Source organism: Cynocephalus volans, chromosome X, assembly GCF_027409185.1.
Source record: "Cynocephalus volans isolate mCynVol1 chromosome X, mCynVol1.pri, whole genome shotgun sequence".
Lineage (NCBI taxonomy): Eukaryota > Metazoa > Chordata > Mammalia > Dermoptera > Cynocephalidae > Cynocephalus > Cynocephalus volans.
The window spans coordinates 24,506,751-24,650,929 of record NC_084478.1 but is presented as its reverse complement, the minus strand read 5'-3'; the positions used below and the strand labels follow the sequence as shown (position 1 = coordinate 24,650,929).

The 144,179-nt window shown below is 42.1% G+C and overlaps 3 protein-coding genes and 1 pseudogene across 6 annotated transcripts; 2 read left to right on the top strand and 2 right to left on the bottom strand.

Moving 5' to 3' along the window:
• Positions 1-652: 652 nt before the first annotated feature.
• On the bottom strand, positions 653-24,765 carry SYAP1 (synapse associated protein 1). The gene is made up of 9 exons (XM_063083729.1): positions 24,483-24,765; positions 19,461-19,579; positions 18,573-18,639; positions 14,542-14,615; positions 12,978-13,117; positions 6,876-7,024; positions 5,220-5,278; positions 4,531-4,678; positions 653-2,812 (listed from the first exon to the last, which is right to left on the bottom strand). Exons 1-9 carry the CDS (start codon positions 24,673-24,675, stop codon positions 2,685-2,687), a joined length of 1,077 nt encoding a protein of 358 aa, XP_062939799.1. The 5' UTR covers positions 24,676-24,765; the 3' UTR covers positions 653-2,684.
• Positions 24,766-28,696: 3,931 nt separating this feature from the next.
• On the top strand, positions 28,697-134,463 carry CTPS2 (CTP synthase 2). Of its 4 annotated transcripts, none has more exons than XM_063083503.1 (20): positions 28,697-29,239; positions 33,981-34,185; positions 39,610-39,780; positions 41,472-41,572; positions 49,405-49,521; positions 49,664-49,747; positions 50,877-50,957; positions 53,789-53,940; positions 58,017-58,149; positions 60,894-60,982; positions 62,008-62,102; positions 64,204-64,266; positions 64,374-64,417; positions 89,687-89,783; positions 106,894-106,949; positions 111,478-111,574; positions 117,010-117,154; positions 131,646-131,804; positions 132,621-132,729; positions 133,670-134,463. In XM_063083503.1, the coding sequence occupies exons 1-19, from the start codon at positions 29,051-29,053 to the stop codon at positions 132,688-132,690; spliced, it is 2,148 nt and encodes a 715-aa protein (XP_062939573.1). In that variant the 5' UTR covers positions 28,697-29,050; the 3' UTR covers positions 132,691-132,729; positions 133,670-134,463. The 4 variants fall into 4 exon arrangements, with proteins under 4 accessions (XP_062939573.1, XP_062939572.1, XP_062939574.1 ...); XM_063083502.1 differs by having other exon boundaries at positions 28,697-29,317; XM_063083504.1 differs by lacking the exon at positions 49,664-49,747 and having other exon boundaries at positions 28,697-29,317.
• On the bottom strand, positions 76,473-80,117 carry S100G (S100 calcium binding protein G). The gene is made up of 2 exons (XM_063082957.1): positions 79,983-80,117; positions 76,473-76,577 (listed from the first exon to the last, which is right to left on the bottom strand). Exons 1-2 carry the CDS (start codon positions 80,115-80,117, stop codon positions 76,473-76,475), a joined length of 240 nt encoding a protein of 79 aa, XP_062939027.1.
• On the top strand, positions 117,538-117,683 carry LOC134366812 (apelin receptor early endogenous ligand-like; annotated as a pseudogene).
• Positions 134,464-144,179: the final 9,716 nt, after the last annotated feature.

Here is a 144,179-nt window from a genome sequence, read left to right as displayed (position 1 = left end):
ACTACTTTATTTGATCTCACGTGGGTGTCATCCTCTACAGCCTTTGAGGCACATCAGCTCTCTGGTGTTGCCCAAGTACTTAAGAGAAAGCTCATAAAAAACGTAAAATGGTTCTCAGAGAGCCTCTCCTGAGTTTTGCAGAAATAATAATTTTCCTTTACCATGTGTTATTAGAATCTACAGCTGTAACACCCTGAATGTGCCTGATCTCGTCTGAAATGTAACATTAGAAATACCTAATTTAGTAAGATTATTCATCATCCCCCTGGAAATGTAGGTCCACTTAACCTTAGCAGTGTAGAAAGGGGTGTCAGCAGTAGGTAACAGCTGGAACCTCAAAGAAGACACCTGTAATACCAACTAGAAACACACTGCTGTCTGAGGATGTCCAGTAGAAGGGTAAAAAAAAAAGCACCAGAAACATGAGCTCCCTGAGAGCAGGAGTATATTAAACTAGCACTTCTTAAATTGTAAAGTCCATTCTCATCCCCTGGGGTGGGGGAGGGCCTGAGACTCTGCATTTCTAGCAAACTCCCAGGGTAGGACTGACCATGCTGGTTCCTGAGCCACACCCTGAACAGTGAGGTATAATCCCCATGATGAGATGAAATATGTTCGTACTTTAATGTTTTATAAAGTTTACATGTTGTTATGCTCAGTATATCTTGTTGGCTAACCCCTAGGCGTGTAATAAATACTTAGAAATTTTCCACCAAACATGGTTATAAATTATTTTGCTCTTTAAAGGAATAACACTTACCTGTATAATTTACTTCTTGATGAATCCCTAAGAATATAGAATAGCTACATTCTTATGGTCTGTACAAATCTTATATTACCCTTTTATTTTCACAGGCCAGTGTACAATTAGGTTGTTTTTAAATGCAGCATCATGTAAAACTAATAGTAAATCCTAACATACTTCTACTAGGGTATCTCAACAAGTTTGTGGCAAAATAGAACTAAAAGATAATACAAATCTTTCCATGAACTTCTTGAAGACCCCTCATATTATCATTTTAGATATTTTTTCTTTCTCTGAAACCTTTGCTTTTTTTTTTTTTGGAGTTTATTCAACATTCATAAGATTTTTTTTCTTTTTTTGGTGGCTGGCCGGTGTGGGGAACCAAACACATGACCTTGGGGTTATAAGGCTGTGTTCTAACCAAAACTGAGCTACCCAGCCAGCCCAATCAATAAGAATTTTAGTGCACATACTAACAACACTGTCATGTCCTGAAATTTAGCTGCTTAAAAACATTTAACGTTTCTTTTCCTCCAACAAACTCTATTTAAAAAAAAAACCCACAAAACTTTTCCCTTCGATAGTATTATTTCAGAAGTTGCCAGTCATCTCTGAACCCAAACTCAGTAATAAGCAACTGTGGCACCACAAGTGGAAATCTGGGGTCAGCGGTTTCATAGAATACACGGGTTTATTGCAATAACCCAAGTGACACTAGCTGAGACTGTCTGACTCACTCACACATGCATATCCCACACTAGGACTGAAAGAGTAATCCTTAGACCTTCGCCAGAGGACCACAGATGAATTTTTATGGGTCCAAGAATATAAATATGTACCTTTCCCTTATAAAGAAACATCTTAATTCTATTCTCCTTTATGAAATAAAGGCTCCTTGAAAAATATGACAGGTTCAGGAAGCAAATGCTTAGGAAGTTTTCTGACATTAAATCACCCTGTTCTTTTAAAATAATCATATTCTATGAACATGTGCCTGCTGGTGGAGTGGAATACAAGTAGGATTAATCAATAACGTTCCAGAAGTTCTACTCAGAACAACACAATTTTATAAAGACTAACAGTTTAATTAAGACAAAGCTAAAACATTTATACGTAGTAACGATTAAAACAAGAACAGATTTTAAGGTGAAAGGGCTTCTGAAGGTCATTAATACAAAAAGGATGAAAAACTGCATTTTCTACAAAAACTATGATGTGAAATTTCGGGTATAGTTTTAAAAAAGAAAGAAGGAGAAAAGGCCCCAGACAAAAACAAATATTTTTGCACAATATTTCTTAATGTCAAATTGTGTAACATTTATATCATTAGAATCAACTTACTTATTTTATCTCTTGGATTTCAGATGGAATTTTAGAAAATACCTAGCAATAAAATAGTTCTGAAAGTGCTTCCTCTTAAGTTCTTTGGTATAATTTGGTCATTTTAATAGTAATCAACCCATTAAGTAAGTACTTTAACATCCGTGTATCAACGAAAACGCAATGAGGGGTAAAAATGTTTAGGAAAACAAAGAATAAATTACATTTTGACTTCATGGAAAACAGAACTCTAAAATTATATTTGTGTTTCAGTGGCAAAGATATCCATACTGCCTACAAGAATGCCTCTAACTTGATTTATATTAAAGAAATGCTACATAAAACATCCCTTTTTGACTATTAGAATAAGTGTTCTATATACTTTTTTTAAAGTAGAAGAGGCAAGTTGAAAAACAAATATTTTGCGCAGCCTTGTAACACCAAGGTCAAGGGTTTGGATCCCCTAACTGGCCATCTGCAGACAAGAAAAAAAAAAAGAATATTTTGAATTTCATAAAGTTATACCCTTTTGTGCTTTCTGATTCAGTGAATGTCAACATCTAGAATTTAATATCGGTTTGCAGAATGTTAAGGAGTATTCTGTTATTTCAGGAAACAGCTAATTTTCCTCCTGAAGCATTTGCTCTATTTCCTTATCCCAGTTTTCATCTCGTTTCTCTGATTCTGTCACCACTTCGTATTCTTGAAGTTCCTGTTGTAGCTCTTTTTCCCAATCTGCGCCATCCTCTAAAAGAAACAAAGGAGAAGGAAAAGATTCTCTCTGAACTCATAATGCTGGTGTTAACAATTCAGTCAACTTAATTACCCACGTAAGTATTAGCCATGGTACTTTGTGTGTGTGTGTGTGTGTGTATGCTCAGAAAAACTGAACAAATTTTAACAGTGAACAAGGAGAAATATAATTAGAATTATATATTTAACATTATAACATTATTATTAACATTTCCATATTAACATTTGTTAATGTAGGAGAAGCAAAGGTATCAGATATTGTCAATAAATTTCTGGGTGTTATTTTGCTTTATCTAGGCTTCTGCTTTTCCTTTTATTTAAATGGATAATTGATAATTAATATTTGGCTGCAAATTAATTTTTACCCCTACCAATGATGATGATGGTAGCAAAAACAGCTAATGTTTATCAAGCATTTACAAGCCAGGCCCTGGCCTAAATGCTTTCTATGTATCACTCTTTTCATCCTTAGAGCAATCCATGGACAAGATACCACTATTATCCACATTTTAGAGATGGGGAAACTGAGGCTTAGAGATTAATTGACTTGCCTAAGATAACACCTCTTTTTTTTTTTTTTTGGTGACTAGTAAGGGGATCGCAACCCTTGGCTTGGTGTCGTCCGCACCGCGCTCAGCCAGTGAGCGCACTGGCCATCCCTATATAGGATCCGAACCTGCAGCCTCAGCGCTCCCAGCACCGCGGCGCTCCCAGCACCCGGCGGCGCTCCCGAGTGAGCCACGGGGTCGGCCCCCAATCCTTCACTTTTCATCCAATAGAAAGCCAGTAACTTGTCCTGATGGGCCAAAGCAAGCAGCCCCCCTCTAGCTCTTTTCTTCAAAAAAAAAAAAATCTTTTTTTGTCTTTTTCGTGACCAGCACTCAGCCAGTGAGTGCACCGGCCATTCCTATATAGGATCAGAACCCGCGGCAGGAGCTTCGCCGCGCTCCCAGCGCCGCACTCTCCCGAGAGTGCACCACGGGCTCGGCTCCTTCAAATTAGTTTTTAAAGGCAGCCTGCTCCTTCCAAAAAGCAATGCTCTTTTTTACATGCAGTAGCTGGGAAAAGAATCTTCGTGCGTGTGTGTGTGGTGTGTGTGACCAGTAAGGGGGTCATAACCCTAGGCATGGTGTCGCCCGCACCGCGAGCGCACTGGCCATCCCTATATAGGATCCGAACCGAACCCGCAGACTCCGCGCTCCCCAGCGCCGCACTCTCCCGAGTGAGCCACGGGGTCGGCCCAAAAGAATCTTCTATATCCATGTCTACGGCCAAGCAGAATGCTATCTTTTAAAGCAAAAGGCTGGAGGGCAGCGGCTCCACATGCCCCATGCATGCTCTCTTGCCTCGTTCCTAGCCACATGTCCTTGGGGCTGAAGTGCCTCAGGCAAGTCACTTAACCTCTCTGAGTCTAGGTCTCTCCCCTCCATGTTGGGGGTTGCACCAGAGGAGCTCTAAGGTCAAACGAGACTCTTCCAAACCCTTCTATCACTTCCATGAGTGCTTAACACAGCAGGACATGAGGTCTGGTCATGTTTGCTAGCATCCACCTTCTAGTGGGGAACACAGAATCAACGCTGATGCGAAATTGACAACGTATTTTTGTGCACTGGCTTCAGGAAAATAATTTTCTTTTTTTTTTTTTTTCAGGAAAATAATTTTCTACCATCGACTCTGGAATTAGGGGAGAGAACAGATGCTTTGTGTTATACCTTCGAGGATGGCTGTCTCCTCTTCCTTCTTGTCAAGCACTAGTTGCTCCATCTCTTTCCTCAGATCTTCCTTATTTAAGTTACAGGCATCGAAGGCATCACTGACAAACTCAGAAACACCTGGGCTAGTAGAAATTTCTTCTTCATACTGAAATGCAACAAATGAGCTCTTGAGATGGTTTTCTAAGTGACATCTATGTGCTAGAGTTCTGGTTTACTGTCTCACAACATAACACAGCCTAGTTTCCACCTCCTTCCTCTGCTAGCTGTGAGACAATGATCACTGCTCTCCAACCTGCAAACTGACGCGCTTGCTAGGTAAGGAAATGAGCTACGGCCTGAGGCTGTTATTCTCATTCCCGCCACCCTCTCTCCTCCCTGATGAGCACATCTGGAATTACCGATGCCAGTAAATCTCCTCATGTCCCAGCTGTATGTCCTGACTATTCAAGCACCGGAAACCTCTTCAAAACAGGTAAGACCCACATTCTTACGTACTTTATTTTTTATTTTACTGGCGGCTGGCCAGTACAGGGATCTGAACCCTAGACCTTGGTAGTTATAACACCACACTCTAACCAAATGAGCTAACCGGCCAGCCTGTGCATAGTTTAAAATGGCATCAGAAATAATTAAGTTACTTCATTTCCAGACATCCACTACTAGGTACAATGTAAAACTATATTTACCTCTTGAGTTTTAAGCTGAGATTTGATTATGACAGGTGGCGTTTTGGGCCGTACTGCCTCTAAGAGGTGAGAATAAGAGAGACAATAATTGCTTGATTCAGTTCTGAATACATATTATAATAACAGCTAAAATAAAATATCCACAAGTATGATGATACTAAATAATTTTCAGAAATGAGCTTTTATGTTATGCTTTCAGCTTTTAAGTTATTACAAGAAATAGCCATGTGAAACCATCTCAACCTCTTACTTCCGTGGATATTTTTAATGTCATCATATTCAATGCCCTTTTATAAAATTTCCAGCAGAAAATAATTTTTGACTTCAGTGTTAGCAAAATTTATTGAAGAATAAGTCTGTTCTTTCTTTTAGGATAATAAGAATTAAGTTCTTTTTTTTTTTTTTTTTTTTTTTTTTGTCTTTTTCGTGACCGGCACTCAGCCAGTGAGTGCACCAGCCATTCCTATATAGGATCCGAACCTGCGGTGGGAGCGTCGCTGTGCTCCCAGCACTGCACTCTCCCGAGTGCGCCACGGGCTCGGCCCAGAATTAAGTTCTATATCAAGTTTCCCTGTTGTCACAAGTGCTAGAAAGTGCAGCAGCAATTGCACCGCTCAATCACAGCTGCCTTCCCTTCCTTCGGGACCTCCTTTTCTATCCTAATAACTTTACTAGACAGGCAGTTTTCACTGAATACTGTCTTAAGTTCATTTTGTTAAACAGGTAGTATTTGGTAAAATGGCATTTTCCAATAAAATTAATTTAAAGAAATGTTAAAGAATGACAGACAGTTGGGATGCATGCTAACATCTTTGTACAAAAAATGGCAAATTTCACTGGGTAGAGCAAATTCATTACATTTCCCTGACCCTAAATGCAGTGTCACATCCTTTCCTGGTAGTCTGTACAGCCTGTACCTTAAGATGCGCTGTTCTGCTTGATCACTTAAAAGTCCATGAACGAAATTACCCCACTTCCTGTGGGATCAATGTCATGTTGTAATTAGTACCTACCTATACATTGCAGGTACTCACTAAAACTTAAAAATATGACACAAAATACATTTCTTACTTTAATTTTTACTACAGATATCAAATAGTTGACGATATTATAAAACACTCTATCCTGCAACCAGGGATGAAGTGTCACAATAAGAAAGTGTCAAATGTTTAGTTTAATTGTGCCTCGCACAGAGCTGGACACTGGGAACTTGGGAGTGGAACGGAGCTTCATTCTGCTCTACAGACTACATGTGCTGAGCAAACATCTGGCTGAATGAAAGACTGAGAAACAAAGAAAAGGAGGTGGACTGAATCAGAGTGGAGGACAGAAGGTATAAAAAATCACATGGTAAAGAGCAGGAAAAGAGATGCGGGAAGATGACTGGTGTTGGAGAGAGAAATAAACAGAAAAAACCACAAGGAACGAGAAAGGAAGGAGCAAAGGAAAGGAAAGCTTGGAGAAACGTGTGAGCTGGCTCAGAGAGAATGCAACAAGAGAAAAATGAAGATTGCCTTTGGGAAGAAAACCATTTTTCCATAAGATGACAACATTTCTGGCGCATGTAAGAAGACAAGCTCATTAGACTCTCTACATTAAGAATAGTTTCAAAGTAACTTTTTTTTCCCAGAGTGATGTCCTCTCCCCGGACTGTACCTGCCAGTGGCAAATTGTCCTCCTTGCCAGCACCCTTCTCTTCCTTTCCCGCCGCCTGCTGCTGGGCGGCCAGGGCAGTGAGCTGGGCCGACTGCTTAATCAGGGAGACCCGGTAGAAGTAGTTCCTCCAGAACACCTCTTCCTTTACGCTTTTAAAGACAGACAATAACACAGTTGAGAATGAGTACATATAAAGGCACGTGGGGGTGGTTTGCTGTAGTGGAGACTGGAATAGATGATTGATTTTTCGGAGCACTTTCAAATCCGAGTGAGGTTCAAAGGAGATTCTCATTTGCTTTAGGACTGAAAGTTGAACGACAGGATAAACAGAACAGCTATCTTCTCCACAGCAGCAAAAGACAAGTTCCAGAACGCCAATGACACCTCAGCATTTCTTGGTATTTTAATGACACCACCGCTGCCCTCGGCAGAGGGAAATGGCACTGTTGGGAAAGCAGCATGATCAGCCTGAGACACTGGAAGCAGAACCAGGACGCCACCAATCGGCTGCTGTTTCTGGAGGATTAAATGCTTTCAAGCAGTGAGAAGAAAGCATTGTGGGTGCTGATCCTTATGAAAGGAAATGTTTGGCAGCTTAACAAGAGCAACCAGTACGAGTCAGCAATGAGGTGGGAGGCGGCTGACAGGAAGACCGAAGTGCAGTTCAACCTGAGAACTCTCAGTGGTTCTCAAACTTGGCTGCACATTAGAATCACCCAGTGTGCAGTGCTGGTGCCCAAGTGGGGTAAGGTAAGTGTCTACACAGGGTGGTAGCCTGGAATGGAGGGTGAGAACTGAGCAGAGAGAGAAGGGTGTCTGAGCAGGGGAGTGGGTCATGGCAAAAATGGAAGATTGGTTACATGCAGGGGGATTAATCGAATAAACAAAAATATTAAGGATAACAAAAACCAGGTTTCTCACTATCAGAGAAGGGAGTTACTAACATGGAAAGGGAAGAATAAGAACGATTCCTATGGTGAGATAGCACTGTGAACACATGGTTTTCATTCCATATAGACACAAATGAGCACATGCCCATTCCCCAGCTGCGTCCAGTGACAGGACGAGGAACAGTGACACTCCAATGGTACCGAGCACACCCAGTGCCCAGACCTTGCTTTCTAAATACCATCTTCCTCTAAAAGAGACCAGAGCTCCCTGGATAAATGGCCGACTCCAGGGTTAGAGCAGGGGAAGAACAAGATGAGCCCGGACTACCTTGTGCCAGAAAGTTAGGAAGCACTCAAAGAATGATGGGGACGAGTCCGAAGGACACAGGAGTCAGCTTCAACAGGCTCCCACTGGTCAAATGGATGATAATTTGAGCTTCAGAATAAATAATAATAGTAACAGATTATAACCCATTGCATAAAATAGGACAATGAGTCCATACAGATATAAATACTTGAAAACATGGAAAGTTTGATGAGGAATGGAGTAATTAAAGAGTTTCAAAATATCTCCCCTGGGCTGGCTGCTTAGCTCAGCTGGTAAGAGTGGTGGCTTTTTTTTTTTTTGGCAGCTGGCTGATATGGGGATCCGAGCCCTTGACCTTGGTGTTATGAGGACCACATTCTAACCAAGTGAGCTAACGAGCCAGCCTGAGTGGTGGCTTTTTAACACCAAGATCAAGGTTCAGATCCCCCTACTGGCCAGCTGCCAAAAAAAAAAAAAAACCCACAACCTCCTCACAAAATACTTACTACTTTAAAGTCAAGGAGCCCTTCAGGCACCACCTTCATCGAAGTGACCAAAGCGTGAACATCAATGGGACAAATGGCAGCATATGCCACCTCAGAGGATGCAACCAATTGAAGGAAACTGACAAGACATGAAGACTAAGTAAAACCTGTGAGTCTGAACTGGATCCTTTTGCTAAAAAAGGACATTATTGGGACAAATGGAAAAACCTGAATAAGGTCTGAGAATAAGACAGTAATAATATGGATGTAATCAATCATTTTCTGATTTGGATGGTCACACTGTAGTAATGAAGGAGAATGCTTATTTGTAGGAAACACATACTAAAGCACTAATAATAGCAACCAGTAAGAGTCATGGTGAGCATGGTGATGGGGCATCAGGTCTCAAATGCTCCAGAAAAAAGTTCTTTATATTGTACTTCCAACCTTTCTGTAAGTTTGTGGTTGTTTCAAAATAATAGTAATTAGGGGGAATCGAGGAAGAAAGCAGGACAGAAAAAGACTATGAAGGATTAGAAGAAAATCAGTGAGAACTAACAGAAAACATTGAGACCTAGGTTTGTGAATCAGGACAGGGCTGGCCTCAGATAAGACACCAGAATGCATGGTCATCACTTCTGTGAATGGTGAAGCCAGTAGATAGCTTTTTAAGTGACAGAGGCAAAAGGCAAGAAATCTGCAGAAATTTGCTGCTAGATATGGCCAATCTTATCTTTTACTTATTCTACCAATATTACTGAGTGTCACGTGCACCAGGCATCATGCTTGGTACTGGGGGGATTCAGGGATGAATAAGACAAGTGGTTTGCCATGAGAGACCTTCAAAGGGTTAATAACCTCTCACTTGTTAAGTCTTACTACGTGCTGAGCAGCATTTCCCAAACTTGTGGGGCACACACCTCTTTTCTTCTCATAGCATCTCTTGGAAGTAGTTTGGCAAGAGGGAGACCTGGCTTAACAGCAGGTCATAAGGAGTTCCAGCTGACCACAAGAGCAAACACTATGCTGCAGCTGCTGGAAAAGCTGATGAAGCCTTAGGCTGCATTAAAAAGCACACAAGACGTGCTATGGCACGCTCTTCTGCAATTAGACAACAGGTCATATTCACTCCTGAGAACTTTTTAATGACAACACTGACAAACCCCAAGGTATCTAGAGGCTAATCACCTGGATGGTGAGGGGGTGCAGACACCAAGACACCTGGGGGAATTAACTGGGTCTGTTTATACTGAGAAGTTCAAGGGTCTCAAACTCTAACACCAGAGCCATGCAAAAGTGAGATTAGCACTCCCATGAGGCAGTGGGCTGCCTCGATATCTTCACAGTTGCTTTTAATTCTGAGCTCTATGTAATGTCCAAAATGAAACATAGGTGTACCAGGCATCTCTGGTGGATCATGGGCAATGTTTACTCTTGATTACTAAAAACAAATCTCCGGACTGCTTTCTTTTCCAGAGTCTCTCCCTCTTGATGGAAGAGGAAGTGGTCACAGAGACACACTGCAGACATATTCTGTCAGCCTCTGGGGAAGAGCTGCGATACAGATGACACACTAAAGGTTCTGGGGAGCCCTCTGATAAAGAGATCTATTGAGTGTAGCAACTCCCAAGTGTTTATCTGACTACTTCTCTTCCATGGACTCTTTTAAGGTGTTAGTATCCTATAAACACTCTCTGGGCAACACTGAGCAAATGTCACAGCCCGAGGCTGAAAAGGACTTGTAGATTTGCCTACTGCTGCCAGAGTGAGGGCCTCAGAGGGCGCCTGTGACGCACCAGCAGGGCCCCATCTCAGTCATGGCTTCAGGCTGTCACAGGGAAGTGCTAACATGCTAATATATGTTTTGAAAATACAGTGCTGCAAGTATTGTTTTGTCTTCTAAAGTGTTCCTAGTTCATGATGTCTTCTGTTCACAAAAAGTGTTCTCAAATGATCAAAGTTGCATGTGTTAGGGAGATAAGTTGGGAAGCCCTATATTTGTGTGTGATGGTTCGTCTTTGTTTTATTATGGAAATTTTAAACAAAACCAAAGTGGAGAGACTTGAACAATGAGCTCCATCTGCCAGTGACCTACCTTCCAAGATTATCAGCATTTCCCAAATCGTGTGCCCTCTATGCCCCCTCCGCCGCATGCATGATCTTCTTTGGGTGGGGGATGGAATATTTCAAGGCACATACCAGACATCATATCCTTTCATCCATAAATACTTCAGTAAGCATTTCTAACAGATAAGGGCTTATAAAAAATAATGACCATAATTTCTACTGTGAGCAGTGGGAAGGGGTCCAGAATTGTCAAGAACCAAAACTATGGACAGCTACATGCCTGCCGTGAGCACCACACGCCACAGATCCCAGCAACTCTGGGCCTCTTGACAGTCCTGGGAATCACAGCATGTCCTGGGAGCCTAACATGTGGCCCAGGGTGATTCGAATGGTCTCCACTTTGCTGGAGCCTGCAGGTGTGAAGCCCATCTGGACCCCTGAGCTTTGGTACTCTTCCCTTAGTTACTCAGAATAGGCACAACCTCAAATTCTGAGATAAAAGGGCTTCTCACAGATACACGCACACTGTACATATACATCAATTGTTCAAAAGTTAATTCCTATGCTTCTGTCAGCATATGTAGAAAAAAGATTAGATGGGACTTTTTTATAACCTTAACTAAAAATAGCTATTTTAGATACAGTCTAAAGATAAATTTGTAATGAGTTTAGCCATAAAACACATTTGTTTTGGGAGGGTGGGGGAGGGCTGTAGAAATTCACCATGAACATGTTAATAATTATGAAGTTTCACTGCAAAGAAAAAAAAAAAAAGAGTCTGTGTAACTATTTTTCCAAGTCTGGAAGAACACTTCCAAAGTGGTGTTCTTACATACACAGAAGACGTGGGTTGCTGTGTGAACCAAAAGGCTAGCAAATGCTTGTTCAAACTCCCATGTGGCCAGCTAAACAGCAAAATGAACATGTGTTCATCTGTGCTCCCTCTGAAAACACCACGAAAATAACAGAGAAGGAATTATATAGATAAAACCCACAAGGACAAAGAGAAGGGGAGAGGAATGAACAGGTAAATAGTAATGTACTGTGTCAACCAGAGAAAGCTGCACCTAGCTGCCTGCATGAGGGGCAGCCGGCAAGAAGTGGGCCTGGGCAGAAGCTCAGAAAGACCTGGGACGGGAGGTGCTGGGCAGCTCAGAAAACCAGGCCGGGAGCAGGCTGGGCTGTGGCAAGCTGGAGCGGTGAGATGGCTCTGGACCCCGCCCCACCCTTCCCACGTGGCAGACACGCATAGATGGCTCACTATGTGGGGAGGGTGAGGTGGGCCACTCTGCACTCAGGGACAGCTAGTGCAGCTGAGACTGGGGGTGCGACACCATCCTGAAGCCACGGGGTCAGGGGACAGTCTGCATGTTGTCTGGTGCCAGGCCAGGCTTTCCCTGTTGTCTGGGGAGAGGAATCCTGGGGGTGGGGGTGGGGTGGGGGGAGGTACCTGCCCACAGCTATGGAGCCTCCCCAGTCTAAAAGGCCTGTCAGAACATACAGTGGCCAAGCACCCTTCCGGTACAGTGCCCTTAAAGCGAAAGGATGGGTAAGGACAGCCTGTGACAGGAAGGAGCCAAAACAAACACAGATGCCGAGAAAACAGCAGAGAAAAAAAGAGTATTCCAAGAAAACACTCACGTCCTCAGGGAACAGTAAGATACCGCATCCATGTAACAAGGATAAGAGTGCTATAAAAAAAGGGAACATTCACAGAGTAAGAAAGAACACTGACTTTAAAAATGTGACAAGGGATGGACTAGAAAAGGTGAGGAAGAGCGGGAGACTCAAAGGCCAAGGGAAGCAGCAGAGGGTAGGGCGCCCTCTGCTGGCGGGGCCAATGGGGAAGGCCTCACAGAGCACATTATGCTGGCACAGGAGCTTATCAGAGCAGGGAAGGGCTGTGGGTGGAGGAAAAACCAAAGGAAAGAGAACAAGAACACTGCTGCTGGAGAGGAGAGCCTAAATGGAGAACATCCTTAGCTTGGAAAAAAGGCAAGGGCCCGGTCCTGAGGAGCCCTGTAGACCTGAGTTTCATTTGGGGAGATACAGGGAATGTTCGTTGTTTTGGTAGGAAAATGTGTTGTCTTCTAACTGGGATAAAAGAGCACATCTTATCCCCACCCTGAATTTCCTGCCAAGTCTGCCCTTGGTTTTGATTCTATGGCGCCCTGCCAGCGGAGAGCTGCTGAAAGACTGCAGGGCCCATTTTTATGAACAGGTAGGCTGAGACCATTTTGGCCCCCCTTCCATGATTCTTCTCTGATAATGTGCACACAACCAAGGCCAATAGCAAATGGGAATGGCAAGCTGCGTGTGCGGCACTGCTCCAGCTTGAGAAGGCACTGCTTACAGTTTAGGAACAAGGGCGAATCTCATCCTACTCAGCAGCTCGTCCTCCTGGAGCATGACCAGGGCAGTGGGGTACATCTGATCAAAGTCGAAATTAAATGGCACACCGGCTGGAGGGTCACGAAGGAAATTCCTCTTGTCCTTTGATGAAAGGGGAAAAAACATGGGGGGGAACCACAAAATGCTATTAATATAGAACAATGTATGATGGATTGAATAAGTACTAAATTCCTCCTAAAGCCTTCAGCCATGAAGTCCACTGAGCTATCATTAACCTGTCTGCTTAAGAGAGACCAGAGAACAACTGATCTTTTCATATATTTTCTAACACTCTCAAATGGAGACAGCCTCTTGGGAGGCCAGGAAATTCAATCATGTGATTAGGTGAAATCACAGTTTGAAATCATACGAATGTGTTTTAGTGGACACCTTTAGGTATGTGAAAACTAGTGTAAATCCTCTTAGAAACATTCTAAACCAAAGTTGAAGAGTTGGCTAGCTATGTGGTCATGTGAGAAAAGTGAAATCCACAACCCAACTTTTTTTTCCCTTTTTCTTCCAACTCATTTCTTAAACGTCCACAGACCATGCTTTTGTCCCACATCTCTTGGATAGAGGACGCAAGCCCAGGCTCCGCCACCTCAGTCCCTGTACTAAGGGCCTGGGAACTCGACGGTGACAGAGAGACACAGACAGTTGTTCCTCTCCTCAGAGTACATTCCAGCTGGGGAAAGGTTAGCTGGTTCACTTGCCAAGCCTTTGCTGAGCACTGGTGCCAAGGCCAGGGGCTCTCACCCAATGCCCTGACTTATTTGCTAACCACTGCATGAAGCAAGCACTTCTATCCTTATTTTACAGATGAGGATATGGGGTTAGGGAAACAAAAATGGCTTCTTCAAGGTCAGGTGTGCTTTAGTGAGTTGTCAGAGCCAGGACTCCAGGACTCTTCCCTCCTGGGTGCAGTTATTCTCCTGCTCTGGCAGAGCCGCAAAAAAAGAAAAAAATGTGTTGAATTCCCACAAGTAAGTATAGTTAAAGAGAAAATATAGAATACAATCATTTCATACACAAGAATTAGAATGCTGCCTACAAACCTCATATGATAGCACATCTCAAAAAACAATCTTAATAATATAAAAGAATCTTTTTAAGGTTGAAAAGAATTATTTCACATAATAAACTATTCTTTTAAATTGTGAAAAAAACCTTAAGGATAAGCAAATTAAAAGTTAGTAAAAAAAAATAAAAGGGCCTGCCCGTGGCTCACTTGGGAAAGTGTGGTGCTGATAACACCAAGGCCAAGGGTTCGGATCCCTATATAGGGATGGCCGGTTCACTCACTTGGGAGAGCGTGGTGCTGACAACCCCAAGTCAAGGGTTAAGATCCCCTTACCGGTCATCTTAAAAAAAAAAAAAAAAAAAAAAAGTGAAAGGTGATGTGTATGTTCCTAACATCTCAAAATATTTTTAAAAAGTATGGAAGAAAAAAATTCTGCTAAGGATAAAGTCATATCAACAGTAATGCACCATGATAGGAAGACAGTATGTTATCACAAGACACTTACAGCTGATAAAGCCAAGATCTGTTGTTGAATGGTTTCTTCATCACTACTGTCAACCCATGGGGGCACAGCTGCATCTACACGGTTTTTAATGGCAAAGAAGAAAAGAGAAAAAATAGGTTATGATGGTTATACTGCAATCTATGGTTTCAAAGAATGAGAATATTTCTACATGACCATTTAAAATGGCAATTTAGGGGCCGGCCTGTGGCTCACTCGGGAGTGTGGTGCTGATAACACCAAGGCCACGGGTTCGGATCCCCTATAGGGATGGCTGGTTCGCTCACTGGCTGAGTGTGGTGCTGACAACACCAAGTCAAGGGTTAAGATCCCCTTACCGGTCATCTTTAAAAAAATAAATAAATAAATAAAATAAAATGGCAATTTACCAATCAGTTCCAAATATTAACTCACCATAATACCTAGACTAAACTCATGAGTTTTACGCATGTATGCATTTGGTAAGAAAGAACTCCACTTGAATGATGCAGATGAGAAATCAGACACCTTAACCAGGTGATCAAAATCAACATCATGAACGAGGGAGAGAGAGGGACAGCGTGGGCCTCCAGATATGATACCCTGAGAAGGACACAACATCATCTATGTAATATTCAAGAATGCAATATGTGAAGAATGAACATTCAAATATGCCAAGAATGCATAATGTGAATCTAATGATGGGGAAATCAGGAGGAAATGTCAGACAAAGCCCAAATGAGAAAGAGTCTATTAAAAAAAGGGGGAGCAGTATTCTTCAAAAACATTAATGTCATAAAAGACAAAGGCTGTTGGAACGTTCCAGATTAAAAGTGGCTAAGAGACACGACAAAGAGTGCAACAGCTTATCAACTGGATCCTGCACAGAGGGTGAAAATGTTATAAAGGACATTATTGGGTCAACTGACAAAATTAACAGATGAATAGTAAATTATGGTATCAATGTTAAAGTTCCTAATGCCATTAACTGTACTACGATTATGAAAGAGAATATCCCTAATTGTTAGGAAATGCATACCGAATGCAACAGGAAAAAAAAGACACACAGTAAGAGCTAGAGAGAGTATGCAGATGACCAACGCAAATTCAATCAACCTTTAATAACCTAGGTACTGGGATATGGGTGTTCTCTGCACTATTTTTATCCTTGCAACTTTTCTGGAGACAAAAACAGTGAGCGCAAGGCCCATCAAGGCTCTCTACCATGTGAGCACCGGAGAGGAGCAGTGTGGGAGCTCAGCAGGGGAGCCTCAATGCCCCGTGTTCAGCAGCCCACAATGCAAGATTAGGATGGGAGGCAGGAGTCACCAGGAACGCAAAAGTGCATGAATTCGTGACCACGCTCAGTCACCCCTCCAGCCTCAACACTAAATCCTAGCCCCATCGTTCTCACAACACCTTCCATTTCAAAGTGAAAAGGCAAACCTTGCAAAACGCCTGGTGCTTCATGAAGTCAAAGGAAAGTGACACTGGAGAACTGCCTGAATCACCGGGAAACCACGGACAAGGAGGACCTGGCAGTCAGTTAGGGCGCCTCCGGCTGAAGGCAACGCAAGGCTGGTGATCCAGCAAGTGCTTTCACAGAGAATTTGAAAACCAAAGGGGTGATTAAGACAGGCACTTGGGAAAACTAATGCTGTCCTGGAATATTTTTGAAGAAATAATTCCTTCTACTATTAAGCTCCAAGAGTCAAATGGAAGACGCATGTGCCAGCTGTGAGGAAAGCTACGTGCATATATGACGCAGGGATGGGCCAATGCATGCACAGCTCATTCTTTGGTTCATCCTAAGCCAGCAAACGGTGGTGATTATAATCCGAATTCTGTTAATTGCAAGATAATATATACATATTTTCATACTTTAAAGAAAACATTAGGGTAGGGCTGGCTGGTTAGCTCCGGTGGTGAGAGCACGGTGCTGAAAACGCCAAGATCCAGGGTTCCATCCCTGTACCAGCCATCCGCCAAAAACAAAAGAAAAAAATTAGGGTAAAACCCCACCAAAACTGTTTTTCTCACACATCTCACATACTTTACTACAACATTTTGGTCTCCATTTTAAGTCTTTTCACCTCAGGTGGCCCCTCCTAGTATTACTTATCCTCAGATAATGAGGTCCTCCTCAGGCCACCCTACTGCTGTGCATGAAACACCTCCACCCCCAGTTCCTCTGAAACTGCTCTTTTTTAGGGTAATCAATAACCTCCTGGTTGTCCAACCCGAAGGACACTTCTTAGATCTCTTCTCCCTAGGCCAGTTTCCTTATCTGGAAAAGGGAGATAACTAATTACCGCATGCACGAAGTTCCTGTGACCACAACATGCTCCCGGTGCCTTTTCTCCCGGCCACTGTGACTGGACCTCCTGGCTGCATCTCACACGCTGATTGTTCTCCTGGCAAGTCTCCTCTCTCTGGGCTTCCGTTGCTTCTCTCTCCTAGTCACCCTCCCTCTTGGGTAAATTGGCACTCATTTTGAAGGCAGATTTCAGTTTCATCACTCACCAGCTGAATGACCTTCAGCAAATTACTTGCCCCTGCTGACTGCATCGGCTTCCTTTTATTAAATGAGATGTTGTGTATAACATGTCGCCACTCAGCAGTAACTGTCAGTTCTTTCCCTTCCTTCCTGAACACTTCGGCTACCCCGCTCATCTCCTTCCATGCTTGACACGCTTTTATTTTTTGGTGGGTGGCCGGTACAGGGATGGGACCCTGGACCTTGGTGTAATCAGCACTGCGCTCTCACCAACTGAGCTAACCAGCTGGACCCCTTTGACACACTTCTTATAGAGGAGCTTACCTACTCTCACGGTTGTTACAACTGGACTAACAATCTGTATCACTAGATTGAATTCTCCTCCATGCTTCAGACAGGAATAAATTACTAAAGGAGCCCATTCATCTAATTTACAACAGCACTGGCCAACAGAGCTTTGTGCAATAATGGAAATGTTCTGCATGTGCACTGACCAATACGGAAGCCATTAGCCAGGTGTGGTTACAGAGCACTTGAAACATGGTTAGTGTGACTCAGGAACAGATTTTCCCCCCTAAACCACCTGCATTCCCTCCTCTGCTTCTGTACATGTTCCTCTCACTGGGATGCCTAATGGGCACCTCAAAACAAATCACCTCCAAACTTTTTACCCCACCCCCTCACAGTTCCTATCTCAGGCATTAGCTCCTACAGCAGGTCCCCGAGCCAGGAACAACTGTACTGTTTCCAACTAATCACTAAGTTATGCTAACTTGTATAGTTTATTTGTCCAAAAGGGCACTTCCCCCTTTTGAGTTTACCCAGGCACAACAAAGCCTAATGGGGCATCACCACAGAACTAACCATGGCACAGCTCAAAGTGAATTGCTTTATACTACTTTTGCCATATTCAAAGACATGAGGCTGGTTTTGTGTTTGAGTACCGCCAAATGGTAAAAGTAGGCATTCTGACACCTCATAACTACAAACATTTAAACAGGCATTTGTCAGTAAAGAAATGTATTGAGGGCTGGCCGGTTAGCTCAGTTGGTTAGAGTGTGGTGATTATAATACCAAGGTCAAGGGTTCAGATCCCCATATTGGCCAGCTGCCAAAAAAACCAACCAAACAAAAAAAGAAATGTATGGAATAAGTTTCCTGAACACCCATGACTTTTCATGGCCTTCTGTCACTGCAGGTGCAGTCACTCCCCTGGAAAACTCTTCTTTTTCTTTCTCCTGAAGAGAATGGGAAGGGAGCCAACACTTGCTAAGAGCCTATTATGCGTACATCGTACACTGTGCTGGAAGCGTGGCTCCCCAGAGAGGCTGATACTGGCTGACCTCACCCACTGACCCAGCCAAAGGGAACAACTTACTCCCTTCCTTTAAACCCCGAAGGCTTATGGGTTTGTCTCTCCCACTAGTCTTCGTGCTATCCAAAGGATGGGGCCATTATGTGCACATTCTCGTATTCTCAGAGCCTCAGGATGGTGTCTAAAACATAATAGGTGCTCAATAAAACTTGGCAGGTTAGGTTTGACAAACCTATACTATACCTGACTTCTTTGTATGCTGCTCCTCCACAAATTTTTTCTGTTCCTTATGAAAATCGCCTATAATTGTCTGTTAAAAAAAATACATAATCAAATTATTTTGAAAAGTTTATTATTAGATAACAATTACATTAAAGATTTTTGAAGTCTATTTGAGAAATTTTATTCATCTTCTTTGGATAAAAAGGCTAAAAAAGTGGTACTTCCCAATTTCCCCAACAGGAGGGGATCTTCAACGTTTTTGAGTTTTAAGGGTACAACCTCCTTTATGACACATTATCTCTTCAAATGCAAAAATAAAATGAGTTAAAAACTGAATTCTTGTATTATTCCATAAAACAGTAAAAGACAGGTGAAGTCTCATTCTAACAAATAGTATGCATGGCAAAAATATCTAAATAACAATTAACTAAGGTTTAACTGATGACTTCCTTAGTTCAAAAAATTACCAACAGAAATGTAATTTCCTAGTCCTATACCTTAGCACCACAAAAAACAAACTCACTCACTCCTTAGTCTTAAAAGGGTTGTTCCTAATGGGCTAGGACTTTAAAAACTTAACCGAATGCTGCAAAGGCATAAATATATCCTGAAATATAGTTTAAAATTAAACTCACATGAAAAGTTTAGTATAACCCAAAAGTATCTATGTATTTTAGAATATGTTAAAATAAAAACCAAAGTTATTTAAGTCAAGCAATTTATATCATAGTTGCTTGTTATTATATTATGAGAGAAAAATAACCAAGAATCTCAACAATTAATATTTTTATCAGATTAATATGAGATTATCCTACTTTGGTTAAAAAATGTTCATAAGAAAAAGGGACAATTACATTAACTGCTAATGAATTTCACGAATTTTTACTTTCAAAATGTATTTAAATATACCTTATCAATGATGTCATCTATTTTTCCTTCTTCCACAGATTTTTTTATTGTTTGTGCTGTTTCAGCAACTGATTCTGTTATCTTTTTGGTGGCAGCAGTTGCAAAGTTAAATAGATAGTCTGTAAAGAATAAAAAGAATATATGTTCCATTCAAGTACAATGGTTATTGTAGTTGCGATTTTTCCCTTAAAGACTCTAAAATGATAGGGCATGTTCTCTGTCACAAATTAGGACTTGAGGGGCTGGCCAGATAGTTCAGTTGGTTGGAGCACAGCCTTATAACACCAAGGTCACAGGTTTGGATCCCTATAACGGTCAGCCACCCAAAACAAAACAACAATTAGGACTTGAAACAAGGAATGAGAAGCACTGATAATGCTTTTAAAAGCACCATTTTCTTGGTGCACTGGCTATCCATATTGGGTTTTTAATTTTCTCTTTCATAGACCATTAGCATACTCTCCCTAGTAACTGTTTCAAACTTTTCTTGGCCTTCTCAAGTCTGTAGCTCTAACTTATCTCAGTAAATAATCTCCCCTCCTACTTTACAGATAAGATCCCAAGTATCCCATCTTTATTTTTTCATCCTTCCCTCCTGTTGAAAGAAAAAATGTCCCTCCTTTCCCAGATTAACCCATCCCATCATAAATCTGGGGGAATTTTTAATAAACAGAAATCTTAACAAACCCTAATAGAAATATAAATCCTTCTTAACAATAATGAGCAAATATGCTGAACAAGATTAAAACTAGAATACACACTTTCACTTTTACAAAACAAAACCACAAAATTAGCTTTCCTGAAGTATGAAAAATATGTCAAGGCTCTATTGCACTCTAATATAAAGGCCCATTTGTAAACAAATATCACTTCAAAGTTCACACTGCAAAATCCAGGCTGCAGGAAGAACCTGAGGCAGGTCCTGAAGCTGGACTTGCTGGGGAAGGCGTCCGGGCAACCGACATCAGTGCACAGGAAATATTCACCATGTTAGGGCAGTCTTGCCTGTTACTTGCTGTTGAGGGGCAGGCAGTGGACTCTCACAACCCTGAGGCAGGAGAAGGCTGCAATAAGAATGGGGAAGGGAGCTGGGCACACCTAATTACATCCTCACTCTGTGGGTAGTATCACTTCCAGGGAATGGGCAGCTTGTATGGGCATCTGGGAGCCTGCAGTATTATCTTCCAATCTGAATGACCCTCTCTCCAACTTTCCAAATCCTTTACCATTAAACAGTCTACTTTGCCCCATTGTCTGGTGGCATCAACACCCCATTTGACTGGTCACAGGATTCTGGTCTCGTTCTCACCATTCTCCCCCCTCCTAGTTTACATTCATATGACCACAGGGAAATGCTTTAGTACCTCCAAGAAGGCCTTAAATATGTTACTCCTTGGTTTTAAACACTTTTATCTGTCCTCCCTTTACGTGGCTAACTCTATACATCCTGTGGATCTCCACTTAAATATCAGTTCTCCTCAGGAAATGTTCCCCGGCTCCTTGACTAGAGTAGGTGACCCAGTTATGTGTTCTTTCATCATCTTGTTTTGCCCAAGCAACAATATTTACGACACCATATCAATTACTTGGCGAATATCTTCTCAGTTAGACTGAGGGGCCCATCCTAAGCCCCATCAGGGCAGGCACCAAGGCTGTCTGATTCACCATTGTATTCCCAGCTGGTGAGCAATAAGTAATTGCTGAATGGATGAATGGGAAATGACATCATAAATGCTTAGCTTTAGGGAGATCACTCATTTCTCTTTGGTTATAACTACTCTATGTACAGAGTGGTGTGATAAAATGAGCAGACAGCCACAGTACTTTGTAAAACTATCCTTTGCAAATAGACGAAGAAATCTAGTTCTAAAAGAACAGTGTTCCTTTTAAGATTTTCTCAGAAATACATTTTGAATTCACACTGTCATTTTTATTCTAAGGGAGAACTGTCACTTAAAAACTGGTATTTTAGCATAATAACCTTAATTCTCAGTTAAATTTCAATGACTCTGTGGGTGGAGTTTATGAATACACTGAATCTGAGAAAGCACAATTCTCGCCCTCAAGGAATGTCCATTTCTAAACCAAAATAAACAAATAAAAGAAAGACAATAAGAGGAGCAAGATTATTCATTAAACAGAGGTGGCAGGCCTCAGAGAACACAGGGAGGGAGACATCTGAAGAGTACAGTGGCCTGAGCTCCCAGGTCAGTGGGACTGAGGAGAGGACAGGAAGAGATTTTCAAGTAAGAAGCCCAGAGATCAGCTGACACCAAGTTAAAGACAGTTTTTATTAAGTGGCTAGGAAAAAAACTGAGACTTAGATATGCGTCAACAGGAAATAACAGGAGTATAATGTCTACTTCAGGAAATTTGTTACAAAGATAGGGTCTGAAATTAAATAGCAACTAAGGTCCTTCCTCCATTCCTGGGCATGGGCTGGTCTTAGGGATAGTTTTGAAAAAAACCAAAGCTCATCATTGATGTAAACAGTGAGAATGACTCAGATATTTAGTGCTCCCAGAGGTTTTTTTTTTTTTTTTTTTTTTTAAAGAAAGAGTATAGGTAAAATTCTGATTTGGTTGGCTTTAACAAAAACCAACCAATTTGTGCTGAATTAGAAAAGTTACTTTGGGCCACGGGGCCTTCGGGAGGTAGGGAAGAGCTCTGAAGTGAGTTCACATATAAGCTGTCCCTTCCTTTGGTGGCAGTGACCACAGGAGGTCATAAGTTTATCAAGAGGGAGAGTCAAGGATCAGAAGGTTTGGTTTTCGGTGAGAGTGGAATGCAGGCCTGGGTGCCCACCACTGGTTAACTGGTGAGTTGCCGATATTTATAAATAGGTCACCTTGGGCCAGCAAGTATTTAGGGTCCAGTCTTCAGAGTAGGCACTCAATAAATATTTGTAGAATAAATGTGACCCCCAGGAGATTTCATGTAGATTTCAAAAGACTAAAGAAACTAATCTACTCAGTGGGAGTCACTCAGAGATAGCTCATTTCAGCTTTCAAAACATGGATGGGTTCTTCTTAAAGATAATATATCTCTAAGGATCAATATGTAGAAATAAAAAATTTCTGGTCATTTTTCTCAAGTTTCAAAGTCTGTGTATTAACTAGAACCTTTACATCTTTCTAAAATCACATAAACTTCAGAAACAGAAGAGCTCTCATTTATTCTGAAACTTTAAATTCACAAAAACAATGTGTGTGCGGGCAGGTACTTCCATCTAACCTCAGCCTCCTCAAACATCAAAAGAGAATCTGGTGAGGAAACAAAGACAGCAGCGGTAGTCTAAAGTAGACATCCATATCAAAAACACATTAGAAAATATTGAGGCCTTTATTATTAAATATAGATACGAGGTATCAAGTTGACAATACAGCCCTAAGTTTTAAGAAGCTATTTTTTTTTTTTTGACCGGTAAGGGGATCGCAACCCTCCGCACGGTGTTGTCTGCACCATGCTCAGCCAGTGAGCGCACCGGCCATCCCTATATAGGATCCAAACCCGCGGCCTCGGCGCTGCCAGCGCCGCACTCTCCCGAGTGAGCCACGGGACAGGCCCATTAAGAAGCTATTTTTGATACTTCTCTGATGATAAATGAAAACAGCTCTCTATTTTCTACAAAATCGAGTAAATACCTATATCCCACTTCTCCTAACTTGGTCCCACTTTCATCTATCCCAAATACCTAACATTGCCTCTCTGCTCTAGTCAAATTCATTCCTCACATCTCTTGAATATTCCAAGCTCATTCCTTCCCAATTTTCTACACAGGAAATAGCCATTTTCTTTTTAGTGATTTTATCGCACAGTGCTTAGTTATATCTCTCTTGTGCACTATTTGGGGGCCATGAGCTGAGATTATGTACTGTCATGATTTGAGATTATGTCTGTTTTCCCTGCCCCTTCACCCCACAATAAACTTCCTGAACGTTAGGGCCTTTCTTATTAAACTATGTGTTTCTCCACTCTCAAGCTTCTGTCCTCCCCCATCTACCTCCTTTGTCTTTTCGTACATGCTCAGAAATGCTTGCTAAATTTATACGTACCTTTGCTGCAGTTCTCTCACTTGTAGTGCAGTTCTGCTTTAGGGCCCAAGTCCTCAATGACGCTTTCTTTGACTATGTAAGCCCGCCAAAGTCTCTCCCGATCAGAATTACTACAGCATGTATCTATTCTTCCTGCCTATTATTCCCCCCCGACGCCGACCACGTTGTAAACTCCAAAAGAGCCTGGGCTTTTGAATTAGCCAGATCTAGGTACAAATTCCACTTCGGTTTTTCTTTTTTTTGGCGACTGGCTGATGCGGGGATCCGAACACTTGACCTTGGAGTTTTAACACTGCGCTCTCACCGAGCTAACGGGCCATCCCCCCAAACTCCACCTCTACACTTTACTATCATTATAACTTTGGCCCAGTAACTCTGGGCTTGTTGCCCCAATTCATGAGGGGTGTTTAACAGGTGAAAGGAGATACGGTTCATAAGACATCTAACCCACCTTAAGGAAAAAGATCCCATTGGACCTAAAAAGGAGGCAACCTTGACGGAGGCATTCAGTAACTGTCAATTTACTTCGGACAACACATTCAGCCCTAACGGCAAAAAAGCACTTTTTCCACCAATTCAAGCTCGCCAACATTCCCCGTCCTGGGGGGTGGGGGTGGGGATGGAGGTCAAAGTTAGCGAGTTAAGTTGACCCGGAAGAAAAGATTCCCGGTCAAACCTGAAGACGTCGGGACACACCATTTTATTGCGGACCTGCTTCCAATGTTTACAAACTTTGCAGAGTGACTTGTCACCAGGAACATCAGAGACAGGACTTGACTGCTAGATGAAGCTTCAGTCATGCCCCCCCTCAGCTCCTCACCCATCTCTCCCGTCTTGGAAAGGACTGACAGACAGACACACCTTCTCCCCCTCCGCCCCCCACCTCACATCCCCCGGGCCAGTCGGGCCCGCGCCCCAAAGGAGAAATTCGGGCCCCCACCCCCTCCGGTCCCAGGGAGAGACTCACTGCCGAGGCCTTTGGCCTGGTGGAGGAGCTCCTGGTCCCCCGTTTGCTGCCGCTGGCCGGCCACGGACTCCACCACCATGTCGGAGCGCTGCTCGGGTGGAACGTCTCCAGGAGGCTGCCTGTGTCCCGCAGACTGCCCACCGCCCGCCTCTGGCTGCTGCAGGCCCAACCAACTGCTCAAACCCTGGAACATCCCGCCCGCGGGGCCGCTGCCGCGGTCCCTGTCACCGGAGACCCCTGCGATTACTGTCGCCTCAGGACTCTCCCTGCACGTCTCCCAGGGAGACAGCCGGAAGGCAGCGCGACGCCTGCGCACCTCATTGTACCGATCGCGCATGCGTCACTCCCGGCCAAAGGCTCCGCCCCTGCGTACGTGGATTGTGACGACTTCGTCGTGCGCGTGGAAAAGGGACAAAGGGTTTTCCCTGCGTAGCTCCGCCTCCCCGCTCTTCATCCTTTCACAGCTTTGTAGGTGACAGACCTAGGCCAGTGGAGGATGTCTTTGTCACAACCCTGCCCAGTCTCATTTTATGATTGACTCTAAGCAGCTGGTCTGGTGACTTAGCCTCGCCCTTTCAGGTCCAGCAGAGCCGGGCAGAAATGGATGTCTTTAGGACCGGCCCGTGGCTCACTCGGAGAGTGCGGTGCTGATAACACTAGGGCCACGGGTTCGGATCCTATATAGGGATCACTTGGGAGAGCATGGTGCTGACAACACCAAGTCAAGGGTTAAGATCCCCTTACCCGTCATCTATTTAAAAAAAAGAAACCACAGGACAAAGGGTCTTGTTTCTTCAAATAAATTGCAAAGAAGAGGGGGGTGGGGTGGGGAACCTATAAATTAAAAAGATGTAACCCACGGCCACGTATTTATGCTCAGCAAACACATTGAAAAAAAAGTATGAAGTTTATAAGAATTGGAAATTTGGGGCCGACCCCGTGGCTCACTCAGGAGAGTGCGGCGCTGGGAGCGAGTTCGGATCCTATATAGGGATGGCCAGTGCGCTCACTGGCTGAGCGCGGTGCGGGCAGCACCAAGCTAAGGGTTGCAATCCCCTTACCGGTCACAAAAAAGGACACACACACACACACACACACACACACACACAAAATAAAAATAAAATAAAAATTGGAAATTTGGACACTGGATAAGATTGAGGAATTGTGAAATTTTTTAATTGTGGTAAAATACAAAAAATTTACCATCTTAACTTAAAATTTACCATCTTAGCCATTTTTAAGTGTACAATTCAGTAGTGTTAAGTACATTCACATTGTTGTGCAACCAATATCCAGAACTCTTTTCACCTAGCAAAACTGAAACTATGCCTATTAACAACTCCCCTTACCCCCAGCCCCTGGCAACCACCATTCTACTTTCCGTCTCTATGGATCTGACTGCTCTAGATACCTCATATAAGTGGAATCGTATACTATTTGTCTTTTCATGTCTGGCTTCTTTCAGTTAGCATAATGTCCTCAAGGTTCATCCATGTTGTAGCATGTGTGAAAATTTCATTAATTTTCCATTTTATGTATATACCACACTTTGTTTATCCATTTATACTTCTATAAACACAGGAATTATTAATTTAAAAAATTTTTTTTTTTTGGCGGCTGACCAGTATTGGGAACCTGAACCCTTGACCTTGGTGTTATAACATCACACTCTAACCAATTGAGCTAACCAGCCAACCAGGAATTGCTAATTTTAAATTGTGGCAATGGTATTGTGTGTGTGTGTTTAAAGGCGTTCTTATCTTTTAGAGAATCATATCAATATATTCACCAAAGAAATGATACCATGTCTGGAATTTGCTGCAAACTAAAACAGGATGGGGGGGGCTGGCCCGTGGCTCACTTGGGAGAGCGTGGTGCTGACAACACCAAGGCAAGAGTTGAGATCCCCTTACCGGTCATCTTTTGAAAAAAAAAAAAAAAAAAAAAAAACAGGATGGGGGGGAAATGGGTGGGGATTTAAATGAAACAGGCCTGGCCATGGGTTTGTAATTGTTGAAGCTGGGTGATTATACTTTTATTTCTACTCTTCTATATTTTTAACTTTTTTCATAATAACGTGTAAAACAAACAAAAAACTGACTATGTGAACAGCTACCCTTTCAGAGCAAGGAGTTCAGGAACATATTTTCCAAACACAGTCCCCAGCAATCTGTTGCAGAATGACACCCGTGATTCTTCCTCCCCCCCATTCTGAGAAGAGTAAGACAGTTTCAGTGACCTGTGTGAGCATGTGGGAGACTGATTACAATTCTGATTTCCTTGCTGTCCAGTTTTCCAGCCTGAGCTATGTTTACATTTTTTTTTTCAAGTCGGAGACTTTAGCTTAACAAGCCCAACCTGTTTTTGTTTCCAAACAGCTTTACTGAGATATAATTCACATACCTTACAATTCACCTGTTTAAAGGGTACAATTCAATGGTATATATTTTTGGTGTATTACACTATAAATTTTTTATATTGTGATAAAATATATAACGTAAAAATTGCCATTTTAACCATTTTTAATTGTATAATTCAGTGGCATTTATGACAGTCCAACCTGTTTTTAGGGTCTGAGTATTGATACAGCTTTGAAAGTCAGGAGATGCCTTAGGACCAATGCCTTTCTAGGCTTTATTAAGTCAGTGCAAACTTAAAAGTGGTTTACGCCTTCCAGAAAAGGATATTTGTTTCCAGTATGATTGAAAAGAGCCTGGAATTTCAGTCAGAAGCTTAGGATGGGGGCTCTAACTCCCCAATCTAATAGGTGAATAACCTTGACTTTTTACTTGTCCTGTTTGCCCTTCAGGTTTCCTCACACACAAAAGGAATATAGCGTAGGTCCTTCGTATAGCAAAGGTGGGGCCCAGCCCATTCAGCCTTACTGTGCTTTATCTCCAGGTATGCCCAAAACCGCAACAAAGGCTGTGTTCTCCAGGGGACAGATAGTCACAACTGTTCTGCCAACTAAAAGTCTTCAAAATAAAAGATTATAAAAGAACATGAGCAATCAACTCAATAATTCCTTTTCATTTGTAAAAAAATTATTTTGAGGGTGCAGCCCAATGTTAAGCAGGTGGTAGGCCGTGAATAAACACTTGTTGAATGAGGATCCACCCTTATCCCACACAATTCAGCCAATCTGTACCATGTTTGATAATTTAAAACAAATCTGCTCATTTTTTTTCCCTATGGGATTAATGATATAATAGTTATCATAGCAAACTCCGTTGTATTTACAAAATATCTTTCATCCATTAGCCTCAGAGATTAATGTTCCTGTGGTGAAGAGTCTTGCTGTGTGGACAGACGTTTTGCATTGATGTCCTGGCTTTGCCACTCATTAACTAATGTACCTTTGGGCAAGACATTTCACATCTCTGAGCCTCAGATTCCTCATTCTAAAAAGGAGATCATAATAACTGTCCTGGTTGTAAAAAGGAAATGAAGTACTGAAAGGTGGAAGGAAACCTTACATACACGCAAGTATTGAGTATCACCATCTACACCAGCCCGTTTCACAAACATCCTTTCTACCTGGCCCTCCAGAAGACTTGCTTCCTTAGCAAACTCCTCTAAGCCTCATGCCTTTTTATAAGGTGTTTTCTCCTTCCCCCTCCCCCCCATGGAAACCTGGGTCTCCCCCAAGGATGCCCTGCTGAATGTAGTCTGCTTTTTTCCCCCAGAAGTTGACATCAGTATCCCAAGCGCCTCATTCTCAGAGGTCTTTGGGCCCTTCTCTTTTCTTTCTCCCTGTCCATCAGCTCCCTGATGGTTTCAGTTCCTGTCTCCTAGGACTTGACCCCTGGCCCATTGCTACAATCACATCCTTTCAGTGCCCTCCACTTCCTCACCCTCTTGTCCTTTTACTCTACCAGCAAACTCCGGTTTTACCATTAATATTTGTACAGATACCTTGCAAGATTACATTTGGACATCTCTCCACAATCACGGTTTCTAAACTCCACTAGGTCTTCAATGGCACTTGTCTAAGTGGTCGCTCTAGTGTCTAACATTGGTGATTCAAAATTTTCACCGCTTTCCTGAACCTTCCATCTCACTCCAACCCCTTCTACTGTCCGTAATTGGATCCTTTCTCCTTCCGTGGTTAGCTCACGTTCTTCCTCCCGTGTTCTCTCCCAGCACCAGCCACCCTCCAAATAGTCCCACAAAGTCACTCGGTGACGCCTTCATCGCCTTGCTTCTCTTCCTCGTCCCCCCAGCCGTGCCGACCTCCCACCACACTCTGAGCTCCAGCAGGGATTCCGTGTTCTTGTCCCTCCTGCAGCTCCTGGCACGTAATAGGGGAGCCACAAACCTTTGTGACGAGCGAAGTGCCTTATGAAGGTGACAAGTGGACGGGAGGGCCAGAGCTTGGGTCTCGGCAGGCCGGGGACGGGGCTTGCGGGGCACCCTGGCGTCCCCGGAGCACCCGAAGTGGCCGTGCGGAGCGAGCCCCGGGAGGGAGGAGCGGTCCCCGAGCTGAGCGAGGCGCGGGGCCAAGGGCGTCCAGAGCGGAGGGGGCGGCAGCTGCCTGTGCCGGAGGAATCACGATTTAGGCGGCCGTTATGGAGCACCCCACAAACACGGGTGCGAGCCTCCTGCTCCCCAGCGTGAGTCAGCGGGGCCCCCAGAAGGGCGGAGAGGGGCCGGTGGGCGAGGAGGGAGCCTCGCCCCCAAGGCCCGCGCAAGAGGCGGAAAGGACCTGGTGGCACCTCGGGCCAGCCCCAGCGGCGGCCCTCTCCTCAGCCCGACAGGTGAGCGCCAGGCCCGCCGCGGGGCGGAGCTCACCGTCCCCACCGGCCACCCTCCTCGGCGCCACCACCACGGAGCAGGTAACTCCCCGCTCGGGCCTCCTCCGCAACCCCAGGGACTCGGCGTCTGGGCCACCCGCGACCCCAGGGCCTCCCGCCCTCGCCCCGCGCATCCAGCCCTGGCGCACACGTGGGGCCCGGCGCCTTTGTCCCCTTCCCGATGGCGCCCGCGCCCTCCCCGGCGCAGAGTCGGAGTCTGGCCCGTAGCCGGCGGCGGCGGCCGGGCGGGGCGCGGGGACCGGGGCTCAGTCGCGTCGGGGTCCCGAGTGGCGCGTCCTCGGGGCGCGCTTCTCTCGCACCCGCCCGCGTCCCCAGCCCCGCTTCTCTCGGCTCTCGAGATGGCGTTGGCGGAAGTGGAGCCCCGCGCGGGGGTCGGGCGAGGCTGGCGATCAGCGCGGGTGACATGGCCTTTCTGTTCCCTCCCAGGCCCCAGTGCAGCCGTTCAACAACGACCCTCGCGTTTCCCCCATATTAGCTGGTTAGGGCGCACAGTGCCAACTACGCTGCTCCTACAGTCTAGCTTTTTGGGGGCAACGTAAAAAAAATTGATATGTAATTTACACACAATAAAATGCCCCATTTAGGTGTGCAGATCGATGGGATGTGGCAAATTAGACACCCGTGTAACCCTATTTGAACGTAGATGTAGACCATTTCCATCACCTCGGAAAGTTCCCTCGCTTCCCTTTCCAGTCAATCCATCCTCCCCTGTCCCCCACTGTTCTGATTGCCATCATGGCTTAGTTTTGCCTGTTCCAAAACTTTATAAAATAGGATTATTCAGTAAGTATCTTTGGGTCTAACATTACTTTTTAAATAGCCGTCATTGAGAAGGTGTCTCTTGGCGTTTCTAGTGCTCTTAGCAGCTTTAGGCCTGCCCTGTCTAATGTGGGAGCTATAGCCTCATGTGGCTGTGGAACACTGGAAATGTGGCAAGTCCCAACTGAGACGTGCTCCAAGTATATGCACCTGATTTCGGAAGGCTTAGTACAAACACAGGATGTAAAAACAGCGCCCTAATAAATTCTCATGTCGGTTATGTGTTCAGATAATAACATTTTTGGGTACGGTGAGTTAAATAAGCTATGTTGTGAAAATTAACTTCATCTCTTTCTTTTTCCTTTTTTAATGTGGCTACTGGAAAATTTAAAATTGCATACCTGGCTCTTGTAATATTTTTATTTGACTGTTAACCCCTCTACACTGTCCTGTTTTATAAATACTTGGTTCTGCTCACTGCGTATGAGTAAATGAAAAACTCCAGTTTTCATACCGGAAACCATCCTGATTCAAGGAAGTGATCTAAAACAGAGCCTGCCTTTTCCTTCAGTTTTAAAACTTCGTTTCAAACTTCCTTGTTTGCTTAGGAAGTAGAAAGGATTAGGTGTCTCTTTGGTAGTAACTTACACTTTTCAAAAAGGCCTTTCTAAAATATGTAATGTGCTTTAAAAAATATCTTGTGTTTTTGAAAACACAAAAAACTGATAATTGCCTACAACCTAATCACCTAAATATATTAAAATTTAACATGGTGTATTTTTGACCAAATTAAGACCAAAACCTTAATTTAAAAAACATAGTTGAGGTAATATTATATTCAGTTTTATATCCTGCTTTTTTTTTTTCTTGTAATGTAAGCATTTTTTTATGTGAAAAATTCTCAGGCGTAATGTTACTTCACACGAAAGTACTCCAGTTTTCTTGACCATACTTCTATGGCATTTTTCGATATTGCTAACTTTTATAAATGGGGAGTAAGTCACTTTAACAGTGTGACAGTGTCCGAATAAGTATAGTTAGAGCACAGCCTATTTGTCTCTTAATCCCACTGGAATGGTGAACTCCAAGAGGGCAGAGACCGTGACGTTTTGTTCATCCCCATATTCCCAGGACCTGGGAACATGTGAAGTCCATAATAGATATGCAATAAATATTTGTAAGCTGATTGAATCAGTGAGTAGGTGGCTCTGAAAAATGATAACAGCTAACTTCAATTTAGTGCTTAGTTAGGCACTCTGTGTAAATCCCTGAACAGCTCTCTAAGGTAGGTCTTACCATTATCCATGTGTACTGCATGGATTGAGAAAATGCAGGTTCTGATAAGTTCAAGAATTTACCCAGGGTGATATCTGTAAGTGACAGAGTCAGAATTTGAACCCAGATTGTCTGACTCTAGAGGACGGGTACTTATCAAAATTGAACAAATCAACAGTGGGACAAGTAAGATAGGGCTTTGAAGAAATTATCACCGGAAAAACTTCCTGAGACAGTAGGGGGGAAAGAGATGAGTATTCAGATACATTTTGGATCTACAGGAAAAGCATTCTGGGTTTGGGTTGAGAATCTTAAAGGTTATAAATGTAGCTCAGGTAACTGGGTGACCAGTTGGTTAGTGAAGAGGTAAAATGGTGTTGAATGTGATCATCTGTATTATGTAGAAAGGGCAGGCCCAGGGACTCAGGGAAGCCACGGGATGGGACATGTATATTTTAGACAGCTTTAGTTTACTTGCCCTGGCCATGGTCAGCTAGTTCAAATTGAACTCAGAGCTCTGAAGATAACTTTACACCTTCAAGTTAAGATAGTTTGTTTTGGAATATAAGCAGAGGAAACTACAAAAGCAGAATGGGCATTCCTTTGAGGAGGACAGACAAATAAGAAATGCGTAACTGAAATCATTCCTACCTGATTGCATGTGTGCTTAAGTTCCAAGTACTTAAAAAAGTTTGTGAATTACAATTGATGATGGGATTTATAGTTATTAGCTTTCATTACTCTTTTTTTTTTTTTGGCAGCTGTAATTTTATGTTAGTGGTCTCACTCAGTTGCCCATTTGCCTGCCAGGACTACACGAATAATACTGTGTTACATTTCTCACTGTGTAACTGAGATGCAAAAAAGATTACTCAAAGCCACGAGAAAGCAATGAGAAGCCTGAAGGGACTGCACCTCAGCAGCTCCTCTGTTAGAAGGAGGAATCTGGGTGCAGCCCCTATTCAAAGTTAGCTTCTGTTTTTTATTGTAAAGATAAGGAAGTTTCACAAGAAAAATCAGTTGCTTCAATCATTTCAAAAGGACACAAAGACATGGGCAGCAGTGGCAAAAGTTATCTGTGGCTAAGTATAGCTTAAACAATAGAAACTAGTAACATAATTTAAATTAATAATGTGACATTCCAAAGTACAATTTGTGAAAAGCTAAGTTGATCAAACTGTGATCATTATCTAATCTCTCCTTAAATGATTTAAGCAAAAGTTACATTCTTGGGGGCCGGCCCGTGGCTCACTCGGGAGAGTGTGGTGCTGATAACACCAAGGCCGTGGGTTCGGATCCTATATAGGGATGGCCGGTGCGCTCACTGGCTGAGTGTGGTGCAGACGACACCGTGCGGAGGGTTGTGATCCCCTTACCGGTCAAAAAAAAGAAAAAAAAAAAGCTTCTTAAAACTTAGGGCTGTATTGTCAACTTGAAACCTCATGTTTGTATTTAGTAATAAAGGCCTCAATATTTTCAAATGTTTCCCAAGTGAGCCACAGGCCGGCCCCAAATAGACTTTATTTTTTAGAGCAATTTTAGGTTCACAGCAAAACTGAGCAGAAAGTACAGAGTTCCCGTATTCCCCCTGCCCCTACAGATGCAGCCTCCCCCACCATCAATATTCTGCACCAGAGTGGGACATTTGTTACAATAAATGAACCTACATTGACAAGTCATTGTTGCCTGAAGTCCGCATAGTTTCCATTAGAATTCACTCTTGGTGTTATACGTTCTACAGGTTTGGACAAATGTATGACATGTATTCACCGTTATAGTATCATACGGAATAGTTTCACTATCCTAAAAATCCCTTGTATTCTGCCTATTCATCTCTCTCTTCCTCCTGCCTCTTGGCAACCATTAATCCTTTTACCGTCTCTGTAGTTCTGCCTTTTCCAAAATCTCATATAGTTGGAGTCATACATTATGTAGCTTTTTCAGATTGGCTCTGTCACTTGTAATATGCATTTAAGATTCCTGCATGTTTTTTCATGGCTTGATAGCTCATTTCTTTTTAGCACCGAATAATATTCCAAGGGATTGGTATTTCTATTTCACTATACAGATGAAGAATCAGGCATAGAAAGGATAAAGAAGTCTCCTAGGTACAGCTTGTACAGCTCTGTCTGACTCCAGAGTCCGAACTCGTAAACATTTTACCATAGCCCTGAAGCCCAGAGAAATTTGGTTTCCATGATGCAGTTTGTCACATGACAGAGTTGGGGTAAAAGGAAAGCCAAAGCAACAGAGCTAGGCACTTTGCTCGTAGAAAGTATCCACAACTGTTGGTATAGCAACAAAAATTAAAAGCCTAGGGCCAGCCCATGGCTCACTTGGGAGAGTGCGGTGCTGATAACACCAAGGCCATGGGTTCGGATCCCTATATAGGGATGGCCGGTTAGCTCACTTGGGAGAGCGTGGTGCTGACAACACCAAGTCAAAGGGTTAAGATCCCCTTACCGGTCATTAAAAAAAAAAAAATTATAAACCTAGGATATAAGGCTTTGTTTCGAAAGTTCCAAATATTTAGTTTAGATTTTAAAAATGCTGTATACTTATGAAATTCTGGTTTAGCACACTCTCTCCTTTACTGGTTTGAGAAAATGTTTCTTTTCCCTGACCCTTACTTAATTTTATTGTCTTTCAGATTCAATTTGGGTGCTGGTGCCCAGCCACTCCAGTGCCAATGAAGTACATCCTGGTCACTGGTGGGGTCATCTCAGGCATTGGTAAAGGCATCATCACCAGCAGCATTGGGACGATTCTAAAATCATGTGGACTCCGAGTTACTGCCATCAAAATCGACCCCTATATTAACATCGATGCAGGCACTTTTTCACCTTATGAACATGGTATGAAAGAGAACCATTTTCCCCCTTAGAAAGCACTAGGCTAAATTGGAGATCTTTCTTGTATTTTATGTAATTTCTTTAGGATGGATTCCAGAAGTAGAGTGGCTGGATCATATCGTATGTGAAGGCTCTCACAGTCATTGATACATTTTTCAGATCGCTATTACCCCAAATTAGTCAACCCTTTTGGAAAACATTGTACCTTTTGCACTATAGATTATGTTTTGTTTTATTTTATCATAAAGGTAATATATTTCTCTTAACATTTCCCACTGCCTGGAGTGCCTATTGTTAATATTGACATTTTGATGTATATACTAATTATTTAAAAGAAAACATTAACCCATATGTACTGTTTTTTAAAAACTTTTTACAAACAAGCAGAAAAGTGCATAATTCCTAAGTATACATCTTGCTGAGTTTACACTAAATGAACATACTTTGTAACCAGTCTCTGATCAAGAAACAGAAACTCTTTGTATCCCATATCTTTCTCTACCTACAACCCCCCAGGGTAATCGCTATCCTTTTCTAACATCATGCATTAGTTTTGCTTACTTTTGAACTTTAAATGAATCAATTCTTACAGTTATACCACTTTTTAATCTCAATTTTTAACCTAATATACTGTGGACATACGAGGGTACTTCAAAACCTTTATGGAGGGCTGGCTGGTTAGCTCAGTTGGTTAGAGTAAGGTGTTATAACACCAAGGTCAAGGGTTCAGATCCCCGTACCAGTCAGCTGTCAAAAAAAAAAAAAAAAAAAAAAAAGGGTTCATGGAAAACAGAATTAAAAGATGATACGAATCTTTCAAAGAACATTTTGAAGTACCCTTGTATTTATATATTCTATACTGGACAGAATCTATACAATAATAGGAAATACTTTTTAATTTACTGACATTAAAAATAACACTGCAATGGAAATCTTTAAGATTTAGATCTTTAGGGCCGGCCCGTGGCTCACTTGGGAGAGTGCGGTGCTGATAACACCAAGGCCACGGGTTCGGATCCCACATAGGGATGGTTGGTTAGCTCACTGGTTGAGCGTGGTGCTGACAACACTAAGTCAAGGGTTAAGATCCCCTTACTTGCCATCTCAAGAAAAAAAAAAAGATTTAGATCTTTAAACATAGATTCCTAGGCGCAGAATTTCTGATTTGAAGAGTAAGGATGTTTTTCAGGCTTTTGATACATGATGCATATTGCCAAAGGTTTTTAGGTTCACCATCCCTGTCTACAACTCTGAAATCCAACAAAGTTCTGAAAATTTTAAATTCTTTATAAGTTTATGGCTACAGTGGTTTTTCAAAATTTCTGAAAATTGAAAATTCTTCATATGTTTGTGGCTATTTATAACCTTTATTTCACATTATTCCATTTGGAATATGTTTGATTATGTGGTGCTTTTGGGGTGTTTTCTATTATATGGAATGTGTCCTATATGAGGGTACTTCAAAAAGTTCATGAAAAATGGAATTAAAAGGTAATATGAATCTTTCCATGAACTTTTTTTTTTTTTTTTGGTGGCTGGCCGGTACAGAGATAGAACCCTGAACTTTGGTTGTTATCAGCACTGTGCTCTCACCAACTGAGCTAACTGGCCAGCCCTCCATGAGCTTTTTGAAAACCCCTTGTATTACCTTTCTATAATCTGAAAAATTCCAAATTACCACTTTCTTCTTGTCCCCAGGGATTTTCCAATGTGGATTGTGGATCTGCACCACTTTATATCCTCATCAAGCAGCATATAAGCACGACTGTTTCTTTATACCATTGCTGAATTATTTATTTTATTTTAACTTCTCAATATACATTGTAGTTGATTTTTGTGACCCTTTACCCTTTGAATATTATTTTTATTTTTATTTATTTATTTTTATTTTTGTTTTTTTAAAGATTATTGGTAAGGGGATCTTAACCCTTGACTTGGAGTTGTCAGCACCACGATCTCCCAAGTGAGCCAACCGGCCATCCCTATATAGGGATCCGAACCCTTGTGCTTGGTGTTATTAGCACCACACTCTCTCAAGTGAGCCATGGGGCCCTGAATATTATTTTTAAACTTTACTCATCTGAGAGTAAACAAACAATAAAAGGGTATCTCATTGTTTTGATTTAGATTTCTCTGATTTTGATTTTGTTTGTGAATGACTTATTGAAGTCTGTGATGGATTGTATTTTTGTTTGAAAATATCACCCAATAGGGTAGTTAACTCATCTTGGTTTATTTGGAACTTTCCTGATTTTAACTGGGCAAACCAAGGAGGTTGGTTACCCTATTTGGCTATGTGATTCATTTTGCCCTGTGGAATATTATCGAATGTGCCATATGCCTGGTTGAAGCAGAAATGTTAAATGCAACTGTATGTGGTATCTCAGTCTCTCCTATGCTTCTGCCATGAGAACAGCCTGCTCCATGTTGGCATTTCTCGTTCAGCTTGGGTCTTGGAATAAGACACAGAGAATAGACTCACAACTGATCCAGAGCCCCCACACAACATGAGGGAGAAATAAATAAACCTTTTGTAAGTCACCAAGATTTTGGGGATGTTTGTTATGCAGCAAAATTGACTAATGCCATGTGTTACACCAATTTTTCTTTGGATTTATTTATTTTTTATGACTTTTAAGAATACTTCATGTTAAGTATATTAACCTATACTTAATAATATGTATATATTTTTACCCTGCTTGAAATTATTTTTTTTAAAGATTATCACATCCATTGCCAATAGCTTTTATTTTGGGAGCCAAACTTTGGTAGAATTCCCCTTTCTTTTCTTTATTTTTTTTATATGTTGATCAAATCAATAGTACTAGCATATATCTTGTCACAAATCATACTTATTCTTTATGCCCCTTGTCCAATCTCTCCCCATCCACCTCTCCCTCCCCCCTCCCCCCTCTAATTACCCTAGATTTCTTCTCTCCTTCTGAAAGAATAATGGTTACTCTGTTGATTTGTTGCCTAGATGTTCTGTCCAATGCTGAGAGGTGGGTTCAGGTCCCCCAGTATTATCATAGAGCAGATGCTTCTTCTGTCTCTCTGGAATTGGCTTTGTGGAGAGAGACATCCTCTTCTTTTCTTTGGTCTCTGCTGGTGACTCCCCTTGTGTCAATGCACTCCAGTGGCTGACAGACCATCTGCGTGGTGGTTGTGGCATCTAGCCACTTTCACAGCAGCTGTGGTTATTGTGGTGGCTGTGGTGGGCCACCCACGTGGAGGTGATATTTTTTGCATGGTCCTTGGCTCTGGCAGTGTGCCTGGTTGTGTGTGGGGTGTCCAGTCCCTCACTGTATGCCTCAGGACCCTGGGCAGGCCCCAAGGTGCTGGTGGTGTGCCTGACTGTGGGAGGGGGGTCCAGTCCCCAGCTCCCCTGCTTGAAATTTGTCTTAATTTTACCTCTGATAAATTCCAATTTACCATTCATGTGATTAAATGTATCCACAGTTTCCTTTATAGTTTCTGCCTTTCATGTCACCTTCAGGCTTCTCTGCTCCAGGTATATTTAAATATTCACCTATATTTTCTTCTAGCATTTTTACAGTTTCATTTGCTTTTGCTTTAACATTGTTAACACATCTAGAACTTAATTTGGTTTGAGGTGAGTATGTAACATAATTTCTTTCTGATAGCCAACTAGTCCTAATGGCATTTATTAAAGATTTTATTCTTTCTCCATTGACTTGAAATACCATCTTTTTAAAATTCTTTTTTGGGCTGCTGGCAAATACAGGGATTGAACCTTGAACCTTGGACCTTGGTGTTATCAGTACCACACTCTAACCAAGTGAGCTAACAATCTAGCTCTCATCTTTTATTACATACTAAATTTCTGCATATAGTTAGGTCCGTTTTTGTATGCTGCTCTGTTCTGTTGATTTCTTTGTTTATTGCTGCAGCTGTTTATTATCAAGTAAGTCAGGATTGTCCTAATTATTTTTTTATTTTTTATTTTTTTGGCAGCTGGCTGGTATGGGAATCCAAACCTGTGATCTTGGTGTTATAAGGCTGCACTCTAACCAACTGAGCTAACTGGCCAGCCCACTATTATTCTTTATAGGGCTTATTTATTTATTTCTTTTTCTTCTTGGTAATCTCACCTGTTTTTCTTCCAAATTAACTTTAGTGTCATTGTCAAGTTAAAAAAAATCTGTTGGAATTTTAATTATAATGATATTATATTTAAAAAACTCTTTTTGAAGACTTGACATCTATGGTTTATTTTTCTCTTCTAGAAACAAAATGTATGCACACTTTTAATGTTTGTTAATTTAAAATTTTGAGACCTTTGCCATATATCTGCATTGTTGCCAGACTGGATTTGGCCTAAATTAACTGAAAATTCAGAGGTCAGCCTCCAACCCTGCCAAAAAAAAAAGTGTGTCAGAAGTTAAGATGATCAAAGGAAAAATACTTTTCCATAGATTGATGATTCCTGATTTATATGAGAAAGTGGAATTAGAACTGGAAATGGTATTTAGGAAACACAAACATTTTGCAATTTTATAAATTTCTCTTTTGTCCTGAAAGTTAATCTTCCAGACCACACTTACGTACCTTATAAGGGAGACATATATGAGGATATAAAAGCTCTCTGATTAGGTTTGTAAGCTAGTCAACCTCTTTTGCTATGAACATTTAGCAGTAGCAGTAAATGAAAGAGTTTCCTTAATCAGGGAGAAGTTCAGTTTTTACCAGGTGGCTTTAGAACATATGACTGCTAATCAGTGCCCTCAAGTGACAATGGAGATCCAGAGACATGTCAAGGCAGGTGCTGAAGTCTACATCTAGATTCTTTATCATAGGACTGTTGTGCAGGTGGCTTATCACACACACTGACTTTTTCTGTCACTTTCACCAAGTTGCCTCATGCGCTAGCTGTGGCCCTGCTTTGTCATCTACTACCTAATTATGGCTTTAATCAAGATGGAAATCAAGTAAAATTTATCTTATGCCAATTCCACAGTCTAGGATACTGATGCTTTGAAGTAAATTGCTGTTTGTTTTTAAAATTGCTCTTTTAAAGTCCTTTTTTCATGTGGCATATGCTGAGTTTGGAAAAGCTAAATCTTGAAGACAGAATTTCAGTAAGATTAAAAAAAAACAAACAAAACCGTAATAGCATACCAGAATTTTTCCCATGCATTTTCATGGATAGAATTGAATTGTTAAAATTTCTCCATCAAAATAAGGAGGTGGTGATAGAATATGGCTTACAGATACATCTTTATGAAAATGTGTCCATCTTTTTTTTTTAGTGGTTGACCGGTATGTGGATCCGAACCCTTGACCTTGGTGTTATCAGCACCATGCTTTAACCAACTGAGCTAGCCTAACTGGCCAGCTCATGTCCATCTTTGAAAAGTAATCTATTGGAAGCACATTTGTAATTTTTACATTGCTTTTTTATCGTAGGTGAAGTGTTCGTCTTAAACGATGGTGGAGAAGTTGATTTAGACCTTGGAAATTATGAAAGATTCTTGGATATTAATCTTTATAAAGACAACAACATCACCACCGGGAAGATATATCAGCATGTGATCAATAAAGAGAGGCGTGGTGATTACCTGGGGAAAACAGTACAAGGTATCATATTCCACAGACATTGTGGAGCCCTGTGCGCTGGCACCTGCACGCTGCTCAAAAATAGAAGTGAAAATGTCGAGGTCCCTGAGCTCTGCAAGTTCTAATCTTTTCTAAATCCCTGCATTTTTTTCTTTTTCACTTTCATCAAAAATGTCCAGTTCATCCTCCATGTTCCCTACATGTTCCCGATTACATTTTCATCACTCTGTTTTTCTTTTTTACTAATATTATTGTTCTTTGTTGTCCATGTATCTGTCCATGTCTCTCTCTTTTAGCTTTGGTTTAGAAAATCCACGGAGAACCCTCTATTCATCATCTTCACCTAACTGGAGTGCAGTTTTTTGTTTTCTGTTTTGTCTGTCTTTTATTTAATATGTTCTTTTTCTCCTTTTTTCTCTTATCTTCTCATGGATGATGATTTCCTGATGTCTTTTGAAGAAGAACAGCATTGGGGAGGGACCGGGGATTGAACTGGGGTGGCAGGCATTATGGTCTGCTGATTCCTGACTCTTCTCACCAACCCTTTGCCTTAGGTGGTATGATTCTCTTTTGTCTTAGAAGAAACCCCCCTGGCACCCTCTGAAGTCTTGTATCCCTGTGTTTCTCTGTGGTAGGGTAAGTGGGATAATTCCCCATCCCCTTTACATCACTTTCAAGTTGGAACCAGCTGAGAAATAGACATAGGCATGAGACAGATGGTGACCAAAAGATCCGCTGTGCTACAGCTGAAATGGGACTGTGCTTAGATCTCAGCTACAACTGTGTTTGTGAATAGTTTTTCCCCAGGTGTAGGTCTTGGGAAGACACACCAGACAGAGAGTCGCTGCCTCACATCTGCCACGTCCCCATGATAGGGAGACCTGACCCCGGACCCCTAGCCCCTGAGCTGCCCACATGGAAGCAGAGCCTGGCAGGCCCCACCCTCTGGGCCGGTGGCTGGGTGGGCATGTACAGGTCACCGATCGGAGAGACTTTTTTCCTGCCTCAAGGGAGCAGCAGGTGCGGCGGAGGCTTCCTGGAGGCCATCGTTTGTACTTGCTGCATCAAGTCTGGAGGCTGTGTTGAGTCCCCAGGAGCCCACAGCATGTCACCTTTTTGTCTCTTCAGCTGAGATCATCAGCTGCGGGCCTGTTTGCCACCACCGAAGAGACCCCTGGGTCCCACGTGCCTGCAGAAATGTGCCCTTTTGGCGTCTTCCTCTGACATTAGCAGCCAGGGTCCGCTGACCCCCGCCGGGGCCCCTGATCAGCACGCCCTCGGAGCAGCCCCCTCCCCGCTGCCCCACGGGCTGGTGTTCCCTCCAGAGGCTGTGCGCTCGGTGGGCGCACCCCGGGGGGCTGCTCTGAATCCCTCCTCCCTGCGGAGTCCAGCATGCAGCCTGCTGGGCTGCCCTCCTGCCCAGGTTTTAGTTGGCATTATAGTACTTTCTGGTTTCATTGAAGGTGGCACTTCTTTTTAGCGGTTCTTGTTCTCTGTGACTGGTTGGTTTAAGAGCAATGGACTAACGCTGAAGGGACAGAGCCTAAGTTGCATCAGCACGTGTTGATTTCAGTGAGGGAAGATAACAGCATGAGGACCGTAGCTTGTCTGTTGTGGGGGACTTTGGGGTTGTTTGGGAGGCCTAAAGTACCTTCCTTTCTCATGAGCATGAAACAAGCTTTTGTGCTAATTGTCATTGCTTCTTTCCACAGTTGTCCCTCACATTACTGATGCTGTGCAGGAGTGGGTTATGAATCAAGCCAGAGTGCCCGTGGACGGTAATAAGGAAGAGCCCCAAATATGCGTCATTGAGGCAAGCATGGAACTTTTCTTTATAAACTTATATCCTGTTAGGTCTTTAGGCATCTGATCTTCATTTATTCAGCAAATACACACAGAGGGCCTTCTAGGTGCCGAGCACTGGGCTAGGAGGTGGAGTTACAGCAGGTAGGACATAGATGGTCTCTGCCTTGTCATCACAAGTCATGGGCAAGATTGGCATTAGGCATGTACTCCTGGGGGCGGGGGGGCATGCAGTGCTCTGCAGACCGATCGGTCGCTCATAAAGTCAATGGGAGGGCCTTCTCTGTGCCCGGGCTTAGCATGGGCAGTCTCTGCCCTTGAGTAGCTTGCAGACAGCCCTGTCCACACACGACAGAGTGCATTCTAGTGCATGCTAGTTGAAAAGTATTTGCAAAGTGCTTTGGAAGTAGAGAGATACCGAATTAGGGAAGTCGCATGGTAGAGATGATTTGGAGGTGGGAAGTATTAGCTGTTTAAAGAAAGAACGTAGTATTTCAACTTGCCACTTGTTCACTGCTTTCGTACAGAATGAGAATAATGTCTGTGTCTTCCTCATCCAAATGTCAATTGAATTAACTGCCAGGCAGGAGAACAGAATCATGAACAGTTTGGTTCCTAGAGTCAGCCTGCCCAGGTTCAAATTTCTGGTGTGACCCCTGAGCTGGCATATAGCTCAGTGATTAAGAGTCTGGAGCCAGACTGCTTGGGTTTGTAGCCTAGCCGGGTCACTTACCAACTGGGTGACCTTGGGCAAGTTTGCTTAAAACTTCTCTGTGCCTCAGTTTACTTATCTGCTAAATGGCGATAATGATAATACTTAACTCATTGTTTTGAGGATTAAATAAGTTACTACACTCAGTGCTTAGAATGGTATCAGAGCATAGGGAGTGCTCTAAAATTCTTAGCTAGAGGGCCAGCCTGTGGCTCACTCGAGAGAGTGCGGTGCTGATAACACCAAGGCCATGGGTTCGGATCCCTATATAGGGATGGCCGGTTAGCTCACTGGCTGAGCGTGGTGCTGACAACACCAAGCCAAGGGTTAAGATCCCCTTACCAGTCATCTTTAAAAAGAAAAAAAAATTCTTAGCTAGTATTAAGATGCCTGTATGACTTCTGACAAATTACTTCTGACAGCTCCAATGTACTCATCTATAACAATATGGTAATCATGTAATATCGTTACACCAACAAGATGATAATAACAAGGTTGTTGTGAGGATTAAATGCAATAATATAAAGCACTTGGCAATGTCTGGCATTTAGGAAGTGCTCAATAAATACATGTTAGCTGTTGTTATTGTCATCATGTAAGTGTTAGCAGATAGTACACTGTGTAGAAGATCCATTTTGTTAATAGTAGAGCTGATACTTAATATAAATGTACTATATTATCATATATTAACTGTATATTGTACTACTGTAATAGTATGGCTGATAAACTTAACATAAATGTATAAAGTGGTGTGCTATACGAAATTTTCTCCTCTGGTGTTTCTTCCTTCACAATTTTTACCGAGAAAAGAGGGAGTGCTTCCTTATTAATTGGTAGCTGGCCAGTACAGCGATCAAACTCTGGACCTTGGTGTTATTGGCACTGTGCTCTAACCCACTGAGCTAACTGGCCAGCCCCTGGGAGTGCTTCTTTTATGCTTTTTTTTTTTTGGCGGCTGGCTGGCATGGATATCTGAACCCCTGACCTTGGTGTTGTAACACCGTGCTCTAACAAATTGAGCTAACAGGCCAGCCTATAATTTTTAAAAATTGGAGTATAACATATACACAGAACAGTGCACACGTCATAGGTATATAGCTTGATGAAATTTTACAAACTGAACACACCTGCATAACTAGGCTTGCTTCCATTAAAAAAATATTTAATATCTAATACAGTGAATAGTTTGCAAATAAATGGAGGCAATGATAAAGACAGATACAGTATAAGGAAAGGGAAAGGCAGATCAAAGCTCCGGGAAGAGTAGCATGTGATGAGACAGGAGATGTAAACTTAGGGCTCAGCTTGACTCTGCGGTGAAGGAGACTTACTCCGTCACTTGACTGATTGATTTTTAATTTTTGGAATCAGTTCCCAGGATGCATCAGAGCAGGGAACCAGATGTAGATGTCATCAGCTTTGCAAACAAGATTCATTAGGTGGAGGGGGCAGAGTGGAAGGAGAAAAAGAAACTCTTTTTACACTGGGGCAGCAACAAATCCTGTCATGAGTTGGTAGAATACAAAGCACGAGTATCTCATGTTAGGAAAGTCACCAGTAGAACTAACCATTGAGATTGGGATCTGGGGATGGGGGCTCCAGAGAGCTGAATCCTCATCTGGCACAGCAGGAAATCAACTTGCATTCTTTAGAGGGTGTCTAAACTGGGTAAGTCAAGAAGGAGCGGAGTTGGATGGTATTTGGAAATATGGAGGTAACTACCAAAAGAAATTGTGAGCAGAGAGCTTCAGGCATTTGCCTTGGGGAATCTGGATTTGGAAGTGGGAAGGGGTAGGGTGGGGGACTCTTGCAGATCTGTACAATTTGATTTTTAACCACGTGCATGCATCATTTTGATTTTAAAAACAACAGCAACAACACTAGGCTGGCCAGTTAGCTCAGTGGGTTAGAGTGTGGTGCTGCTAACACCAAGGTCCAGGGTTCAGTCCCTGTAGTGGCTGAGTGCAAAAAAAAAAAAAAAAAGCACTTATTGATGTCAACATGAAGGTGCCACTTAGCAGTTTCAGTATCTTCAAGTATGGCCCAAGACTGATTTCATTTAAGCCCAGCAGAAGGTAGGACAATTCGTCTCTCCTTTGGTTTATGCTGGTTATTTGTTGTATAGTACCAGGTTGTCCAGTATAGTAGCCACTGGCCACATGGGACTATTGAGGGGGTGAAATGTGGTCTGTCCAAGTTAAGATATGCTGTGAATTTAAAATACACACCAGGCTTCAAAGACTTAGTATGAAAAAAAAAAGAATGTAAAATACCGAATAATTAAGAAAAAATTGATGACATGTTGAAATGATAATAATTGGGTAATATATTGAGCTACTTAAAAAATATTATTAAAATTAAATTCACCTGTTTACTTTTTCTTTTTTAAATGTGGCAACTAAAATCGTTAAAATTACATATGTAGTTCACATTGTAATTCCATTAGACAGCGCTGGTCTAGTACTCTTACTGTTTTTCTGACTTGGCCCTTGCTGTTCCAGCAACAGGAAGTTAGGGGATCCAAAATGTGTCCAATTTTCCCAGAAGAATTAGTTCCTGGCCCAAAAATAATGACCAGTTTTCTAAATCTGGAAATTTTTATCACTTTTCCAGAAGATATTTTTCTTTTCTTTTAGTTGTTGAAAGTAAAAGAATAGCCTTTTTGTAAAACTATTAACCTTGATCACAGGAAAAGTTCAAAATGGTGTGTATATGAATGTTTTTGATTTTTATTCTTTGATATTTATTCTGCTCTTTAAAAAAATTGTTTTTAATAATAATCACAAAAAAGAGAAGGGGGAAATATATATTTTTTAACATAATAGAGCTGCCCCTGAACTTTATTAAAATAAAATATAAGGCCAATTTGACCTTAGGATGGGCCTTCTTCACACTTTTTTCATCCTCTCAGCTTTTCTAGCTACTGTTTTTTGAGAATCATCCTTGAACAAAACTTTTATATTTCATTCTGGGGCTGGTGCACCTGACACTTCTTTTTGCAAGGAAGTATACTGTAATTGTTGAAGATTCCACTTGCACAGTGGAGTCAAGAATTCTCAGTGACATCTTACATTAAACTGAAATTTCTGTCTCAAACATCAAGCAAACATTTTAGGTCTGCACCTGGTGCATTCTTCTTTTTTTTCCCATGTCTCGGTTCTTTTTTTTCTATTTCTTATTCTGCCCTTGAATTGATTTGTTCAGCTTAACAACCATTAATTTAGCACTTAAAATGCGCTGGCCCCGCTGACAGCTGCTAGGCATGGATGTGATCTGACTCCTGCTCTACAGGAGCTCATCAGCTAGATTTTTAACTTCATGGAAACTGAGAAATGGACAAACAAAACCTTCTTGTCCATATTACCCTGATGTTTATATTTGCATATTGCACACTAGGCCAGGCATCCTCTTGGGTTCATTTTTAAAAAAAAGATGACCAGTAGGGGGATCTGAACCCTTGACTTGGTGTTGTCAGCACCACGCTCTCCCAAGTGAGCTAACCGGCCAAGGCTATATAGGGATCCGAACCCGTGGCCTTGGTGTTATCAGCACCACACTCTCCTGAGTGAGCCACGGGCCAGCCCTCTCTTGGGTTCATTTTTAAGTTGTGTTCAACAGTCGTGTCCGTGCAGCATTCAAGCTTTTGAAGAAGACTGCCAAAGCTGAGTTTTTGTTTTAAACGTTGTAGTAGCTGTTGACATATTTCCAAAGCCTTTTTGCAGGTGAGGCTTCTACTTCTCAGACCAGTGGAGCTGCCAGGCTTTATTCAAATGAGTGTAAATCATCTAAGCATGAATCTGAAATCATTAACTCCTGGCTTAAAGGAATAAAACTTTCTTTTCTTTCCCCGCCCCCAAAGAAGACTCCTTTATAGGCAAAACCAGATTTGCGTATCTTGTCAATTTGCTGCTGCTTCAATTTCATCTTTGGATAGACCTTAAAATATTGTTATGGGTGGCATTTTCTCTGTTGTGTGGGGGAAACAGTTAAGTTAGGACTATTCCAGTAATAATACTGAAAGTTTCTGAACACAATGGTAATAATGATGATCCCTAGGCAGGTGATGGGAACTTCTGAAGTGGCAGAGAGCATGCAGTACCACTATGGGCCATGTGAGGGCAGAAGTGGGTAATGTTTAATGTTTTGGCCTCCTTTTCGCATTCAGGGTTGACTCTCTGGGTGCCCACATCAAAAAACAGATGTCGTCAAATGGTTTAAGTGTAGATTTTTTTTTCATTAGGTTCTGGTCTACTGTAGCTAGTGATCGCTTATACCCCCCATGCCCACCAAGTTCCTGATTGCATGTGATATGTTTTTGCTTCTCGGAGCTTCACAAATAACTTTGTCCTTCTCTTACAGAAAGATCAGCTATTTCTATCTGTTCCATTTCAGGAAGCTTGAATTTTCATTGTGTTTTGTTATCTGAATTAAAAGTAGTAAAGAGTAATTTCTTCCACGGCAAGGGGGTCCTGAGACTTCTTCGTTTGGTTCCATTGTAATTGTGGTAACAGATACTAGAACAGTGTTACATATTTCTTATATTGAATTTTGAGATCTTTTTGTCCTGTCCTGACCACCCTCAGTGCTGCGTACAGGGCGCTGGGCTTATACCCTCATGGAGCTTACAACCTAGGGGTGTAGAGAGACAGGAACCAAGGACACAGACGAAATAGTGGCAACCTGTGCTGCGTTACTCGGAAGGGCACAGACAGGGTGCTGTGAAAAGGGTAGCAGGATGCGGGCTGCTTTAGGAGGGTGGTCAGGGTTAGCCTTTCTGAGAAGGACACATCTCTTCCCACGGTGAAGGGTAGAGATAGATGAAGAAAGTGAAGAAAAAGGATTTAAGGGGCAGGCAGGAAGAGCGTGGCTCATCTGAAGACCCGAGAAGCCGGTGGGACTGGAGCCCAGAGAGCAGGCAGGAGGGCACACGATGAGATTAGAGACTCATCAAGAGCCAGATCATGTAGAAGTCTGATTTTGTTGGCTGCATAAAGGAGTTTAGCTTTTATTTTTAGTGAAGCAGTAAGTCACTGAAGGGCACAAGCATGGAGAGACCTACTCTGAATGTTTGCAAGATCACTCTGCCGGTGTGACACACATGGTTTGACTGTCGGCCGAGAGAGGGCAGAAGCTGGAGACCATTTAGATTGGGAGTCTGTGAATCTTTTCTTTAAAGGATCAGAAAGTAAATATGTTTAGCTTTGTGGGTCAGAGTGTCTCTGTCACAACACTCAACTCTGCTGTTGTAGTGCAGAAGCAGGCACAGACAGTATGTAAACAAATGGGCATAGCTGTGTGCCAATAAAACTTTATTTATAAAAACAGGCACCAGGCAATAGTTTACTACCCCTGATTTAGATTATTACAGTTATCCCAGCAAAAGCTGATGTTGGCTTGGGTGTCTAGAGTGGTGACAGTGCAAATAGAGAGCAGTGGAGAGATTTGCAAGAGGTTTTGGAGGCACTGGACTGGTTTGGGTGAAGAAAAGGGCGGTGATCGAGGATGATTTCCAGACTTCTAGCTTGAGCCAGTTAGTGGGAAGAGATGCTATTTGCTGAGATGAGGGAGCACAGAGAGAAACAGGCCCTGGGGTGGGGGAGAGCTCCGGTTGGGACATGTTAAGTTTGAATAATTGTTGAGCCATCCCTGTACTGGCCAGTTGCAAAAAAAAAAAAAAAAATCAAGATGTCAGGGACAAGTTAGCTCCAAAGCTCAATGGCACTGGGAAGAGAGGACAGGCTTAGAAGTAGATTGTGGATCCATCCAGGTAGCTGAAGCCAGAGAAGGTGGTGAATTCTGGAATTGGGCCCTCCATGATGCCTTCCTCCCCAACATCCAGGTCATTCCACTTAGTGCTTAACTTTCACTCTTGGTTATTGTTCTTTAGCTTTGTCTTGTTTCCCTTGTTAAAGTCTGAGCTCTTTAGGAGCGCGTGGTCTTAAATTCTTCTCAGCACTTCGCTTACAGTGTTGAGCATATAGTAGATGCTCAAATGCTAGAGAATTCATTTTAAAATTCATGTGATAGTCTTTAATCATTTAAGTATAGTGAGGATGAATAGGTTAAGGTGAATTTTATCCTACTCTAAAGTTAAATGCTTATGTAACTTTATTGGGAGCACATTGTAAGTTGAGTCGCCATTTACCAAGGGATTACACTGTCAGGAATGTTCATGGGGCTTTTGGTACTATTTGTTTCAGAAAGCCAGCATGTTTTAATAATAGTGATTTAATTTTTATCCTGTAGTCCCAGCATTGCAAAGAGACTATTCAATTGCATGCAGGCGTGTGTGTGCGTGCACGTGTGCGAGTGTGTATATATACATGGAGAGAGAGGGAGAATGTGGTCACTGGTTCATTCCAGCAGAACCAGATTGCTCTCACCTTTGTCATATTGTCACTGGATTTGAGTTCTACTTTCTGACTGGGACCACTGGTAGAAACTAGCTTATCTTGCTCCTCTGTGGTCTATATTCTGGATCTTTCCATCTGCTTCTGAATTAATTCCCTTTTCTTCTCTTAAAGCCCTCCTTGACCTTGCATCCTTCTCCCTTCTTGACGCTTGGCTTTATTTGCTTGCCTGATTACCTGGCTATGGTATACTCTATCCCTCTCTCCTTATTTTACTTTCTAATCTCCGTTTCCTCTTCTCTTTACTTCGTCTCCCTCTTTAAGATATAGTAATTTTCTGTTTAATTTTTAACAGCTCTATATTGAGGTTTAATTTATAGATCTTAAATTTCACCTGTTTTAAATGTACAGTTCATTTTAGAAAACTAGAGGTGGAAAAGGGGAGGGTAGGGTAGAGGGAGGGGGGCTCACGAGGACTTGGTCAGTGGACACAAAGAATGATTGTGTATTGTAATGATGAATAAGCTAACTGTACTGATCTAACCACCACACGTTGTACACAATTATTGAAAATCAACGTTGTAACCCACATGAATGTATAATAAAATAAATAAATAAATGTACAGTTCAATGATTTTGACCATATTTACAAACTTCTGTTCTTGTACTACCATCAAATGTCAGTTGTTATGCTGAGTTTATTAAGAATTTTTCTATTAGGTTGTGCACCAGGGAAGATGTTTGGTCATTTGCATTTTTTTTTTGGTTTTCCATTCGCAGCTGGGAGGCACCATTGGAGACATCGAAGGAATGCCGTTTGTGGAAGCGTTCAGACAATTCCAGTTTAAGGCGAAAAGAGAGAATTTCTGTAATATCCATGTTAGCCTTGTCCCACAGGTAGGCTTTTCAGATAAAGTATGTGGGTGGCAACTTTGATAAATTTTCCTGATTGTGTGTTTTATATTTGAAGCTGGGGGGCCATTAGTCACCCAGAAGAGCTAGACGGCCGCTGTACTGACAGGGTCCCATTTCTTTTCAGCCCAGTGCTACCGGAGAACAAAAAACCAAACCCACACAAAACAGTGTTCGTGCCCTGAGGGGGTTAGGCCTGTCCCCGGATCTGGTGAGTTAAGGACAGTGGATAAGTTTATCCCTAAGATCTCTTGGAGTAGGACCTCTATTTCTTAATCTGTAACATCATCTAAGTCCTTTCTAGCTCTCAAATGGTTCTTATGACAATGAGCTTTATGTACCTCGGGGCCAGGAAAGGCTTATTCCCTTGTCCTCAAGTGTTGCCTCAGTTGGCCATGTGTTCTCCCCTGGGCCCTCCTTTGACAGCTGATCAGCCACATCGATGGCTGGGCAAGTGCAATGTCCTGTCATTTAAATGATACCTAGATCCTTTAGAGTGAAGGTGGGACCTTGGGATTTTCCTGTGACCCTGCTAGCTTTTATTTTCAGTCTAAACAGTGATGTGTCCTTATAGCAGGTAATCCGGTTATCTCCAGCAGTCTAGATCAGGTGCTGACAAATAAGGGCTTGTTGGTTGGCTGCCTGTTTTTGTAAATAAAGTTTTATTGGCACACAGTCACACCCATTTGTTGACATATTGTCTACATTTGCTTTCACACTGCAGTGGCACAGCTGAGTATCAGGACAGTGACTCCTGCAGACCTAAAATACTTCCTATCTGGCTCTTTAGAGAAAAAGTTTGTCAACCCCTGATCTAGCTCTTTTCTTACATTTCATGAAGTGACACTTTTGAGCCTTGACTCTGTTCACCAGAGGCGGCTTGACATCTCAAGTTCGTAAGTAGATTTGTGCTGAATTTGATTGTACAGATTGAGTATACTTTATCCGAAATGCTTGGGTCAAGAAGTGTTTCAGATTTCAGATTTTTTTGGATTTTGGGATATTTGCAGAATACATACTGGTTGAGTATTCCTAATCCAAAAATCCAAAATCTGAACTGTTCTAATGAGCATTTCCTTTAAGTATCATGTCAGCATTCAAAAAGTTTTGGATTTTGGAGCATTTTGGATTTTGGATTTCGGGTTAGGGATGCTCAGCCTGTACTTGCTTGTATTAGTGCTCAAATCAATTTCTGATAGTCCAGTGGAATGCCAGGAGTCAACAAGTACACACTTGGTCAAGTTTCTTGTAATAAAAAGAAATGAACATTTCTGAAAACAAAAGGCAACATGACCAGCCTGGTCCCTGCTTGCTGACCTGTGCATAATTGGCTTTGACAGATCATCTGCCGAAGTTCAAAGCCCATCGAGATGGCCGTGAAGGAGAAGATTTCTATGTTTTGTCACGTGGACCCTGAGCAGGTTAGTGCTGTTCTTCAGATTTTCTTCTCTTGAAGGTGCTGCTGTGGATGCCAGCATTTGGCACCTCTTCAATTATCATATTAGTTTCTGTGGCATTTGCGCAAGTGTTGGGGGACTCCTAGCCAACCATGGCTCCCTAGCCCTTAAGTGAACAGTCTTGAGGCTCCTGATTCCTTAGACAGGATGCATGTTTCTTTGCGTGATCACTCCTTAAGTTATAGGCACAAAACCGGGGTGGGCTTTTTTGCTCACAGTCAAACCTCCAGAGAGAACCATGTGAAGCTGCCTTATCGTCTCTTTATCCTGTCTTTCCTTCCAGGTCACTTACCGTGCTCACTCGTTTCTCCTTTGTGCCTGTTACAGCTCACCTCACCCCAAACCACGCCAGTCCATTGCCATTTGCACTATCTCTTCTGATTACATCAGTGGCCTCAGTTCACTTCATTGTGACAGAAACCTTACCATGATTTGGGGTCAAGTCCTCATTCCAGAGGACTTTCCACCTGGGTATTCTGGCAGTTAGCTTTTCTTTTTTCTTTCCTTCTCTTATGTCTGTCTGTCATTCCCAGTAAGTCTCAGGTGCAAGGGACTGGGGTTGGTGATAGTTTAAAAAGAGTGATATGAATGGGGCTCAGGAAGAGTGAGGTTTGGCACTTTTTCTTTTCTTCAGATTAGCTCTGGATTCTCTGAAGTCTAAAAACCACCTAATGGGATTTCTGTATCTTGGGAGGGGAGGGAGTCTGATGAAGAGCCCCCTCCCTGCCTGATGTTTCAGAGTCAGTGCTCAAGTTTGAACTACCTTGAAGAATGTGATGGCGGATTGAAGGAACTCTTACATATTTGTATTTTGTTTTGCTATTTTGTTTTTGTTCGGTTGTTTGGTGTACCCTTCCTGTTGGTAAATAGTACTCAGTGTGTGTGTTAAGTAAATATAACTTGTTTTCCAAAATAGAAGGAGGATAAAGCTTTTTGAGTTGGATTGTTGAGGGCTCTGAGACCAGAAGATATACTCCAAACTTCAGACCATATAGAGCCTATAGTCTATGTAACTATAGATTCTGAAGAATGCACAAGCCGATCAGTGCACAGGCTAGTTGATTAGTCATTTTTCATCCTGTTGATTTTTCTGATATGAGTTAATTCTCCCACTTCTTAGTTCCAGCCTTTTCGTGAGTCCTGGTGAATTTGCATTTAAATGTCTTCTCATCTGGATCTGGAGGGACCGCAGAGGATCGGAGGTGTCTCTGTGGATGTGGCCCATGATCATGATATTTGAAAAAATCTCTCTCTGGCCTGGAGGTTAAATGAGTAAATAACTCCACTTTCCACCCCTTCCAGTTGTGGGGGTTGTGGCTGTCCAGAGATTTAGTTTTAATTAGTAATTGGGACAGAGCCCCTCATCAGAGATATCTCAGAACTTTGAATTGCGTCGGTGAATGCACAGTGAGGCGCTATAGTCTGGGTATCAAGTTGCTGATTTCAAACAGCTTAAGAACCCTTGGAAGGATTGAACACAGAGTTGGTGGAACATTTCTTGGCATTTATTTAGGATGTGGCAGATCCTAAATCTTTGCAAATAGCCCCTTGGATGCACTTGAGAAGGCGTCGAAAGCCCATTAGGGTATGTGTGAAAAACAACTACTGCCAGGCACCACCTGGTATTTAAAGGTGCCTCTCTCCTCTAACAGGTATAATTAATTTTACTGTGGTCAACATGTGCTTGTAAATTTACCCAAATGAAGGGAGCAAGGAGCAAGGTGACAGACAAAAGCAACTACAGTAGCAGCAATAACAAATGAATGAACAAACTGCATACGCACACGTAGGAGACATGGTGCATTTATTCGGTGCCACTGCTTTAACCCAGACTTAGAAGATGGTGCCTTTGGCAATGTGTCCTGGATATAGACATACAAAGCATCTGTGTTCACACCAGATCTGACACCATCAGGAGGTCCTGCAATTCAATTCTGACACTAACTACCCAGAGTGAGTGTCAGACTCCACGGGTTTAAGGGCTCAATCACTTGCAAGACTGCTCCCCACTTCAGACACCTGCCACAAATTTCCAGTGTTCCCGAGCTACCCATGCTTCTGCCAACTGACTACAAATTTGGGGCTTGGGTTTGTAGTTCACTATAATGACTCACACAACTCAGGAAAGTGCTTGTATTTACAGTTACTGTTTTCTTATAAAGGTAAGAAGTGAACAATCAGCTGAAGAGATACAGAGGGCAATGCGGTCCAGGAGGTCCCAAGCATAGGAGCTTTTGTTCTTGTTGAGTCAGAGTATGCCACCCGCCTGGTACATCAGTATATTCACCAAGTGGGAAGCTCCCCTGAGTCTCAGTCTGCAGAGTTTTTATTGGGGTTTCATTATGTAGGCATGATTGATTGAATCATTGGCCATGTGTCTGAACTCAGTCTTCAGCTCCCCTTCCTTCCCCAGAGGTCAGGTTAGTGGCTGAAAGTTCTAGCTCTCTAATCACTTGGTTGGTCTTTTTGGAGTCATCTCATGTGCATAGCAAAGACTCTTATCATTCAGGAAATTCTGAGGGTTTTTGAAGCTCTGTGCCAGGAACTAGGGACAAGGACCAGACACATACAGGTATATTTTTTAATATACTACAGCATCCATGGTCCCAAGAGTAGAATAATGAACTCATAGTTTTATAATTCAAACTAATCTTGTATTAATTCTGACTCTTGCTGTGGTTTCTTGGTTTTCTTATATCAGCATAAATAAACTGCCAATCTCTGAGTTTTGTCTCATTCTTGTAGCATATTTGAGTCGATCCATCTAAGTATGATGTTTTGTCATCATCGATCAGGTTATATGTATCCATGATGTTTCTTCCACATACCGAGTGCCAGTGCTTTTGGAGGAACAAGGCATTATTAAATATTTTAAAGAGAGACTGGACCTGCCCATTGGAGATTCTACAAGCAATTTGCTCTCCAAGTGGAGAAATATGGCTAACAGGTATGTGAAAGGAATTACTTATTTAGTCTTTAATAATTCTTGGGCTTAGGGGTAGAATGAAGACCTACTTTAAAGGGTGAGTATATTGTATTTGGCATTATGTATGAGTGTGTTTTGGTGTGGATGTATCTAAAGCTGTAGCAGATTGTTATGATGTTTGACTGTATTCTTTGGAGATTTATGGAGCCTTTGGTTTTGCTGGACTTAAACCAAAGTGAATTGAAGGAATTTGGATTCTGAAAGGAATTTTGTTTTAATGCCAGAAGGATTTTGATTCATTTCTTACTGTAGTTCTTAGTTTCTGGATATTTTGAATAGTTTTAAGTGTTGCAGATGTTTTGTTTTGTTTTGTTTGTTTTTAAGACTTGGCTAACATTTCCTAAAGAAAGTCCTTTTGAATGAGAAATTTAGGCTGTGCCATTATTGTTCCATCCTGCAGTTAGCAACTATTGAGCATCATTGTTAAAACCGTTGTAAAATCCTGATAGGTTTTAGCTTTAAGCTAACCATATTAATTCAAGCAGTTTGTCTAATTTCAAGTCATAAGGAAATTAAATCCCCGTCACCTGTTCTCTTTTACTAAACATGGTTGTGACTCCACATGGTTGTGAGTCCACAGTCATAGGTGGCCTGGCTTCTCGTGCAGCTTAGGTCAGAGGCAGTAGGTGCAGCAGTTACATATGTAGGTTGTGGATTCAGACCTCAGCTCTCCCCTCTTACTAGCTGTGTGATTTTGGTCAGATTACTTAACCTCTCTGGGCTTGTTCTCCCATCCATATATAACAGGGGGATACCAGTACCCACCTAGTGGTAGTTATAAGACTTAACATTGAGTTGGGCACTAAATATTGGTTGCTGGTGTTGGTAACAATAATTAAAATGATTTGATGGTGACAAAATCACTGGCCTTGACAGATGACTAATCAGATTGAAGTCCTCTTGCCCTTTCACTTAAAATTTAAGAAAATGCTTTAGACTTTCTGGGGCAATTAGAACAGGAATAAAGTGCAGTTTCTAAACTTAGGTACTCTGACGAAGGATGATACAATTAAGCCTCTGTCCCCCAGAATGCTTAAAGAATCAGTCATTCTGTAGGAATTTTTTGAGTAGCTCGGGCTGATCCTCTAAGAGCACTAGAAGTTTTAATATTTTAATTCTCTCTCTCTCTTTTTTGATGGCTCGCTGGTACTGGGAGCAGAACCTGTGACCTTGGTGTTATAAGGCTGTGCTCTGACCAACTAAGCTAACTGGCCAGCCAATATTTTAAGTACTTTTATTGGAAATAGCTCTAAATTATATTCTATGCTTCTATGCTTTTTAAGGCCAAATGTTTGGTCTTTGTATTAGCTTCCTGTGGCTACCATAACAAATTACCACAAACTGGGTGGCTTAAAACAGAAATTTATTCTCTGACAGTCCTAGATGTCAGAAGTCCAAAATCAAGGCTTCCTCAGGGTGGGTTCCTTGTGGAGGCTGTGAAGGACAATCCATCCCATGCCTGTCCCCTAGCTTCTGGTGGCTGCCAGCAATCCTTGGTGTTCCTTGGCTTGTGACCGCACCACTCCCAAGTCTGCCTCTGTCTTCACATATCTTCCTCCTGGTGTCTTCTCCCCTTCTCTTCTTTTATAAGGGTGACTGTCATCAGATTTAGGGCCTGCCCTAACCCAGAATGATCTCATCTGGACATCCTTAATTGCATGAGCAAAGGCCCCTTTTCCAAACCAGGTCACATTCACAGCTTCTGGGCATGATTTTTTCTTGGAGGGACATCATTCAACTCAGTACAGTCTTCAAGCAAAGGAGAGAGCGTGCATCTGTCGGTCCCTCTATGTCATGTTGGCTGTGATATGGGTTAATTGGAGTGTCCATTCTTTAGCTCCCATCCCCTCAGTACAGCCTGTAGAGAGATGCACAGAGGCAAACAGAGGTCAAAGGAGCAGCCTCCATCATGGAGGCCCAGTGCTAGTCAGAGGCCAGGGGTCCTCGCTTCTACCAGATGGGAGAGCTCGCCTGCGACCTGAGGCCAGCGTGGGGACCCCTCACCTCCCTTGGGACCTGTCCATGGAGGGATGGACCTGCCAAGCAGACTCCACCTCCAGCTCCCATAGCAGCTCACAGTAGTATCAGAGGCTGGCCTCGCACATCCCAGGGATGGCCAAGTGGAGGGCATGTGGGAGACGCTTGGCTGCTCTGAGAAGTGAAGTTCTGAGAGAGTGACCCTCTCCCTGGTACGTATGACCCAGTGGTCTAACCTGTCCCACCTGCTGCCACCAAGTGAGTGGAAGGAGGAACCAGTGATCTTGACTCCAGTGCTGCTTCCTTCTGGGGACAGAGCTGATGTCCCTCCTCTATGGAGGAGGATGCCTCTGACACCTCGGGACAGGAAGCACCTGCCTCTGATGATGTCTCTGACACTCGCCTTGCTATCAGCTTGCTTTGTCACCTGCACCCTCTATAGGGAGGGGATGTGAGGCATGGACGGCTACGGAATCTCCAAAGTCACCTAAAGTTAAGTAGGGAGTTAAATATTTAGCAGCCTTCTCTTGGGTGCTTTGGTCACCTTTGCTGTTACTTTTGACTTTTTAGCTTCTTGTGCGTTTTTTCTCCACCCAGCCTGCTTGTGATCACATTTCTCTTGCACTCTTAGCAGATGTTGATATGGAAGAGGGATATTCCTCATCCCGGTAACATTTTTCTAAGGTGTTTGGGGGAAGGACTTGCTTCAAAGCCCTAAAACATCTTCAGCCCCAAGATGACATTTTCACATACTTATTACGGGGCCAGATATTTTTCATGTTCTTTGAACAGATTTCCTGACAAAAGCAGCACTAAAGATTGTGTCTCTAATGGTAAAATGTGATTGAGTGTCTTCTGTAGAATGGAATTTTCTCATAAAAATGATCTAAATGGCTTGTAATATTTTAAATAGTTCTCTTAGCACCATTCTTCAGGCATGCCATGAATAACCGGGCTTTTGTGGGCCAGCTGGGAATGTAACAATTTTAAGTGTAGACATTTTGAATGCATTTTCTTATACAATGTCACCTTACAAACTCAATGTTGGAATGTTTCCTATTGACGAAAAGAATGAATTTTCTTATACAATGTCACCTTATAAACTAATAAGGTGATATAGAACAGCTCATATTTATGAAATGGAGATAGCTTTTTGAATTTTTTATTTTTAATGCTTTTAACTCTTTCTCTGATATACTCTCTCAGATTTATATTTGTAACTGCTTATGTAAGCCAATATTGGGATTTCTTATGATTTTGAAATCTGTTCGGTGAACAGATTTTGGTTCTTTGTGGGGGGAGGGGAGGCGGGATTTGAGTCAAGTACAGTCCTCCCTTGGTATCCATGGGGGATTTGTTCCAGGACCTCCTGTGGATACCAAAATCTGCAATGCTCAAGTCCTTGATATGAAATGGCATAGTATTTGCATACAACCTACACACATTCTTAGATCATTTTTATGAGAAAATTCCATTCTACAGAAGACATTCAATCACATTTTACCATTAGAGACACAATCTTTAGCACTACTTTAAATCATCTCTAGATTATGTATAATACCTACTACAATGTGAATGCTGTGTAAATAGTTGTTATACTATAATGTTTAGGGAATAACGACAAGAAAAAGTCTGTACATGTTCAGTGCAGATGCAACCATCCATTTTTTCCCGTCAAATATTTTTGATCCACTGTTGGTTGAATCCACGGATGTGGAACTTGCAGATATGAAGGGCTGACAGTACATCAAATGTGAGGCTTGTTTGCTGCTCAGATTTTATTTTATTTTTTTTGAAAGATGACCGGTAAGGGGATCTTAACCCTTGGCTTGGTGTTGTCAGCACCACGCTCAGCCAGTGAGTGCACCGGCCATCACTATATAGGATCCGAACCCGTGGCCTCGGCGCTCCCAGTGCCGCACTCTCCCGAGTGAGCCACGGGCTAGCCCTTGCTCCTCAGATTTTAAAAAGTGCCTCGGAATAAGAGCAGTGGCTGCCATTGGTAAGTTTGTGATGTTCTGTTACATGCATATAACCTGTGAGCTTCTCTTCCTTCCCAGGTATGAAAGGTTACAGAAAACATGCTCCATAGCCCTGGTTGGCAAATACACCAAGCTTAGGGACTGCTACGTCTCTGTGTTCAAAGCCCTGGAACACTCAGCATTGGCCATCAACCACAAGTTGAATCTGATGGTGAGTTCCAGCCTGGTCTTCTGGCTATTTCAGTCATTTACTCCAATATCTCATGTTTCAGAGGGGCAGGTAGTGTTGAAGTGTCCCTAAGACGTCCCCCAGGTTCAATGACTCACCAGGAGGACTCACAGGCCTCAGCATGTAGTCATACTCACAGTTAAGATTTGTTATAGCCAAAGAACACAAACGAGAATTGGCAAAAGGAAAAGTCTCATGGGGTGAAGGCTGGGGGAAACCAGGCACAAGCTTCCAAGAGCCCTCCCCCAGTGGAATCTCACAGGTTGAGCTTAAGTCCCCAGCAGTGAGTTGTGATGATAATGTGTGTGAAGTGCTGTCTACCAGAGAAGCTCATCAGAGACTCGGGGCCCAGGGGTTTTACTGGGGGCTGGTCACCCTCTGCTTAGCATGTACCAAAATTCCAGACTCCCAGAAGGAAAGTGCATGCTCAGTATAAGTCATGTTGTCTGTATACTTTAGTATAAATCATGTTGTTTGTACAAACACTTTAGGTGCAATGAGCCACTCTTATCAGTTCTTGGAATGGTGGGAATCCTCCTGAGATCCAAATTTCCAGGTACCATCCATGGGCCAATCTTGTAGTCAGGCTTTTCCAAGGATAGCAGTCAGGACTGCCATGTTAACTTTTTTCTGCACCCAGGTTTAAGGCACATTTCTGAAATTGGGCTTTGCATATCCAGGTAAATATATACTTCATGCTCACGTAAGTGCCTTGCCTTTGCCTGACAAGAAGATAATAGAATATTTTTTCCCTTTAGCATTGGAATAGAATCCAGTTTTTTAAAATGCTGTACTCCCCTTTCTAACTTGAAGGAGTGATATCTGGTGCACAGAGACTATTCGTTTTTTAAAAAGTCAGTATTATGGGATAGCAGAGGTGTAGTTATCATTTCTAGCTTGAGCATATTTTTTGTCTTTAAATTTAAACAAAGCATAAATGTAAAATGTAGAAAGCAGAAGCTTTCTCCTCCCTGAAATCCCACTTCTCTGTTGTACCTGTTGTTACCAGTATGTACATATATGAGAGTACTTCAAAAAGTTTGTGGAAAAATGGAATTAAAAGGTAATACAAATGAACTTTTTGAAGACCCTTCATATATATCATATTTCTATTTAATAATATTCGATATGGTTATATCATGGCTTAAGCAAGCCTTATTATCTTGATTTAAATGGTAAAACCTTTGTATAATGAGTAAAAAGGTACATTTATATGTTCAAGAAATTTAGTGACTTCCACTTCGACACCAGGTGAGGACCCAGCCCAGCTGACTTTTCTCTTTCCTCTTTTTAGTCTCCTTCTTTCCTAATCACTTTTTATTTTTGGCTTTCCAAGGAATATTTCCCTTACTGCTCCTCCCACTTCTCCAAGCCCCTCACTTCCTCATAGAAAAAAAGAAAGTAACAATAGAAAAATTGCCATGACACAGATTTTATAAAGCCTCTAAAATTTTGTATGTTAAGATGTATTCAGACAGTCATTTTTATAAAAGAAATACTAAAATAGTATAGGTTTATAGAGACTGTTATGTACATAGGAATTGGTGTACATGGTGTTTCATTTAATGGAATTCATTGACATTAGCTTCTACTGTTTCATGGGTTTGTAGTACTCTTTTCAAGACTAGTCTTCCCTCCGTTTTCTACAGTGGACCAGAGTGATGGTTCTAAAATCACTCTCTGTTCTCTCTATTCCTGTAATCCCTTTACTTAAGCCGTTTTAGTTGTGTCTTAGTCTGTTCAGGCTGCTCTAACAAAGTACCACAGACCAAGTGCCTTACATGTAACAGACGTTTATTTCTCATAGTTCTGGAGGCTAGAAGGCTGAGATCAGGATGCAGCGGGGTCGGGTTGTGGTGAAGGCCCTGTCCCAGGCTGCAGACTGCTGACTTCCCGTTATATCCTCATGTGGCAGAAGAGGCGAGGGAGCTCTCTGAGGCCATTTTTATAAGGGCACTAATCCTAATCATGAGGCCTCCACTCTCACGATCTAATCACTTCCCAGAGGTCCCACCTCCTAATACCATCACCTTCTGGGTTAGGGTTTCAACATATGAATTTTGGGGGGACACACACACATTCAGTCCATTGCAAGTGGTTTCAAGTGTAAACTCTGTGTCGTGGATCAGTCTCATCCGCTGCTTCCCACCAACCATCATGTCTCTCCTTTCACCAGGTGGAGCCTCTTTTGAGGGTCCTAGATGGCCACCACTTTCTCTCTCTCCTCTGAAGTTTCATACGAGCCGTTCCTTTGATTAAGATTTCATACCCTTCTCCCCTCATCATCTGCCGCACACCTTCCCTGCCACCTCCCGACACACGTGCGCACGCGCATGCTCATCTTGAGGCAGTCATCTTGGGGCTTAGCCTCTTGGGCATCACCTCCCCAGAGATCTTCCCTGACATCGCTCTTTCTCTCCTTTCCTCCAGTGTCCATCCAGCTTTAGATTAGGTGCGGCTCCTAGTTACTGCCACAGCATTCTCTTCCATGCCCCTCTCAGCCATTATCACGCTATGGTGTGGATGCCTGTTTATTTGGTTTCCCAATCCTCCTGCAAAATTATGGGTCACATGACAGAGATCATGTTTTTCTATCCCCAGTGCCCAGTGCAGTGTTTGCATAATAAGTAACTATTGAAGAATTGTGTCATAATGTTAGATGACTCTAGTATTTTTGAGTATTTATTTTTCTTAAGTGTTCCTTTAATCTGTTGGATGTTTTTTAGTACATAGACTCCATTGATCTGGAGCACATCACTGAAACCGAGGACCCTGTGAAATTCCATGAAGCTTGGCAGAAGCTATGCAAAGCTGAGTGAGTACCAGCGACTGTCCACATCTGTTAGGACAATGCCATTGCACTTTTTCCATAATGATTCGATTTACCCCAATTACTAATTTTTGTGCATTTTGAAAGGTAGTTTGGAGTACTGTGGTCTTGGCAGGTTTCATGCTGCATTGTTTTGAAATGTGCCATGTTAATGTTGGTGGCATGTGCAGCAGAAATGGTTTTATTTGGGAAGGATGGGAGTAATGCTGGGGATAATGTACTGGAGGGAAAGTGTGTTGATGCTCCTGGAAGATGCCGAGATCGATCTTATATATACAACGTTCCAGTATCAGAATGACAACTTTTCTCTCTTGATTATATTTTCTTTTCCACTTTTTTTTTTTTTTTTTTTTGGCGGCTGGCCAGTACAGGAATCTGAACCCCTGACCTTGGTGTGATAAGATTGTGTTTTTAACCAACTCAGCAAACCAGCCAGCCCTTTTCCACATGTTTTGATTCTAGGTTTTATTTTGTAAGTAATTGATAGAACTCTTAAACTCTTCTAATCTTTTCAACTGCGTTTGCCTAGAAGGTGTCTTCCAGCCAGGAATTTTTCATTGGCTGCTATTTAATTAGCAATTGAAATCTTAGGCTGATTTAACCAGTTTAACTCTTTCTGATTATGTAAGAGATCTTAACATTTTTGTAATAGTGCTTTGAAAAGAACCTTAACCTATTTTTATTCTGATTCTTCTCCCACTGGCATTCTTAATTGAACTGAGTTTCTCAGTTACTATGATCAGATGCCCCAAAGACCCATTAGAAAATGTATATCAAGGTCAGTTTTGATAAATTGCTGTAACTTGTTTATAACAGGGGGAGGATTTCAAGGAGAAAGTTCAGGATGTGAAATTATGTAATCAATTCTGAAACTAGACTTCAGGCATGTTCACTAGTGATTGCACCAAGCATTAGATTTGGGATCTGTAAGCATGAACAGCTAAGAACACATGTTTTAATAATAAAAATAATGGATGGTCAAATTTACTCTCATTTTGTGTTGATTTCAGTGGCATTCTTGTGCCCGGAGGCTTCGGAATCAGAGGAACGTTGGGAAAACTGCAGGCGATTTCTTGGGCAAGAACAAAGAATATCCCTTTTCTGGGTAAAACTCATGTTTATTGATCCTAACTATGAGTTTATTAGATTTTTGACACCTAGAAGGGGTAACTCTTAATTAGGTTTGTTATTGTGAAGGTGTGAACTCAGAACTGAAAGTTCAGGAGCCATATAGTCTGCTACAGTGGTCAGCAAACTATCCCACAGGCTAAATCTGGCTTGCACCCTGTTTTTATAAATAAAGTTTTATTGGAACACAGCCACACCAATTTCTTTGCACATTGCCTGTGGCTGCTTTTGTCATCAGCACCGTACTCTCCTGAGTGAGCCACAGGCCGGCCCCTGTGGCTGCTTTTGTGGTACAGTGGCAGAGTTTGAGATCCTATGGCCTGCAAAGCCTAGAATCTTTATTACCTGAACCTTTTCAGAAAAAGTTTGTCACCCTAAGAGAACTTACCACTGTTCTGGCTGGGTAGCAAGAGGCTGGGAGAAGTCTCTATCTGTACCTGCTCTTACCTTCTCCAATTCCCACCCCAACCCATCCTCTCACCACTTTGAGCAGAGAACTATTCAGCAAGACCCCACAACAGTCTTTCTGATCAGAAAAAAAAGTATTTAAGTTGAAATTTACATGCTCATTCTAGAAAATACAGAAAGGCATGCAGTGTCGCAGGAACAGCTCTGTTAAAATTTGGTAGAGTTGGGTCTTTTCAATGCTTTTGTTCAAATTGCAAAGCACGGCTTCTGTACCAGTGAAACCAGATGCAATGGGACCTTGATGCAGTGAAGGCAGCCCTGCAGCTGAAGATTCAGGCAGGAGGGGGAGTGCCTCACACCGAGCCTTGGACGTGAACAGAGTGGACAGGCTTTGCTACCCTTTACTATCAGGAGACTATTGTCCCTATTGTCTGCTCTTTGATTAGCTTCCTAGACTCTCTCCTCTTGGGATCCATTTTCAAAAGAGAAGCCAAGAGTAGATACCTTGTTTTGTTTTGCTGATCTAAGCTCATCTGGGCCATTGTTTTCTTTTGAAGTTTCTGTCTAAACGTGGTTAGTGTTCCTCAGATACTTTTCACTGTATAGATTAGTTTGCAAGTCTTTAGCTTTCTCTTTAACACAGCATCTCCTTACGCCTGAGCCAAATAGAGCTTTCTGAAGTCCCCCAAGCACTCAGTGGTTTCCTGCTTATTGACTTTTGTTCTGGCGTGCCAGGTATATTGATTGCTCCCTGCTTTGCGTCCCCTGTGTACCTCATAAAAGCAGCTGGGATGCTCCTTGGTATTGGTTCAGTGGAGAGAACCAGGGGGCTGTGGTGAATGTGGAGGTCGGTCTGGGAGCATCCCCGTGGCTGCAGGTTGATCTTCCTCCATCATCGAGTGCTCTTTTGTCTTTTTTTTTTTTTTTTCGTGACCAGCACTCAGCCAGTGAGTGCACCGGTCAGTCCTATATAGGATCCGAACCCGTGGCGGGAGCGTCGCCGCGCTGCCAGCGCAGCACTCTACCAAGTGTGCCACATTCTGTTCCATTTTGCCTGTCCTTCCCTGCTGTCCACCACGGTCAAGCCCACAGTGGAGGTGCCACCCTACAGCTGCTGCTCTTTTCCTACACTGAAGGTCACTGGGCTGTTCTGCAGATCCTTAGATCCTAGCCCTCTGTCTGCCCTGAGGCTTCCCTGTAGGCCAAGCCCATATTTGTGGCTGTGAAATCACCTTGAGAAGAGGGAGAGTGAAGTCTCAGCCCAGGGGGACTCCCTCTTGAGTTGGGGTGCTGTTAGATGTTCTCTGGAGAAACCAGGCACTCTGAGACAGCCCTGCAGCCCACAAATAGGCCTCGATTTAGGGACAAATGTGGAAGGTGGCAGATTTGCCTTTTGGACCCTTACCTTCTCCTTTTCTGCCCTTTTCTGACCTTCTTTGTCCTCAACTCCAAGCCTTAGGTTGCTCCTTGGTAGTCTTGGCTCTGTTCCCCTCTCTCTGCCACGGACCATTCTGAGTGCCGAGGGGACAGCAGGGAACAAAACAGGCAGGGTCTTGCTCTCTCGGAGTCTGCCTTCTAGATGGAAGAGATAAGCAGCAAGCAAATGAACCGGAAATATGAATAACTCTAAAATATGTTCATTTGCTTTATATGTGTGCGTTTTAAAATAGGAATTTGCCTTGGGATGCATCTAGCGGTGATAGAGTTTGCAAGAAACTGCCTTAACTTGAAAGGTAAGTTCAAAATTTGCTAATAACCATTTATTAAAATTTTTTTTTTATCACTTAAGATATTTTTCAGAAGTTTTGGTGAGTTACTGAACTCTTTTCTTAATCTTCAGATGCTAATTCCACAGAATTTGATCCGAACGCCTCTGCTCCTGTGGTAAGTGGTTTATCTTTCTGCGTCCAGTCAGTTTGTTTCTGGCTCTTGCCTAAACTCATAGGGGGCTGTTGTTATTATTTTTTCCTTACTGCACCAGAGCGTTTTTAATTGCATGTGTGTGTATTATTATTTTCACATCAAATCGCTTTGTTCTCAATTGTCCAACTTGTCAGCTATGCTTGTCAGCAGACAGACACAATCCTGGACTGATTTCTCTTTGTGGCAGCTTTTAAGCTTAATGTGTAGGAAAGGATTAAATTGACTGTGACAACAATTTATAACAGCTACTATAAATAAATGAGCTGTCCTGTCTCTAGACTCATCCCCAGCCTGCCTATTTTCCACATCGGTGGTCTTTTGTCTTTCTGAAAACAAAAGTGACAACCGTTCTGCTGCTGGTCCTCACCTTCCACCAGTTCCTTGTCCCCTATAATATTCAGTCTAGGATTCCTGGCTGGGCTCTGAAGGCCTTTGTGCTCTGTCACCTGCCGCTTTGCTAATTCATCCCCTGGCATCCTGAGCCCTCCCACACTGTGGGTTTTATGTTTGGACAATCTCCACTAGTTTTTTCAGATGTTAGCTGAGATTCCCTGTCCCTGAGATGTCTCCTTTTCTACAATCTCCCTCCCCCTAGAATCGCAATAAAACCAATGGAGAATTTAATTGAAAAAACAAAGCTTGGTTACCAACAACTTCCGGTTCATCCTGGAAAGCTTCTTCTGACCTCTTTTCTTTCTCTTCCTCTGCCCTCTGCTCCTGTGCTCACCGCCAACTGGAGCACGCTCTGCACGATTGTCACTGGTCTTGAATCGGCCTGTTGTGACTGGCCCTGTGCACGCCCAGTTGTGTCGCTTCTGCCAAGCACCCACCTCTTAAAGAGCGCACACCTCACATTGTGAGTGGTTTTTTTTTAACAGCTTTATCGAGATACAATTCACATACCACAAAATTTAGTCATTTGAAGCATATGAATTCACTGTCTTTTAGCATATTCACAGATCTGTGCAACCGTCACCACAATCAATTTTAGACCATTTTCACTACTCCAAAAAGAAATGCCACACCCCTTAGCTGACACCTCCAAGCCTCCTATCCCCCCAGCCCCAGGCAACCATTAATCTACTTTCTGTCACTATAGATTTGCCTGTTCTAGTCATTTCATATAAATGGAGTCATACACTATGTAGCCTTTGGTGACTGGTCTCATTTATTTAGCATAATGCTTTCAAAATTTGTCTATGTTGTAGCATGTATTAGTACTTAGTTCTTTTTATTGCTGATTAATATTCTATTATATGGACATACCATATTTTATTTATCCATTCATCCATTGGTGGACATTTGGGTTGTTTCAAGTTTTGAGCTATTATGAATAATGCTTCTATGAACATTCATGTACAAATTTTTATGTGGACGTGTGTTGTCATTTCACCTAGGAGTGGACTTGGCGGGTCACATGGTAACTCTATGTTTAACCCTTTGAGGAACTGCCAGACTGTTTTCCAAAGTGGCCGAACCATTTTACCTTTCCACCAGCAGTGTAGGAGGGTTCTGACTCTTTCGCATCCTTGTGAATGCTTGTTATTGTCTGTCTTTTTGATTATAGTCACCTTAGTGGGTATGAAGTGGTGTCTCATTGGGGCTTTGATTTGCATTTCTCTGATGGCTAAGGATGTTACGAACCTTCTCCTGTGCTTATTATTGGGCACTTGTATGTCTTCTTTGGAGAAATGTCTATTCACATTCTTTGCCCGTTTTCGAATTGGGTTATTTGTATTTTTTTCTTGAGTTGTAAGAGTTCTTTGTATATTCTAGATATAAGTTCCTTATCAGATATATGATTTGTGCTATTGACATTTTGGGTCAGATCATTCTTTGTTGTGTGTTGGGGACTGTCTTGTGCATTGTAGTATGTTTGTTAGTATCCCTGGCCTCTGCCCACTAGATGCCAGTAGCACCTCTACCCCGCCAACCGTAATGCTAAAAATACCTCCAGATAGTACCAAATGTCCTCTGGGGGGCAGAATTGCCCTGTCGAGAACCACTGATTTAGAGAAATCTAATTCTATTCCTGTCCCGTCCAGCCTATTTCCTTCCTTCCCTCATAGCAGCTGTTAATTCTTTTTTTCTTGGTTTATCTTCTCATTATTTAAATATAAGTAAACCCGTATGTCTATTTGTTTTTTTTTTTTTTAATAATGTTGACCGGTAAGGGGATCTTAACCCTTAACTTGGTGCTGTCAGCACCACGCTCTCCCAAGTGAGGTAACAGGCCATCCCTATATGGGATCCGAACCCGTGGCCTTGGTGTTATCAGCACCGCATTGTCCCAAGTGAGCCACGGGCCGGCCCTTGTATGTCTGTTTGTAACTGCCTTCACCTCTTAGATAAATGGTAGCCTACTCTGCACATTTTCTCCAGCCTTGCTGTTTTCACTTAACACCGTATGCTGGAGATCACCCTGTGGAAGGATATAGAAATATTCTTCACTCCTTTTTATGGCTTGCAGTTCAAACCATAGTGAACCATAACTTCCCAGCCAGATGGTACTTTTAAGTCTCATGCTCAGAAGGCCTAATATCACTGAAGAGTTCCCTATGAAGCTTTAATATAAATGTATTTCCTAATAGGTGAAATGGCTGTGCCTGGAGAAGTGGGTTTTCTTTTCTAAGATATACTTTGAGACAGGAAATGATTTTACCAGTAGGTGCCACTGTTAGATAGCTTTGGCAAGATTGATTTTTTTTTTTTCTGGCCAGTACAGAGATCAAACCCAAGGTTAATTCTTTAATGACTGTTCTTTACTGGGTATGTGTGTGTGTGCATTTTTTAAAAAAAAATTATACACAGGGTAAAAATGCCCTGCAGCAAAGGTATAAAACTGCCCTTCATTTGCCCCCACCTCACCTTAGTTTGCTTCCCCATAGGCAACTACCTTCTTCCATTTCTTTGTTATTCATCCAGAGATTGTGTGCGCATGTATGTACACCCATCTACACACACACGTACGGATATGTATTCCCTTTTTAAAAAATACACATGCTCACATGCTTGAGATGCTGTTCCACCTTGCTTTTTCTACTGATCACTCCACATCAGTGCGTGGGGCTCTTCCACACGCTTGCCCTGCTCTCTGCTGTGTGGCTGCACATTTATTTATTTCCCCAGTCTTGTATTTAGGTTTTGCCCATTGTTTGCTACTTTATATCATACTGCAGATTGGTATCTGTGTACATATATCCTTGCACCCGCATGTGAACATATCCGCGGGATAAATTCCTAGAAGGGGAATTGCTAAGTCAGAGGATACGTGGGTATTACATTTTGAAGGCTCTTACACACATAAGTGAGATGAGAACAATAGAGCCTAATTGCTATTGAACATCTTCATGGCCTGCAGCCAGTTTCTTGGAGAAAAATAGCCTTAAAACCCAGCATTTGACGATGGTGAGAAGTCTTATTAAAGAAGACTAAGGTGATAGAATCATAAGGCAGCAAACACCATGAAGCCTGGGGAGTCAATTAAACACGAGCAAATAACAATTACTTTGTGGGCAGTGGTCATTCTGGTCCTTCTAGCTAATAAAAAGTAAACAATTTGGAAACCAGGAGCCTCCTTTAGGTTATATTTGCTGCTGAAATCTGTTTCACGGGTCGTCATGACCCTCCTTTGGCATGCGTGAGTAGTGTTAGGGTCGCTTATGAAATCCTTAAAGACATTGGCATCCAGAGCAGATCTAAGAGGAGGTGTCTCTTATACACATAAAAAGAGAAATAGATTTTTCTCTGAGGATTAAGGTAGACTCAGAAAGAGTCTCAGAGTACCCAGGAGAGAGTGAGTAAAATTTATTTTATTGTGTTATTTCTCTGCTTAATTCGCAAGGTGTGAAATAAAAGGCTCTGGGATTTTGCAGAATATTTGAGGTTCTACAGCAGCTCTGGTTTTTTGGCCTACTTCAAAGTAGTCTCAGCTGCCTTCTAGATGCTCACCAAGAACACAGCTATAGCTGACTGACATTCTAATCCTGTATCAATCCCATGGCTGCTGCTGACATCCTTGACCTTGAATTTGGCTTCGGATCTCTCCAGTTCGTATGGGGGCTAGTTCATGGCATCAGGGACTTTGTATTTAGAATAGTTTTGCCTTTTGAGGTATACATAGGAAGAATGACCTCAATCTAATATTTAGGCATGTGGATCTGCTTAATTCTGAGCATTTTTTTTGTTGAAAAAGGTAACTTTAAAAAAAATCTTAATTTACATAAGATATAACACTCTGAAAACAGAATCCATGTTCCACCTTCAAAACATATTGATGCACACACATGCATACTTGGATGGTGGTAATATTAAGGAAAAGTGAGAAATTCAAAGCATTTTAAGAAGACGCAAATGGATATTTGAGATTGCGGTATTTGATATTATTTCAATTTTAGTTATTTATCATAAGTATGACTTCATTTATCCCTTTTTGATCCAGGAATTTTCAAAGTTAAAATTAATTTTACATCTGACAGAGTAGATTTATGAAATTATCATGTATAATTAAAAGTCGATTCAGGTGAAGGGTAATTTGTATTATACATTAGGCATAATTTATGCATATCATTTTCCTGCCTTTAGTTGAAGCCCTGTTTGAAATATTTTCCTCTTCCTTACTATTTTACAATGACTTCATGTAGAATGCAGATTAAGAGGTGTTTGAAAAAAACCAGACAGCCCACTTAGAGTAACCTTTTAGGCACTTAATTATTTTGGGGACTGGTTTGCCTTTAGAACACTGAAGTAAGCATTATCCAACAAACAAAAAGGTCTTGTAGAAGTCATTTGGAGATTAGTTTGGGCTAAAAATCTTTTTTCCCGTAAAAGCCGTCATCAAGAATACAGCTATAATATGGATAAAATAGCCTTTTATGGACGAGTCTGGGAGCATAATAGCCATTTGATATTGTCTCTGTGGGGATGGTAGGTTCAGAGTTGATATCAGGCTGTTGGCTGAGGTAGCTGCTTTCTGTCTGGAGAAAGAATAATTCTCCTAAAAAGGAACCCTTATACACTGTTGGTAGGAATGTAAATTGCTACAGCCATTTTGGAAAACAGTATGGAGGTTCCTCAAAAAATTAAAAATAGAGCTGCATGTGATCCAGCAATCCCACTTCTGGGTATATATCCAAAAGATATGAAATCAGCATTTCCAAGAGATATTTGCACCCCCATGTTCATTGCAGCACTATTCACAATAGGCAAGAAATGGAATCAACCTAAGTGTCCACCAATGGATGAATGGATAAAGAAAATGTGATATATGCATACAATGGAATATTATTCAGCCTTAAAAAAGAGGAAATGCTACTATTTGCAACAGCATGGATGAACCTGGAGGACATTATGTTAAGTGAAATAAGCCAGGTATGGAAAGACAAATACTGCATGATCTCACTTATATGTGGAATCTCAAAAAAGCGAAACTCATAGAAACAGGGAGTAGAAGGGTGGTTACCAGGGGTGGGGGTGGGGGGCAGGGGAAATGGGAAGATGTTGGCCAAAGGGTACAAACTTGTAGTTATAAAGTGAATAAGTTCTGGAGACCTACTGTGTAGCATGGTGACTAGTTAATAACACTATTGAAGACTTGAAATTTGCTGAGTGGATCTTAAATGTTCTCACCACACACATACACAAAAGATAACTATGTGAGGTGATTGATACATTAGTTAGCTTGATTGTGGTAATTATTTCACAATGTATACATATATCAAAACATTATACTGTATACTTTGAATATATATGATTTTTATTTGTTAATTATACCTCAATAAAGCTGAACAAAAGAATAGAAAAATTCTCCTTCCAGGCATGAGGGCTGCTGACCAATGGCTAGGGCATCTTTTCCTCCCACTCCTCCCCCTTAGCCAAGTCTACTTTTTAAAAGGAGACAGAGCTGCTTGGAGTGAGCCCCCATTAACGAATCACAGGGGCACTCCATAATGTTAACAACAAATGACTGACTACATGAGTACTTTGAAGCTAATGTATGTTAAAGCTTTTGTACCTGGAGCTCAATGGGAAATGCCTTAGGAATAGGTATTTCAACCACTTGAAAGATTTTTTTGCAGTAGAAATAACTGAATGCTAGTGGAAAGAGAATACTAAAAACAAAGTCACTGAGTGTTTGGAGCGCATCCTAAATACGGTGTGTTACAAATGAGCTGCTGCTACAACTCCACTTGCATTTTAGTTGGGGATTCAAGACAAAGACTGATGAAGCAAATAATCAAATATATGGGCTGTATGTGAGTATGCCCTCATTAATGCTACCAGCGCTGTCAACTAGAATTTTCTGCCATGATGGGATATTCTATATCTGTGCCATCCAATATGGTAGCCATGGGGCTATGGAACACTTGAAATGTAGCTAGTACAGTTGAGGAACTGAATTTTAAATATTATTTATTTATTTATTTTGGCAGCTGGCCAATACTGGGATCCAAACACTTGACCTTGGTATTATAACCTCGTGCTCTAACCAACTGAGCTAACTGGCCAGCTCCTTAAATTTTATTTAATTTTTATTAATTTAAATGTAGTAGCCAAATGTGTCATTGTAGCCACAGTGTTGGACAGCATAGGTGGATCATACATACTTAAGAATTCAGAGTCAGGAAAAAATACTATGGGGTAGAGTAAGAAGGAAAGATTGTCAAAGGCTTGGAGACTTCATAGAAAGGAGGGGAGGCATATGTTAAGTCGGGATGTCCAAGATTTGGTCGTGTAATAGCAAGTAACCTTCTGGAGGGAGTGTAGGAAAATAAGGGAGGTTGGTGCAGATTTGGGGAAGTCCACGAGTGTCAGTGTTAACATTAATTCTGAAGGCAAGAGGAACCAGTAAGATGTCAACTGGGACATATGATGCAAATACCATATTCATTCCTGAAGGCTTTTCAGTAGAATGGGTGCTTTAGGAAGGTCCCGCTGCTGTGGAAGCTTGAGGGATGAGAGGGGAGAGAAGACTGCAGGCAGGGCATTTGGCTGAGCCTTCCGGCTGCCTTGCTCTGTGAGTTCAGGACCTCAGCTAGAGTGGGCTGGCAGAGTGGTTTTCTGGAAGGAATTGCCAAGATTTAGTGAATGGGTGGTAGAGAATCATTGATACAGCACATACCTACCGAGCCCTTCCTGTATGCCAAGTCCCGAACTAGACTTGGGGATACATCAGTGAAATAACAGATAAATCCTTGCCCTGGGGCAGCCTGCAGTCTAGTGAGGATTGGAGTTTTGTGACCAACGAAGTGCTGTTACTGTGCATTCAAGAGGAAATTCAGGTGAACCCTGGTGGATGCGGGAGATCAGATCAGTGTAGGAAATGAGGCCAAGAAGGCCAAGCAAGTGGAAACAGGCATGCACACACGCCCTGCTGCACCTGTTTTCATTCTTCTTGAAGGTTCGGCCCACAAGACAGTTTGTTTACGCCAGTCAACGTCAGTCAGCCGGGGAAGGCATCTTTCCATGCGTTTGCTGCGCGCTGCCACTGTCCTCGCCTGGCTGGCCGTGGAGGCCTCCTGCATGACCCTGGCTCCACTCCGTGTCCCCTGCACCCTTGCGGACCCTTTGTTGGTGCCCACCTCATCTTCTTAAAGCACTTCACATCGCTCTGTGACTTCTACACCTACCTGCTGCCTTTCTGACTTGGGCGGACTATTTAGCACAGCAAGTGAGGATTTTCATGATCTGAAGCGAGCGCGCCCTCTTTATTCCTCATTCCTGGCTTTCCACCCAAAACATAGCATGTGTATGTTCCCTAAACTGCCTTGCACTTGGACGTGATGTGTTTACTTGGGGTGTTTACTCTCTTTTCGAATGCCCCCTGCCACCACTTCCTTGCACACTCTCCTCAAGGCATTTTCTATGAATTCCAGTTGAAATGCTATTTTTTTGATTAATCCTTTCCCTGGCCTAATCCCAGACTTACTGAGTTTGAATCTCGGAGGACTGGAAATATGTATCGCTTATGGAATCTTGTCCATAGTAGGCACTTTATATATGTTGGAGTTGAAATAGATAATGTATATTTACTCCACAAGGGGCTAGTTGATACCTAGATCATTGGCTAAAATGGGAAGCTAGCATGACCTAGATATTAGAACTTAACAAAGCACACACAACAAATAATAAAAGCTCAAACTATAGGCTAACGTTGGTTAGGAATGAAGATGTGAAAATCTTAAATGAAATATTAGAATGTCTAATTTAGCAGCATTAAAGAATAATCGATCATGGCTGGATAGTGTGTTTGTCCTGGGAATTAAATCCATTAACACATCATATTGATTGAACAAAAGAGAGAAACCCCGTAGCACCATAGAGGTTCAATAGGCAGTCCACAACATCCAAGCCATGATGCTCTTAATCTCATAATAAATCGGGAAGAGTCTGGTACTTCTTAAACAAGAGAAGGAATATCTTTTACAAACCAATAGCCAACAGTAAACTTAATGGTGAAATAGTAGGGATTCTTATTAAAACCAACAGGAAATAAAACGTGCACATTTGTGACTGATAAGGTTGTTAAGATGAGACCAGCTGATACTGTCTGGGGAGTGAAGCTCGCATTCTGCCTGCCTGCTTTTAGAGATAGCAATCCATACAACGTCTTGGGAAATCAATTAGGTTGTCTGTTTCACGAATCATACAAATATTTATACCCTCTGACTCAGACATTGACGTCTGAGAAATTCTCCTAAGGAAATAAGAAAGTTGACAGAAATGTGAATAAGTACTCATAATATTTAGAAGAATTGGAAATGACAACAATCTAAATGCCCCACGATGGGGAAATAGTTAAGACTCATGGGGTATCCTATCCCTACAGCGGAATCTAGTCATCAGGAACTTTATGGGTGTTGATACCATGAGAATGCTCTTATGTTGAATGAGAATGATACAAATTGTATTAAACATTCCTTCGATTGTATAAATTCCTCTGTTTCTTAGTGGAAGGGTTAGAAGTCACTTTTCTTTTTCTTTGATTGAGTTTCTAAATGTTTGAAATGGTTTCCAATGAATTTCATTTTATTATTGGGGAAGCTTCCATAATTATGTTCTTTCCTCCCATGTCTCCACAATTATACCGTCCTCCCAAAATTTATTTATTTATTTATTTAAAAAGTTTTATTTTATTTTGTCAACATACAATGTGGTTGATTATTGTAGCCCATTACCGAACCAAAATTTAGATAGTTGTATTTTCTGACTTTCAAATTGAGTATAGAGAGGCTTATCATGAAAACAACATGAGATTTTTAAAATGTTCTATTTTACTGAACATTTTTATTTATTCATTTTGATGGGACATATACCCATATGGTTCAAAAATCAAAATGTACAGTAAGGTGGCAAGTGAAAAGTGGCTCTCCCATTCCTGCATCCATCTTTCCAGTCCTCTCCTAATGTGTGACAACTGATATTAGTTTCTAGTGTGTACTCGCAAAGATTTTTAAAAGCTCATGTTCAAGCAAATTTGAATGTACATCCTCCCCTCATCCTGCCCTCCGAATCCTATGTACTACTTATTCACTTTGTGCCTGGCCCACTTGGCCACCCCGACCCCACCTTGTTATAGATCCTACACCAACCAGGGCTTCCCTCTCTCAGAGATCAAAGGCCCCAGAGATGAGCCTTGACGGTGTCTGTCCAGCCTGTGCACAGACCCCCCCTTCCTGGCAGGCAGACAAGGTGGAAGTGTGGGTGTGTGCTCTGCTGCCCACCTCAGGGGTCTTCAAGCTACTGGAGGTCAAGTGACAGCAGCCAGCTTGACCGCCATACCCAGCATACATTTCTCAGTTCATTAGGTTAAAAAAAAAAATCGAGTCAAAGGCAGTAAGAACTTTGCAGGCAGTGACTCAGCTGGAGGGTAGGCTCATACAGCAGAATCTTTGAGAAGACTTTGTAGTTTGAAAATCGCTCAGTATTATGATTTTCTCCATTTTGAAAGTGGAAATTATAAAGTAAGGCAAATCATAACTAAAGCCAAAATGTTTCATTATTTTAGTTATACTAAGTTTCCATTTATATTGTCAGAGCTAGAGCTCAGACTCTTCAAACCCATTGTACAGACTAGGTCACCAGACTCCTCACACGCCAGGCTGGGTCCCCAGACCCCTCATACACCAGGCTGGGTCCCCAAACCCCCTCATACGCAGACATACGACATGAGCTTAGTTCTCAGCTTCCTCAGCAGTAGCAGCTTACAGGTCTGATAGCTTACAGATCCGGCGGTGGCAGTGGCCTTGCAGAGGGTCCCGGGGCACTAGCACCAGCAACCTCCAGCAGCAGTAGTGGCCTGTGGCCCATGACCCCACCCCTGGGGGCATCCCGAGGGTAGGAGGCACTATGGATCAGAGCCACTCATCGTTTGTACTCAAGTCCGTAACCCAGGACACCTGGGTGCACATGCGCATTTACACCAGACAATAACCAAGGAACACCTGGGCGCACGTGCCTATTTACATCAAATGCACAGCAAGATTCTGAACATCTGAGGGACCCTGACTGTTCTCCTATATTTTCCCAACAGAAATGATCTCATATCTTTCTGATGTCAACCACAGAGAGTAAAATGTGGCAGTTTTGGCTCTAGAGCATGAGTTAAAAATAAAAACACGGAAGAACATTGTTCAAAGTTATGTGATATTGCCCCCAAGGAGGTCACAACTGGTTTTTTGGTGGGTAGCATGGTGGTGGTGGTGGTGGGGCAAAAAAAAAAAGTCTTCCACCGTGTCTAAATCCCAGATACACATCCAGTACATAAACAGATGTACACAATCTACCTGTGGAATGGAAATTTCACTTGAGGGGTGATTAGAAAAAATGTTTTAACAAGGCTCCTTAGGAGGCGATAATGAAAAAAAAAAGGTTGAGAGAGACTGTTTAAAGGGAATGGGACCCAGTACTGATGCTTTGTGGGTATTTTTGAGGGGAGGTGAGCTGTGGTGAGGATGCAGGGAAAATAAAGACCTAGGGTATGTCCATGGGGGGCTGTTTGGGCCAACTTGAGCCGTTAGTAACTTGGACTAACTTGAACTTTTTATTTTTTTTTGGCTTTTTTGTGACCGGCACTCAGCCAGTGAGTGCACCGGCCATCCCTACATAGGATCCAAACCCGCGGTGGGAGCGCTGCTGAGCTCCCAGCGCCGCACTCTCCCAAGTGCGCCACGGGGTCAGCCCGGACTAACTTGAACTTTAACTAGAGGTAGAGAAAGTTACTCTCCTTCCTCTGTGCTCCCCCCTTCCACATTCCCCACTCCCCCACCCCCCAGCTGGACTCAACAGGTGGAACTCGAGGGCCAGCTGTTTTCTCAGATCCCGAGAGCCCACAGTGCACGATGCCAGAGCTGAGAGGGCCCCATGTCTTCCTGTCACCTTTTATTTTACACAACACATACCAGAACTGAGCTTTAGGCTGGTAGACCTGAGGCCACCCCCTCAGTGATGAGCACGACCCACTTTTGGTCCTGTGTTCCTTCAATCCCTTCGAGGGTCATTCATTCAAGAAGCACAGCAAGGGCTGGAAGATGACCTCCAGACAAGCGACTGTTTGCTGAAGTCTGTTTCTCACTAGCCATTGAATAGTGTGAAATAAGTGTTGGAATTGGAAAAGACGGAAGTACTGGGGAGGAAGACCAAGGAACAAGGTTATTCTGGTGGGAAAGTGGAGGGAGGGAGTTGGTTTGGCACTTTAGGACTCATTCCAAGTCTCAGATGTCATCTCTGTAGTCTTGGCCAGGATAACGCAGCTATTCCGGGCCTTTTTTTTTTTTTTTTTTAAATCTATAAAATTTGATGAACTGGACTCAGGTTACTTTCAAATCTATTAAGTTATGAGGGTCAGTAATCGACAAGGTGAGACATGTCTAAGAATTTCTTTATTAATAATTGGACCTCACAGCCAGATCATTATAATTGCCAAGAATTAAACCAGAGACATCAGGGGATCCTCACAGGACAGGGCCACATCCCAGGTGCTGTTGTTTCAGTGCTCAGGAGACTTCTGTTTCCTCCTTCACTGGGAAATCTTTTTTATGAACACTTGGAATTCTTCGAAACTAACTTCCCCATCTCCATTCTTGTCCAGTTCTTTAAAGAGGTCATCTATGGTGCTTGGACTCTGTTTTTAGACAAAAATGATGGGATAGGGGAGGGAGAAAAAATGAGTCAGTTACTGCTACACATTCTCCAAAATTAGAGGCACTGGGTCTGCATTCCAGGAGGGCAGCCCGAGTGTCCAGTTGCATGCTCCTGGTAGTTAGAGGTGGGAAACCAGCTTTCACTTTAGTTTTGTTCATGTCACAGAACTGGCTACCTTTTTTTTTTTTTTTTTTTTTTTTTACTATATTATACATTTATTATTTTAATATTGATAATGTGTCTTTAAATATAATTGGTTTCTTATGTGATCTTATGCCTTTGTACTTATACCTCTAAAAACATTCTTCTGAGAAGGGGTCTCTGGGCTTCACCCGACTGCCATGGCCCACAAATAGTTGGGGATCCCTGCCCCAAGGTTTTCCTGGGGGCTGGTATTGTCTCCAGCCCCAAGGCTGGGGCTGGCACATAACAAGAGGCCTCAGGTAGTGAGGGCTCACCCCTGGCCAGCACTGTGCCAAGGCCTTTAGGTAGCCTGTGTAATCCAGCCACTCCTGGGGGAGATCACTCTTCAGGTGAGGAAGCTGAGGCTCAGAGACAGCGGGTAACTTACTCCAGGGCACACAGCTGGTTAGCATGGGGCTTGGGGTTCAAACATTAACTCCAGAGCCTAACCCCTAAACTAGCCACCACCCCAGTTTTTCCCAAACAGTGCACCTCTGGGCTATGCATGGTGACTTTTGGTCAGTGATCCCCATACTTCCACACGCATCAGAATCACTCGATGGACTTGCTGACCTTAGTAAATACAGACTGGCTGCCCCACCCCCAGAGTTTTTGATTCCCTAGGCCTGGGGCGGGGGGCCTGAGAGTCTGTTTCCACCAGGTTCTCAGGTGGTGCTCTTGCTGCTGGTCCAGGACCATGCTGGGAGAAGCCCTGCTTGGGTTGTCCCGCGAGAGCATGTTCAGGCCTTTTGACTGCTGACATTCCTGTGGTGTATTAAACGGACTTTATTTTTGTCTCTGTTGTAAAACTCAGATCTTACAGCCGTTACTTGGACTTTCAAGTAAGACTCTGGCAAAATAGTACTTAGGAAACCTATTGAAATAACAGTTTAGTTGATGTCAGCTTCAAATTAGACTGGAGATCTCCCCACACACATGAGGGTGCTTCAAAAAGTTTGTGCGAAAATAGAATTAAGAGATAATATGAATATTTCCATGAACTTTTTGAATTACCCTCATTTATACACACACACACACACACACACACACACACATAAAATACAGTAAAAAACATATGATTAAATTTACCATCTTAACCATTTCAGTAACGCTCAGTATATTCACATTGCCATGCAACAAATCTCTATGGCAAGATATATTTTAACCCCCAAGGTTCCTAAAAGACGCTTGGCACGTTGCTGTGATCACAAGACCCAACTGTAAGTTAGTTATTCAGCATCTGTTATTTTTGTTTTTTGTTTTTGGCAGCTGGCCTGTACAGGATCCGAACGCTTGACATTGGTGTTACACCAATTGGTGTTAACGCCACGCTCTAACCAACTGAGCTAACCAGCCAGCTTAGCATCTGTTTTATAAATACAAAGTGCTATTTTCCTGATGCATTTGCTAGATTCTAAACCATACAGGTGATGATATATATAAAGAGAGTATATCCAGAAAGCCTTAGTAATCTTTACAGACATAGAATCAAGTACATGTAAATAGACTTTCAGAACTTACCGTTAGTCTTCCTACCTTTTTCCCAATTATGAAATTCTTATGTGCTTTTTGTAGGAAATAGATCAAATATAGAAAAATTCACCAGTCTTACCTTTTAAAACAACTTGTTTGAGTAGATTGTCTAAGCTCTCCTGTTAGATTATTATTTTTCTTCCTTTTGGAAAAACTTAAGGATTTTTAAAAATTTAATATTTCTCGAAAACTTTTGTTTCTCTTTTTAACTAAAAAGTACCTTTTTCTGCTAGTGCCTTTAACTTTTTTTAAAAGTTATTTTATATTTCAACTATAAGAAAATGAGGAAATATCAGATTTAAGGTCATTGAATTCAACTCTTTTATTTTTAGTATTAAAGAAGGAAGTGTTTCCAACTGCCATATTGGCAGAAGGGACATTTCTGGCTAAACTCTGGCAAGAAGGGATTCTTGAAGCAAATGCTTTCTTCCGAAGTTAGAGCTAAATAGTGATCGAATTGGATGTAACAACTGCACAACCCTTTCCAGTGTGAAGACTGTTTTTAGTTGCAAAGTGACAAAGACACTCCTTTGGCCAAGACTTTAGTCAGGCTCCTTTGAGCCCTCTGCCTGACTAGGCTTGACCTTGGGCTCCCTCTCTGTCCTTGTGGAATCCAATCTGAGCAAGAATCCTGCTAAGCGAGTTTAGCGAAAATCCCCCACCCTTGGTATCTGGCCACCCTGGATATTTTATCACCCTGGTCTGCCTTCAGCAAGAATCCTATCAAATCAGTTTAGCCAGAAACCCCTTATCCTAGATGTTTTCTTAGTAATTTTTTATCCACTGACCCCCACCCTGCTCCTTGGTTGTGAGCCCCCACTTATCCTTGTTGGAGTTGGAGTTGAGCTCAGTCTCTTTCCCCACTGAGAGACGACTTGCAGTAGTCCCTGTACCTGTTACCATGGCCCTCCTTGCATAAGTCTGCCTCATCATCTTTAACAGGTGTCACGAGTAATTTTTTCTTTAACAAAAAGAAAGTATATCAGAGCGAAGAGAATCAGCCTTTCCCTGCTTCCTAATGCCTCTAGATGCATTTCGGTTTTGACAACTCTGGGATGCTTTTGATATGCAACTTTACAGCCAAAGAAATTCAGTCTTTTCTTGAATGTTTAGAAATGCATGGTTGCTTCATTAACACAAATTGAAGTGCTTAACACAAATTAACACAAATTTAAATGCTTTTGAAATATAAATGGGTGCCTGACAGGGCAATTTGTCAACACAGTGGGTTTTCTTGACAGACTTGCAGGTAGGTGTTGGTCTTGTTGAGGGATCCTACTTGTTAGTCCAAGGCCAACTAACGTTATTTTGCAGTGCTCTCTGTTTTTCTAAAGCCTGGCACAAAGGTACTAAATTCAGGCTGAAGGCCTTAGTGGGTTTGCATGGCAACCTGCGGGTCTTCCAGGCATAGCTTGGCACAAGCATGTGATCACTGCTTCCGTTGACCGAGGCTAGTCCTGCAGAGTTCTGTGCTGAGGCTGTGGGAGGGACTGGCTCTGCTTTCTAGGAGCTGGCCTTCTGAAGTGTGGCCTGATTTGAGGGGAAGGAAACCCACATTCAGGTGCCCTCCCCCAGGCGACGTCCCCCACGGAGCTCTAGCGGGGGTCTTCCCTCCTCCCCGCCGCCCCCTGCTAGGTCCGTTAGGCGGGCTCTGTACATGTGTACTCACTTTGAGTAAACTGGGGAATTCAGCCTTTATCAACAGATGCAGCTCCTTCTTTGACAACTGGTCCGGATCACCTTCTTTGGCTGCATATTTCTGAAAAATGCTCTTCAGTTCTTCGGCAGACTTCTTAGCACTCATTCTGGTGTTCTGTAAATAGGGAAGAAAATGAACTGGCCAAGAAGCTGAAGTGGACTCTTACGTTGAGGGTTGTCAACAGGACGTTAGTGTCATTGGGCCTTTTCTTTGGCATAGATGGGGGAGAATTAGGAAAAGGGAGGGGAGGAGGAGGAGAGGGTCAGGGGTGGGAATGACACCAGTCATTGCCAATGTGTTTTAGAAATCATCACCTTACGCAGTATGTTATGGATCTGTCCTTAGAGTACATCTCTTAGGAGACAGTCCCTGGAGCCAAACATTTCTATTAGTAACTAATGACCTTTTTCACTTTCTATGGATGGCTCTGCACTCTGTAGGCTGTGGTCTTGAAGAGTACCTGACCACAGCCTCTAGCTTCTGAGTCACGGGTAACATCTTTAGATGGCACAGACCTACCTTCTCTCCAGACCGCTGTCTTTCACACTGTTCTAAAAAGAAACAGAGTGTTAATGTAAGCAGAAGGAGCTCTAGGTAGTCCTGAAATCACACTGACCTGGTCGCCCAACAGTGAGGCAGCTAGAAGAATGAAATAGGATCGTGAAGAGCTGAGCAGAAGGAATCACGGGACTTTTATAGTCTTTACCACCACACCACCCTGATTATGAAATTTTCCTTTTGTTTGCCATTTAAGGGTAATTATTAATAGTTTTTGAAACCCAAGTTTAAGACTGCGTGAACCTCATAATTAAGGGCAAGGCCAATAAAGAGCCACCTCAAGAGTTGCTTAATGGTTCAGAGTCCCAAGGGTAAGCTTGGGTTTTTTCTCACCGTTCACCTTTTGGAAAGCTTCAATATGGAGAATGGTTTTCAATTTAGTTGTATATTTAGGCTTGCAAAAATAACTTTCTTCATATTCAGAAAAAAATGCTGCCACAGAAGGATAATATTACTCAGTTATAAAAATTGCAGTGTGGCCATTGAAGTCCTTCTGATGTTTTGTATGGATTAAGTGCTTAAATATTTGAATGCATGCATGAATGAAATGAATGGCTGGATGAATGGATCGCTTCAGAAGCAGGTTTAAGAAGTGGGAGGAAGATATACAATAATTTGTGGTTTTATTTGGCAAAGCAAGATTACTGAGTAATGTGGTCATTTTTTCAACTTTTTCATTATTTTTTCCATGCGTGCTTTTTACTTCTCATTGTTCTTTTCCTTACCAAATATATGAGGGTACTTCAAAAAGTTCGTGGAAAAATGGAATTAAAAGTTAATAAGAATCTTTCCATAAACTTTTTTTTTTTTTTGTCTTTTTCGTGACCGGTACTCAGCCAGTGAGTGCACCGGCCAGTCCCATATAGGATCCGAACCCGCGGCGGGAGCGTCGCAGCGCTCCCAGCGCCGCACTCTCCCGAGTGCGCCACGGGCTCGGCCCTCCATAAACTTTTTGAAACACTTGACTTGCTCTTAATCAATTGGAAATACTTCAAACTTTTTGGGACGGCCAGGATTTAAAATTGGGACTAAATTAATTTCTGGGCCGAGCCCGTGGCGCACTTGGTAGAGTGCTGCGCTGGCAGCGTGGCGACGCTCCCGCTGCGGGTTCGGATCCTATATAGGACTGACCGGTGCACTCACTGGCTGAGTGCCGGTCACAAAAAAAAAAAAAAAAAAAAAATAAATAAATAAATAAATAAATAAATTTCTATTGGAAAGATTTCAGTGAAGTAACAAGGACATTTTCAGGAAACATTGATTTAATGCTGATTGTAACGCACAGGAAGGGGTTCCAGATCGACTTTAAATGCACTTAAGAGCTTTTAAACAGTTGCACACTTCCACACTTGTAGAATTTTCCCTGACCTTATATTATATCACCTACGAATTGAGGACTGAACTATAGGATTGTATTTCTCCCTGATGCTTTTCAGGTCTAGAATTCTAGGGCCTTATTTACATTGGAGAACAAATGGGAAATCTTACAGAGTTCCTGAAAAGCTTCCCGTCAATCCTGAGTATTTATCATGTATGGTTTTGCTCTCTTGTATATGTTATTCTTGTTTTTATTACAGATTACTTGACTTTGGTATGTACCTGTATAGAATGTGTATTAACTCACTGGTTGGGGTAAGGACGGACATTTTGGTTTTAGTTGTAACATTGTACACAAAAATGTTCTGATTTTGGTAAGGCATTTTAATCAAGACTTTAGAAAATTTTCAGCGTTTTTATTTAGAAAATTTTCAGCGTTTTTACACGTAGGTTCTTGTTTTCCTGGGAGGAAGTAGGCTTTGTGAATAATCAAAAGAATTATCTTTTTTCCCAACATTAAAAAAAAAAAAATTTCAAATCTAGAAAAGTGGCAAGAATAGTACAATAAATACCAATCTACCTTTTGATCGCTAACATTTCCACATTGGCTTTCTCTTTCTCTGGACAAACACCCCCTCCGCCCCCCCGAACCATTTGAAAATCAGTGTGTACATCCAGACCCTTCTCCCCTAAAACTTGAGTATTTGTCTCCTAAGGACAAGGATATTCTTCTACATAACCACGATGCCATTATCACAGTCCATACTTAAATCTCCCCAATTGTTGAAATAGCATCTTAAATCATCCGTTCTCTCAAATTACCAGTTGTGAGCTAAAATCGATGGGGTGGTTATTATATTTCTTGCATCTATATTGAAGAAATGGTTTAACAACTATATATAATCTTGACTATATATTATACAGATAACATGTTCTATATAAGACATATACAACAATGGCATATATGGTATATGTTATTAAATGTGTGCATGTATATGTATATATAAAAGTTATCTCTAAGAAAAACTTTGGAGCAGCATCAGTTAACAGTCTTTTAGGCTACGAATCTCTGGTTTTAAGGGGACTCCTCTGATTAACCGGCCCAATGCTGCCTGTTGTCAGAACTTATTCTTTTAGCAAATGCTAACAGAACTTGAAAAACAACGTGTGGGGCTTCTCAAAATTTCACTTGACTACCTCCACCAGTAGCATCTTTCATGTCTTATTTTTCTCTTTACCCGTAGACTTAAAAGCGTGGGGGTAAACCTGTAGCCAGAAATGCAAAATCCATCAATAGATATTCTCATGAAACATTAACTAAAAATATGTGGAGACAAGCAATAAATACAGGGCGTGTTCACAAGAGTGCATTTTGAAACTAGAGAAGGGGGAAAAAATGACAGATACAAGGTTGGTAATGGAAAAGTGGAGAGACAAAGGTTACTTATCACCTTGTCGTTCAATTGCTTGATCTTTGGACAGACTTAAATTTTTTTTTTTTAAGGAAAACTAAGAGTAACTTAGTTTAAAAGCTCTGGGCACCACGGGCTTCCATGGCCATGTTATTCTGCTCAAAGTCAACAGCACTGAGTGCCTCAAAAAGCCACTTCAGGAAGAGGGTAGGGTGTTAGTAGCCAGTCTCTGCAAAACAAAATAGGTGTGAAATGCTATCCATGGGTTCTTGTTATCTTTGATTCCACAGTTTAAAAGAGACCCTGAATACTAAATGCAGCTGTCCATAAAAGGGACGGCCTACCTGTTCCCTTACGTGGTGGTGCCTGCCTTTCCTGGACCCTCAGACAAAGTTCGCTTTCTTTTCTACTTCCAGCCTTTGCCTGGGCTGTGAGTCTCACTGTCTTCTGGGCTGGCCGGTGCTTGCCCTCAGTGGTTGAGTTCTCAGAGGCCTCCTGATCATAGCCGTTTTTCCCATGTACTGTCCTAGGCACTTCACTCCTACAACCTCATGAAATCCTCTTAGCAACCCTATCAAGTACATGCTTTAGTCCCCCTGGTCTACAAAGACATCCAAGGACGTGCTCAAGGTCACAGTGCTGGTCAGTAGTAGATCTGGGATTCAAATTCAGGCCCAGCTTCCACCTTCAACCTCCTGCCATGTGCCCCCTCCCGAGCAGAGCTTCTCTGAGGAGACCTGTTCTGTGTTAGTGTTAGGCCCGGAGGTAGGACTTATACATAAGTGTTATATTTATATCAGGAGGTATAAGAATTTTCTTTTCCTGATGGAAGTGATATAGGCCTTTTTCATAGTCCATTTTTGTGCTGTTATAACAGAATACCTGAGACTAGGTAATTTAAAAGAACAGAAATTTATTGGCTCACAGTTCTAGAGGCTGGGAAGTCCAAGATCAAGGTGCTGACATGTGGTGAGGCCCTTCTTGTTGTGTCATTACATGAAGGAAGCCATCACATGGGCAAGAGAGAGAGGGAAGGGGGCCAAACTCATCCTTTATAAGGAAACCACTCCTGACATAAGCTCACTCCCGAGGTAATGGCATTAATCCATTCATGAGGGCAGAGCCCTCATGATATAATCACCTCTTCAAAGTCCCATCTCTCTACACTGTTGCATTGGGGATTAAGTGTCCAACACAGGAACTTTGGGGGACACATTCAAACTATAACAGCCTTCTTTTACTGGTGGGGAAAAAAACACCATTTTCAAAGATCAGAAAACATATACATACTTATAGGACTGCTAAGTGATTTCCCCATTGTAGATCCCATCCTCCCACTGCTCTGTGACACATCAGGGCATGTTGGGAAGCCAGATATGGAAAGTAAAGGTCCTGTTTCAGATTAGAGGCAGGACTGTGCATGGTGTGTGCTCAACCACTGAGCAGGGCACAGCTCTTCCCCTTCTGTCTGCTGAAGAGACCTGTCTGCAGCTTGGGACAATCCATGAGTGTCTCAGAGATCCCCCTCCCCATTTGGCTAATCTCAGGCCTACCAACCTGTCCCTTAGTCTCCTCTGTTAGTTTTTGTTAAACTTAAAAACACAGGGAGATTTCATTATTGAGCACATGATCTGTGCCAAAATCTGGTGGAGACAGAGAAGAAAAAGATCTAGCCCTTGTGCTTGATGAGCCCACACTTTAGCTTATGAGAGGAGATGTATTTATGAAATGATAGAGAAGATTAAAGCTGCATGCAGTAAAGGACTGTATTAGGTTCCTATCGCTGCTGTAACAAATGACCACGAGCTCACTGGCTCGAAACAGCACAAATTTTTTCTCTTACAGTCCTGGAGGTCAGAAGTGGGTCAGCAGGGCTGTGTCCCTTCTGGAGGCTCTAGGAAAGAATCCGTTTCCTTGCTTTTTCCAGCTTCTAGAGGTCACCTGCTCATGGCCCCTTCCTCCATCTTCAAAGCCAGTAGTGTAGCAACTTCCAATCTCTCTCTCAGATCTCCGCTTCCTGGTCACGTCTCCTTCTGTGACTCTGGCCCTCCTACTCTCCCTCTTTTAAGGGCCCTTGTGGTTACATGGGGCCCACCCAGAGAACCCAGGATAATCTTACCATCTTAAGAGCCTTAACTTAATCACACCTGCAAAGTCCCTTTTGTCATGTAAGGTCACAGATTCATAGGTTCTGGGGACTAGGACATGGACATCTTTGGAGGGTTATTATTCAGCCTCCTATGAGGACTAACTGAAAATTAATGAACAATGTACAGGTTATTTATTTGGTAGGGTGAATGTAACTATGGTATTAATTATGGGGTAACAAGGAGAACTGGCAGGTGCCCTTAAAGCATGAGCCTGCATGGAATGGTGGGGAGGAGGAGTCTTAGGAAAAGTATTGAAGAAGGTTGGGCATGGTGGGGTGGTGGGGTGGGGGGCAGATGAGCCATCGGTGATGCAGCCGTCTAGCTGAGGTGGAAACCATGGGTTAGCATGTAAGACGAGAGCACAGCTAGATGGGCTCCTGCAGGAGGTGGGGCCTGAGTGCCGCCCAGAAGAGTTGAGATTGGATCTGCAATGACAGAGGTCGCTGGAGCTAGCAGCGTGCCACCACATAGGTAGCATGATATTAACATAAAACCGATTCATACTTTATGCACAACTTGAGTGTGACTCCTAAGGAATCAAAATCAGAGTCAGGCTTGAAAAAAAAAAAAATGAACAGAAAAACCTAACGGACAGCAGGAAAGGAACGGTTAGGGAATCTTTAAGAGTACTTGAAGAACACACTAGAAGGTCTGAGAGCATCACTGTGTGTGTTGCCTGAAAGACTGGACATGGCCTGCTGGGCGTAGACTTTCTCATTGTCCTCATGTGAACTCTCCAAAGACAAGGAACGTGATGGAAGCTGGCTTTCCAGGGCTCGATCAGGTGGGTCCCATACACACTGCCGTTCAGGAGAACCTGCCTTTCCTAGACTTTGATGTTTAAGGAGCCCGGGATGCTTGAACCCATTATGCTCTTAAGTCTTGAACAAGTTAAGAATTGAACCCATTAGACTTTTATCATGGGCTGCGGACAACATCGGTAAAGGTTAATTAGTGCCATAGATATCCTTATGTGGTGCTTTTACATTTCTTAAAGCTTTATCACTGAACGATCCTTTTTTTTTTTCCTATGCTGTATGGCTCAGTTCCAAGAAAGGACAGATCTGGGGATCAGATGACAAGCAGTATTTAGGCCAAATTAGAGGGGCTAAGGCAATCCATTTGTAGTGGAAGAAGTGTTTTCCTTTTAGATGCAAAATCTGGGGGTATTTTGGAAATGTTGAGAGTAAATCTAGAGCACATTTGAGGGTCTTTTCTTTAACCACCCTGGTAATGATAAAATAGATATGTTTTTAAACTGTGGTGTTCTCCTGTCTCAGGCTTTTTTGTGGAAAGGACTCAAGAAACAAAGACCTCTTTGTTAGTTTTTATTGCTGAATCAGGTTGCTTATAACCCAAGAGGCAGTCAGTAGAGCTTGTAGGGTTGCCTGACAACTCTGCAGGGCAGCTGGTTGTGCCAGGCGTGGGCAGAAAGGCACGGTTCTCTGCCTGGCCTCAGCCTTCCCCTTCCTGAGTGTTCGGGTTCCACCAGCTTGTGCCTGGCCCATGTCCTTCTTTGCCTGGGTGTGCGAAGGGTGTCCCGGATGAGGTCTCCTAAGCCAGGCCTAGAGAGAGCCCTTCTCCACCCTCCCTCCATCAGCCACTTTCCTGCCAGTTCCCTCTGCTTTTCTCCTTTTGCTGAGGTTCAGGGCATCATTTGGAGTTGGAGATCTATTTCCATCTGCTCACCCTCCTCTTCTCTAACACACTTACTTTGCGTTCTCCACTGCTTCCTATGCCAGCACGTTTTGATCAGAGGATCACCGTGGATGCTATATCTTGGGGTTTCTTTCTGTGCTATCATTTCAGAATAAGGTAGTATTTATGACTTCTGAAAACGGCAGGGATCATGTGAACTAATCCCTAGCTTAAGGCCTAAATAGTACATTTTACTTTTTGTGCCTTAAACTTTTATTTTCATTAAAATAATACCGTGTACAAAGTTTAAAAAGCCAACGGTTCTGAAAAGCCTATAATGAAAAAGTCAGTAATCCTCAGCCCCTCTCAATTCCCCTTAATTCTTCTAACTGTTTCTCCTGGTATTTATGTCCATGTTTCTAAATAATATTGTCATATTGCTCTTTCAGGAATTTTTAGACTTCCCCCTGTGTTGGAGTATTTTCAAAATGTCCTTAGATAGTCCTGGGCCCACCACATTTTCCTTCTCTCCCTTCCCACCCCCACACTTTGTTTTTATATTTATTTATTTTTTGGTGGCTTACTGGTGTGGGGATTGGAACCCTTGACCTTGGTGTCATCAGCACTGTGCTCTAACCAGGTGAGCTAACTGCATTGCCATCCACCCCCACACTTTAATTTTGGAAATGTTTTCTGGTCTTGAGGTGTCTGTCCATTTCATCCCAAGTAAGCAGTAAGGTAGGTTTCCTATTCTTAGTCGAGTAATTTTTCTCTAGTCTCAATGGTTCATACCAGAACATTTCTTGAACACCAAACTCACCAATAACCGAACAAACTACATTCAAAGACTCTTCCACGGTAGTTGGACAGAACACAGCAAGGGTGGACTGAAGGGTCACAGGCCACTTCTGTCAAGAAATTGGGGGAGTTTACTGCTGTGGTCTGCGTACACGGTTCGGTTTTTCTTCAACTTGAATGGAAATTGAGGCTCTGAATGCACTTAGGACTTCTTATGAGTCTGGGGCAAGTAGTGCGTCTAACCTGCCCTTTCCCAGAGAACACATAGAGAGGTCGGGCATTTATAATCAGCTCAACTTTGTGAACTGGAAGCTGATGCCCTTTCTACCTTACCCCAGTGATACTTAACCTAGCCATAATTAGCCAGCCCAAGAAGACAGGGAAGAGATGCCAAGGCCAAGAGCACTTCAGAACTGAGCACTCCATCCAACAAGGGATGGAATCAGATTTTTTTTCTCTGTCCCTTACCCAAAGTGACTCTTGGAGTGTGCTTGGGACACAGGGTTCTGATGGTTCTGAAAGTTCTTCTGGGGCACTGATAAGAAGGAAAATTTTTAGCTCAGGAGGTTCCAGTTGTGAAAGATTCCTGTAGAGCAGTATGTGGCCACATATGGAAGAAAACAACACAAAAGGAAAGAAAGGTTTCATGAGAGCGGAGCCCTAGCATGTCCACTAGGACAGGTTGGCTCACTCAACTGTAGTCTAACGACTTTAAAAGAAAGCACTTGCCAGACACAAACGGAGAAGGGCGGTGACAGCAAGAGCCTCATTCTGTGAGGGCATAGATAGGGGACCCCGACCAGGCTATGGCTCCTGGAGAAGCTGACATTGGGTAGCTGAACTGAGCTCTCAGAGCAAAGGATGGTTTCATGTAGGAAAAGACAGTGGGGGGCTGGAGGGAGGTGTTCTAGGCAGAGGGCACAGCATGTGCCAAGTCCCCGTGGCGGGAGGAAGGAAGATGCACTTGAGGAACTGAAGGAAGGCTGCGGGGACCAACGCTCAGGGTGAGAGGGGGAGGGAATGAGAGATGAGGCTGGAGGGGCAGGCTGGGCCGACACCACGCGGTCAAGGGTTTTGAGCACGCTGAGATTTGCCGTGTGAATGGGTCACCCGCCTTCAGTGTGTGCGAGGTGGGCTGGGGCCACGTGGATGCTGGGTGGCCAGTCGGAGCTGGAAGAGGGGCTGGGGAGGGGTGGATGGATGCTGGAAGGCCGGAGTGGGTAAGTGGACAGGACTTGACAGATTGGGCATGAGGAAGAGGGAGTGATCAAGAGTACTGCTTAGGTTTGTGACCTACAGAATGTGCTAGAAAGGATGATATTACTTTCTCTTTTTTTAAAGGGACCCTTCTAATGGTTTTCTATAAATAGGTACTTTCGGTGTACTTTTCCACAAGGACTGACAGATTTGCTTATGAAAACTCTTTAGGGAATGCAGTGGGAAGAGGGTTATCACAGGAGAGTCATGAATACTGAAGTAGGAGGCCCCAGAAGTCCAGAACTTGAAGTATGAACATTGCTTGGAACTGACAGTTTGAGTGATGACAGGAGGAAGGTCATAAAAACGCTCCTGATAAATTTTTTACGAGTGATTTGAATGAAAGATGAAAAGCGGAGATGAAAAGAAAGCACAGCGTGAGGAGGGTGGAAAGCACTGGAACAGGAACAGTGGGAGGGCTGATCAGATGTCACTGTTTAGGGAACGTGCTTACTCAGTGATCATTGCTCTAAAAGCAAAGCGTGAAATCTGGGAAATTACCTTTTTACAAGATGGCAAAACCCGACTTGTTTTGTTTCCTAAGGTGATTGATACGGCCGAACACAGCCCTGGCGGTTTGGGAGGAACAATGAGGCTGGGAATGAGAAGAACTGTTTTCAAAACTGAAAATTCGATACTAAGTAAGTTTCCCAGATCGTTTGTTTCACAAGACGTTGAGCGTCGTTCACGTGACTGTGCAGAGCCCCAGCTCTCTTGGGGGAGGCTCCCCCTGCCCCCTCCAGCAGCTCTGACTCTTCCTGTCACCTTCCCCTGCCCCCGCTGACCCTCTGCCTTGGGCGTTCCTCTCCCTGGAAACGTTCTCCTTCGAGAGAGCCTCGGTGCAATGCAACTGAATGCCCCTTCTCACCTAATCTGCACGACACCCTGTTCAGTGGGCTGTTTTGTGAGTTACTGATGCCCCTGGAGATGAACAGGAACTGGGAGGAAGAGCCCTGATTCACACTCAGTGCTTTGGAATCGGTGGATTTCTCCACTTCATTGAAACCAGCTCCCATTTCATTGTTTCATGTCTGTTTGACTGGTCTTAGCCCCCTAGGGTCTCACAACAGGTGGGCAGAGTGTGATCCAAGGGGAAGGGCAAGGTGCTAAAGGGGCTGGAGGAGAGGGGAGCCCAGGCATCTTGGGTGTCCAGCAGCATTCCCAAGACGTTTTAAGGATCCCTTAGAAAATACCTTCTCAACTCAAGGAAGAGTAAGACCAGAAATAGGAGTTTCTCCTTTAAGGTTGAATATAAAGGAATATAAGGAATATCAAGCTTCCTAGCAAGAATGAAATTTTAAAAGGAAAAGTTTCAAAATGAACACATTTCCCTTGAGGGAAGGAAGGGAATAAAAAAAAATACCTTTCCCTCCTTTCTCTGGGAAAGAAGCCATCGTTTTCTAAGTACCTGACATTTTTCTTTATAAACATAAGACTTTTTTTCTCTTCGTGGATGTTAGCAATTGTTTGGCTTTCAGATATTTTCAAATACTTTGAAACTTTGTCAGATAATTGCCTAAGAGACAAAAAATGGTTAAGGAAAAAATTAATGCTTTAAAAAACTACTGTAAAAGATTCAGTGATAATCATACTAAGCTTTAAAAGAGCATTGTGCTCAATATATTTAAAAACTTGATGGAAATAAGACTTATTTCAGATTTGCTTTTCTTTATGATAGATGTAAAAATAATGTTAATGACTTTTATGGATCTTAAACACAGCACTAAAGCTTGTTTTGAAACAGTTTTTAAACAGTTTTATTGAGATAATTCACATACCATACAATTCATTTGTTAGTACTATAAGGTTCACTGGTATTTATCGTATTCACAGAGTGGTTCAACCATCACCACAGTTAATTTTACAATGTTTCATTTCTGCAGATAGAAACCCTGTACCCTTTAGCTTTCACTCCCCTCCAATTCCCCCAGCCCTTGCCAACCACTAGTCTACATTTTGTCTATTGATTTGCGTATTCTGGACTTTTAATGTAAATGGAATCATGTGATATGTAGTCTTTTGTGTCTGACTTTGTTCGTTTAGCATAATGTTTTCAAGGTATATCTACACTGTAGCATGTATCAGTACTTCATTCCTTCTAACAGCTGAATAATATTCCATTGTATGGATATACCACATTTTGTTTATCTGTTCATCGGCTAATGGACATTTGAGTTGTTTCCAGGCAACAATTTGTTTAATTTTGTTAATTAAATTTAAATTGTGCTTCACAGTTTGCAAAAGGCATGTGATATGTGAGCCTTTGGCCTCAGGAAGCATGAGGTTTTGCCCTCCCACCTGTCAGAGAGGAAACTGTCTCCCACAGGTCTCCAAAAATGGTTATGTCATGACTACTGTGCATGGTTCTATTGAGTGTCATAAAAACATAAAAAACAAATAGCACCATAGTGTTTTGTGGATGGGCTTTTTGTTTTCCTAGTTGGCATATTTCTTCTGCAGCATTTTTTTTTACAAGCTGGCACAATCTTTTTGTAGGATTTTCTCTCCCCCCCACCCCCCGTTGGCACATTTATTTTGTAGGGTTTCTTTTCCCAGTCAGCACATTTTTGCAAGACTGGTATGAACAAAATACATTTGCCTACATTGCCTGTGAAAACGATCAATGGTTTTGATAGAAAGCACTTTGATGCTATTCATTTCTATTTAAATTTAATTTATAGGCCAATGCTTACCATGCTCTGGATGAAATGGAAAAACAGGAAAGTCAAGAGTCCTTTAGTAAAAGAGAGTGCCTTGAAATTGCACCAAAGTCTAAAGATATAGATAGATACAATGGCTGGATTACCAGTGTGATTCTAATTTTGTATTTGAGAGGAATTTCTCTTTTTTTTCTGAGTCACCTGTTAGTTCCTTAAGGGTTATGAACACTATGAATTCACTTTTTCTAAAGTGGAGATTATAGGTATAAATTGATTTGGACAGAAGTATTGGTAATCATCATGTCTTCATAAGAAATGTGTTCTCAGAGGCTCCTGTCCTGTGGTCTGTATGTGTGTGTCATCTTCATCTGCAAGGCCTTATAAAAGGGCTAATGACAGTGTGTGTGGACTTGTCAAAGCTGGTTCGAGGATCTTTAGAAATCGGATATTTTTCTAAACTGTATGTCTGCAGCCCTTTACCTAAGTATTAATTGTGTCTCCATGGTCTTTTCCAAACTTTATCTATCATGCTTAGTTTTTGTATAGTTGTTTATGGTAGCATATCTTTTTCATGTCTATTATTTGGACATATTTGAGTTAAAGATTCATTTCCTATTGATAAACATTTCAGGTTGCATTTTATTAGAAAGATGCTGATGCTAGTATCTTGACACATAGTGTTTTGTTCTTTTGAATGGTTCCTTGGGATGGATTTCCAGGAGTAGGATTATTAGGTCAAAGGGTATGAACACTTTGATAACTGATAGTTCTGTCAAATTGTTTGAAAGAAGGGGTAAGACAGTTCATAATGATGTTAACTGTAGTGGTCTTTCTGCTTTCCCTCCTCTTTTTGCTAGTACAGTATTATTATTTTTCTTCTTGCTCTATGAGCAAGAACAAAAAGAATGCTTTATTACTGTACTTTATTTTGCATTTTTTTTCATGGCTACAAAGTGAAAACTCGCCCCCCCTCCATGTTGATTTACTTGTGTGTATACTGCCCAGGTCTTGAGTCTTCATTAGTACTGAAACATGGGGAAGGGGAGATCTACCTGCCCAAAGTCCATTACCTAAATGGTCTAACCCAGGGGTTGGTAAACCTTTTCAATAAAGAGCCAGATAGTAAATATTTTTGGCTTTACAGCTATTGCAGTGTGAAAGCAGCCATAGGCAGATATGTAAGTGAATGAACATGGCTGTGTTCCAATAAAACTTTATTTATGGGCCCACGTTAGTTTCTAGTCTTCTACTGAAACACGCTGCCCTGGCTCCACCGTCTCTCCGTTGTAATCACTCTCCAAAATGTAACTCTCGAAACACACATTTGACAACACTGTACCCTTCAGCTCTGTCTATTTTACTGCATGTAAATTATACCTCAATTAAAAAAACCACATTTTATCTGGGAAGTTAGGTGGTAGGACTTGTCTCCTTATAGCAACATCATTAATTGATTGATGATCTCATTAGATGACTTTTGAAAAGCAGAGAGAAATGGCCCAGAGCAGGCATGTATTAAATGGGGTGCTTTGAACAGTAAGAAATCTAGAATGAAGTGTGGCTAGAGATGGAAAGGGATCAGGCTCAGGTGAGAGGGGAGCTGGGGAAGTGCCAAGGAACTTGGTTATTAAAGGATTTTAAGACTCCAAAAATAAATTACATCATTTTGCTTGGTGGCCCTCAATAGCACAAGAGACGGGAACGTAATAAAACACAAAGGAGTGCAGACAAGGTTTGGAGCTCATTCAGGGGACAGCTGACAACTTGTTTGATGGTGTCTCCAAAATACAACAGGCCCCAGCCTTAATTTGTTTGGTCAAGTCTCAGACATGTTGCCAGACATCAAGGAAGGGAAGCAAGTCCTTTGTCTGTATGGAGTGTGGTTTTCAAACCAAACTGCCATCTACTACAAAGAACATGTAATTTGGACCATTCAGTTAATGTGTTTGAATACTGCACGACCTCGTATATTGCATTAAGTGGGAATGCCAGCATTAACCTAATTTAATGAGGTTATATATGTTCTATATGTCCTGAGTTCTATATGTCCTCCAAACCAGCACCCAAATGGTTAGAAAGCCCTTACCTTTAGAGGTGGGGAATGTTGCGGGGTGGAAGGGGGCAGAGAAGGCCCAAGGGCTGTAGGAGGCCTAGGAGGGAAAAGGCCTCCCCACGCGTGCTGTGCTGGGCTGTGGGGTGGCTAAAAGTGCGGGGGATGCCACTTCGCCCTCTGTGGGTGTCCAGTCCAATTGAGAATGAAACACAACATATTTGAAGAAATGAGGAACCTGGGACAGTGCAGTTTATACAACTGGAGACCAGGACCTGTGATTTCCTGTCAGAGTGCTGGGAAGATGGCCCTCGTCATCAGGGCAGGTGACAGCCAGAGGAGATCGGGCAGAGCTCTCAGGCTGATGCTGGCGGGAGTGTGACACAAGTCTAGGATGCAGGACACCAATGAAGCCATCTGGACATGGCTGGTGGAAATTGAATGCTTAGAAAAGAGTTCATTCCTTTCAGGGACCTTTGCATTTCCTTATATTAAGGAGAAGAACTTGACTCTAATGATTGGTTCTGCTTTACTGTGAGAGAAAAAGGTTTTTGTTCTGAAAGAACAGAAGCAAGAGGCCAATTAGGAGGGTATCAAGTGAGTGCTAGTGCTCAGGGTCTAGGTACAATTCATGGCATTGGAAATGCAGAGTGGTTAAATCTAAAACTTCAAAGAGCTGCACGAAATGGAGGTAAGGCAGAGCAAATTTGCAGGGGCTAGAAAATTGCTTTTGCTTTTTTATCTCCTGTCAAAGCATTGATACAGAAAAACAGCTTCTAGTGCCTGGCGTGATTAGCATGTAAGGAAGTTTTAAAAAAACCACACAGAAAACCACGGCTGGGATAATGAGATGATTTACAAAACAGTTTAAAAGAGGTCGCCAGGGATTTCGGGACCCTGAACGTCCATGCGATGGTCATTTGTAATTTGTGTGCTGAGACACAAATTGGAAAGGAGCGTGGCAGGCCCCAGCTCTCAGTCAGTGGCTGTGCATAGCTACTTACTCTCACTGCCCCTGCCTCAGTTTCTGCATCTGAAAAATGGGATAAGAAGAGCAGCTGCCTGTGAGGGTTAAATATGATCGACCTGTGGGTCCTTAGGACAGTGGCAGGCACAGAGAGGGCACTATTCAAGTGTGGCTGTTGTCGTAATAAAATGTGGAGGGCGATCCTCTCAAAGATCGGGGGAAACTTCGGGTAGTGACCTGGCATTAAGAATGGGGGTCCCCCTAGGGTAGGGAGCGGAGAAGGGGCTGGCTGGAGGAGAGGGGAGCCGGCATCCCCTTTGTCTTGCAGGTTCTCTCTCTTCCCTCTGTCCTTGTTTCTGTGCTTCCTGCCACCAATATGGACTATCAGAAGAGGACAGAAAATCTAAGATAAGAGGTGCTGAGAACGAGGTGAGAATGCTAAATTGCAAGAAAATGAGATAAAAGCACAAAGACAATGTAACACTACAAGGATTAGCATTTTTAAACTAAGGTGTTTTATACTAAAAGTTGAGACAAAAGTGGATCATGAAAATAAAGTTAGGGAAAGGGGAGGAGTTTAGATTCTTGGTTTTTGTTTTTGTTGTTGGCGGCTGGCAGGTACAGGGAGGGAACTTGGACCTTGGTGTTATCAGCACCGCGCTGTCTCCAACTCAGCTAGCTGGCCAACGTTTAGATTCTTAAAATAAATGAGTTGTTTTATAAAAATTGGAGGAATGACATACTAAAAGCCAAAAGCAGTAAATAAAGAAGGAGAAGCTAGTGGCTGGCACTGACCCCACACTTTCCTAGCACCAATATTTAAGATGTTATGGGCATCTTTTCACTTATTCTTCTCAATACCCCCAGGATCCAGCCACCGTTTTGCACAAGAGCGAGGTTTAGTCACTCGTCCAAGTCACTTGTTAGAAAGTCACTGAACTGACTCTTGACCACCTCACTATGCCGAATGGCTGGATCTTTGTTCAAAGAGGGGATGGAAAACCCCAAACGTCCAGGAACTGAAGGTCACCTCTTGCTGAGAGCACCGAGACAAGGTTCTGTAGGTTCCAGGAGGAGTGTCTCGTGGGAAAAGAGCAAGGGGCACCGAAAGTGAAGACCCTGCCCCAGGCCTCCTGTGAAAGCCAGTCCGAAACCAAAGGACTTAGCTTAAGGAGGGATGTGAGCACTGAATCATCATTGGACTGAGCAGCTAGGCTAGTAGGACCAAGGAGGGAATATAGATAGCCAGCTGTGAGAGATACTGCAGCTCACACTCAATAGTCAGCAGCAGCTATGCTGGGCCTCAGGGCGAGAGAGGCAATAGGGAGTGGTGGGGACTGTGGCAAATTGACAAGCATGTGCCCCGTGAAAGGAGTAACTGGTACAGGTGGTAGTTGCATGAAGAACTGTGGGTTCACTACTGCCAGTCTTAAATTTTCCAGAGAATCTGAAAATCTGGAGCTTTATGTGAAATCTCCTGATTTGTAAATGTTGGTACCTTATTTAAATTTTTAAAATATGTGTGTCTGCCAACACTATGCAAGCCAAATACACCAAATATCTGCACCCTGGGCAGCCTCTTAGAATCTCTGAATTAAACAAACACCAGCAAATCCTTGCACATACATAGAGAACTCTGACTCCTAAAATGCTTAATTAGCACAGGGCATGGGTCTAGGCAGTCTTAAAGTGAATCAAATTAAGACACTGGTGTAGTAGTTAAAAGATGTTTGTGCAAAAGCAAATAGTTCTACCTAGAGAAAAGAGGTAATGAAGCCCATCAAGTAGTGATTTTACTTTTTGTAGACGATGTGGGTGATTTCCTTTAGCCCACTGGAAATAGGAGATGTGGCGCCAGGTAAAAGATAAGGATCAGAAGGTATAGTGGGAGTCAGCAGCATATGGGTGATAGCTTCCGGGGAGTGAATGTGGGTGAGGAAGGGAGGGTGCAGTCTTGGGCAGAGGTCCCTGGCTGAGGATGAAGAACAGGTAGATGGGCACACCCCAGACCTGCTGAATTTTAGAGAGTAGTTCTATAAAATAACAGGAATGAAAGTCAGGCAGCAAAGGGTGGGAGTGGGAGGTTTGGATAAGGGGTGAGTCAGAGGAAGAGGAAATTGGGGGGCAAGAGTGGAGCAGTATAACTTTTATTTTTTATTTAAAAATTTTTTGGTTATTATTATTTTTAAAAATTTTATCATTATGCAATGTAAACATTTTTTTTTTTTTTGTGGCCCTTTACCAATTTCTCCCTAACCCTCCTTCCCCCATTTAAAAAATTTTTGATTGTGGTAAAATACATATAACACAAACTTTACCATCTTAACCATTTCTAAGTGTTCAGTTCAGTAGTGTTAAATACATTGACACAAGGAGAGTCACCAGCAGAGACCAAAGAAAAGAAGAGGATGTCTCTCTCCACACAGCCCCTTCCAGAGCGACAGAAGAAGCATCTGCTCTATGATAATATTGGAACCTGAACACACCTCTCAGCACTGGACAGATCATCTAGGCAACAAATCAACAGAGTAACCATTACTCTTTCTGAAGGAGAGAAGAAATCTAAGCTAATTAGAGGGGGAGGGAGAGGGGGATGGGGAGAGATTGGACAAGGGGCATAAAGAATAAATACAATTTGTAACAATATAGGAGTTTCAAGATGGTGGCGGCTGCAGCGGCTGGTGCGGAGTAGCTGAGGTGGAAAAGGCGGCCACTGGGCCTCAGGCAGCCGGGAAACTTGTGGACCTTCCTCTGGCCATCTCTTAAGGGAGGACTGCTGCTGCTGGCCGGTCGTGGGGGCTCAACGCCACTTTGCCCCCGGCAGGAGAGGCTGCCTCATTTACAGGCAACAGCTTTGAAGTGTGGAGCAGGAAAAGAACTGATTCTTAGCTGCAAAAGCGAGTCTTGAAACAGGGAACACGGCGCCAGGGCTGCGGTGGATGCAGCCAGGATCCCGGAGGCCGGGGCCGCGGTGAAGGCGGCCAGCTGCCCTATTCAGGATTCGAGGTTTCAGGCCGGCATTAAAGAAGATTCCTGGGAGCGCCCAAGCGGCGCCGCGACTGAACAGCCCCGAGGCGGCAGCGCCGAGAACACGGAAGGCAACAAACCAGAGACAGAGCGAGCGCCCGACCTGGCACAGCACTGTGAGTGATCCCTGGCACAGCTCTGTTCGGGGGGTGGATGCCCACGCGGCTCCCGCCTGCACCACCAGGCCACTCACTGCCCCGGTGCTGCCTCCATTTTCCCAGGTGCGGGCAGCTCCGCCCTGCTCGGCCATCACTGAGCCCATTTGCTCGGCCTGGCGCGGGGCTTTCTGGACCCTGCGGGCCGGCCTCCTCTCCCACTCCCTCCGCGGTTCTCTGGCGGGGCTGGGGGTGTGGGGCGTCCCGACCAGTGTTGGGAGGGCTAGGAAGTACGGGCGGGCCGACTGTTACTCCACCACACCCTGGACTCCAGCCCCGGTAAACTTCCTGTTACTGGGAGGCAGATACCATCTCTGCGACCACCAGTTTGGAAAAAAGCCTAACGAATTTCTGGTTGGGAATAGTGTGGTAGGAGAGTTCCCAGGTCCGCTTGAACCTGCCGGAAAGCAGGCTGCAGGCGGGCACTAGACTCGGTTTACACCGGGGGGATACAAAGGTGAACAAGACCCGAGAAAGATCTACACAGTGCTACAAAGGCACCCAGAGAGACCGGTCGTCTGTGCCTAGCAGAAACCTGGTAGACTTCCTGGGCGAGGCGGTGCTGAGCAGGGTCTTGAAGGCCCAGCTGATAGACGAAGGGTGCAGAAGACACACCCCAGCCCAGCACAGTGTGCACAGAGGGGGGAGACATGCTGCCAGGGAGGCGGAGACTCGACAGAAACCACACACCCGGTCGGGTCGCCACTGCACGATCTAACAGCCTGGGCCAGAGCACACGGAACGGGGAGAAGTTCTGTACAGAAAGTGAAAGCTCAACAGAGATCACACACCCTGTGGTACGTGATCCACCAGCCCAGCAGAGTCCAAGCTGACCAGAAAGGTGGATCCCCGGAGAAGCCCAAGACCCGAGGCAACCACACACACAAGACACTAGAGGCCAACTGAGCAGTCACGGCGGGAGCCATACCAAATTGGCAACCACAGCAACATCCTAGTTAGTCATTAGTCTCAAACCGGTGGACTGTGAAACCCCCTGCCACAATGAATAAACACCAAAAAAAAGACACCAGAAATACAAAAAATCAAGAAAGTACACCACCAAAAGTTAATAAATCTCATACTCTAGATCCTATAGAACAAGAAGCCCTTGAAATAACTGACAAGGAATTTCGAGTGATAATTCTAAGGAAACTGAATGAGATACAAGAAAACTCAGCTAGACATCATGATGAAATGAGGAAAAGTATACAGGATCTGAAAGAGGAAATATACAAGGAAATCAATGTCCTGAAAAAAAATGTAGCAGAACTTGCTGAACCGAAGAAGTTATTCAGCGAAATAAAAAACACAACGGAGAGTTTAACCAGCAGGCTTGTCGAAGTTGAAGAGAGAACCTCTGAACTTGAAGATGGGCTGTTTGAAATAACACAAGCAGACAAAAAGAAAGAAAAAAGAATCAAGGACATGGAAGAAAATCTGAGAGAGATATCAGACAACCTCAAGCGCTCAAATATCCGAGTCATGGGTATTCCAGAAGGGGAGGAAAATGGAGATTCCATTGAAAACATATTCAACAAAATAGTGGCAGAAAACTTCCCAGGTATAGGAAAAATCACAGATCTTCAGATTCAGGAAGCTCAACGATCTCCAAACGTATTCAACCCAAAAAGGCCTTCTCCAAGACATGTCATAGTCAAATTGGCAAAACTCAGAGACAAAGAGAGAATCTTAAAAGCTGCAAGAGAGAAGCGTCAAATCACCTATAAGGGAGCCCCAATCAGGTTAACATCAGACTTTTCATCACAAACCCTAAAAGCTAGAAAGGAATGGGATGATATTTTCAAAATACTAAAAGACAAAGATTGCCAGCCAAGAATACTCTACCCTGCAAGGCTATCCTTCCGAAATGAGGGGCAAATAGTATATTTCTCAGACAAACAAAAACTGCGGGAGTTCACTACCACACGACCACCCTTACAAGAAATCCTCAAGGGAGTACTGGGTTTGGTTCCTGAAAAATAACTACCACTGCCATAAAAACCTAAGAAAAATCTAAACCCACTAGTACAATAAAAATGGCATTCATGAAGAGAAAACAAGCAAACAAAAACACTATCTACAACCTAAGGAACCAACAAACAAAGAAACCAAACAGTAAATCAGAAAGCAAGGAACAAAAGACACCTAAGACAACCAAACAACCAATAAAATGCTAGGAATAAATCAACACCTTTCAATAACAACTCTTAATGTTAAAGGCTTAAATTCCCCAATTAAAAGACACAGACTGGCTGACTGGATCAAAAAGCAGGACCCAACTATATGCTGCCTACACGAGACCCACCTCACCCATAAAGATTCACACAGACTAAGAGTGAAAGGATGGAAAAAGATTTACCATGCAAACAGAAAAGAAAAACGAGCTGGAGTGGCTATTCTTATATCTGACAAAATAGACTTTAAACTAAAAACCATAAAAAGAGACAATGAGGGACACTACTTAATGATAAAAGGACTGATCCATCAAGAAGACATAACAATCATAAATATGTACGCACCCAATGTTGGAGCAGCCAGATTTATAAAACAAACTCTATTAGACCTAAAGAAGGAAATAGACACTAATACCATAATAGCAGGGGACCTGAACACTCCACTGTCAATATTAGACAGATCATCTAGGCAAAGAATCAGTAGAGAAACACAAGATCTAAACAAGACTCTAGACCAATTGGAAGTGGCAGATATCTACAGAACATTCCACCCAACAACCTCAGAATATTCATTCTTCTCATCAGCACATGGATCATTCTCCAGGATAGATCACATATTAGGTCACAAATGAAGTCTCAATAAATTCAAAAAAATTGGAATTATCCCATGTATCTTCTCAGACCACAATGGATTAAAACTAGAAATTAATAACAAACAAAACTCTGGAAACTATACAAACACATGGAAATTAAACAGCATTCTACTTAATGACATATGGGTCCAAGAAGAAATCAAGCAGGAAATCAAAAAGTTTATTGAAACTAATGAAAACAATGATACATCATACCAAAACCTGTGGGATACTGCAAAAGCAGTATTGAGGGGAAAATTTTTTGCATTAAATGCTCACTTCAGAAGAATAGAAAGATGGCAAGTGAACAACCTAACACTTCACCTTAAAGAACTAGAAAAACAAGAACAATCCAATCCTAAAGTTAGCAGACGGAAAGAAATCATGAAGATCAGAGCAGAACTGAATGAAATTGAAAACCAAAAAACAATTCAAAAGATCAACGAATCAAAAAGTTGGTTTTTCGAAAAGATAAATAAAATTGACAAACCATTAGCATGGCTAACAAAAAAAAGAAGAGAGAAGACTCAAATAACAAAAATTAGAAATGAAAAAGGCGATATTACAACTGATTCATCTGAAATACAAGGAATCATTCGAGACTACTATAAACAACTATACGCCAACAAATTTGAAAATCTGGAGGAAATGGATAAATTTCTGGACACACACAAGCTCCCAAAACTGAACCGTGAAGACGTAGAAAATTTGAACAGACCAATAACAATAAAGGAGATTGAAGCTGTTATCAGAAGGCTCCCAACAAAGAAAAGCCCAGGACCAGATGGATTCACAGCAGAATTTTACCAAACATTCAAAGAGGAATTGACACCGATTCTTTACAAACTATTCCAAAAGATTGAAACGGACGCAAATCTCCCAAACTCATTCTATGAAGCAAACATCATCCTGATACCAAAACCAGGTAAAGATATAACCAAAAAAGAAAACTACAGGCCGATATCCTTGATGAATATAGATGCAAAAATCCTCACTAAAATACTAGCAAACAGAATACAGCAACACATACGAAAAATTATTCATCACGATCAAGTGGGATTCATCCCAGGGATGCAAGGTTGGTTCCACATACGCAAATCAATAAATGTGATACACCATATTAATAAACTCAAACACAAGGACCATATGATCATCTCTATAGATGCTGAAAAAGCATTTGATAAAGTTCAGCACTCATTCATGACAAAGACCCTCTATAAGTTAGGTATAGAGGGAAAGTATCTCAACATAATTAAAGCCATATATGCCAAACCTACAGCCAATATCATCCTGAATGGGGAAAAGCTAAAAGCTTTTCCTTTAAGAACAGGCACTAGACAAGGATGCCCACTCTCACCACTCCTATTCAACATAGTGTTGGAAGTACTAGCCAGAGCAATCAGAGAAGAGAAGGAAATAAAGGGCATCCAGATTGGAAAAGATGAAGTCAAACTGTCCCTGTTTGCAGATGACATGATCCTATATATCGAACAGCCTAAAACCTCTACAAAAAAACTGTTGGAATTGATAAATGATTTCAGCACAGTAGCAGGATACAAAATCAACACACAAAAATCAGTAGCATTTCTTTTCTCCAATAGTGAACATGCAGAAGGAGAAATCAAGAAAGCCTGCCCATTTACAATAGCCACCAAAAAAATAAAATACTTAGGAATTGAGTTAACCAAGGAGGTGAAAAATCTCTATAATGAGAACTACAAACCACTGCTGAGAGAAATTAGAGAGGATACAAGAAGATGGAAAGATATTCCATGCTCTTGGATTGGAAGAATCAACATAGTGAAAATGTCCATACTACCCAAAGTGATATACAAATTCAATGCAATCCCCATCAAAATTCCAAAGACATTTTTCTCAGAAATGGAAAAAACTATTCAGACATTTATATGGAACAATAAAAGACCACGAATAGCCAAAGCAATGCTCAGCAAAAAAAATAAAGCTGGAGGCATAACACTACCTGACTTTAAGCTATACTACAAAGCTATAATAACCAAAACAGTATGGTACTGGCATAAAAACAGACACACTGACCAATGGAATAGAATAGAGAATCCAGAAATCAACCCACACACGTACTGCCATCTGATCTTTGACAAAGGCACCAAGCCTATTCACTGGGGAAGGGACTGCCTCTTCAGCAAGTGGTGCTGGGATAACTGGATATCGATATGCAGGAGAATGAAACTAGATCCATACCTCTCACCGTATACTAAAATCAACTCAAAATGGATTAAGGATTTAAATATACACCCTGAGACAATAAAACTTCTTAAAGAAAACATAGGGGAAACACTTCAGGAAATAGGACTGGGCACAGACTTCATGAATACGACCCCAAAAGCACGGGCAACCAAAGGAAAAATAAACAAATGGGATTATATCAAACTAAAAAGCTTCTGCACAGCAAAAGAAACAATTAAAAGAGTTAAAAGACAGCCAACAGAGTGGGAGAAAATATTTGCAAAATATACATCTGACAAAGGATTAATATCCAGAATATGTAAGGAACTCAAACAACTTTACAAGAAGAAAACAAGCAACCCAATTAAAAAATGGGCAAAAGAGCTAAGTAGGCATTTCTCTAAGGAAGATACCCAATAGCCAACAGACATATGAAAAAATGCTCAACATCACTCAGCATCCGGGAAATGCAAATCAAAACCACATTGAGATACCATCTAACCCCAGTTAGGATGGCTAAAATCCAAAAGACTATGAACGATAAATGCTGGCGAGGCTGCGGAGAAAAAGGAACTCTCATACATTGTTGGTGGGACTGCAAAATGGTGCAGCCTCTATGGAAAATGGTATGGAGGTTCCTTAAACAATTGCAAATAGATCTACCATACGACCCAGCCATCCCAATGTTGGGAATATACCCAGAGGAATGGAAATCATCAAGTCGAAGGTATACCTCTTCCCCAATGTTCATTGCAGCACTCTTTACAATAGCCAAGAGTTGGAACCAGCCCAAATGCCCATCATCAGATGAGTGGATACGGAAAATGTGGTACATCTACACAATGGAATACTACTCAGCTATAAAAACGAATGAAATACTGCCATTTGCAACAACATGGATGGACCTTGAGAGAATTATATTAAGTGAAACAAGTCAGGCACAGAAAGAGAAATACCACATGTTCTCACTTATTGGAGGGAGCTAAAAATTAATATATAAATTCACACACACACATACACACACACACACACAAACCGGGGGGGGGGGGGAAGAAGATATAACAACCACAATTATTTGAAGTTGATACAACAAGCAAACAGAAAGGACATTGTTGGGGGGGAGGGGGGGAGGGAGAAGGGAGGGAGGTTTTGGTGATGGGGAGCAATAATCAGCTACAATGTATATCGACAAAATAAAATTAAAAAAAAAAAAAATAAATAAATAAAAATAAAAGCAAAAAAAAAAAACAATTTGTAACAATATACATATTAGTAACATTGATTTGATCAACATATGTCAACATTGAATCCCAAAAATATGTATAATCAATTATCATTCAATTAAATAAATGAATGAATGAATGAATGAATAAATAAATAAATAAAACTTTATGCTGAGAATTGGTTCAGAATGCTATTGGTTAAATTCTATTTGAGAACACCTTGAAAACAAATTTTATCATCTCTTTGTCTAGTTCACTACTGGGTAGATTCTGTCTCATAAAATTTCCCCCCAGAACGCTATATAAGTTAAAAGGTGGGAGCCACCCAAATGTATCAATGGATAACCAAAATATGGTATATCCACACAATGGAATATTACTCTGCCTTAAAAAGGAAGGAAATCCTGTCACATGCTACAACATGGATGACCCTTAAAGACATTATGCTAAGTGAAGGAAGCTAGTCACAGAAAGACAAATACTGTGTGATTTCACTTCTTTGAGGTAGCTAGAGTAGTCAGATCCATAGAGACAGAAAGTAGAATGCTGGGGGTCGGGGGTGGGATGATGCAGAGTTGTTGTTTAATAGGTACAGGGTTTCGACTTTGCAAGATGAAAAGAATTCTGGAGATTGGTTGCCCAACAATGTGTATTTATTTTGGTGGCTGGCTGATACAGAGATCTGAACCCTTGACCTTGGCATTACAAGGCAGCACTCTAACCAACTGAGTTAACCAGTCAGCCCATAAACCCCATTTTACAGGTAAGGAAACTGAGGCAGAGAAGTTCAGTAATTTGCCCAAGCCACACATCTGTTAAATGCTGTAGTGGAATTTAGAGCCAGGCAGTCTGGCTCCAGAGTCACTACACCCCCTCGCCTCCTTCCTGTCACCTCTGAGATATCTTAGCAAACAGAGAGTCTGCCTTAAGCCAGGCAGCACTCATAAACCATGCAGCTCCAAAAGTCTGCATGATATCCTGCTAGTCCTGATGATACACAGGTGTAATTCCTTATATTCTAATTTGGAGATTTGTGCCATTTTCCTCACCATCTTTGGTGATAATGTCAGCAGATTCTGCTGTTGGATTTTCTGTGTCATCTCTTGTCATGAAAGAAGCAGAATAGAAATTTAGGACTTTATAGAAAAAGATCAGTGACAAAGTCAGAGGTCAAAGGAGACTTAAAATCCTCTCAAAGTTAGATCCAGATTGTTCAACTTCTTTTTTCTCTAACTTCCTGATGATATATACATGCCTCCATGTTTTCCCATTGTATATTATTGTGCTTTACTTCCCATTTTTCCTTTACTTTTTATGAACCAAGGTTTTAGTACAAAGGCTGTCCTGACTGACCCCTCTCTCAGTGGTATGTTGGAGCTCTGTCAAAGGAGCTCCCTGCCCCCACTATTCCTCTTTTTTCTAAAACACATACCTTAAATATTCACTGCCATTCATATCATCACCAGGGAGCTCAGTCTACACAAATAGAATTGGAAACAGAAGTTCAGTTGTGATCACTGATCATAGAGAGTCATATGCGAATACAAGTGATTTGCATTTGCTTGATCCAAGTCAAAAGCTCAAATGAAACACAAGGCAGTTATTTGGTCTTTCTTTGCTGAAACACCCTTTTCCAGCCTCATGATGTTTTTGACAGTCTGATTATCCCCTGCCTTTCGAACTGAGCACAGTTCCTGATTCTGTTGGAGTTTAAGATGACTTCTGGCACCAATGTCTTCTTGTCCCTTGGCTGTGTGCCTGGGGTCTGCATTCTGAGGACTGGTGCTGCGGGAATAGTCACTGGTCCCCTCAGACTGCTCCAGTGATGTAACCCACTTGGTTTTGGGGCCATCCTGCCACGTGCTCCAATGGGGCCGTTCTTGAGAGGTGTTTGGTGAGGGATTGACTCCTGTTCACCTGACACGTGGTCACTCAGCATGTCACTGAACACTGTCCCCATCGCCACATAGGTCCTGCCCAAGACACTGCCTTGAGCTGCAGCATCTGGGCTATGTGGGCATGTTTAAGCAGCTCCACAGGTGATTCTCAGCCAGACATCAAACCATAGGTTTACTTTTGAGGTGGGGCGTGGACTCCCGTGGCCAGTAGCAGGTGAAAATACGGAGGTGGCTGGTGTAATGGAGAAGCACTGGGCCCAAAATGGACGGTGCTGCCCAGCAGGCAGGGCTGTGGGTGTGCCACTTCCCTGCCCATGGTTTCGCTTTCTCTTGTAAAATGAGCTTCACTATGAATCTGCACTGAAGTGATGGCGTGAATGTAGATGTCTGCCAGTCTCACAGGCAGGGCTGTAAAAGGGCAGATCTGGGTATGAGGATACTTTCCCAAGTCCATGGAAAAATAGAATGAAAAGATAAATATGAATGTTTCCATGAACTTTCGGGCGTACCCTTGGATCACAGTGTGTTTCCCTGTAAGCAATAGTGGTGGCTTACTCAAGAATTGCTTTAGGTTTTGGAAGAAGCTATCACTGTCCTGTACTAGAAAAGAAGAAAATCTAGATTACTATCCGGAGTCTAGTTCATTTTTAGGCCTCTGACAGACAGAGGGAGATCAAAGAGGCTTCCTCTGCACATATGCCGTGGACATGGTTCTAAAGCTGATTACTCCAGTATTAATTTTACTCTTGTATCTTTACAGGGAAGCTTTATGGTGATGTTCCTTTTATAGAAGAAAGACACAGACATCGGTATGAGGTATGGCTTTCACATTGAATCACAGTGGAATATGGATGCTCAGTGCGAGGAACCCCAGTGATTATAAGCAAGCCTTCTGGAAAAGGTGTCCAGCCCCATGGTGTCTGTAGTGCTCAGGGAGGGCGTGCCAGATTCCCACAGTCTCCCACTTCCAGAGGAGGGGGGTGGCAGTGGGAAGACTGCTCTTCCTGGCTTTCCAAAGGCAGAATCTCTAAGTATCTGCACGTGGAGCCTATCAGCATTCTTTGTTGCTCTAACTCCTGTCTCCTAGACCAAGGTAAAGTCATTCCTTATCCTTAGCCCCTGCCCTTTATTTTGCCAGGTTTGGGAAAAGGAGACTTGAATCTTCTGAAAGGGAACCAAGTGTTTTTCGAAATAGGGGTGCATCCTGGGGTATTATGTGGTAGACTCTTGGTTTGGGAACCCTTTTGGAAGTTTACATTGAGCTTGAGGCTTAGTGTCACATGATTAAGAGAAGTTCATTGTTGAGAATGCCACCTGAGAAGTGTAGGTTTCCAGAAATGAAGATCGCCTATGCCAAGATTAATTAGTGCAGCAATTATGATGCTTTTGGCTACAAAGAACAGAAATTCCTGCTTGTTATTCACTCAAACCATCCTAAACAATAAGGACATTTGTTCTCTCAGGTAACAGGTAGTCCAGAGGTGGCACAGGCTCCAGGCATGGCACAGTCAGACTTCCTGCTGTCTCTGTGATTCTCCCTGGTCTGTGTGTCTGCATTGCCCTCAGGCTGGTCTCCCCCATAGTTGCCAGATAGCTGCAAGCAGCAGCTGAGATGACATGCGTCTCTTCCAGACAGGGCATTTTTCTTCAGTCTGATTGGATCAACTTGGATTACTTGCCCACCTGTGAACTAGTAACCATTTCCAGGGCAATGCTGAATGTCAGTGGGCTTAAACCTGGAGTTCTTGCAACATTTGTCTGCCAAGAAGGATGGGTTTATTATATTTGTCTTTAAACCAATTAGGAACAGCTTCTGAAGTGGGACAGATTGAGTCCCATGGGCATGTGGGGGTGGTATGGATACCAGAACAAGCCCAGGGCTCTGTTTTGAAGAAGGACCCAGGAATATCAATGCTGGGTAGGTTACGAACAGTGTCACTATGATGAAGGAACATAATTTGTTGAGTTTAGACCATCTTTGATCTTATTTCCACTGGCAACTGGTCCAACTGGTGGTGTAAAAACTATTCAGCTGTTTTTCCTAAGTGGTGATGAGAAGGTGTAAAAACTGCTGTGCACACAATAGTGTGGCCATTCATTCATTGCACCTCTGTGCATCTGGTATATACTGGAGACGGAAGGGGGAAAGAGAGAAACGGTCTCCCTCCTGTGCGGAAGCTTACATTCGAATTGGAGAGGACACAAAATAAGATAACTTAATAATTACGGATTAAATCATGTATTGGATAAGGGAATTATATTTAGACTATCTAAAGAACTCTTTTTTAAAAAAAATTTTATTGAATCATAATTGATTATACATATTTTGGGGGTTCAATGTTGATCAAATCAATATTACTTGTATATATATTGTTACAAATTATACTTATTCTTTATGCCCCTTGTCCAATCTCTCCCCACCCCCCATCCCTTCCCCACCTAATTACCCTAGATTTCTTCTCTCCTTCTGAAAGAGTAACAGTTACTCTGTTGATCTGTTGCCTAGATGATCTGTCCAATGCTGAGAGGTGTGTTCAGGTCCCCCAATATTATCATAGAGCAGATGCTTCTTCTGTCACTCTGGAAGGGGCTGTGTGGAGAAAGACATTCACTTCTTTTCTTTGGTCTCTGCTGGTGACTCCCCTTGTGTCAGTGCACTCCAGGGGCTGGTGGACCATATGCGTGGTGGTTGTGGTGTCTAGCCGCTTTTGCGGCAGCTGTGGTTATTGTAGTGGCTGTGGTGGGCCACCCACATGGAACTGATGTTTTTGGCATGCTCCTTGGTGCTGGCGGTGTGCCTGGTTGTGTGTGGGGGGGTACAGTCCCTGGCTCTATGCTTCAGGACCCTGGGTAGGCCCTGAGGCACTGGCAGTGTGCCTGGTTGTTGGGGGGGTTCTGGTCCCTGCCTCTATTCCTCAGGTCCCTGGGTGGGCCTGGAGGTGCTGGTGGTGTGCCTGGGCCAGAACTAATTTTTTGCCCTTTGCTTACTTCTAAAATGGGGAAACTTCCTGTGAGGACCAGTACTTGAGCTGTGTGGTTTCGCTAAGTTGCTGCTTTGCTGCTGATTCCCTAGGGAAAGCTTTTTGTGTAGCTCAGGTTTTAGTGGCTGACTTTATAGGTACTTCCAGCGCTCTAGATACCTGGTGTACTTGGGTTGTATAGAAACTCTGATCTGGGCCTGAGTTTTATCATCAAACTGCACCCCATGCAATTCTATATTCCTGACCAGCCTCCTCTGAGTGGTTCTATGCTGATTGGGAGGCAGATCAGCTGTCCATGCTGTGCCTCAGTGTTTCCCTAGTGGGCCCATCTCCCCCACTGCCTGTGCTGCAAACATTTCCCATGGGATGGGCCATGTCCCAGTCGTCCCTTGTGATGACTCACTGGCCTCTGAGTGGCTCCTTTTTTTCAGTTGTTCTGGCTCCTCGCTCCTATGTGGGTCGACGGGAACCATATTAGTGGTTCTGTTGGCTTGGGGGCCACCAAGGCCCTCTTCTCCCCTGCCGCCTCCAAGCAACTCCATCTGAAAGGCACAGCTATGGTTTTTGCCAGCTCCTGCTCCATGCACTCAGCAGCTCTAGCCTTAAAGCGGCTGTGGCACAAAATGGTTGGCGCAGTTTTTTCTTTCTCTCATCATGTCTTCTCCTGCCTTCATGCACTCTGTAGGTCTCTCCTCCTCTTTCCCTGAGCTCTTGCAGCCCCAGCTTGGCTGTTGCTATTTTATAGTTGTAAATTGGTTGATTTGTGGGAGAGAGTGACTCTGGGGACTGTCTATTCTGCTATCTTGACTGGAAGCCTAAAGAACTCTTATACCTCAATAATGAATAGTGGCAAAGGATCTGAATAGACATTTCTCCAAAGAAAATATACAGATGGCCAATAGGCACATGAAAAGATGCTCAACATCATTAGTCATTGGGGAAATGCAAATCAAACCACAATGAGATTCCACTTCACCCCCACTAGGATGGCTATAATCAAAAGACAGACAATAACACGAGTTGGTGAGGATATGGCATAATTAGAGCCTTCCTATGCTGCTGGTGGGAATGCCATATGGTGCAGCCACTTTGGCAAATCATCTAGAAGTTCCTCAAAAGCTCAAACGTGGAGTTACCATATGACCCAGCAATTTCACTCGTAGGTATATTCCCAAGAGAAATGAAAACATATGTCGACACTAAAACTTGTATATGAATGATCATAGCAGCATTATTCGTGATAGCCAAAAAAGTAGAAGCAAATGTTTACTAACTGATGAACGGATAAGCAAAATGTAGAATATTATTTAGCCACAAAAAGGTATGAAGTACTGATCCATGCTACAACGTAGATAAACTTTGAAAACGTTATGCTAAGTAAAAGAAGGCAGTCACCAAAAACCACATATGGTATGATTCCATTAATATGAAATGGCCAGGATAGGCAAATCTATAAAGACAGAATGTAGATTAGTGGTTGCCAGGGGCAGGGCCTGATAGGGGATGATGGTTAAAGGGTACAGGGTTTATTTTTGAGTTGATTGTGGTGATGGTTACACACCTCTGTGAATATACTAAAAAGCATTAAATTGTATGCTTTAAAAATGGGTGATTTGTATGCTATATGAATTATATCTTGATAAAGCTGTTAAAAACGGAAAAAGTTACAAATTTTGAGAACTGGGATAATGTTAAAAAGGTAAAATGAAAGCATGTGGGGTTAAGATGACAAAGGACTGTTGGACCCTGCTTTGATTTTAGATGGAGAAGCACTTTCAGTGAAGGAGAGGCTGAGAAGGAGCCCTCAAGTCTGGGAAAGGGCTAGCAGTGACATGAGTGAGGGATGCGGCCGTGAGCTAGCTCAGCAAATTGTCGTCCCTAACCAGTATTTTAGTAGAAAAGTTGTTCCAAGCTTCTCTTTAGAACTTTTATGTAACTACATGTAAAGAAAGCACTGGGGTTAGTCACAAGGGATATAAGATTGTTTGAATCCTCCAGCAGATTTGTGATTTGAGGAGAGAGAGTTAAGTACACGTTACTCAAGAGAAGAAACAAATATGGGGACGGCTATACATAGCTAGTCTCAAGGTTCCGAGTCAGAATATCTGTGTCACTGTCCTACTTTTGAATCTCATCTTTGGGTGATAGAAGGTGGGTCTCTCAGATTTAGGTGCTGTGATTAGCCTTTATATCTCAGGTTCACCATGAGTTTAAAATTAGGCTCTGGGCATTGAATAGAGAAATTAACTGCTAGCTAGAGGATTCCTGAAATGGAAAATCTACCCAGTTGAAGAAACTTTCCATAAACCGATATATCTATATGGCACTGTGGCCCAAAGACACTTCATTTCTTGTTTTTCCAGGTGAATTCTAACTTCATCAGCCAATTTGAGCAGAAGAACTTAAAGTTTGTAGGTCACGATGTGGCTGGGGAGAGGATGGAAATCATCGAACTGGCAAGTAAGTGGGCTCTTTGATTTTGAAAAGCTTCGTGGTGAGCTAACATCTTTTTGTGGACCACAGACTAATTCGAGACCAGTTTGTTTGTTCTCCGTCTTTTCCTTTCTCCTTTGAAGTCCATAAGCAACTACAAAGTGCTTGAAGAAACAGACTGCTTATAGTCCTAATCATTATGGTGCTATTAACCTGAACCCACCCCCTTCTGGGGTTTCTCCTGTGTGCTAGCCTCTAGGTTGGGTGCTCTGGGGGGCTGTCTGCTTGCTCTCCTGCTTTGAGGAAGGGTGGCCAAGTGCCCCCCTCGCTGCTGGCAACTGGGGTTGATGTCTGTGGCGTGAGGGGCCTGGCTCCTCTCCTGCCCGTCCCCACGGATTCTGCTCCATGGTCAAGCTCAGGCCAGTCATTTCACTTCTGAACACTAACTGCTGCACTCAGAGTTCTTTCTAAGACCAAAGAGAACACAGGCAAAAGGATGGGATTGCTACAGAGGAAAAGCACCGAAGAAGTTGTTTGTGGCTGGGCTGGGAGCACAAGTACAAACCTTATATTCATTATTGACGAGACAGAAGGCAGTGTTCTCACTCCCATCTGGAAGGACGTGGCGAGCCCAAGGTCACAGCTGGTCTCAGCCCTTTGTCTTGACGTTCTAGCCCAGGGGTTGGCAAACTACTGTGTGGGGGCCAAATCCAGCCTGAAGTCTGTTTTGTAAAACAGTTCGTGAGGTAAGAATGGCTTTTATATTTTAAATGGTTAAAAGGAATTTTAAGAAGAATAGTATTTGTGACACTTGAAAATCATAAGAAATTCAAATTTCAGTGTCTATAAATAAAGTTTTATTGGGACACAGTGCAAGGGCAGAAAGGTGTTACCTTTTCCTCCCCCATCCTGAGGGTCACAGCCAACACTCCTATGACAAAAGACAAGCATAAATTCTATTTAATTTGAGTTTTACATGACACAGGAGGCTTTAAAAATGAAGACCTGAAGATCCAGGGAAAACTGTCTCTTTTTATACTTAAGTTTGATGGCGAATGAACAGCTGTGTGGAAATGTGATTGGACAAAAGGATATGATCTGATAGTGATAGACTGAGGAGGAGAACCCAGCAAGGCCTGTCTGTTCAGATTGTTCCTGGCCCCTCTGTGCAGCATTCCTTCCTCTGGGTATGGGACAGGACCCTCTGGAATGAGGGTCTTATGACCTACTATGAGGTGAGGTAGGTCAGAGAATTTATGGCCAGCTCTCACGCAGAAAGGTGGGGAAGGTCAGAGCAACCATCTTGCTTCTGAAGCCTTCTCAATCTCCTGCAGTTCATAGTATTCTGGGGTAGCGTTTTCTGAGCCCTGACAGCAGCCACACTCATTTATGTATTATCTATGGCTGCGTTTTATGTTACACTGGCAGAGATGAGTAGTTGGGAAAGAGACCTTATGACCTGCAAAGCCTAAAATATTTGCTTTACTTGGCCCTTTACAGAAATTTTGCCAACCCCTGGTCTAGACCCCCATGGATACACTTCATTTAACTAACTTGAAGTTAACATTTCCAGGTGCCTCCTTGTCCTGTTTATCTGGATGTTCTCTTGACACTTCCATCTCAACTTATTTAAAGCTCAATTTACATGCTCTCCACACTAGTTCTTCCTCCTGACTATTTCTGTGAACGTATTGTCCATCTCCTCATCCAGGGTTTCTCCCCCTTGCTACCATTGATGTTTGGAACGGGCTCATTCTTTGTGGTGGAGACTGTCCTGTGCACTGTGGGGTATTTGGCAGTACCCCTGGCCTAGCCTCTACTCACTAGATGCCAGTAGCATCTCCTCCCCCATCTCCCCACCCCCAGTTGTGACAACCCAAGCCATTTCCAGACATTGTCAAATGTCCTTGGGGGCACATTTGCCCCTGGTTGTGAACCACTCTCTTAGACAATCAGCCTTGAAATTGGACTTATTAGCTCTTCTTCCCCTTCATACTGCAACCCGTAATCAGTTGTCAAGTCCTGTAGATTCTGCCTCTGGAAAGAAATGCTTGAGATTGCATTCCCATCCCTACCACCCTAGTCCCGGTGCATGGTGACTCCGACCCAGACCTGTCCTCTAGTCCTTTCCTGCCTCTAGGCTCTCCCCTCTCCAGTACCTCCTAACAAGGACAAGGCTCTGGCTGTGCATTGCGGGTGACGCTAATTTATTGGTATGCCACTCTTATTTATTGAATGCTAAGTATGTACAGGATACTCTGAAAATAGTAGCATGATGTTCTAGAACCTACTTTTCAGCCTATATACTTAGGCTCTTGATAAACTGGACTAGTTACTCTTTTTCTAACTTTGCTACTTTTTTCTCCATCTTAGCCCAAGCCACTATTCTCTCCTTCAAATGCCTTGTCTCTGTTTCTTTTCCTTTCTGTCTCTAATCTGTTCAAGTACATAAGGAGTCCTGAGCAGGGAGAGAATTGAAGTCAGAGAAGGCTGCTTTGAACATAGTAGCATTTTACCTGGACCCTGAAAGAGGGAAAGCAATGGACATGTAGTGTGCACTCACTAGATGCTTGTCACTAGACCTCTCGCTAGAGACTCTGCATTCCAATGTAACTTAGAAAGCATGCGATGTTATTTTCACCGTACAGAGGAGACTGGTGTGCAGAGAGACTAAGTAACCTGTGCAGGGCCATCTAGTAGTCATAGGCGGGGCTGGAGCAAACCCAGGTCCTTGCTTCCTTCTGCCACCACCCATGTGGGATTTTATTTTCCTCTTGTTTTCATTGGGCTCTCCATCTAAGATTATCAATCCATGCCTAGAGTTTTGAATTAGAATAGTGAGGATGTATTACCAGGAGTCTTTCTGGATGGGAAATGCCCATCATTTAGAATTAAAGTCTGGATCACTGTTTGGTATTGGAGCCTCTTAAGTCTTTCTAGCATGTAAGAGGACAGATAATTTCTTGAGCAAATTACTACATATCTGTGGGTTCTGCATCTGCAGATTCAACCAATTGTGGATTGAAAATATTTGGGGAAAAAAACAATAAAAAATAACAGTAAAAAATAATGCAAATTAAAAAATGATATAGCATTAACAACTATTTACATAGCAATAACATTGTATTAGGTATTATAATTAATCTAGAGATGATTTAAAGTATACCAGAGGATGCATGTAGATTATATGCAAATACTACACTTGAGCATAGGAGGATTTTGGTATCCATGGGGTCCTGGGCCCAATCCCCAAAGGATCCCAAGGATGACTGTATTTGTTTACTTTGTTCATGTACTTATTTTCTCAGAATTCTCCTGGTTCTCGTCACTGCCAGCAAACACAAGCCTCTATAGATTCTCATTGATGCTTTCAAATTTCACATGGATTGGAAAGGAAATGAGAGCCACTGTAAAACCTTGCAATTTTAAAAAGCTGATTGCAAGGGAATTCATTTTATTAAGGAAAATCCTCCAGAAGATTTTGATCTTAGGTACCCCCTAGAAGCATATCCATGAATCTCTACCATTCCTAAAGGGTTCTAATAGGAACAACAAAGTTTGAGATTAGTATAATGTCAGTCAGAATTTGGTTCAAAGCAATTAAGAGCATTATTTTAAAGGCACTTTGTCTGACTGATAGAACATCATCAAAATAAAAACTTTTTTAGTCTGTCCTCATATGGGCAAAGATGAATTTTTTGGATAGTGACTCAGAGCAACGCTTCAGTCATTGAAATATTCTGTTCCTGGCTATGACATGATCCATCACTCAGCTTCTGTCTGTAGTGGCACAAAAACACAATTACGGTCTGCTTCTTTCAAAGTCATCCCTAGATGCTATGCTGTAAGATTTATCATGTCTTATATTTAAAGCTACGTTGCTCAATTTCTTCTCTAAGTGCAGATGACTTCTTTTCTTGAGGGGACACATTCCTGGGAGAAGGTGGCATTCCCTTCACCAAGCTTTCATGCTTGAGTGTCCCTTTAATTCAAGGAGGCTTTTTCTTAGATGTAGAAGATTTCTACACTGGATTTTTCTGAGATCAGAGCTGTCTAATAGAACTTGCTGCAATGATGGAACCATTCTGCCTGTTCAATATGGTTGCCACTAGTCACATGTTGCTAGGGAGCGCTTGAAACGTGCTCCGTTACTTTTAGTGAATTTAAGTAGCCACATGTGGCTAGCGACGACCATTTTGTATAGCAGAGCTTTAAATGATACCTGTAGGAGTGTAGAAGGAAATTCAATCATCATTTCCTTATTATTGTAGCAGTAGCTTTGGGTCTCCAGTGGTAAGTGATGGGAATTTGTGATTTGAATTCCATAGCAGATTTTTAGATCATTTGATAAAGCATCTCATTGAAAGCTTTAAAGTTATCTTTACTTCCTCCTATAAAACTGATTATATTTTATTATCTTCAGTTTGATACCTATAGCAATTAAAATGATTTTTCAAAGTTGGGAATACAGCATACTGATCATGCTCTGTACTATAGTAATTATGGGCTTAGAGAGTTGCCCGAACTATGTGCTTCCTGCTATGGGAATAAACATAGTTTTTTAGCGTTCTGATTGCATGGGAAGGAATTTGGAGTCCTAGAAAATCTCTACTCAGATTTGGAAATGTCCATTTAATTCTCACCATTCCAAAATGGGATTCTAGATACCTGGGAAAAGCTACTTTTCTGTTTCTATTACCTCTAGGAGATTCGAATTGCTCATATAGAGGCTTCTTCCAACCCTCAATATGAAAAGAGCTTAATTTTCCCCTCAATAATGTCAGTAATATATGCTTAATGTAAAGGTTCACACAATACAGAAAAGCATATGGAAGAAAAAAATAACTTGAACTCTTACTGCCTCAAGCCATCACCACCATTAATGGGGTGAAAGGCCATCCTTTTATCACACAGAGACTCTTCATTGCAAGGGATAAGTTGGCACAGGCTGAAATATGAGCACCAGTCTGGTTTTATGGATTAATATCCAATGTGAAGCTGTGACTAGAAAAGTAGTTGTCCTTGCTGCATTCCCAGGGCCTGGGACTTCCCAGTACACTGGGTCAGCATTGTGTTGGTTTGTCCCAGGAGACCCTTCTCTGGGAGAGGACAAGACCTTGTAGGAAATGGCCTGAAGCCATCTAAGAGAATGAATGACCCAGGGTTATCCTAAAGTCTGAGGGACACCAAGGAAATATAGCCGTCTGAAGTCCGTGAAGGACCTTCCGAAGGCTCACTTTAACACTTTCCACAAACAAAAATTTGTGTCTTTTACTGAGTGAGGTGAGTTTTGCAATTTGGAATTCTACTCAGAAATGGATCATGAAAGCAACTGACGATGATGATAACAAATTAAATAATCGTCTTAGCATTTTATGTTTTCTTATTCAAAGATAAGAAGAGCTTGAAAGCAGTTCTCGTGTTTGTCTGCTTCAATCGCGTCATGGCTGTTCTCATTTCAGATCATCCCTATTTTGTTGGTGTCCAATTCCATCCCGAGTTTTCTTCTAGGCCGATGAAGCCTTCCCCTCCATACCTGGGGCTGTTACTTGCGGCAACTGGAAACCTGAATGCTTACCTGCTACAGGGATGCAAACTGTCTGCCAGGTAACCAGCTTACTGTTCCTAGCAATGACCCAAGATGCACAGGTATTAACATCTTAGGTTTCTAATATCCTTATAGATTTTTTTTTAAGTCATTCATTTTTTTTCTCTTAAACATAATTTTTTTATCTTAAAGAAAATAATTGAATCACACCTACAGCAGTAATATGTCAGCTGTCCAAATCCTGCTGCTGACGTTGGGTATTATTTTAGAAACTTTTAATCCTGTCCAATGTGATCATTAACCTTTCTGGAAAATGCAGCTGACAGTTCTCTGAGGTTTGTCATTAGAATGTGAGGAGAGCCACACAGATATTGCACAGACTATTCACAGACTGTTTGGTTTACTTTGAGAACTATTGCTCCAGTTTTGTGTGGCAGAAAAAATGAAATTTCAACAATTCTTCTAAGTATTTTTTATTTTTATGATGAATCTTCTCCTTATCCATGGACGGAGACCAGCTAATTTGGCCATGAGAAGAAAATTCAGAGGAGATGTAGGCCTCTCCATTCACGAGTGCCCTTCCCCTGAGATTTGTCTAGCTAAGTTCACCAGGTCTGCCAGAAGAAGAGGAGGAGTGAAGGAAAGATGCCCAACCACCCAAAAGAACTTCATTATGGTAATAGTGTGATTGCTCAGAAGTTTCTGTACAAAAACAAGTCATTTGAAAGCACCTTGGATGGTTTATTAGTTTCATAGGATTCTCTTCTTCCTGGTTTCTCTTTAGAGAGAACATAACGTAAATTCACAAATGATTCTGGTCTGAATCAGCACAATGATTTCCCTGCATAACAAAAATCTTTCATCTTTTCTGCACATTACTATTCTTACATTGGTTAAAATAAAATGCTTCTTAATGTCTTAAAACTCTCTAGTGGTAAAAAGAGCAACAACTTAAAATTTTTTCTCTCGTACTCCTATGATTCTCCAAAAGCATAACCTTTGTATATATCTGAGTGATTTAAAAAAAAATGCCAAATCAGAAATCAATTGCATTGACCATTTGGCTTTGCAGAATAGAGAGAAAATAATTGGTTCACTGATTATTTACATAAGGAGACTAAGAAAGAAGATATTATTGCTACCAATTTTATATGATTGGCTTTAATGTTTATGAAAGTATTATTTTTATTTTATAAGTAATGGCCGGTTGAAGTTGCAAAAGAAAACATAAAATACTAATTGTAATTCATTTTATTTTAAAACAGAAATGTTCATTTCTGAATTTTTTTCATCATGTAATTATAAGAAGCCAATCTTTGTTCCTTCGAAGTTCTATTTTATGTTCTTGATTATTGTATAGATAGCTTCCCGAAAGGGACCACTTAAGGTTAACACCTAACATACAATTATGCTAATGAGGTCCTAAGCAGGGTAATATCTGTATCTAGCAGATGAGAGCTCATCATTCTAATAGGATTTGCTTTGGCGCTGTACAAACTGTGATGGTGAGACATGTAAATAAAAAACAGAAGGTATTTAGGGATATGATTACTCAAAAATAAAGCTATCCTGTCTAAATCTGAATGCATTGATAACTAGGTGTTCCCAAATTGTTAAATTATGCTCTTAATTTGTATTTGTTGAAAGACTGTTAGCTTTGTGCCACAGTTTTCATCTTACCATAAGTTAATCATAGATAAGAAATTAATAAATTCATAACTTGACTAGAAGTTTTCCTTTGTAAGTATTATAGAGTGGGAGAGGCTGTAAGCCATTAAGCCTCATTTTGCTCAAATAAATGGTTGGGATTAACAGAAAAAAAAAAAAGAAACTTGTCATTTTGAAAAGTGAAGAATGGGATTTTCTTTTGTTGATTCTTCAATTACTATATTTGAATATTTTAAATGTTTATTGGTTTTTGTTTTATGAATAGCCTGTTTATATTCTTTACCCTTTTTTTCCTTTTGCCATGGCATACTATTCCTTACTGATTGGTAAGCTCTTTATATATAAAGGACATGAGTCTTTTGTTAGGTTGCAAATATTTTTTGAAAGTGACTTTGCTTTTCTTCTAAGCTGTTAATGTTGCTTTTATTCTGCTTAGAGAATTTTAGATAAGGACTTTAAATTTATGTAGTCAAATCTTTTACTTTTAAGGATTCTGCCTTTAGTATAATGCCTAATGTCTTTCCCTATGGAAATATTATGTAAGTAATAACCCATTATGTTTCCCTCTAGCACTTTTATGTTTTCAGTTTTATACTTTAAACCTATAATCTATATGGACTTTATTTTCAGTGAAGTGTGTGAGGTAGTGATCTGACTCCCCCTCTCCTCTGCCAAATTGCTAGTAAGTTGAGTAATTTGGATTTGTTTTAAGGATTTCTATTTTATTCCATTGATGATTTCATCTCTTATACCTGAACCTCTACCACCCTTTTCATTATCATAGCATCATTGTAAATCAAGACCTTATCTACCCAGCTCCCATTTTATTAAATTTTTAAATTTATTTTGCTATTCTTCCAGGTGAACTATACAACGATTTTTATTTATTTATTTATGTATGTATGTATGTATGTATTTTATTTTATTTTATTTTATTTTATTTTATTATTATTTGTTTTTTTAAAAGATGACCGGTAAGGGGATCTTAACCCTTGACTTGGTGTTGTGAGCACCACGCTCAGCCAGTGAGCGAACCGGCCATCCCTATATGGGATCCGAACCCGGGGCCTTGGTGTTCTCAGCACCACACTCTCCCGAGTGAGCCATGGGCCGGCCCTTATACAATGATTTTTAAGTCAGGTTTGAATAAAAAATTCCTTAGTGATTTTCACTGAAATTTCATTACATTTAAATATTAGTTTGGGGAAAACTTATCCTTACTGCTTCTCATCCAAGAATATTGTATATGATAACATTTTTGGGGGGTTCCCCTTTACCCTCCTGGGGCTCCCCCAATCTATAATAACTTTATTTATTTATTCTTAACCCTTGACTTGGTGTTGTCAGCACCACGCTCTCCCAAGTGAGCAAACCGGCCATCCCTATATAGGGATCTGAACCCGTGGCCTTCGTGTTATCAACACCACACTCTCCCAAGTGAGCCATGGGCCAGCCCCTATAATAACTTTAAATGTGGAGAGAAGATGACAGAATATCATAGACTTAGGTAGGGTAGTTACCAAAATAACCAGATATATGTTGTTTAGGTTACCATTGCCAACCCTCATCCTAGCAAACAACCCTCGCAGTATTGCAGTTGAGGGCTGCCCGGATTTGTGTGTGGAGCATATGTATGTGCTTGTGTTACACAAGCCTGCTTATTAGTGGCATTACCTGCTAGGAGAAGACCCAGCTGTCTAGCATTTCCTTTACCCGTGTGTTCGTATGGGAACAGCTTTACATATTTTGCATGTCAGATGTCTTACTGAATTAACGATCACTCCTTGCAATCTCAAACCAGTGCACTGGCTTTCCAACTATGCCTGCAGAGCCGGAGTCTGGGATGCCATGAGGAGTAGGCTGAGGGGGCTCCCGGCTCTTTCCTTCTTCCCTTGAGCAGCTCCACTGTATCTGGCTCACGTGCCATGATTCTGCATAAGAGATTTCATATGAAGAAGAGCTTCCTGTGTTCTAAGGCTGCACGGCTTACATAGCAGATTAGGAATTCCAATGTGGTCCAATGTCGAAGGGTCCCTGTGACCCTTCGCAGCCACTGTATGGTCTCCATTATTTCAGGTTCTCCCTTGTGAAAGGAGGGTGACAGTGGAGCAAGTCAGATGGCTGCAAGAAATGATTCGCTCATAACTATCTGGCTGTTTGCAAGTATCAACTAATAATATATGCTTGTTGTCTGGTGTGTGTGGATTGCCTGCTTGTGTGCTGGATGGCCTGCCGATTCCTGTGTGGAGGCTGGTGGTCTCTAGGTAAAGCTCCCTGGCAGTTTCTGAGCAAAGTGACTGCTTGCTAGCAACTCCTGAGTAAAGTACGACAGTATATATTGGAGAGAAGGAAAGACCTCTTCTCAAAACTCTGATGCTGGTATTGGAATTACAGCTGACTAGTAGGCATCCATGGTAGCGAGCAAATTCCTATTTATCAACCACAAACCGATGCATTCCTTGGGGGCAGCCAGCATCTTATTTGTCTTTGTTTCCCTGGCTTTCTAGCATACAGGGGTTGCTTATTACCCATGAAAGTAATAAATGCAGGTAGCAGGGGAGAATGGGTATAGTCTAGTCTAATCCTGACACCTTGCAAGGGGCTTTCCAATTAAGAATGGTGACTATGAGTTATTCCAGTGACAGACACCAGGATTCCGGAGGCATTTTGCAATTTAACTCCGCTCTGCCCAGCTCTATGGGATTAGTGAGCTTTGAAAAGCAAATGAGTACTTTGATGGCCAGGCTCTAATGTACATTGACTTGGGGTTGTATTTCTGTCAAATAAGATTACTGCTCGTAATCAACCCCAAACAAATGTGACAAGGAATATGGACACTAGAACAATGACTTCTTTCTCAGAAGTTTGCTCTGATGATATTCAACTGTATGGCACACACACAGCCAATGTCTTTAAAGGAAGGAGTGTAAACATCCCTGGCTTTGAGTAAGTACACCTGAGCTGTAACCGCTGCATCCTGTGCAGTGGAGAACATTTATCCTTCAGTGCCTGGAAAGTTGCAATAATAATACTATTCTGGGATTTAGAGCTGGTGAGCTAAATTTTCAGCTACTCCATTATGAACAGAATGACAATCAGTTATGAGGACCAGTTCCACTTGGCTTTAAACTTGTTGTGGTCTGGTCAAGGGCATAACAGTTTTAAGGTAGTACTTCTTAGGTTTTTAAATTTATTTATTTATTTATTAAATTGACATATATATACTTATGGGTACAGAGTAATATTTTTTTGATACATATTTTTTAGGTTTTTATGAGCTACTTAAAGTACTACAAAATCAAACCTAAAAGTCTTGTTTTGGGGGTACCTCAAGACCCCCCACATATTCAGTGATTCACTAGAAGGAATCAGAATATAGTTGTACTCACAGTGAATATTTATTACAGTGACACAGTAACATGCACAGTGGGATCAGTAAGGGAAAGGATGTAAGTGGGGTCTGAAGAAATCCAGCTGCAGGTTTCCTACGCTCTCTCTCTCCTGTGATGTAGAAATCCCCCCTTCCAGCAACGGAAATGCAACAGCACATGTGTGAGCCTGTTTGAGACTCAGACTTGAGGGGTTTTACTGGCCTGGTCACATAGGCACTCTCTGCTTAGCACGTATCAAAATTCCAGACTCCCAGAACGAAAGCAGTGGCTCACCATAAATCACATTGTTTGTACAAACAGCCTCGGTCCCGTGAAACGACCTTATCAGTTAGTAACAGATCACACATCCCAAAAGCCTTGTTCTCAGACACCAGCCAAGGACCAACCCTGCAGGCAGACCCTTCTAAAAAGAGCAGCTTGAGGTCTATTAACTCTTTTTTGCGCAAGTCTAATAAACTATTTTTAGAATAAATAAATCCTCTGGAAGACCTGTGTGCTTGCAAGTCTTATGGGAAAATATGTTCCATGAAATACATCATTGTAATTCTTTGCTGATTATCTCTCCTCTGGTGTCTAAACATAATTTGTCCCATGTATAAAAGGTAACCACAAATTTGCATGATCCTGCTGACGTATAGTGTAATTAAATCAGATTGCTTCATGTAATTGTAAGAAAAAAATTTTAGGAGACTTATTATACTAAATAAAAACACAAAGGTGCCTGTAATTGCGGGTTCTTTATTATCTAGAAACAAAGGACACAATCTCTGTCCAGAATACCATTTTTAAGCAACAAAAGGGATTGCAGTGTAAAGTTCATAGGTTATTTTTCAGCACATGTGTGTCTGTGGCTGCCCTGCAAGGCTCTTCGGAGCAATCACTGTACACCAAGTTTTGGACAACTTCCAGCTTTTGTAATGCTGGCATTTACCATGCACGTTTGTCAGGACACAGTAAAACTCTGTTGCTTAGATAGTGCTTGTTCTATGTCAGAAAGCAAGAGTTTCAATGGGGTTCAGTCTGTAGTTCACAGAAATGCAGCACTTTGGGGGAACATGTTTTTGAAGTATAGAATCCGAATCTTAAGACATTTAAGTAGCATTTTGGTCTATGTTTAGGAGCTTGGATTCCATGTCTTCACCCAACATTTAATATCTATTGTGCAGAGAAATCATCATTTTGTAGCAAAACAGGAGGCAGGGTGGTGCAAAAACAACAGGAGGAAAGGTGCTCAGTGATTTTTCTGTATTTGCTTGACTGTTTAAGACCAAACCGAGAAGTTTAAATTACTTCATAATGACAGGGTCCTTAAAGGAAGTACATTCCTGGAGCCAGTTTCTTCCATTTCCTGATGCCTTTGTGTGCTCCTAGGATCTAAGTCCATTCTCTCCTTTGCACTTACCCTTCCCTCTATGCTTTTATCTTTGAATCCTGGCAGCAGTCAGGGAGAGAAGGATCCCCTTTCATTCACCATTGTCTCTGGCCTCTCTTTCGACTATTGGGGTTTTCCTCCTAAGTAACATGCTGGCTTCCAGCCTGGAAAGATTTTGTTTTCTGTTGACTTCTAGGTGGATATAGCATTACAGAAAATTTGGGGAAAAAAAAGTACCCATAAACCCACTCGCCTAATATAGTCACTGTGCTCATTTCTGAATATTTCCTTTCAGTCTTTATTCTATACCTGCATTTGACTCTTTTTGTGGTTGTAATCATAACAGTGAGTATATATGTATATCCCCCCAACTGTTTTATTTTGAAAACTTTCAAACCTGCAGAAAAAATGAAAGAATAGTACAGTGAACACTTGTGTGCCCTTTGCCTAGATTCATCAATTGTTGCTATTTTACCACATTTGTTTCCCCTCTCCCCTCGGTGTATAGAGACTTATTTCTGAACCACTTATAAGGAAATTCCAAACATTATAGTACTTCACAGCTAAGTACCTTATGATGCATTTCCTAAAGTTAAAGACATTTACTCGTATAACTGCAATATCATCACACCTAGGAAAATTAACATTAATTCAATGACATTATCTGATATCCAGTCTGTATTTAAATTTCTCCATTTAACCTCAAATAGCTTTTTAGCTTTTTTTAAAATAAAAAAAAATTTAATTAGTGAGCCATTCAAAGTTTATTTGGTATGTTTCCTTAGTATCTTTTAATCTAGATCAATCACCTTGTCATTTTTAGGTTTTTATAACATTGACTTTTATAGAGAGTCCAGGACAATTGCCTTGTAGAAATAACCAGAATCTTCAGTCATCTGATTGTTTTCTCATGATTAGAATCAGGTTAAACATTTTTGGAAGAATAGTTCATTGGAGCTGTTGTGTACTTTACAAGTACTCAGCAGGAGGCACCTAAGGCCAGGTGGTCCCACTGTGGGTGATGCTAAGCGCATCACCTGGTTAAGGTAGTGACTGTTTGGAGATCTCCTTTGCAAAGGAATGTTTTTCTCCATTTTGGTTTCTAAAATACCATCCCCCACTGAAATGAACTAGGGCTCCTGGAAGAAATGGTTGATTCCAGGGCTGGGGCAGGGAAGGTACAAGATGAGCCTGGAACATTTTGCTGTATTTAAAGCAAGGGATGGTTAAAAATGAATGGGGTATGTGTTGTACAAGGTCAAAGAAGCCAGCTTGAAAGGGCTCCTCTTGGCCTTATTTTGAACAACTTGAACATCAAAAAGAACAATGACAGTGTAATACATGACATCTTTTGAAATTCCATGAGTCCATAATGATACTCAGAAAATATAAAAGTAAAAAAAGAAAAGGCCAGTGTGTTCTCAAAGTGTCACTGTAGATTCTTTATTAATTACAGAAGCTTTACTAATTGCAGAAGCCTGTATTTGAACTTAACATCTTGTATACATTTTTCCAAGTTGTATGATGTTCATGCTTAATGGCTCTATATTTCAGCCTTCACCCAACACGCCACGTGTATTAAAGCTTATTCTATCCTAGCCACTGTGCTGGGTGCTGGAGAATCGAGCGTTGGTTGAACTGGAACGCATTCCCAGAGCTGGCTCGTTAGCTCAGTTGGTTAGAGCATGGCGTTGAATGGTCAAGGGTTTGGATCCCTGCACTGGCCAGCCGCCAAAAACTGAAAAACAAAAAACGCATTTCCTGTCCTGAGGGACTCATCAGGTAGCATAACAGTTCTCTAAATTTGGGGGATGACAGACAACCTTCTGAGATTGTGGTAAAAGCTGTGGACCCACTTCCTGGAAAACTGTGCAAACATAACCATTTGAGTGTAGTGTCCTGGTCTTCATACCCTCAATGTCCCCCATCCATAGACTTTCTTCTAGGGGTCTTCAGCCACAGACCCCCATCTAGGAAAAGACACAGACCTGCAAGCGCACAGTCTCAGCAGTGTGGGAAATGCTGGCATTAGAGCTTGTTCTCTCTTTCATGGTTGCACCCTTGGATGCCAGGCTGCCAGGATTATCTAATGTGAGGATAAACATCTTCCTGGAGTGGTACCATCGTCCACACTGTGGGACCTGGCTGGACTCCGTTGAGTAAGCTCAGATTCCTCCTCCCTCATTCCCCATCACTCAGAGTCAGCAGGTCTTGGAGACTGCTGTCGTTGGAGTCCACCCCCTCTCCCCTGTAGTTTCTGCCTTGCTGCAAGGGGGTGTAGCCTGGGCTTTTGGAGCATAGGTTCTGGAGTCAGGACTTGCCCAGTTCAACCCGGCTCTTATTTCCCAGCTGGCTGTGACCTCCTTCTTCTGTGCGTCAGTTTCTTATAAGAAGGAGATGATAATAGTCTCCCTTTACACAGTAGTACCGAAGATTAAGTTTCATGCTAAATGTAAAGCACTCAGTATAATACCTGGTCTGTGGTAGGAACTTAAATGGGAATTATTATCATCACTATTATGCTATTATTATGTCTTTATCTCTTGCCTCCTGCAAAGCCCCTACTGGTCTCTATGCCTCCAGCTTTCCTCCTCCCAGTCCATCCTGTTGTCAGAATGATCTTCCCATATTATTTCGGAGTTTCAAACCCTCAATGGCTTCCCTCAACTTATAGGATAAAATGCGCACAAATCCATAGGAGCATTTACAGTCCCCTGAACTCCCCAGAGGGCTTTAATGCCTTTACCTCTTGCTCTTGATGTACATGCCTGATTGCTTCACAAGAGGGGAATACCCATCTACATCCTATCAGGGTGCTAGTTCACAGAATCCTCACAGTGGGCATGGGTGGGGCTGGTGGCCCTCCGTTGTTCCCGGAGTGTGCATTTCTCCCTCAAAGGCCTATTTATCCCATGGTGGGTGGCTCTGCTATCTCTTTGACTCAGAGAGTCAGATACTCTTTTCCCCTGCATGAATCTGTTATTCATTTCCCAGCACTGTTTCCAACTTGGAATTACCTTGCTGTTTGACTTTTGCATGGTCAATGTTGCCCGGGACTGTTCTTGCAACACATGGAGCACATATTTTCTTTCTGTGGGGACTGTACGGACAAGGAGAGTGGATACTGTAGATTTGACTTCTGGGTCTGCCACTTACTGGGCAATTTTGTGCAAGTCACTGCTCCTAAACCTCCTGATCCTTGTCCTTAGGGCTGCTGTGAGAAACAGTTGAGATGGTGCTTTGTACACTTTCACCTGCTATCAAAATACTGCTTTCTCCTGTGTTACACTTCAAGCAAAAGTGAACTGGGGAAAAAACCCAATTCTTCTTTACTTTCTTTTAAACATCTTTTAGAAGAATTCCTCCCCCCCCCCCCCCCCCCCGCATGATTGCTTGACTTCAGCGCCATTCCTTGAGATTTTTTTCTGGTAAATTATTGTCAATAAATCATCTTTGAGTGCACCTTCCCTTGGGGATTAAATTTCGGTTAAAAGGTGCCTGGTTCACTGCAGCGTTGATGACGTTGTGGCAGCCGGGAACGCAGTCACTGGTGATACAGACTACTGTGCTCTTAATACCCTGCCTGGGTTGTATTCTGCTGTTTACTATGAAATGCAAAACTCATTCAAAGCATACTAAGTTCTTATTCCATTGCTCTTATATTTTATGGCTTCCAGGGGCCCTTTGAGAAGGAAGGAAGTACAGCAGTAACAATGCTTTGGGGAAAACTGTGTGCGTGGCAACCTGTCCTTACAACATGCTTTTTCACAAGAAATGGATTTTGATATAAAGCATTGTAGGAACTCTTGCATGCTGGGAATCCTAACTATGTCATTTACAAATTTAAAATTTCAACCACTTCTCTCTGTTGATGGAAGGGAAGTGGTTTAACGGCTGCCTCGGGGTAACATAAAAGGTGGGATAGATGAGGCGTTACCATACCCTTTCTCTGGTGCCTTGGAATGTATGTTTTCTTGTATTGGGAATTTATTAGGAACCAGGAGTCTTTGACAAACAGACTTGACTATGACAAGCCATCTGTTTGTCAAAAACCACATGTAGACCATGCTGTCAGTCTTGTAAGTCAAGCCAGTGTTGTAAAGAGAACGATTCCCGTGTGTTGCTGCTAGTGATATGGGTTTTGTCTTGCAAGAAACAGTTCTGTGGAGAGAAAAAATAAATAAATAAGTAAATAAATAAAAGAGAGTTTCTGTGATTTGCAGGGCACTTGCATGCATGAAAGATATTTGCTGTGATTTTAATTAATGGTAGATAGGCAGACCTTTTAAAAAAACGTTTTTTAAGAAATGACAAGGACCTTTGCATAGTGATTGTAGTTTGCTTTTTTTTTTTTAATGTTGCATTTATTGTAATAAAATGTAATTACTATGTTTTCCTGTTGTCTCTTCCATAGATTCTGAACTTTTGTGGTATTCACCAGCATCTGTCTAGTCCTTTACTTAAGATACGCTAAGCGCAGGGTTGGATGCTGAAGCACGACTTCACGACTTGAGCTCCTCAGTAGTGACGTGACTTTAGGTGACATTAGGAGACATTAGGTCTCCCAGTCTCCCCTCATCTGTAAAAGTGTGGTGATAACTTGTACATGGTTGTTACATGGAGTCCATGAGATAACAAGGAGGGCCGCTAGCACGGTGCCTGCAGCTCATAGGGGATAGCTGCCTGCCGGGAAGGCGTGACCGGGAGCCTGGCGGATCAGGCGAGCCTGTAGTTTGCTTTTTAAAAAATCGTTATTCATTTGTTTTCAAATCACAAGAACTTCCTGCAGCAATGGGCATGTTCTGTAATCTCCACTATCAGATACGGCAGTCATTAGCCACACATGACTATTGAGCACTTGAAATGTGGCTAGTGCAAGTGAAGAATAGAATTTTAAATTTTATTTGATTTTAATTGATTTAGATTTAGATAGCTACTGCGGCCTGTGGCTACCATATTGGACTGTGCAGTTTTAAAACTTTCCCTTCCTTGAATGTACCAAGATACACATGAACTTGTCTGTATTTAGTGGCACGTCATAAAACTTAACATGCAAGACTCTAATAGCTGATAATTCTTCCCAGTGAGAAACTTGTGTCTGTGTGTGCGTGTATGTGTGCGTGTGTGCGTGCGTGCGTGTGTGCGTGTGCGCGCGTGTATGTATGTGTGCATGTCTATGTGTGTGTGTATGCGTGTGTGTGCATATGTGTGCGTGTGTGCGTGCGTGTATGTGTGCATGTGTGCGTGTGTGTGTGCGTGCATGCGTGTGTATGTGTGCGTGCGTGCATGTGTGTATGTGTGCGTGTGCGTGTGTGTGCGTGTGTGCGTGTATGTGTGCGCACACGTGTGTGTATGTGTGCGTGCATGCGTGTGTGTATGTGTGCGTGTGTGTGTGTGGAGAAGATTATTCAAAAAGACAGGTTGGTCTTAAGATAGAGCTGAGATGTCTTGAATTAAGTGAAAAGATGACCAGATAATGACTGACAGCTTCTTTTAAGTCTGTTCTGTGTGAAACAAAAATGAATCCCTAAGTCATATACGGAACTTAACGTGTTATTGCATGTGTGGGAGCCACTGCTTCTGTGTTCAGATTATGACCCACATTTTATTTCTAGCAGTTGTTTTTTGTTGGCAGATGAATGCCCTAATCAGTAAGTTTAGCAATAATGCTTATTTTGATAATTCTGTCCTTGAGTATCATGGTTTATTTTATTGTCCTATCCCGAGTCTCTGAACACATATGAAAAAAAAATGAGTGAACCCAGTAATTAACCTTGGAGATTAATAGACTCAAGCAGAGTTTCACTTTGTTAAATAGACTCTGCTTGTGCCATTTTGATGTGTTGGCAGAGCCTGGGGCAGATAGCCATCAGATAGGAAACACAGCCATTAGGTCAGAAACAGATCCACCCAAGTCCACCTGATGATGTGGGTTGGGAATTACACTGGTGCAGGAAACAATTCTAAAAATCACGCACTTAACAGTTTTTATTGGTTCTTTATATTTCTATGATGTTTTTGGGAGATACCATGTATGAATATGTAACTACCATAAATAGCCACAGCTTATATTTTTAAATAGTTTTCAGAGCAAGTTTATACATTCTCTTTTAGTCCTCATAACATTTTGGTGAGTTCGTAGGTATTATTGCCACTTTTTCTAGACTCTCAGGAGTCAAGTGAGCTATCCAATGGTGTGTGGCTAATAGATAGTATAATCAGGAATGTGAGGGGGGAGATGTGAGCCTACCCTACTTTTCCTTGGGCTTAGAGGTGGGAAAGGAAGTGGGTATAAAATTTGACACCTAAGGAAATGGAGTTTCCTCAGGCCTTGGGCCCTTCTCACTTGTGTTAGGGAACATGCCTCAGCAGGCCCTGCTGCTGCCCAACTGCAGCACAGCTTAGACCTGAGCTTGGGGTCTGGGTTAGTGTGGTGGGGATTCTGGCTCCACCTCGAATGAACTGTGTGCCAGACAAGTCAGTCACTTGAATGCCCTTGACCTTCGTTTCTTTTCAGATGAGTTGAATGCAACTTCCAAATCCCCTTTCTTTGCTAATTCTATAACATGAAATGCTATGTAAAACCAGGAAGGGTTCTACATTTGAGTAGGGAAAGTGCATGGATAAAGATACCATATATCTACTTTTTTGGCCAGTTTTTTTTTTTTTTAATGTTCTTCAGTTATTCCTATGTAATGCTAGAAATGCTAGAAGTGATTTTCCTCAACTAAAATCTACCTAGGAGGTAACTTCTACTTGACTGGGTTTAAGGATATGTTATTTTACATATTTATCTATCATATATTGTCTTTTCTGCCACTTCTTAATCTTCTATCTCCTCTCCATATTATAGTGCCTCCCAAAGTGCCTGCTTTGGGGCTGTTTTGTCCAAAAGTCAGGGAGGAGAGTGAGCATGTGAACCAGAAACCATAGATTGTCTTCTATGTTTTTAATCTATTTATTGATACTCACTCAATACGTTTAGAGTAAAATCTTTGTTTTCTAGCCTGTCGGCATAGAATTTCTCCAGTTATGCCCTCTCTTCTTTTTTTAAAAAAAAGTAGAATTTAACCTTTCTGGAATTCAGACTTTTACTGCTACCGGTCAGCAAAAGCTTGGCCAAGGCTATAAAACACTGGCAATGTCGTGTCCCATAGATCAGTAGAAATCTAGAGGAGCTGATCAATATGTTGATTTATCTGGAATCGAGCAAGAGGAACCTCATACAGAGTCCACAGCTCAGAGCAAAAGTACAACTACAGAGCTCTCTCACCGAGGTGTATTTCTAATGCAAGTCAACATGGTGACATGTTTGTCAACAATCGGTCCTATCTGGAATACTACATGTGACTCAAGGTAGTTAGAGCATCCCATGTATTTCTAATTAGAGAATCGTGTTCTCATGCAAAGTATTTCTCAAACCCTTGGCCTTAAGAGAATGTTTGTTGGAACAGAAAACTTTCATGCTGCTGATCTATAGGTCATAATGAAAATATGATGTTAAGTGGATAGGATTTCAAGGCTAGTGTAGACAGTATATTAACATTTTTTATGTGCCCTGCTGGGTGTTTTCCGGGTCTTGAGCCAGCATGCATGTCTTAGTCCTGATGCCCACCAAGTTCAAGCTCTCTGTGGAATTTGCTTACCAAAGATGATCAGCAACTCCATAATGGTGAACTGCTGTGATTCTTAAACTCAGAGGCAAAAGCCAGCCTGCAGCTGAAAAGGAAGGATGGCATTTGACTAATGTAATCAGAACTACGTTCACTGTTCCTAGTCCTTTCATGTGCCGTAGGGGAGGAAAAATTTCTTTTCCTTTACCCATCTTACGTTTGGAGCAGAGGCCCCTATGACACAAAAAAAGACAGATTAACAAGAGAAAATCATACAAACTTATTTAATATCAATTTTGCATGACACGGGAGCCTTCATAAGGAAATGCAGGCCTGGAGGAACAGGTAAGCCCTAGTGTTTTTTATAGCAGGTGTGATGTAGAATGGAGAATCACAGAGAAATATGATAAGGCTAAAAGAGTATGATCTAGTGGTAATAAACTGGGGGAAACTTAGCAGGGCCTGTTTGTTCAGATTGCTCTTCTCTGTGTGTCTGTGTCTTCAGAGATAAGGATGGTCATTTCCTCTGGGAGAGCACCTCTCACATCTCACATGAGAGTCCTGTGACCTGCTTCAGGGAAGAAGGGCAGGGGAATGTTGGAGAGATCTTCCTGCACGTGCTGTCTCTGAAATTCCTTCAGTTTAAAATATTCAGTATACCAAGGTGCTGTATTTTGGGGTAGTGTGTCCTGAACTAACTCATTGCCAAAGGAAACAGTTGTGATCAGAAGGGTGAAAAGCAAAAAGCTCTGAGTATCCAGGTGTAGTATTTTATGCTATGTTATTGCATTTGAGAACAAATTAAAATCAGTGGGAACAGGACTAGGGCTGGCCAGTTACTTCAGTTGGTGGGAGCGCAGCCTTGTACTCCAAGATCAAGGGTTCGGATCCCCATACCAGCCCGCTGTGCAAAAACGAACAAAAAAACACAGCCAAGCAAAAATGATCCCCATTTGCATTGGGAATAGGACTAAGTGATGCTTAACCTCAGATGGACTAAGATTTAAGTCCTTGTGCGACGAGAGTAGATTCACAGAAAATAAATGGGTCCATCAATGCAGGCTGTCATTTTAAATCACTCTGTTGATATAACCCCTGTAATAGAAAGCAAACATTAGGTGAGGGGGACAGGAGAGCAATCTGCTTTCTAGGCTTTTGTTGAAGTTCAGAAATGATCAGTGCTCTTCAGAAGATTATAAATTTCAATCTACAATGAAATGCTTTTTAAAATTTTCTGAGTAAGTAACTTCTAATTTATTTTGAAAGCAAGTGATTGGTTTCTCTGAGCAAAGGAGGAGGCCGTGGTGTGTGATTGGACTAATCTTTTCCTGTAGCAACTAGAAAGTGGTAATAGAATGTGCCTCAGTATCTTCTCTGAGTGGGAGTTAATTATGGAATGTGTTTGGGACTGAATGTTGAATAATCGTCCAGGGTTTTTTTTTTTTGACACCTTGTTAAATTAGTTCCTCTTGTGATCTAGTGATAGATACAGCGATTCCAGTGATGACAGCTTTTCAGAGCCAAGAATAGCTGAGTTGGAAATGAGCTGAAACAAATGCATGGCTCTGAGTAATGGGACTGCCTGACAGGTAAGGTGGAGTCTGCGAGTGTTGTTTGTCTGTCCTACAGACAAGCTGTCGTTTCGGTGCAGAAAGGAGAATTACAGGACCGGTCTTGCAGGACTCTGCACCCTTGGGATGCTCCTGTTTGACTAACACAGTTAGCAGGACAGATGTGACAGGCCACAGCGCTGTCAAGAGCTAGCCTTTGGGGAAAATGGAATGCACCTGAGGCCAGGAATGCATATACAAGTGCACCTATAAATGTACACCTGGAGGCTGTAGTGGTTAGAGTAGTCTAGGCCAGGGGTTGGCAAGCTTTTCCTGTAAGGCCAGATAGGAAATATTTTAGACTTGTGGGCCATACAATCTCTGTCAAAACTGCTCCACTGTGCCATTGTAATGGGAAAGTAGCCCTAAACAATACATAAATAAATGGGCGTGGCTGTGTTCCAATAAAACTTTACTTAGAAAGACAGTCTGCTGACCCCTGGTCTAGGTCACTGATAGAAAAGCAGATTTCCTTGGATTTGAATAAAATAAAATAGCATTTGATTTCTTTGTAGGGAAATACAAGAGACAGGCTTGGTGTTCAGAGGCAGCTCTGTTATGCATTAGTAGAGAGGATTGCAGCCTGCCTAGCTTTATTGAATTTATGCTCAGAGGCAGATATTGCCTGGGATTACAGGGGTTATGGCAGGCCTTGAGTGGATACACTGCTCTTTAGTAGGGACAGAAGCTTTTGGAAAACTTGTAAAGGGTTCATTGCATTAGTGCAAGCTCTCTTCATGTTTCCCTACAGGGCAGAGTATTTGTGTTCATCAGGCAGGAAGCAGAGCTGTGTCTATTTAGGTCTGCCTCAAGCATGGAGACCTTTGGGAGCAAGGGTGCAAACGCTAGATGGAGGTATTTTAAAGACTTGTATTATGCAGTTTCTGATGTCGCTAATGCTTATATTCTTTTCTTTCAGTCTCTGAAGTAATTGAAGTCAAGATGAAGGAACTAGCTGAAGAAATCACCACACTTACAGAATTGCCCTGTTCTCCACCAAACACGGGATGTGAAGCCTCAAAGGGAATCTGATAATACATTCACGAACCAGAACCAAAGGGGTAGTTTTCTTTTCCCTCCAGAGGTGGCCTTTTATACTTAGAAATTTCTGTAGCTGATTAAACTTTTCCCAGCAACCTGCCCGGGGAGGTGGTGTGTTCTTGTTTTGTCCAATGTATAGTAATGCCAAGATGAAGGATCTGGTAACTGGGCCTTTGCCGTGTTGTATGGGAAGGGTGGCAGGGCATGTGCTGTAACTAATTTTGAGTCAAATGAGTCATTCTGTTGCCTGGAACTCAACCACAGATTTGTGTGTGGCCCAAGATCGATTTCAATTTCTCACTTTATTTCTTGTTAAAAGTAAAATTTAACAGGTTCAAGACTTGTGGTGGGAAGTAAGAACCTTGCCTGAAGCACAAAATTTAAGGGGCTCCCCAAACCTCAGGAATCAAGATCAGTCATATAATTGAGGTGAAATTCACAGAACATAGAATTAACCCAGTCACCACGTCTGTCTAGATCCAAAGCGTTTTCATCACTCCAAAATAAATCCCCATGCCCATGAGCAGTCACTCTGCATTCCCTCCTCCTCCCAGCCCCCGGCAACCACCAATTTCTTTTCTATTTCTATGTATTTTCCTATTCATGTAAGTGAAATCGTACAATTTGTGGCCTTTTGTGTCTGGCTTCTTTCATTCAGCATATTTTCAAGTCTCATCCATGTTATATAGCATGTATCAGGACTTCATTCCTTTTTATGGCTGAATAAAATTCCATTGTATGTATGTATTTACAACAATTTGTTTATCTGTTCATTTGTTGATGGATGTCTGGGTTGTTTCTGCCTTTTGGCTGTTGTGAATAGTGCTGCTATGAGCATTCACATGCAAATATTTGTGAGAATACCTGTTTTTAATTCTTTTGGGTACATGCCTAGGAGTGGAATTGCTGAATCATATGGTAATTCTAAATAGAATTACTAAAAAAGTTAATTTTTGGGAAAGGATCAGTAATATTTTAAAGAGATATTTAAAAAAATCAAAATTAATAAAAAAAATTCACAGTGAACAAAATACCAGATTTTAAAATGCTCCCTTAACACAGCATTCTCATCTAGCGTGCTTCCTAATTTTCCTTGTTGAATGTGCTTGAGATGACTTAGTGGTTGCTTACATTTAGGTTTTCTGATACTACTTTAAATATTTTAACTGCTCAGTTAATTTTTTGTGGTTATTTTTGGCCTTTGAACATTTTTTTTAATGCTGTAAGGTGTTACACAATTATTTTGTAGTATGCTACTGAAAATTCTTCTACCAAACACATGCAAAAATGAAATGAATAATTCTGGTAAACAAAAATATTAAAGAGCTTTAGGGCTCCACTTATAAAAATTACAGCTTGAAGATCACAAGAGGCTCCAAACGAAAAGCCCGCGAAGTAGGTTAAAAGCTGGAACAGGCCTCATAGAGAGAGGGTTGGAAGCACAGAGGGGATACTTTAACATCACAAAGGCTTAAATGGAAGTTTTCAATTTTAATGATTTTGATTTCTAAAGTCACTTATAACAGAGTGCTTTCTCTGCAGGCTAATGATGCATGTAAATAGGACCAGAACTAAGGGCACTTAGGAACAATACCATCCTCTGTTGTTGCTACATGAGATTTTTCTCTTTTGGAGGCTACCCTTGAACTTGGAATCCAGGGAAGCACAGAACAGTAGTAGCATGGCTGCTTGGAATACTGGAGCAACCAGAGAGACCTGAGCACATGGAAAGTTACTATAAATCATTCACTCAGCGAGTGTTTCTTGAGCCAGGCATGGTGTCAGGTGCTGGGGGTGCAGTGGGGAGCAGTCTGCCTTTCTGCACCTGGCAGGCTTTTAAGAAATGCTGACAGGGAAATAAGTATTTGATTATAATTGTGACATGTCCAGGGGACTATGAGATGGTCAAAGAATAAGGACAGGGAACCTTGCGAGAGAGTGTGACATGGGGTCCTATGATCAACTGGAGAGCCAAAGAAGGCCTCCTGAGCAAAGCAGGTAAGTAGTTGACCGAGATTTGTGCCTGTGGTCACATAGTGCAAAGATGGTGGGCCGAGAACTCCAAGACCCAGTGGGGATCTGCTTTCCCTGACTGACAGGGCAGGCGGGTGGGCAGTGGCACTGTTTCAATGGTGTCATCATCTGTTTGGTGTCAGCCTTCACTGAAGTTTGGATTGGGCTGAGGGGACTCTTGCTTTTTTGTTTTCTCCATAAGCCATCTAGCTCCGTTCTTAGTTGTCACATTTGCTGGGTATTTCTTACTTCTGTTGAAACGAGAAGTAGTAGTTACATGCACATCTGTGCTCTGTGAAGGTCAGTGCCAGGCATTGGCAGTCACCACCGTTGCCCCTAGAGCTGAGTTTCTGCAACCCCAAAATGCTGAACAAAATGAGGTGAGGTATGGAGAAATGTGTAGGGGAGGGAAAATATTTTTTTCTCTCCTCATCTTAGGTTTATGGCTGAGGCCCCTGTAACAAAAGACGGATTAACAAGAGAAAAACATACAGATTTATTTCAAGTTTACACAGGAGCCTTCATAAAGAAATGAAGACCCAAGGAAGCAGTTAGTTAAAGCTGAGCATTTTGTGTAGTAGGAGTGGTGAAGAAGGAATAGTAGGGAGAAATACGACAAGGCAAAGACAATGATCTAATGGTAATGAACTGGGGGGATTTAGCAAGGCCCATTTGTTCAGATTCTTCTCTGTGTCCCTATGTCTTCAGAGACAAGGATGCTCCTTTCCTCTGGGCATAGGGAGGGCACCTCTCACCTGAGGGTCTTATGACGCACTTCCGGGGAGAAGGGTTGGGAAAGTTCAGAGAGATCTTTCTGCACATACTGTCTCTCAAATTCCTTCAGCTTAAAATATTCATTACGCCAATGTCCCATGTCCTGAACCCCATCACCAGCAGCTTTTGATCTTTAAGATTCACGTCCATAAATATCACTGAAAGATATTGGCAGATTCCATGGGCGTCATTCAGTTTCATCTCTCCTGAGTGGGGGCCACTTTCCATCCCTGGGGCTTCATCATTTCCTGCTTCCTCTGAGAAAAATACCAGTGAAAAGCTGGAGAATTCATTTGGGACCATTTGATTATAGAGTTCATTTTTAAGGCTGAATGTTAAGTTTTAAACTTTCGTCTTTTCCTTGAACAGGAAATGGTTTTTTTTTTTTTTTTTTTTTTTTTTTTCCTCCCCCACCCCCCCCCTCCTCCCAGGAAATGGTTTTGAAAACAGACGTATTGCTTTGGTTTGTTTTCTCTGGGGGAGACTATGCTTTCAGTCGGGTAAGATAAAAGCCCCAAACCTGGAGGCTGGAGTCAGTGTTCCAGGAAACTATACTTTTCCAGGCTGAATCACCCTCTCAAGGGCATTCTCTGACCTAAAGAAACCTTGTCACGTGCCATAGGCCAGGATGATGAAAGTACTTGCTGTAATGGTCACTTCTGTAGCGAATTTAAAGGTAAGAGATCAATATTTAGTGAGTTTAGATTATCTATCGCTGGAGTAGCAATTTCTGAGTTTATTTGCACAGGTGTATATTGTTTTAATGTCTTGAGAGGTGTGAAGACTCAGAAGTATTCTTCAACCCAGAGTGTGACTTTTTTGTTGCCATCATTGATTCGTCCCAAGATTTCTGATAGGATTTTTTTTTATGGCCTTTGAAACATCTATGCTTTTCTGAGTGAATATCACAAACTCCATGGTTTTATCCCATAGACTAGACGTTTTTCTTCTGTTCTCTGTTATCTTTCCTTTTTTCCAAACCGCCTAAGTGTAACTCTCAACTTGGGTTGAAAGGCGATTTGTTTTAACCTGCTTAAGAATGAAAATGTAAAGAGCACATTGTTATACATTCTTTATTGTTCAAAGGCTACACCATCTAAAGGTGTGCCCACCCTCCCAAACCCGCAGACTACGGCCACAGGCTAAATCCTGCTTATTTTTGTAAATAAAGTTTTATTGGAACACAGTCACACCTATTTCTTTATTTCTTGTCTATGGCTGCTTTTGTGCTACAAAAGGAGAGTTGAGTAGTTGCCAGAGACCCACAAAGCCTAAAACATTTACTCTCTGACCCTTTACAGAAAAAGTTTGTCCACTGCTGATCCAAAGGGTGTGGTGCAAGAAAAGTTTTTTACAACTCTTTAATGGAATCCAAGTTTTAAAAACCTTTTTTCTATATAGCGAAGATAGTCTCTTAAAAAGGTTTTAAAAGAATGTATGACATGAGGTTCCAAATGGAAAGGTTACAGAAAAGCCTCTCTTCAACCTCTGTCCTCAGCTACCTTGTTCCCTTCTCTGGAGATCGTATGATCAGATTGTTCTGAGTTCTTCCAGAGACATGTCATGCAAAGATGACTTATTTTTTCCCCCATATTGTTTAAGCAGCATTCTTATTCCACAGGAGATTCTATTTCTCTATTTAGTATAAAAAGAATAATTATGAGAGATACTGAGAAAAACTGTACAGGGGAAAGGCCAATAATTAGTTCAGGCTGTCACAGGTATTATGCACAAGCTAATGGGCTCAGCCCTGAGTTGAAGCAGCAGAGAATTTGGAAGACGTGTGGGCCATAGTCTAGCTGGGGAAGGGCTTGCCACAGTGCTTCAACTGAATCCTGCCAGATGAGTAGGAGTTAAGTAGATGCATCTTTGCATTATAAACGCTGGCAAGACCGGTCATTGGCTAGCATCCCAGACACTTCCCAAGGATGCTCCTGAGGCATGGTGTGCTCGCTTCAAATTATGCTGCCCAGATTCAGAGCATCCTGAAAGTTGTGAGTCACTGTGAAGCTGCTGGTCTTCTCATTAACAGGCGGGGAAAATAGGTGGTGAGAAACCTGGGTTCCCATCCCACGTTTTAGAAGAGCTCCAAGATCCCCTCTCTCTTCCCTTCTCTATTCCAACTGCTCTCTAGACCTGTGCTGTTCAAAAAATATAATGTGAGCCACAGGTACTACTTGAAATTTTCTAGTTGCCATATTAAAAAGAAACAGGGGAAATTAATTTTAGTAATTGACTAATTCTAACATAATAGATCTAAAATATAATTTCAACGTGTAATCAATAGATAAATTGTTAATGGGATGTTTTATATTCTTTTCCTCATACTAAGTCTTTGAAATTTGGTGTGAATTTTACACTTTTAGCACATCTGAATTCAAACTAGCACATTTCAAGTGCTCAATAGCTGCACGTGGTGAGTGGCTACAGTATTGAACAGCACAGTTTTAGACTGTGTAAAGGGGATGTGCAGTGCTAAAGAAAAAAATTATCCTGTGATGCTTGTCAAGGTATGGCAAGGCAGACTTTATTCAAGGGGGGGACTATTGCGATAGGTATAGGGGCCACTGCCATGTGCTCTTGCAGTGGAGGAGCGAGATTGAGCTCAACTCTGACTCCAACAAAGACAAATGGGGATTTATAACCAAGGCATGGGGGGGCGGGGGGGGGGGCAGTGGATGGAAAATTGCTACATGGAAACATCAGGGGCAAAGGGGATTCTTGCTGGACCAACTCAATGGAATTGTTGCTGAAGGCAGGCTGGGGTGAGAATATATTGAGGGTGGTCAGATACTAAGGGTGGGAGATTTAACTGACTTAGCAGGATTCTTAAACTGGATTCCACAAGGACAGAGGGAAGCCCGAGGTCAGGCCTAGTCAAGCAGAGGGCTCAGAGGATCCTGTCTATAGTTAGGTCAAGGAGAGTGTCTGTCTGCAGATTCACCACTTGCTCATGGCACAGTCCCTGGGTATAATTCACATAGCCTAAGGATATATATTAAAACCTTAAAGCATCTCACCTTTGGTTATGCATATTTTTGTGTTTGGGGTGAAACCAGTAGAAAATGGCCATGTATGAGTCTTGCTATTGGGTTTGGTAATCTATCGTCTTCCTTGTTTCTTCAAGTGGTTCTCTGGGTACCCCAGTCCTACCACACTACCTCTGGTTTTTGAGAAAGTGCTTGCTTCTCTTTTCCTTAGAACTCTCTAGATGCCAAATAATGTTCTTGAAGAAAGGAAAGACGCAGGTTAGTGGGGTTTGCTGTTCTAGCATCTACCAACCCAGGACTGTTGTAGGAGAAATTTACTTGGCAAGTTCTTTCAGAATCACTTTGTAGAGTTAGGGCTGGGTCTGAAGCTCACAGACCCCTCAAGCCTGTTGTCCAGACTGGGTCACAAACCCTTCACACGCAGGTGTACGAGTTAGGTAACTGGAAAAAAAGGTCCTTGGAGCCTTGGTTGAAGAAAGAATAGTCTTTATTCAGCACACACACATCTAAGAGCTAGGCAGTCCAAAAAGAAACTCAGAAACTCAACTGCTACCGGCAAAGTCCAAAGAAAAACTGAGCAGCTGCCAGCAAAGTAAACATGCTCTATTTTCAGAGGTGAGCTCTCTGCCAGCTGGCTGCTGCTTCACAAACTCAAGAACACACAATAGCAACAAAACTAAAAAGATACATGGGTGCACATGTGCACTAACTCCACCCACATACAACTTGTTTACAAGGAATGTGCTGCACCACCCCCAACTGGACCTGAGGTGAGGGGGCCTGACCAAACTTTTCCATTTTCCCTACACCCCTTAGGGACGTTTGCAAGCAATGAGTACATTCTTCATTTAAAGGAGAAAAAACATTGACAAAAAATCTACTAACTATCAGTGTTTTACTTCTATATTTTGTCCTTGATTTGGGTATAGTTTAGAAAATAGCCAGATTTCTTGGCAAGTGATAGAGATTGGACGTTGTGTCCCTGCCAAAACTCATGTGGAAATCTGATCCCCCATGTGGCAGTGTTGGGAGCTGTTTGAGTCATGGGGGTGGATCCCTCACGAATGGATTAATGCTCTCCCTGGGGGAGGAGGGGATTAGTGAGTGAGTTCTCGCTCTATTAGTTTCCGTGAGAGCTGGTTGTTTAAAAGACCCAGGTACCTCCCCTCTCTCTCTCTCTTGCTTCCTCTTGCCATGTGATCTGCTTGTACCCGCTGGCTCCCTTCCACTTTCCGCCATGAGTAGAAGCAGCCTGTGGCCCGTGCCAGATGCAGCTGTCCCAGAATCATGAACCAAATAAACCTCCATTCTTTATAAATTACCCAGTCTCAGGTATTCTGTTATAGTAACACAAACGGACTAATACAGCAAGATTCAGATGGAAACTACTGTTGATCAGCAAATTTGGCCCTTTGAATCATTAGGACTAAAGAAAATGGAATCTCTTAATAAAGAAATGTTTGAGACACATGGATAATTCACTTTATCAACATTTTTTTCAGTCAACTTTTCCATTAGGGTGCTAGACAGTGGGATACAAAGGTGACTTAGAGCCCTGTGTTCAGAGAATTCAGTCTTATGTTAGGGGCAGAGAGGGAGAGATTCACGCATGAGCAACATCCATGTCTTTCCAGACTGCTTCCATAGAGAGAAAACGGCACGGCATCTTACTGGGGAGGTGGTCAAGTGGATGGCAGGCTTTCTATGTTACTGAGAAAAGCGGGGCAGCTTCTCTCACACACGTGGACATGCATAAGGATGATATGCTCTAGCCTAGGATCGAGATGGGTAGATGCATGGAATTGTGCCATGTTTTATGAAAGGATTCTATAATAACAAAGGTGGGACTTTCAGCTGTTGAATAAGCAGTAGAAAATGCAGTCATGCTGTGCAGCTGGGAATTTATTAAATTTGTAAATTGCACTAGAACCCCTTTCCATGGCTTTCTTGATTCCTGACTATTTCTGGCTTGATAATGAAAAATTGTGTATTAGTATAATTCTTTTCTAATCTAAAACAGGATAATGGCAACTTAGGAAACCTGAAGCAGGTGGGGAGTCACTAATGTTAATGACCCAATTAGAATTGTTTTAAAATGTGTACAAAGCTATGCTATCAACCCCAAGTGAATCACTGTGCAGCACATGCATGCATTGAAACCACACATTGGACCCCACAAATATGTACAAGTAAATCTTGAAAGAATGTCAGTTAACAAGGCAAACCATAATTGTGGAGCAGAAAATCCATCAAGTGTCTGTGTAAATGATGTGTTTTTTAAAAAAAATTATTTACTTTTTAAATTGTACATGTTTATGGGATATACTTTGTGTTTCAATACATGCATGTATTGTACAACGATCAATCAAAACGGCATACCTATCATCTAAACATTTATCATTTGTTTGTGGTTATAACATTCAAGATCCTCTTTCCTGGCTATCTTGAAATATGCAATATGATATTATTAGCTATAGTCATCTTAGAGCACCAGAACTTATTCCTCCTATCTAACTGTAACTTTGTAACTTTGTACCCATTTATCCATCTCCCCCTATCCCCCCTCCCTCCTCACCTTCCCTGCCTCTGATGACTGCTATTACACTCTCTATTTTTTCTTTTTTAATTTTTTTTAATTGACCCGTGATAATTGTGTGTATTTATGGAGTACAATGTGATATAATGATGTCTTTCTTAATGTAGAGATGATATTTAATGGAAGTTTATTTTACATCTGGTATATTGTCTGGGTCTGTTGATCTCAAGAAGGAGGAAGCCAGGCTCTGTGCTGGTCACACAGAAGTAGCAAGCTGAATGTTTGTGTCCCCCTCCAAATTCATGTGTTGAATTCTAATCCCCAGTATGATGGTATTTGGAGATGGGGCCTCTGAGAGGTAATTAGGTCATGAGGGTCGGGCCCTTATGATGGCATTAGTGTTCGTATAAGAAGAGACACAAGAGAGAGGCAAGAGGCAGAGCATACCCAGGGTCCTAAGGCAAGAGCCAAGGGCCAGCCCACTCCGCCCTGATGATGCAGGCAAGGAGCATGCCGAAAACACCACGTCCTTGCAGGTGGCCCAACACAGCCATGGGTGCCACAAAAGAGGCTCAACTCCACATCAGCAGCCACAGCTACTGTGCAGGTGGCCCGCCAAACACCTGACTGAAGTGACACAAGGAGAGTCACCAGCAGAGACTGGAAAAAGAAGAGGACGTCTCTCTCCTCAAAGCCCACTCCAGCATAACAGAAGAAGCAACGGCTCTACCATGCCCCTGCTGTATTTCTGATTTTAGTAATTTCTGTCTTCTTTTTTTTTCTTGGTCAGTGTAGATAAAGGTTTGCAAATTTTGTTGATTTTCTTAAAGAATCAAAACAAACAAAAAGACTATTAAGCAGTCTTCAAGCACCACTGATGTAAGTATTTTAATCAAACATTAACTTTACATAATTCTTTTAGGGTATAATATTCTTCATATGTATTGTGCAACTTGTTAAATATGTAACTGTCATTCATTTTCTTTGACAGACTTTGTTATGGGAGATTGAAAGCAAGCTCAAAACTCATTTCTCATTATGATCTAAGTTTTATTCCTTATACTCTGTTTCTTTTCTGCATCCCTTATGACAGTTTTGAATTTCCTAAATCAGTTAAGAACATTTTTGTTTTTAAGAATTCATCATAATGCATTTCTGTATTTTTAAATAAAAAAAGAAGAAATAAATAAATAAATTATAAACATTAAAAAAAGAGATGAGAGATGACTACTCTTTCTGCCATATGAGGACACAAGGAGAAGGTAGCCATTTGCAAACCAGGAAGAGGGCCTTTACCAGATACTGGATCTGCTGGCATCTTGATTTTGAACTTCCCAGCCTCCAGAACTGTGAGAAATAAATTTCTGTTGTTTAAGCCACCCATATTGTGGTATTTTTGTTATAGCAGCCTGAACAAGACAGTATCCAGAATACAAAGATGCTTTAAAATATTCACGGAAAGATTGGTATTATCTTTTAATTCTATTTTTCCATGAACTTTTGGAGTACCCCTTGTACATCCTTAGTAACAGTATGAAGTGTATATATAATGTTGCTTTTCTTTATTGATCAGGGGACTATGAGGGCAAGAATAACTTTAACTTTTGCTTTGTATCTTGCAAACCTGGGACTCACCAAGGAGCAGGTAGCCAAAGCCCCTTTCATGAAGAAGCTCTACCTGTTTACTTAAGAGAGATGGGGCTGAATCCTCAGACAGGCTACCTAGACAAAGGTAAACTGCCTGGCCAATGTGGCTGCCCTGGAAAACTACTGAAATGAATTAGACGGAAGGAAACATCTGATATCACAGCATCTTCTTGACAAGGGTGTGGTAGTATTTTTCTGAGTCCATTTTCTTAGTTTAATCTGAAGCCATATTATACGGATTGGCTAGTTTAGGAATGGCAATTATTTGTTCTTGGAATCTTTCTGGTCCTATAGAAACAGCCTGGCTTATTAAACTCAATTCTGGCTCTAGGCAGAAATAAGAATTCAGAAAGAGCATCAAAGGAAAAACAACATATAATCTGGAATACCACTTAGAAATACAGCACAAATCAGGTTAACTCTTAAGC

Bases quoted from the DNA above. Each gene is read 5' to 3' on its own strand.
- SYAP1 (XM_063083729.1), bottom strand. From the start codon at position 24,675: ATGTTCCAGGGTTTGAGCAGTTGGTTGGGCCTGCAGCAGCCAGAGGCG. The intron at 13,118-14,541 runs GTAAGTGTCTTG...CTTTCATCAAAG, and splicing joins AGATCTTGGCTTTATCAGCT to GACAAGAGGAATTTCCTTCG. The intron at 7,025-12,977 runs GTAAGCAGTGCC...TGTCTTTAAAAG, and splicing joins TTCGCCCTTGTTCCTAAACT to CGTAAAGGAAGAGGTGTTCT.
- CTPS2 (XM_063083502.1), top strand. From the start codon at position 29,051: ATGGAGCACCCCACAAACACGGGTGCGAGCCTCCTGCTCCCCAGCGTG. The intron at 29,318-33,980 runs GTAACTCCCCGC...ATTGTCTTTCAG, and splicing joins GCGCCACCACCACGGAGCAG to ATTCAATTTGGGTGCTGGTG. The intron at 39,781-41,471 runs GTATCATATTCC...TTCTTTCCACAG, and splicing joins CCTGGGGAAAACAGTACAAG to TTGTCCCTCACATTACTGAT.
- S100G (XM_063082957.1), bottom strand. From the start codon at position 80,117: ATGAGTGCTAAGAAGTCTGCCGAAGAACTGAAGAGCATTTTTCAGAAA. The intron at 76,578-79,982 runs GTGAGTACACAT...GTCTAAAAACAG, and splicing joins AATTCCCCAGTTTACTCAAA to AGTCCAAGCACCATAGATGA.